The following is a 121,896-nucleotide window of genomic DNA, read 5'->3' on the forward strand; positions in this document are numbered from 1 at the left end:
AAGTGTTAAGAATACAGAAACAAAGAGGAAACCAAAAGGAAAGAAAATGAAAATGAAAATTGAGTGTGTATGTTAGGTCATGATCTTCGATCAGCAACTTTGCCTCCATCCATACTTTGGATTGGAAATGAGCCAATATTCCACGGAGGTGTAAATTTACTATTATGGCCAGCTGTGCCTTCTGTAACTCAGGATGGCCTTTGTGCAGTAGATCTAGGCACTGCAGAACTACTTATCGGCTTCTGCAACGGCTTCAGGATAGCCATGATCTCAGCAAATGAGGGTCTCAATTTTGGATCTCTGCAGTGTTAATTAAATTAAATATTAGCTTCATTAACCTGCCTAAATACACAATGAAATTGATTCACAACTGATGGACTGCAATTATGAACGATAAGAATGTAACCCAGCCTGAACAAATAAGCAGGTAATGCATACTCACGTCTGCCAGCATTTTTCAATAAGATCTGCAATTGCAGGATCAATATCATTTGGAATATCAAGACGGCGATGTTGAAATCCAACTGCACCAACGACTTGCATTGGGTTCATTCCTCCCCATGGCTGTTGCATTGTAGAGAGCTCCCACAATATGACCCCATAGCTATAAACATCGCACCTGCACATCAAACCACATTTCATGTTTATCCTAGAAACTCTGCATATGGCTTCAAAATATCAACTAAATAAAATATGGTACGAAGAAATAGGCATACTTTTCATCTGAAGGTTCGTTTCTTAGCACTTCTGGAGCCATCCATTCAGCCTGAAGGAGAGTTATACAATTTGAACTTAGTAAAAGGCACAGACAGATCCAAAACAGCACATAGTTGTTTAAAAAGATGGTGGAAGGATGAATGAATTTAAACAATACTTTTCAGATATCCTAAGGACTACACGAATGATCAAATTTTCATCTTCCAGATGCATCGTTTATGATTATATTGATCATTGACATAAACATGCTTTTCACTAGTCCAACATATGCAACACCACTCATGACAGAGACACAGAAAATGAAGAGTATAAACAGAACCAGTAGAGAAAATCCAAATTCATGGCTTGAGAACATGTTGAAAGATCAAGTTGTTGGGTGCAGCTTACCGTCCCTGCAGTGGACCTCGAGGAGAGAAATGTGCTGTTCTTCATTCTTGATAATCCAAAATCACAGACCTGATAACAGACAGAAGCTACCCTGTCATATTAGGCTCTGAAGAAACAGTAGCTGTGTTCAAATATCTTACTAGACATACAAGACACCCACCTTTACGACCCAATTCTTATCAACGAGAAGGTTTGGAGACTTCAAATCACGGTGTACTATTACTGGAGTGCAGTTATGCAAGTAATTCATTCCCCGAGCCTGAAGATTCAAATATTCAAAATACAAAATTTATACTAAATAAAGTTACCAACAACAGCTCAAATTGAAATAATAGGCAAGAAAAAGAGAATGTTACAGCATCAAGAGCCATCCTCAAGCGCCTTCGCTCGTCTAATTGATTGTTAGGCCGGTGTAACAACCTATATAAACTACCTCTGCAAAACATAACAATGCTTCAAGTTTCCATTCAAGATTATTCACAAATCATGCAACATAACTAACATAATACCAATCAAAATAATAAAGTATAATACAGCAGAAAAGAGGTAGTTTACCTCTGAAAAAAGTAAATGTGTTTTGACCAATACATTTTAATTTTGCCACTAAAAAATGAGCCTTATGATGCAACCTCACTGGTACAAGGAGTACAGCAGTAGTCATCTTCAGGTTAAATAGTTTACTTTAGAGAATGTTGTTAATTGTTATTGATCACTCTGCATGAAACTCAAAAGATTAAATATTTACTCTTTCTTTTTTCTTTTTTTTTTCTCTTCTGCTCGGTAAAAATATAAATGCTCCCAGCAAGTTTTATTTCTTAAGGCAAAGGAGTTCCTTGTAGTCATTTATAATTAAGAATCAAAAACCATTAGTTTCAGAAATATCTATGAAACTTGTTGAATTCCATAAAACAATGTTTAGGTTTTTGAATTAACAGAAAGAAAAAATACCAAAGTCCAGCATGCATACCTTGGAAGAAATTCTGTAACAATGGAAAGATTTGGAGCACGAGTTATTGCTCCCATGAAGAGAACAACATTGGGATGTCTGAGTCTTTTCATTATCCGAACCTTGAAAATTAAACAAATAACCTCTTCTTATAGACGGAAGTTAACAATAGCAAGGTAAATATAAAGGTTTTGCTTATTTAAGAGATAGATGTCATAAAAATTAAAGAGAACACGAAAGAGTGCAGGAAAGGGTGAAGACCGCAGCTTGTACCTCACTTCTGAATTCATCAAGTGATTCACCCAAAAAATCTTGGTCTAGAAACCTCTTAACAGCAACCTCCTGTAAAACCAAATAGTGAAAAGCTCAATATATGTACTTAGAAAATATGTTCAACATCACAGCATATATGGACCCAAAAGACAAAGAGGATACTGACACATAGCAGAGCAGTTGATTTTCCAGTAGAAAAGGTGTATATACATATATGATTGAGGACATATTTCCATCTTGATTTACATTAGCATCATCTAATGTGAAACTTCACAGAATAATTCACTGTGCCACTGTTGTGGTATCATTACTGAAAGTTTTACAGTTCCTATTGCCATTTCATACGATCTGATCCACCAGGGAAAAAAAGAAAGGAAAAAAAAAAAGGAAGTTGAAGCACTAAAAAGGGTCTTTATAGAAGGTATAGATACATATGAATACAGCTCAACGCCAGAAAAACAAAACCTTTAAAGGATCAGACACATAACCGACAATACCATAAGGGCTAGCATTTGAAAACTTACCGTCCCATGCCAGTCTCCATGATAGACCTCCCCATACGATCCTGGAGTGAAAAGAGGTGCGTGAAGACATGAAATGGGAACATCATTTATAAAACAGTACATAATTTAATAGCATGAGGCACAGGTCAGTACCAAGTCCAATTCGTTCACCCAAGGTGATATCCTCCCATGGAATCTCGCAATCTGCTACATCATCACCAATATCAGATCTTGTACTTTCGTTACCTGCCGATCGATCCGAGACTCTCTCGCCTTCCGAGATAACTGCCGAAGCATCATGCTCACGGTCCCCACTGCCATGTGGTTCACAACCAGAACCTTCTGCATCCCCATCACTTCTTGTTCCCTGCTCATACTGCTTGTTGACAGCTGCAGTTGTTGCAACCACTGCTGCAGCAGTAGCAGTTGCAGCAGCTGCTACAGGAATATTTGAGTCAGCGCTTGACTTTGTTACTGCAACTACCATAGAAGATGCGACAACAGCTGCTGCGGCCGCTGCTGCTGCAGCAACAGGCACACTTTTTGTATATTTAACTGGAGTTGCATCAGACTGTGATGAGATATTCTGGCCAGCTACTTCCCTGGTATCAAGTGGAAGGCTGACCCCTAAACCTTCCACAGGCTTAAGATGCTCTGGCTGACCTGAAGGACTAGCTTTAGAATGCACCCTGTGCTGAGGTAGTGGAGGCAAAGAGTGAGTCGAACTGATATCATCTTGACCTTTACTCTTTTTCATTTCAAACCTCTCCTTATTTCCCCCCTTATCTTCTGTTCGGGTTGACACATCTAACTGCTCTGGATATATTTCCGTAAACAAATTTCTGGGAGCAACAACACCACTTTCAAGTAACACATCATGAAGTTTTTGAGCTAAATTTGGATTCTCTTTGGCAGCAACAATCATGTATTTTGAAACATCCTTAACTTTCTTTTTACGAACTGCAGGAGAGCTAACACCTTCGGTCCACGAAGGGGATCTTGCATGTGTATAACTTGGCCTTCCTGGCAGTTCTTGCACCAGCGCCTTCTCCACATCAGAGGAGTATCTCAAATCAGCTGACGGTATCTTGGATTCCTCCTCACATTCAGTTGGTCTGGGTAAATTTTCACGAAAAAACGGGGCTTCTGTCTCTTCAGATTCCCTGTCTGCAGAACTATAATTTCTTAACCTGGATTTTTTGTCTAATGTCCCAAAGTCTGAATGTTCTTCAAATGAACTCCCAATTCCACTACTGGAAGAGGCTACATGAGAAGAGTCAATGTCTCTAGACAAAGGACTGGCAGAAAAGTAAGGTTCATCATATTCTATATGTGATCCAGCTTCATCAGATGGAATAAGTGTGCCGGGGTCAGCCATCAGATCAACAATATACTCCCTGAAATTCACATTGTACACACCTTCAAAAACAAATTAAGATTCTGCAATGTCAAATGAGAAAATCACAAAGATAAACAGATCAATGCCCTGAGAAAGTTTTCAGCAATATTTGGTAATAGAATGCAATCTATGGCTAAGCTCTACTGTGCGGTCCTAGAATACGATCAAACACAAACCATCCCCGAGTTCTTGTCTGTAAAGATTTTAAATTTACTCTAAAAGAATCTAGAATAAATATCAGCAAGGAATTCTTAGAATACCCAAATAGCACACCTTATACATGCAGAAGAATCATGTTTTAACCATAGACAATAAAGAACAAAACTCTATCCTTTCAAAAAAAGAAAAAGGAAAAAGCACAACCATACTCTACTTAATCAAGGACTAGGCATCAAATATAATAAACTTGTAAAAGAAGTTACCTTCCATCATCAATCTTTACAAAGTTCATTGCTACATCATTGGAACCCGTGTATTGTTGTCCTTTCACCAATCGGCATGGGATGCCAACACTATCAGCCAAAGCCTAGTTAACCACAACAAATAACAGGTTTAGTGATGAATAACCCAGTAATGCAAGAATACAACATAAAAAACTAGGAGGCAAACAGATAAAGCAAGATATATGAAGGAATGGAGCATACTTGCAGCTCTAATATATCATTTTCTCAAAAGGCAACAGATACTAATATCAGTCTTTTGAGAACTCTTTACAATATCAGAACTTATAATTATTATTCAATTCACTTCAAATGTTTTAATAAAATGTTATTTAGGTTTTTATTTATAATAAAGTAAAGAGACCAGTATAAATAAATAAATAGGCAAACTAGGGCCAAAATGGTTTCAACTATGAATAAAAGAGAGAACAAGTACCTTGAACAACAATGCACGATGCCGAGCTAATCCAATTGTCAGAGAACCAAGTGGCAAAACCATGCTACCAAGAGTTGCTTTCAGACTCTGGCTAAGATTTTGCCATGCCTTCAACATGTTGTAAGGATTTGCAACTGGTCCACCCATAGAGTTAGCAACTAAAAGAGCAAGTTTTCGCACCAAATTTCTGTTTACGGTAACCCGAAGATCTGAACGTGACTTTACAGCCATTTCTAGGGCCATCTGTTCAAGTTTCAATAAATTCGCATCGGCAGCTCTATTGACCAAAACTGCTTCCCAGTTGACATTATCTGAGACAGCTGTTCCTTGCAGATCAACAAGGGAAGGCATTCTTTCTGAGGTTGACTCCGTCAATATTCCATACAGGTCATAGAAACCATCCATGATCTTATCATCATAGCTAAGAGCATTGTAATTCTGTGAAGAATGGACAAATCTACGATATGAGACAGGTTAGAAAGGAATGAAGTATTACAAAGTTGAAGAAACAAATTAAATATATGAACCAGCACCATATATTATGACTGTCTGTTAAATATCTTTGAATATCAGGGAAATATTTAAACAGAGAGTGATTCCCTGTCGATTCTGCTACATGTTGCCTGGTATTGCAGGGATCAGCTGACTTTGGTTGTAAAGATATGTTCAGGAAGGACCAGGTCACAAATAATGCATAGTACATGATTTAGAGTTGCCTTGACTAAAGTTTGTACAATCAGACTCAAAGTTTAAGAAAGCTACATTGAAAAACCATGAATTCTAGCTAGTAGCATTCCACAAAAGAAATGGAAGCATCAAGTATCAGATAGAAGAGAGACCAAGGACATTTAAATATACACATGATCATTTTAAGGAAAAAAAAAACAACTTCTTAAAACATATATACAGGTTGGGGCTGAAATATCCAATGCGCAATTGTAAGACAGAAGCTGTCGCTGCATCATACTTCTTATGCTATGACATGCTACTAGAGAACCGTATATACAGATTGAAAATACAAGAAACCCAATGTAATAGGGCTTCTTTTTTTTTCTTTTTTTTTTTCACATTATATTCAGATATGAGCTATTAGTTTTAAGGGTCCAATATGTGTAACCATGTATATGGGTAGTCAGGAAATGAAAACTGTAGTTGATTATGTTCATCTTGATAACCTCTCCTGCTTCAGCACTTGTAGATTTTGATGATACAATGATATACGGCACTGTCGATAGGGACTATCAACAACATAGTGTAACCTGCCAGCAGGTTACTGATATCAACTGTCTGGAGTCTCTTCATTACACCAAAGGTACTAAAAAGGGTACCTAAAGGACAAGGATCACAGGAGCAATGATGGTGACACCAATACCTTTACAGACAATATCTCTTAACTCTTTTGGCAGATAGTGTTTACAAGTATGATCATCTATCGAAAACACTAATTTTTTCAGTAAACTTTCAGAACTAATAAAAGCGAAAACACTGCAGACAAACGATAATGCATACACATTCAAGTACAGAAGACACACCACCAAATAAATTCCACATTCAGATTATGAAGGGATCCTGATCAGTCGTACAATCAATGAACAATGAGTCAAACAAGTCCAATCAGATTGGTAGATAAAGAAAACTTACCCAATAACGATAGGCAATAACTTCAGCCGGAGTATTATCCGGAGCACAAGAGCCTAAGCTAATCTGCTTAACAGCCTCAATCTGAACTGCCTCTGGATCCTCCCTAGCACTCAACTCCAAAGCCAGTTGAATCTGATACTCCTCCATTATATCAGCATCCCTTGAAGTACTAGACCCCGAATCACGCCTAGCTGTATCCGAAACAACATCCCCACCACTCCTACTACCTGCTTCAGGTTGCTCAATTCTCTCCCCCTTCGTAACATTTGAAGATGATGGGGGACTGGGGCTCTTTCTATTAGCCACTGAATTGAGCCAACTTGATATCCCAGACAAGTGTTTATGCTCAGAACTCTGCTGGGACCTTGAGTGCAATAGCGTCTCAGTCTCGGAAGACGACTTATCAATAGCCTTAGTGCTGCTCTTTGATGAAGTAGACCCCTCTGCTGAATCTTCTGATTGGTTGGACATGATATGGAGCTTCTTAAGAAGGTTCTTCATAACTTACTATCATAAGTTAAAGTACTGAATGCGAAAGAGGTAAAAATCTGGCCATAAACATCTCCATTGTCTCGGACCAAGCATGAAATCTCAATATCTCAATATCCCAAATCACCAATATGTTCCAAAGTGATTCAAAAAAAGCCTCTTTCTTTCAACCCTCAACACCCCTTTAAAGGGTTTAAACCCCACAAGTGATCCCCAAAAACCGACCCATCATCTCCAAAAGCCATAAACCACCATTCCAAGCAAAACCCAGTAAAGCTTTATCAATATCAAGGGCACCCAGATGCTGAAACTGGAACAACCCCACTATTGGGTTCTAGTCCCACAACCCAAACATAGCCCAAAATAGCAAAACACCTCGCAACTTATATATCAAAGATCAAAACTTTGATCCTTGCTGCCTCCAATAACCACAGCAAACAGAAAATACAGCACCCAAATTTCTAATATTCATTCATAGATCTTACTTGGTATTCAGGAACAACATGGAAAAGAGAGAAGAATACCCTGAGCAATTGGTATATTTTGAAAAAAAAAAAAATAGAGAAAAAGAGGGGGCAGGTGATAGAAGAGGCAGCAGACAGCAAAGACCAGCAAGTGGGAGAGAGAGTAGGACCTCGAAGAATGACCCACTTGTTTGATTTGAGAGCAAATAGGGAGAGAAGCTTTTCAAGAATTTTCAGTCCCATAAAAAAGGTTAAAAATTGGTGGGAAACACAAACACACACACAGCCAACTGATCACTGGCTCACACCAACACTCCCTATCTAATCCATCTCCCCTATTATTTAAACTCTCTCTCTCTCTCTCTCTTCCAATCCCAGAAACCAAAAGGGTGGTGGCAGCAATTGGGTGGTAAAACTAAAACAATTGCATAGAGGTAAAGAATATAGAATGAACAAGTTATTCAAGTTATTGCTATTGCAAGTAAATTTTGTTGCTTTCCGTTATGATAAACCGTTGCTTTTGGTAACTAGAGGACAAAACCCACTTGGAACTGGGAGCGGTGAGAACTGAGAACGATGTAAAAGAAGTTAAAAACCTCCATGCATTATTGACAGAGTGTTGTTGTAGCCGGCTTTTTTATTCAACGGCTGCCATTAAATCTTTTTTTTCTTTTTTCTTTTTCTGCTTCTGCTATTTGCTACAGTGGCTTCTGCACTGTTCTAGAATCTAGAGTCCCTTTATTTGACAATAATTCTCTTTTTATAAATGAGATCAACCTGCAACCTCCTTTTCTTGGTTTATTCTTTTCACAATAATTGTTCAACGACCTCATCTTTGTTATTATATTTGTGGGTCATTAGATCATAGAGAAATCAAGTTTTGTTATATACTTATATTGAATTTGTTTTCGTCACCTCATTGGAGTGAGGAATGGGGCATTACCATGATATGAATATAATAATTTCGGGTGTTTAGACATAGTCAACCGTATTCAAAACTTTTCGCTTATAAAATGAAGACTTACAACACAAGTTCAGTTTGATCAATTTCTCTAGATGGATCATATAGCCGGTTTGATCAGTTTTTGAGTGATTTTATCGTGTATTTAGTATTTGCCAGAAACAAGATATGGGTCATGAACTCATGATGTGGTCCAGCAACGGTCTAACCCGCCCTAGATAATCATATTTCTTTCCCCAAGTATTCGTCCAAGACAGAGCTCCCTATTTCCTTCATTTCCAAGTTTTATATTCCCTCCACAAGTTTCGTGCATGTATGTTTATTTGCTAAGTCCCATCCTCGAATCTAGTTGAACAAATCTACTTTTTTATTCTATATATGCTATCTTCGACATATAGTTGACGATTAAACATAAAAGTGAGTGTTCGGAGTCATATCTCCACAATGAACAAACGTAAGTGATTAGTTCATACATCTATAACACTGATGACAGGGCCGGCCCTGAGGGCTGCTGACTGAGGCAGCCGCCTCAGGCCACCGACTCCAGGGGGCCTCCGGAGTTTCTGTAAATATGATATAGATAGTATATATAAACACTATTTGCTTCCCTAAACAAGAAACGCTGTGTTGCTCTAGCGGAAATGAGGAGAGTTCGCTCTTTTCCCACCCAGGTTCGAATTGTGTTTTAGTTCCTTGTCTTTTTTGGTTTTTTCAACCAGTTAAGTGATTTGTGGAGGGCCCAAAGCCCAAATCGAACTAGCTTCATCATTTCAGTTTTTTTTTTTTTTTTAATTACTTATTTTTCTTGGACCCTGTGGCCTAGCTCACTTTTTTTTTTTTCCTTTTCCTATTCCATATAAACTTTTCTTTTCCTTTTTTCCATATGAAGAACTATTCCCTTTCCTATGGAAAACTAACCCAAATTAAACTATTCCCTACAAAAAATATTGATATACTTTTGTTTTGTTATTAACTTCATCTTTACTTTTATTTAAAATACATGATTTTGTACTGTTATTTGGCGCGAAAAAAAAAAATTATATATATATATATAGGAGGCCACATTTTTACTATTCGCCTCAGGCCGTTAGAATCTCAGGACCGGCCCTGACCGATGAGATCCTGTAAATTCTGGACTAAAGCCGGGACCAATCCACGTACATTCTCGACTAGCTCACATGGCGAAAAATTTTTATCTCCGAAAGTAAAATGGTGATTACACACTCTTTTACTTTCAAAACTTACCAACTTTAACATTTCTTTTTATGAGCGTCGTTCAATTGCACACAATGTGCATTTGTGTCTATATCGAGTTCGATTGTCGACATTCCAAATCAATCGGAATCGCATGCATATGATCTGTTTCTAGTCTGGCGATATATACATCCACAGTAGTACATATATAAAAGACGAATTGACAAGCATGGATTCAAGTTTTTTCTTTCTTTTCGTTGTTGTTTAATCAAAATGACAACGACTTAACATTCAAATAGTACTTACCTTGCTGTTCAAACTTCAGAGGTTCTTGTAGGTCTATCACTAAATGATTACCAAGCTGGCTCATGAATCTTGACAACCAAATAAGGTTAAGCTTTATATATTCTTTCTATCCATCTTAGGATGAGGAAAGAAAAAGTTGGAGATGATCAGGATGATAAAGCTAGTTATCACAACTTGATTAAACCCTTCTCTTTTGTCCTGTTGCAGTTGCCCTAATTAGCAAGGCTCGATCTCGACCTCAAAATAAAGAAAGAACGAGGAAAAAAGCACAATACTAATCTTGTTAAACACAATTAACAGAATTAAAGAACTCAACTATTCACTGTTCTATCCTACGGAAATGTACGTCAAAATCAACCAAAGTCAGACCATGTAGTCCAGGCACGTTTTAGCTATTCCAGCAATTTAATTTCCTTCGAAGAGATTGCTTATAAGCCACCAACATAGAAATAGATTGAAATCGAAAATTTGGACCCAAAATTCTTATGTTTATTTTGTTTGTATATTCTTTAAAATATTCTGGAGGGGAGAAGTGAGAGAAGGTTGGTTTGACCCGTTTTTACGTTTTCCTATATTCAAAAATGGGTTCTCTCCCAATTCCCATGCATGTGTTGTATAAATGGTACGTTAATCCTCAAGGCATCAAGCTCTAAGCAAAAAGACTCTTAGTGGCTTTATTACACACTTATGCTATGATCTAAGGTTTACTTTTTGAAAAATATGCATCATGCTAGGTTTTAGATTTTTTTATCTCAGTATTAACGACAACGCCTCTGAGTTGTTAAAAAATATACGAATACGAAGGGGAAAAAAAGAGTAAATAGGACGCTACAGATTATGATCAGGATAAGTCATGCATGTTCGATTTTCTCTCTAATGAATCATATATGAGCAAAGATATATAGGTCAATGAAAGGTGTAGTTATGTTGTTTTTAATTGCAAGCCTCCTATATATGTGAAGGTAGTTATTCGTTCGTCATGTAATCATGTGCATTGCCTCCTTATTGGGCAAGATAATTCACATCATTTATCATACTATGATTACTCATTTACTCTTTGTGTTATTATTCCTCACTTCCTCATCTAATGTGATGTATGGACTACTCTTTATGAATTCATAAATTAAAGATACCCTTACAATTAGTATTTCAAGTTTTCAACTACTTTTTTGAATCCTTCTAAAAAAAAAAAAAAAATTACTTTTTTGAATAAAAGCATTTCAACTTCTTTATAAAAAACAAAAGCATAAAATCGTTGCGTATATGATATTTCCAAGATCGGGCTAAGTTAGGAATATAAAAAGGGAGGCAGACAAACTCAGCCATTTCAGAAAGAATTGACCATTAGATAAAAAAGAATTCAAGTGACCAAAAAATTAAGACAATGATGGCTAAATATAAATAAAAAAAATGCTTATGCGAATAAAGTTTAAAAAGCTAAGCAATGAAGACACTAAGATATCACATAAACTACATTACAAGTTTTTGTTTGTTACATTTGTCATATAATGTAGAACAGTATCGCCTAGTTATATGTGAAAACAAGAAATTTGTCATTGTAATAATTTGTTTGAAGAAACTAATTAATTAATTAATGAAGGGAAACGTGAAAATTTTAAATAATTAGTGAATTATTAATTCAGGAAAGTTCTGTAACATTATGAAGTTCCGAAATATTTTACTATTTAACCGGATTAGCTCAAGAATCATGGGCGGCTTTGCTTGTCTTTGTTCGAATACAAGGGTTTTGCTTTATAATGCAAACAGGGGCGGGAGTTTGCTTTCTATATTAAGAAAACGTTTAACATTAAAATTTTGGTGTTTGGACTTTGGAGGCGCGTGGAAAACAAATTGCGGCTGCCTTTGAGTGGGGGATGAATAGTCGTTATGGCATTATCCAATCGAAAACCGCAAAGGGAGTTCAAAGTGGAGTTTCCAACACCATGACTGAGACTGGAAAGGGGACAGCGCGTGGTATACAATCGCTTGTATCTAGTGAGGATGAGGTGGAGGAGTGGAGGACCAGCTGGGTTTCTCTGCCATTCCATCAACGTGCAAAATTCCCTAGAATATGGCAAAAGAGAAAAAGAAAAGGGGAAAGTAGCAAGAAGAGAAGCAAAATTTGAAGAGGGAAATGTCGTGCTCAAAACCGAAATTTGTAAGCTTTGTTTTCGGTAATTTGCCTTTTTGGTCATATCGTCAACCTTTTTAGTCAATTTTGTAAGTTTTGTTTTCGGTAATTTACCTTTTTGATCGTATCTTTAGTCACTTTAATCAATTTTGTCTATGCATTTTCACCGATCAAAATTCAAAATATGCGACCTTCTGAAATATGATAGAATTTCTTGATTTAATCATCATGATAAGTCATGATAAAGATAACTCGTGTTTAAACAATTTTCATCTATATTTGTTTAGAACATTTCCATTCCCTTTGGCTTATTTCTTACCATATCTTCGCCATTTCCTAACTATCGGTGTTTTATTTGATTTTTTATTTTTTTATATCAAATACACTATCAGTCCTTTAAACTAACCGAGCTCACTTGGAGGCCCAAAAGATGTCAGAATGTAACGTAACGGGTCAGCGGAAACATCTGGACATAAGAAATATAGGCCCATATGGGATGGGATGGTTGACATTGGAATGCTCCTCCTCCTTGTGAGCAGCTAGCTCTCTTCTTTGAAGAGTTACTAGGCCATTGCAGTTTTGCTGTGATTAATTTCTCACTACCAGAAGAAAAACGAAGAAGAATATGCTCAGAGCTGTTTCTGTTAACTCATACGAACATCCATCACATGAAATACAAATACTACCACAGCATACCAAGTATCGTCAAAGTGCATGTATCCATTTCAAAGCAAGAATAATATATACGTCTGAGCAATCCCAATGCCACAACATTCAGAATGGAATACGCTATACGCTTACCTATGTTACGGCCATGTATAGGCCTGCAACAAGAACCCAGAATGAGGGATCATCTACTCGCAGACCAGCACTCGGCATAAGCAAACACTAAAGATTATCGCAACTGCACTGTTAAGAAGCAACCATCTACTCACAAACTAACAGCACGATTCTAAGTTCTAATGGCCCAGGCCATGCTAAGCAAGATTCAGAAAGATACAGGGGAAGCATACTGAAACACCATTGTCCCTACCAACTGCCTGCTACAATTGTCCCTCTGACCCTCTCCCAATAACATGGAAAACCAATTTTCTCTACTTTTTCCCCTACCATCTCCCCCAAAAGTTCTGGACAAACTTCCTCCTTAATTTCACGAGCTGACCAAATAGTCTCCACTTTATCTCATTCACCAGCACTTAGGTATGCGTGTGAACACACCTGTTTTTTATTTTTTTTTGGGGGGGGGGGGGGGGGGGGTTTAAAACATATAGCTCACTACATCCCAAATTACTGTAAACTATGAAGGATTGCATTTGATATAATTCAAAGTAAAATTCACTCTGATAATATTTTAACTTTCTTCAAGAGCCTAATAACGATTCTAATAAGAGCAAAGGCCTATGAACCTTATTGCTTCACTCAGACAGTAAGATCTTGCCTGTAAATGAGTGAATTGAAGATGATCAAATATTCTCAAATTGAATAAAAATCACAAAGTACAAGGAACAAATGAGTCATGGGTCATTCTAAAATTGCACAAACAACAAACTAAATGGACAAGGTCATCATCTCTACCGATAAAGACAGTTAGTTTATGCTAACCTCCTATTCGCTTTACAGACCCTTTTTTACCTCATATGTGCTTTTCATCTCACAAACAGGTACAACACAAGCAAAGGCTTTCTCAACTTTGGAGCGCTGGCTGTTGAGTTGCAATATTTAATGGGGCAGTGATGTCCAAGGTTGCAAGCCCTTCTAATTCTTGGATTGCAGCAGCGGCACCAGCTGTGCTTTCATTGTTCAAGAAAGGTTTTAGCACGCCAACAGCTTCCCCCACTCTTAATTGCTGCAAACAACGTAGTAACAGCATGAACAACACTATTATTATAGTTAAAATCAGCATTATGCAATAGAAATTGAGATTATTCCACTTACAAAGTATTCCAGTTTCCTCTTCAATTCAGCATTGGCAGCTAAATTTGGATCAGGTGCTGCAGTTATTGCCAGTGATGCATCCTACAACAACATAGGACAATGGCAGTAAATTTCCAAACAATAAAATTATCATACAAGGAAAAAGAATTAAAAAACAAAAACAAAACTTGTATATTAAGTTTTCCCTACAACCACATACAAATGTCGATGTTTTTGGAAAATAATGAGGTTTCAACTGTCAAACTCAACATGTACATGGGCATTGTTAGTAATGAGGTCCTTATCGGAATGAACCTTCAAATGTCCCTTTCATTGTTTAGTTGACCAAACAAAGAAATATATATACAACAAACTACTAGATATTATCAAATTACTACATTTCTTCCTCTTTCGCCTCGCTTACTCTCTTTAACATTTCATTCCTATTTTTGTTTTCGATACCATCTTAATGTTCATTTCACCAACCAAATACTACATTTATATTTCTTGTAAATCATTAACAATCTTTCCGTTTACTAAATTACACAGTACAACTGCACTAGGTTCATGTAGCGTAATTTCTTGAAACTCAAAAAACTTTACTCATTATGGGAATATGGGACAAAACAATTACAAAATTAACAACTTGGAAGATTATTAGAAAAGAAGAGGACTACCTTCTTGGGCCTGCCCACAGGCCTCCCACTCCTACTTAATTTGGGCCGCTCCACCCCCGGAACCAGAGGCGGTCTACCCCGTGGCTTACCACTGCCGGTCGCCACACCAGAAGAGGCGGCAGCCGACTTATCCTTCTTGGGCCGACCTCTGGGCCTTGGTGCTGGTTGTGGCACTACTGCACCCGGCCCATTGGTCTGTTCAAATGCTCCAATTATAGGCACATTAGTAGCATATGGAATAAACACAGTCCTGGGCTCAGCTTTGGAGGGACGTCCTGGCCTCCTCTTCACCAGCCCATTAGAACCCGAAACACTGGAAACAGTCTTGGGTTTGGGAGGACGGCCTGGTCTCTTCTTCGACATCCTAGACCCCGGTGGACGACCCCTGCCCCTCTTGGCTGACACAACCGGACTATTCTGCCCTACGGCAAGGGCTGCCGGAGCTTTGCGTGGCCGGCCGGGTCGCTTCTTAGGCTCATCCACAGGCATGGGCTGCTGCTGAACATTGGGCTCGGGAAAGCTCTGCTGCGGCAGGGTGGGCTGTGGAAAAGATTGAAAATTGGGCTGGACAATGGGGTGTTGTTGGGGAATGGGAATTGGCTGTTGCGGAATTGGAATTGGAATTGGAATTGAAACCGAAATCGGCTGTTGAGAAATGGAAAATGGCTGTTGAGAAAAGGGAATCGGCTGTTGAGAAATGGGAAATGACTGTTGAGAAATGGGAAATGGCGGGTGAGAAATGGGAATTGGCTGCTGAGGAATGGGAATTGGCTGCTGCGGAATCGGAATGGGCTGTTGTAAAATGTGCTGCTGATGCTGATGCTGATGCTGATGCGGATGCGGATGCGGATGCTGATGCTGATGCTGATGCGGATGCTGCTGCGGTTGGGAAACAATCAACTGTGGCAACTGCGGCTGCTGCTGCATAAGCTGCTGCTGCTGTTCCGGCTTGGGCTTGGGAGGACGGCCGCGGCCACGGGGCTGCCCGGGAGAGGCAACAGAGGTAGGAGCAGGAGAGTCGGCTGCAGGAGGAGGCGGAGCGTCAGATCTGGGAGGACCTGGGATCTTGTAGGACTTCTTGACCATCTCAAGATGACCAGAGTTCTTGAGTCGTTTGAGATGGCGAGTCAACAAGGCCGAGTGAGTTGGTGGGAGACTCGGGTAGACCTGCTCGATGTACTTAGCTATAGCTCTCCTGCTCGACCCGTCTCTCTCCTTCAACGCTGCAATAGCTGTGTATATCATCTGCAACCATACAAAAAAAAAATCGAAATCAATTCACCAAAATAAACAAAAAGTTAGCTCAAGTGGGGGGGACTGGAGTGTCGGCTTAATCTCACCTCAGCATAAGGAGGGTGGTTGAAAGTAGGGGCAGGAGCATGAGTGGGGTTGGCAGCTACATGAGCAGCGGCGGCGGTGTTGTTGTTGTTGTTGTCAGGTTCCACGGCGGTTGGGACGGCGGAGATGGTGGCGGTGGAGGTGGGGATGGGCGGCGGTGGATAAGGATTGGGATTGGGAGGAGGTGGTGGGTCCATGAGTGACAATCCAAAGGTGAAAGTTTAGGACTTTGGACTTGGGTGTTCGAGGGGATAGGTGAAAGTTTAGGACTGGGGGAATGGATCGGAGAGAAGCAGAGTAGACTACAGAGGAGAGGAGATGATGGATTTGATGGGGATTGGGAGCGTAGGGGAAGGTCTAATACTCTAATCCCACCGTTGAAATTGGCTTATTTAGATGACGCGGACCCTTTTCTGTCTTTTTCCTTTTATTTTCTTCTTTATTCATAAATATCCAGACAATCTTATTGTCCTTGCACTTCAGTCCTTACACTTCCAAGTCTTCAACCATATTTCCTCTACAAGGACTCTAAATCTGACCCCTGTGTTTTGGGGATATCCTGGATTTGAGCGTGCTTTCCAATTCCAATGCACTTTGGGACAATTCTATATGCCTTTTCCATTATTAGTGAAGTGCAACCAATAAGCTACAAGGTTTCGTATATTTGAGTATTAGAGAGCAAGAGTAAACTTTGTTTGAGTAAATGCGCTTTGTCTTTGTTTGTTTAATTTGACAGAGTCACACTAAATGCGGTACTAAAATTATCAGATTATAAATTTATTTTATTTTTCTGACTAATTAAAACAAAAATTTGAAAAAATGAAAAAAGTAATTTTCTAATATTCGAGTTATATTAATGTTTCAGGACACATAACAACTTAAACTATTAACTTCGAGTTATATTAATAATGTTTCATTTTTTTGAGTAAAGCCACGAGGGCGAGATAATATATTCATCACAAGCCAGAATAGGCCGTTACATACCCTTCCGCTGTTATTCATAGACAGACAAGAAGCTAGTGGTAGTACCCACAAGTGGTACGTACATATAGTCCTACTCATTTGACACTTAAATACGTAGAGGCAGCGGAATCCTCTTTCGGTACTACTCCAGAGACGCTAAAAGTACATAGAGTGTTCCTAATACAAAGAACTTTATTGTAAATAGACAAACTAAAAACATAGGGATGGGCTGAGAGCAAAACCCTAGCCCACCATAGAAGTCCAAAGGCAGCCCAAAGAGGATTGATCCACAAGGCCCAACAAGAGGACGTGACCCAAGCCCAAAGTGCACCTCAGCCTCCCAGGCTGCACACAACACCGAAGCAGCTTCGCCGGATCCCACCACCTCAAACCTCGACGCCGGATTCCACCGCTGCATCCCACCGCCTCACCCTGCAACGCCGCATCCCACAGCTCCAAACCCAGCAACAAACCGCGACTCCACCTCCCTTGCCGCCACCCTGCTGCAAGTCGCGCCTCCACGGTCCAAAACGCAATGCCGAAGCCACGACGCCGATCTGGTCCAGATCCACCGTCCAGCCCCGCCATCGTCGATGACCTGCCATGTACAGACGCTCACCGCGTCCAAGCCGTCATCTGGTACTCGCCGTCGACATCATCAGTCAAAACCTTGAGCCAACTCCCCCTCAAAGCTCCGGATCATTTAAATCCCGTCCGGCAGCAAAGCCATGCGGCTTCGGCGAAGCCAAAGACCAGCCTAGGCCAGGCCAAGGCCGCCGCCGGACAAGAATATTCTCAAGGTCTTGAAGCCTCCTTAGGGTTTTCTCAGAGAGAGCTCTCTTTGCTAAGTTAAGGTTTTATTAATAATGTTTCATGACACATAACAATTGAAAACAATTTCAACAATTACAGAAATCACTGTGCTTGTGTAAATTTCAATCAACCTAGATCAACTAGGTTCTGTATTATGTATATAGAAACTAGACCTATAAATGGACAGGATTTTGATTCGTATCGGCTCCGAATCTATGATTATCAAACGGGTTTTGATTGAAAATTTGATTCGTTGATTTGTTAATGGTCCGATCTAATATTATTGAGCTATAATGATCTGTTAATGTACAATCTTAAAAGTACGTGGACATTTGTTTATTGTTCAATCTATGTTCAATACACATGTTATATTTCTCCCTGTCTTAATTAGAAGTCTCAAATCTAATGTTATTGAGCAAAAGCGATTCTTTTAGTAACATAATCAATGGTTTCTTAATACATTGTAAGACATGAAACTTGTGTTTGTTGAATTTGACTCAATTGTGGAACAAATTTAAATTTAAGCTATATTTAGGCTGACTTAATTTAGAAAAAAAAATATACACATAAAAAATAATAGTCTTATTGCCAAAAAAATATATATATTTCTAAAATGGGTCATTCTAAATGTACCCAGCAAATTTCTTAATACACCCAGCAATTAGTTTATTTTAAATATATTAATTAACTTCCCCAAAATACCCATGTCTTCACTACCCAGCAACAAAAATCCCAACTTCTGATCTTTGCAAATTCAATCCCACCAAGCCTCTAGGTCAACTTCACTTTAATCAGTATTCAACAAATTGAAATAGGACTCACGAATTCAACGGATTCAAATTTCATGTGATTATGGACCCTTTAGTCTTGCTCTTTTGTTTAAAGAACCGTCTAGAATTCATCTGTTGTGGAGGATGAATAGCAAAGGTTTTGATCAACCAAAAGAAAATCATTATTAGCATGCAAACTCATAAGCACAACTATTCTATAAATTAATTTCAACAAACGTTTGCTTCTAAGCGTCGATTTTTTTTTGTTAAAAAAAAAATTCTTAATCACCCAACTAAAAACGTTAGATCAAAGAAAGAATCACTATAATTAATCGTAAATTCACCCAACCAATTGCCTTGGTTATACCACAATTATGAGATTCATGCTAAATTGATGTTTGTCAGATAGGTTTTTCCCAGATTTGCTGGGGTACAAAAATGAGATTTGCTGGATATAAAGATCATGGGGAAGCTAGTAAGAAATAATTAACAAATAATAATTACTGGATTTATTTAGAAATTTGCTGAGTACATTTAAAAAGATCCTTCTAAAATTTACAAGCCCAAACAAACAAAACTGAAATCGTATAAAGCCGATTTATGGTTTAAAACTTTAAATTAATAGTTTTATCATTAATACAACTTCATAATACGCCGCCGTTTTCGTTCGTTGTTCCATCGTTATCGGACACGCGCGTTATGTCTCATTCCCTCTTTAATCCAATACGACCCACTCTGAAACCTGTGTGTGCATCCCTCTAAATCCAACGGCCACGAAACCCCTAAACTTACCCGCCAGTCACTTTAGCAATTTCACCCTTCACCTTCCTCTTCCTTCCCTTTCTCCACTCCTTCTTTCTTCTTCATCTCTGCAACACCAAAACGCTGCGTTTCAAAAACAATGCTCCTCCAATAGCTCTCCTCGCCGGAACAGAGTAGCTTAATTCACTGCGATCATGGCGAATTGGATCTCCTCCAAACTCAGAGCCGCCGAGACCATCCTCCAACAGGTACGACAACAACAACAACTCTCTCTTCCTTTTCCGATCAAATGAATCTCGTTGTGAATTTATGAGATGAAAAATTTTCGAAATCGGCGGTGTTGAAATTTACTTTTAGTTTGATCTGGAATATTGGATTTTTTTTTTTTTCGGAATAATAATGTGATATGCGCGTGATTGTGGAATGGACGGTTCAGATCGATCAGCAAGCGGCGGAGTCGTTACGGAAAAACGAGAAGCCTGTCGCCGACGACGACTTGAAGTTCGGCGCTCCGGCGAAAACCGGAGGCAGTGTGCCTCTGAAGGACCAGTTGAAGAAGAAAACCCTAGAAAATAGTGATTATAGCGGAAAATTAAGGAGCGATCCGAGCTTTAGCAATGTTAATAGCAGCAATTATAGTAGTAGTGGTAATGAAAATAGTAGTAGTAATAATAAGGATAAAGAGATTGTTGGAAAGGCGAAATCCGAGCCTCTTAGTGATAGTGACTGGACTCAACTTCTCAGTGCACCGAAGCTGGCAGCTGCTACTACTTCTACATCGAGCCGTGGCAATGGTTTGCCCGCGGTTCGGGGTTTGAGGAGGGATGGTAGGAGGCAGGGCAGTGCAGCTTCTGCTTCGAATTTGGAGGTTAAGAAGAATCAGAAGAGTGGGAGTGCTAATAATGTTATGAAGTCGGTGCAGAGAGCAGGTGTTGGGGAAGGTAGGAAGTTGAATGGGAGAGTGAGTGATGGGGAGGAGTCTGGTATTCCGGATTCAGCACGGAGGTTTTCCACTGGTGAATTGAAGAGTGATGGTAAGGTTATGGAAGGAGGTGAGTTGGATTATAGGGATGTGGGAGTGGACACTTCGGTTGAAATAAAAGGTAAGGCAAATGAAGAAAAGGGCGGAGCTTTTGATACAAAGGAGCTTTCATTGGAGGGTCGTCTAGAGTCAGTAAAGAAAAATGAAGGGTTGTCCTACAAGAAGATTGGAGGGCAGAGTATGAACGATCAGTTGAGAAGCACTACTGTCAGGGGTAAGCATGAGTCCAGTGAAGCTGCTAGGAGTTCTACCTCCGAAGACTTCAAGAGAGGTTTTACTTCAGTAACTGATGGCAGCTCTGAGTCTGACTCAGATTCTGGTTCAAGTTCTGATTCTGAAAGTGAGCGTGAGAAGGAGGAAAGGAGAAAGCAGAGACAGAAGATTCTAGCTGAGAAAGCAGCAGCTAAAGCTGTGGAGGCCATTAAAGAGAAGGAAAATACGGTTGCCAGATTGGAAGGGGAGAAGCAGAGCTTGGAGAAAATACTTGAAGTTCAAGTGAAGCAACAAGCACAAGAGGTAAGAAAAAATTATTGAGATGTTCTTGTTCTTATCCTTCGGTTTCTTATTTGCTCTTGGTCCATGTCAAAAGAAGTAGTCGGAACTGTTTGGTGTGTGCTTGAAACGATGCATAACATGTTGAGCAGTTTTCTTTCCTAAATAACAAATCAGCTTAAGTTTCATATAACCACGGTAACGTGTTCATAAGTTGTACATTTGTTTGAATATTAAAATGATGAACACTATATCACTTTCCTTCCCAGTTCCCACCAATAGTTTGTTTACGTATTGAATTCTTCTTAAAATATCTTATCCCATGAAATGTCAATCCTTATATAAACTTCTTACTGCTTCAGGCTTCAAAGCTACAAACGACGATGATGGAAACCATGGAAGCGGCTGATATAGAGAAGCAGAAACATAATAGTACTAGAATGGAAGCCTTTGTGCGTTTGGCTAAACTTGAGGTGTGACAACCTTTTTCCGTCTCCTGTATTTTATCTGTTTCATTCTAATATCATTGGTTTTCCTCTACATCTATAAGTAGAAGAATTCTTGCTCTGTTGAACTTTTTAGTCAGTGCCCTTAGTTGGATTTTCTTATTACTAACTGTCAAAATGGTTGCAGACTGCAAATGCTGACCTTGCGAAATCCCTAGCCACTGTGCAGTGGAATCTCGAACAGGAGGTATGGTGATATCTTCATTTAAATGATTGCTGTGGTGCAATAAATATTTGATCATCTGTTAATTGATGTTTTGAGCAGTAAATAAATGTCCAGCTGGTTTAATTGCTCTTAAGGTGCAAATACAGTAGGCGAAATAATTTTTGTACAAACATTATTGCTTGTTCTTGCCCTTAAATCCTTACTTATTAGATTCTCAGTTTATTATTGGGGATTTGAACCCTGCTCTTTGGCATTTTGAATGATTTGAATGCAGTTTCTTATACGTGTCTGTTTGCCAAAGTGTTGGTAATGTAACTTTACTGAAGTTTTGCATGAATACAATCTTTTTTATTATGTAATGTGAAGGATTTATTTTCCCATTCCATCAACTGTTTTATGTTAATATTCTTGCAACTTGTTTTTGGTAATTGCTCTCTATCTGTCTCAAGTCTCAACTGATGGTTTTACTTTATTGTATACATCGTTAATATTATTTTAACAAGTTTCAGCATTGAAATCAACTTACTGTCTCATAAATTTTCATGTTCTCTTTGTTACACCTCCTGCATTTCTTACAACAATCAGAAATTGTGCCGTTTAGTTTGTGCGGTTGAACATATTCATTTATATGTTCGATATGAGTCATGAGTACTTATCATAGTTGTTTACTCTTTCTTCTGTTTTATTTGTCTGTTTTAGGTCAATCATGTAGCAGAACTTCGACAGCAAGTTGAGTTAAAAGAAGTTAGCCATGAAGGTATTTTCTCTGAAATCACAAAGTAATGCTTTAAGCACAATGGCACTTTGCTTCATAAAAGTTTGGTGGTACTATGTTTTTTTCTTCAGAGTTGTTTGCAGGGTTCCAGCAATAAAACATAGAGCACATAAAACCATGTATAATTGCATAAAGCAATTATGATGAAATCAATGTTCTGTAACCGGTGTTTTAGTATAATTCCTTGGAACTCTTTTTTCTTATTGTAGAACTCAGGAGGAAGATCTCTGATACTCATCAGATCGAAATATCTTTAAAGAAAGTAGCGGCTCCAAAAGGACTTGAACTTGAGCGAGAGATTTTGGAGGCAGAGTATGCTATTATAACTGATAAAGTTACACGACTGCAAGATAAGGTTCGTGTATTTCCTTATAGTTGTGCAAAATTTGTGATTGTTTCTTAAATGCAGATCAGTTACAATTACTTGGCAATAGGAAACTGTTACTTAACCTTGATCCTTCAGTGTGAAATCATGTGTTTCTTAGTTGAATTGTCCCTTTAATCTGATTGGTCTAAGTTTAACCTATGTATTTATATTTCATATTTTGTATAAATTTGTGATTTTCCATATCACCATCTAAAAGGAAAAATTATATCTCTACAAATTTCAGGCAAAGAAGCTGGAAGCAGACATTGAAATGACAAGGAAAGATATAGAGGATCCAACTGATATAGAAATTGAGCTCCAGCGAAGACTTTCTCAGATGACTGACCATTTGATTCAGAAACAAGCCCAGGTTTGTCATGTTTCTGAATTTCATGGGTCGATTATTCAACATTAGGTTTGCCAGTTTACATTTATAAGTCAATTATTTGTTGATAGGAAAATGAAATGAATTGTAAAATGAAATATTACAGAACTCAGAGATGCAACCAAATCATTATATTGGAAAAGAAAGTGAATATAAAAATAATGATGAAACATGTTTCTATGAAAAACCACACCTCATGCTAGGATTTACCAAAGTATTACACAGCTCTATCACCTTTAAGTGGTCGGTTGTCATTCCGATATTTCTTCTTCTATTGTGAGTCTAGATTGTAATGTACATATCTGTGGTTTATTGAAAGAGTGTAATCTTTAGTTCCTTGTTCAACCAGGTTGAGGCTCTCTCCTCAGAAAAGGCAACTCTTCAATTCAGAATTGAGGTACGTTGGTTATAGTTTATTATACTGATAACTCTTCTGCGGAAACTTTTGACGTGCAAAATGTGCAGGATAGAAGTGTGCTGATATAATGGAAACTACAAATTAACATGTCATTGTATGTATCCTGCAGGCAGTCTCAAGGTTGCTAGATGAAGGCAAATCAATGACCGAATTTTCTGCTACGTCATCAAGGGACATTGAATCAGGCAGGCCACTATTTGAAGACAGAATCCGTTCGGGCCGGGAGCACCTAGGTTCATTGCTTCAGCAATTGGATTCCATTTTCATGGCCGGAGCAGTGTTTTTAAGGAGGAACACGACTGCAAGATTATGGTCCCTAGTGTACTTTATTTGCCTCCATTTCTGGGTTATTTATATTCTTATGTCCCATTCTCAACCATCAAATGAGATCAAATCTGGGGCGGTGATATCCTTGGAAAACATTAATAACAACACTTCAGGTGTATAGTATCATCTTTTTATACAATTCTTTTGCTTCCTTTCCATCAGTTTTTAAGAGGTCCTTCATAAAAAAGAGTACATACCTTTGCCCATGTAACCCTCCCATAAAAAAAATAAATTAAAGGAACACATTTTCACCAGTAAAACATTTGTGGGTAATCCCCTTTCATAATAAAATAAAAGAACACAATTTTGCATTTTTACTTGGCTCTGTGAAGTCTCTGAGCAGTTCGTATATTTTTGTATGCTCAAGTTTGATTACTCAGATTAAAATCTGGCTACTGATTGTATTCTAAATTTAAAAGCTATTACCATATTTAATTGTGAATAATAAATTATAAAGAATGTGATGAAGAATCTGTTAGAATTATGAAAGAAAAATTATAGAGATTTTTAAGTTTTTAGTTCCTATAAATCTATAATAGAGATGCTTACAATTTTATAGAAATCTATTAAAAAATCTCTATAAAATCTCACGATTTATAGCTATTACCATATTTAACTGTTTGAGATGCTCCCGATGTATTAAAAAATCATTAATGTTTATGTTATTGGAATTCACTTTTCCTCAGTAACATTAATATTAAAATATCTCTAAACTAAATTGAAGTATGCACATCTTAATGCCATTAAGTTAATGGTATCATCCATATCGACCACTCTCCAGTTTAAGAACCGTTTGATAATTTTGTATGCTTGAAAAAAGGGCCAATCATATAGTAAGAAGTAAAAATGGAAAATATGGATTAATAAATCGGATCCGAGCATAACCAACCCGAAAGAAATCAACATCAAAACTCTTCAATTCTATACAAGCTCCCTCTCCTTCTCACTCCATGGAGTGTACATATGAAGTTATGAACTAAGCAAAATTATCTTGAGCAACAATAACTAGATTGTTGTTTAGTAGCCGTGACTTCATTATCATCATCAATATGAATGATTTCTTTCGCAGCGTGAAGACTCGCACTAGTTTGATCATCCATTTTGGTGTCCAAACTCTTGTGGCTCGTTATTTCATGAATCTTAGAAATCATATCCAAAAAAAGTCTGTCAACATTCACATTCTCTAGAGCCGAAGTTTCCATGAAACATATCCCTTCCGCCTCCGCAAAATTTTTACCTTCTTCCTCGGTGACCTCTCTCGAGTGGCTCAAATCCAATTTGTTTCCTACAAGAACAATAACCATATCCGAATTACCATACTCCCGGAGCTCACGCAACCATTTCTCCACATTCTCAAAGGATTTTCGCCGAGTTATGTCATACACTAGTATCGAACCAAGCGCTCCACGGTAGTATGAACTGGTGATCGCTCTGAATCTGTATCACAAGTACATTGTTAAGGAAGCGAGAAATGTAAATAGGAAGTTTCCCCATGTTTGTCTTTCTGTTTAGAATGATGAGCTTGCCGTATTACATTGGATTAAGTTAATACTAAAGTCATAATTCTGTTTTCCATTAGTCCAAAGTGAAAAGAGCATGTTTCTACCTCAAGAATCCAAGGTTGACATCATAACATAAAGCAGGTGAAAAGCACAGAAAGCAGGGTTTACCATTGTTTCACTAAACTAGTAAAAAGCTCACGGGTGATAATTTGGTTCTCTATTTTTCTTCTTCTTCTTTTTGTGAACTCATTTTGTGGTTATCTGACTTATCTCTTGGCACTTGGCAGTCATCATAGCAACGACAAACTATAATGACAGGCATCCCAATCCAAAGAAGAACAAATAAAGGAATCAAATAATTAGCTTTTGAGTATTAAATATAACTATCTTCTTGTTGAACTTTTTATGTTCATATTTGCAATTAAAAAAAAAAAAAAAACTTATTTATATTGGGCAGATGGTCCCAAGCTGGGAGTGGATTATATATTCAATGACCAAAACCAAATCATAAAAAAGGAAGCACGGTTGAGCAGTAGGATTCATAACTATAATTCATCAGTTGCTTCAAAAGATGGCCAAACTTTTAAACATGATTTATAAAATGAACATGATGAAGTTGTGATAATTTTTTTTTTCTTTTTTAACAGATTTCGGCATGCCGATTATTTCAGTATAATTCAACTTGTTGATCCAAGCTACAGAATGTTAGATCATGAACAACGGTGATTAATTCTTAGGTTAAATTCACTTATGCATGGAGTTCATACTACATACTAATTCTAACTTGCAAGAAATTTTTGGCATACAATTCTGCAAATCGATCGATCAAACGAATGAGTATAGAAAACACGATCAAAGTCATCTTTAGCATACCTTTCCTGGCCGGCAGTGTCCCATATTTGAGCCTTGACGAGTCTGTCACCAACCTTGATATTCCGGTAAGCGAACTCGACACCGATGGTGGGCTTGGAATCCAGCCGGAATTCGCCTTTCGAAAACCTAGACAGCAAGTTTGATTTCCCAACTCCAGAGTCCCCGATCAAAACCGCCTTGAACAGATAATCACAGTCTTCATCAACGGAATCCACCATGAACACCGATGAGTTCTTCATAACTGATTCCTTAAGCAACAAGAACAAGAAACTAATAAAACAAGAAGGGAAACCAGTTAAGCAATAAACTGTGAAAGGGGCAGGAAAGCACTAGAGAAACGAGAAAGAGTCATGCTCACTGCTCAAATATATATATGTATTTATATGTATATATGGGATATGTCCATTGGAGATGAAATCCATTGGCAATGGCTTTTGGAGGGTACCGAGTCTTTTACATGTGAAACCATCGAAAACGACATTATGGCTGCTCCCTCGTGTTGTCGACCTCATTAAGCTATCTATACTAGCTTAATTAGCGCTCTCCTGTCATGAACAAACTAGCTGATTAAGCCAACCACAAAACTTCATCTTTACCTAAAGTCCATCCTTCACTATTCCTAATTATAACTACTTATCTGTATATCTTTCCTGTTTAATTTTTAATTATTAAGTGGCATCTATTTAGTGGGCTTTCTCCAACTTCATTTTGACAAACACCGAGCTCATCATGGATCATTAGCTTACAACTTGTATTATATGAGTAATGTTCACATGATCATTCGTGACTCAAGATTTTGTGATTACTCATTCTTTAATTTAATACAAAATGTTGAGATTAAAAGAATGAAGTTCATGTGTTTTAATCTCAAATTTTAAAATTAAGAGTAAGTGACCACAAATTCTTAGTCACATAGTAACCATGTGATCATCATTGTATATTATATATATATATATATATATATATATATACAGTCCGGCTACACTAAGGATGTCCTTAGTTTTTCTTAGGTACGAATTTCCGGTTTTCACCCACTTTCCGATCAAATTTTTACATCTTAACCGTTCAGTTTTTAGGTCCTAATGTATAGATCACCTCTGCAAAATTTCAGCCAAATTGGTGATCATTAAGGCATCCAAAACTGCAAATTACAACAATGTAAACGAACGGTTCCGGTTCGACAGATTCGGTTCGTTCGTGTAAATTGCAGTTTTGGACGCCTTAACGATCACCAAATTGGCTGAAATTTTGCAGAGGTGATCCATACATTAGGACCTAAAAACTGAACGGTTAAAATGTGAAAATGTGATCGGAAAGTGGGTGAAAACAGTAAATCCGTTCCATAAGAAAAACTAAGGACATCCTTACCTGAGAAAAATCCTATATATATATATATATATATATATATATTGTTTAATAAAGAGTCGGTGCTGCTGACCTTAAGCCTTGATTAATGAAATTGTATGTTATATTAGTTGCTGAAATAATTTAATAGTTTGTGATGCTTATTTATCATTCCAAATTCTCTGTATACACAATTGAGATGTGACATTGTGACAATATGTTGGTGAATGGTGATTAGATTCCTTGCCAACACACTGGATCTCACATGTGCCCCTGTAGTGTCAGCCAACATTGGGCCGCTCTGTGCTTACGTAGATATTAAGCTACAAGCATTGGGTTGGGCTTTATAAAAGTAGATATGGGTGATGGGGTAAAGGTGGGGAGTGGATGGGTGTCCAAACGGGCCTGGTTGCCCTCTCCTTCGCTGCCTCCAACTTTCTCATCCCGATCCTTGCCTCCGTCTTCGGTTCATCACCATTGTGCTTTAGTGTTCCATTCCGGTGATGCTAATAGTTGTATGGATCTTCTCTTTCGGGTAATAGTCTCTTGATGGGTTGCTATACTTGTAATGCTTCATGCAATATTAAATGAAATGATTGTCGTTTCTTTGCCCAAAAATATACTCCTCTCTTACACATAATGTGTGAGTCGAAAAGTAAAACGAGATGTGAATCGGACCACCGTTGCTGGTATAGGTTATATCTAGTTAAGCACCCAAGTTTCATCGCCAAAAGTGGTAGGTTTGATGCTCATCTTTCTTTTTTGGGTCGTATATCCTAGAACTAAAAGGAAATTTGTCATCCACAAATATCCAAAACGACTTACCCTATTGAATCTAGTTTCTTGCTGGGTGATCCAGAAAGTCTGATGGGCATGTGCTGATACTTCCAAATTGATGATCCATATTGCAAAGTTTTGTCTTGATAAAGCTCAAAAGATCAACTTTGGGGTCATGATCATCATAAGCAAGAAACGAATGGTAGATGTTATCCAAAAGGCCCAATAAGAAACGAACTATAACCTCCAGTCCTCTACTTCAAATTTGTTATCGAAAAACAGGACCACAATGGTCCCTGAGAATTTCCTTTCCTTGTACGTAACCATGTATGCTTTGCTTCGATTGTTTGAACTTTGAAAGAAGACTAGGTGTCTAGAGTGCCTCATGACACTCCAACTCTCCACTAGGTGTCTTTGATTATAAAAACCTTTCTAAGTTTCTAGTGAAAGTCTCTCTCCTTTTTGGATATAAAAACATTTCTTTACCATCAACAAAACCATAGGGTTTTAAAAAATGACCAGGGATGTTCCCCTGGTCAGTAGGATGATATGGTCAACTACCGTCCGATTTCAATCAGACGGTTGACAGCTCTCTAACTTTTTAAAAGATGAAATCTGTTAACCGTCGAAATCGGACGGTAGTTGACCATATCATCCCTGGTCAGTAGCTGACCAGGGGAACGGCACTCAAAAAATGACTGCCCACATAATTAGGCCGCAAGTTTGGGAAATGACACCTATCTTCACTTTTTCTATTCATTCTCCGCCACATGTTTGACGATTGATGCCACACTATCCTCCAATTTCCAAACACGTACTTTTCCCGTTCAAAAATCCAAACACATACTTTTCCCGTTCAAAAAATCTCAGCCTCACCAAATCCCCCTGCCAACCAATTTGCTCCTCGTCACGTAATGTAGATAAAAACCCTCTTCTCCCCGCACCCATTACTGTCCACCGAAATAGGCATGAAAGTTCAAAATTTAGATTTCAATAACTAGGCGGGATATAAGTGGACCTCTTTTTACTCGTTTAAGATTTTGATTTCAGGGTTTCACTCCTGCTTGGATAATGGATATACACAAACAAAGCGGGGATTTAGTTTTTCTCTTAAACGGAATATGAACTGTAATGAAAACACTTTCAGGCTTGAAATGGATCAGGGCTACTTCCAAATACCACGGCACGGTTGCAATGGAATGGCAGTTTTTGTAAATAAGCTAAAGGAGATGGGTTTTATATAACAGCGTTCAGTCAACCGATAACGCGTCCCCCAACTTCGCCATTACACGATCCCCGAGGCCACAGGTCGCCGCCTTCTGCTCTTTTCCAAAAAAGAAAATAAAAAGAGATCTACATCGCAACAAAATCAAACTCGAACAAATAAAGAAGAATAGAATAGAGAAATAGTGATTTCGCCATAAAACAGATCGATACCATAAAAGTACATGAAGAAAAGGTGCGATTAATCCCTAAGTATATAAAACCCGGTACCACTATTATTTTCATAAAAAGCATTTCCAAGGTTATAAACCCTAATTTCACTTTCACAGATCGAGGATCTAAATTCATCTAAGATTTGACGACTAGTAGCAGACTCACTACCTTGGAAATGAGCTCAGGCGCCGTTAGAGACGGCGCCGCCGTTGCTGGAGTTGTGGCTCATCATCTTCTTGAACTCCTCGAAATTCACATTCCCGTCGCCGTCGGCGTCAACGGACTGGATCATGCGGTTGCAATCCTCAACGGTGCACTTCATCTGAAGCCGGTTGAGGACGAGGTGGAGCTCATCGACGGAGATGAGGCCGTTGCGGTCCTGGTCGTACAGATCGAAGGCCTCCTCGAGCTCGGAGGAGCCGCCGTCGCCGGCCACCCAGAAGGCGTTGAACTCGTCGATGCAGATGAAGCCGTCGCGGTCGGTGTCGAGGTCGACCATCACGCGCTGGAGCTCGTCCTCGGGGACGTTGGAGCCGAGGGCCGCGAGGACGTTGCCGAGCTCGGAGGTTGAGATCTTGCCGTCGCCGTTGGCGTCGAAGCTCTTGAAGACGCGGCGGACCTCGTCGGTCACGATGGGTTTGGCGTCGGCGGTGGTAGGGGTTCCGTTGGAAGCCATGGATTTTCGCTCTGGGTTAATTGGGTTTGTTTGTGATTTGGGAGAGAGAAATGAGGGAGGTGGGTATTTATAGAGGAGGTAACGCGTTGAGAGGGAAACGAATTTACCTATAAAAATGCCGCCAAGAAAGGCGGGGAACATTATAAATGGAAAAAAGATGAGGACGTTAAAAATAATTAAATAATTAAAAAATTTGTATGGGTAGATATTTTTTTCAATGACAAAAGAAAAAAACACGAAACAGCCTTCTCACACAACTAAAATCTAAAAGATCGTGTGATAAGAAGCTTTAGAAGAGCCCATAAGAGGAGAGAAAGTGTCAATAATCAGTCACCACATCAGCGAGAATATTTACCTTTCTCCATACGTGTTTTTAGGAATTGTGATGGAATTGAGAAGACACGAGTAATATCCTGAAGGATCTTTCTGATTCGCCAAGGAGGATTGATTTTGTTAGAAATGTTGTCGATCAGTAATTTAGAATCTCCTAATGTTTCAGCAACAAAGACATATGAACAACTTTTTTTTCTTTTTTTTCTTTTTCAGAGGCAAACTTGGAAAATAAAATGAGTTGACGGAATTTTTTTTTGTTTTAAATTTAGTCAAAAGAATTTAGCAATTAGAAATCTCTGATTTGGTATCAATTGAAAAATAAAAAACAGTTAAAGTTTTTTTTTTTATCGGGAGTGACTGAGTGAAGTAGCAAGTCACCCCAGTTATGTTAGCGAGTTAATAACACACCCATCCAATCAATAGTCGGACCGAGGTCCATAAGAGTATTCCAGCAAAACCAGACTAATCTCCCGCCGCAGGCGTGAACCCAAAAGCCCCTCTAACTGGTGGAAGTTGGGACTCGAACTCTAGACATAGGGATTTCATACTAGGCAGCTCGACCAACCTTACCACACCAGGTGGTTAAAAACAGTTAAAGTTTTGATATTTATGTTAGAATCCGTAATTGGCGGTTAATAACATTAGTATAACTTTCATTAATTGTCTGTCATTTTAAGAGTTGTTCAAAAGGTCAAGAAATTTTCTTCCTTGGAGGATTCAATTCATCTCCATCTTAGATCGAACAACAGGTTTTTCAAATGATGATTTTGGTGTTTTGGTATGATACCACGAAAGTACTCACGCTACTCATTCCAGATGTTTAGGTAAAATATCATTAAATCTCTTGATCATCTCTATTTAGTTGGTCTCATCTAGATGAGCTCGTTTCCGATTAGTATGATGAGATGGTTTATCCTGTGCACTATGCCCGTACGAAATAATTGATGACAAAAATAGGATCCTATAAATGTTGGTATTGGTCTGTCGTTTCACTCTAAAAACATGAATAACGTGTGAATAGATATATAGCATATGCTTGTCAAAATCAGTACCTTCAATATGTTCATGTTGCTGAATACAAGACCTAAAAAAAAAAAGCCTGACAAAATAAATTGACTAAATAAAACTTATTTATACAGTTTGTAAATGTTAGTGATCGACAATGATATTGGTCATATTTTTTTTTTATTTTTTTTTTCAATGATATCGGGCATAGAATTAGTGCCTCTTTTTTTTTTTTTTTTTGAAATAAATTAGTGCCTTTTCTTTTCAACTCAAAAATCGAAAATGAAATTCGAAACGAGTTTCTATGGGGGGACTTGGGCGTGTGGGATAAATGTGGTACGCGGTATGGGGAACGCGGGCGGAAGTTGGGAAGAAAGCGATGGCCTGATGGGGATTGCTCGTACAATTATGGGCACTTCTTTACAATTATATTAGTTACTATTTACAATATATCTACACATTCAAGTAATCTAATGACTTATGTCCAAAATTTTAAAACTTTAAAACACCAAAAAATATCCTACAAGTAGGTGAGATAAAAAAAAATTATAATAAACAAGAGCCTTTCAAAATTGTTGTAGTACATGTCACATGGGGCACGTCGTCGTCGCGCTCAGCAAATTGGGAATACTAAAGGGCAATACGTTTCCCAAAAAAATGGTAGTGAGTAAAGAAATCATTGACTGCCACACTCGGTTTGGACGCGTTATGGTACTGCCAACGAAAGCAACACGTACTTGTATTATGCTGATGTTGACGGAGAATCATATCTCTTCCTGCTATTAAAAAGCAAGACTTCCTGTTTATCCGTTGACTAGGCAAAAATATTATTATGAGTCGAGAAACGGTAGAGGAAGTTCACTCGTTGGGTCATCGAGTCACCTATTATTCATTACTTTTAGTATTTATTTTCACCCTCTGGGTCACCGGCACAGTTTCCAAACTAACCTGGGTGCATGTCACGAAAGTGACCCAGAAAGTGATTTTGGTGACCCAGGTCAGTTTGAAAACTGTGACCGTGACTCAGAGGGTGAAAATAACACTAAAAAACAGTGAATAGTGGGTGACCCGGTGACCCAATGGGTGAACTTGCTCTTAGATTAGTTCATTGCGTGGGTTTATGAGTAGTTTTATAATATAATGACGGATATGAAAGCGTTTGTGTCTGTAACAAGACAGTACTGGAAATTAGAATAACCAAGAAGGAAAACGCAGATTAACTGTAAGACCTCGGAAATTTGTTATTAATTCCTAAATGTTTCCTGGGATTAATAAAATGTTCGTTTGTACGATTTCGTGGTTCGAGGGTGCAGTGCAATTATTTTCGGACGAATAATTATTCGAAGTGCACGTTTTAGGGGGTTACGAAGTTTGACTTTTTATAAGTTTAGATTCTGTGAGAACTTCCTTCACGAAAGTTGTAGAGCGCGTCGATACGAGTTCGTGGACATGTGGAACGCGAGAATCGAAGTTCGTATGAGAAAGTTATGAGCAATTGAAAATTGGGAAAATTCTATAAATATAAGAAAATTTGGGAAATTTGCAAAGAATGACAGAATTTCCAGAACTCCAGAAATCCCTCCCAATTTCGCTCCCACCCAGTTTCGCCCAGCAGACTTCGCCGGCTTCGTTCTCCGCCGTCCGGCCACCATAGGCCGAGATTCTTGTCCCTATCTCTTCGCCTCTGTCCCAACTTCATCTCCGTGAAGTTTCAGGGTGTGGGTAGACCTGTGCACGATGCTACAAGGCTGAGAAGTTGCACGGTGGAGCTACAACAAATCGCCCAAATTCGGGGCTCACCTTTGTCCGGCCATATCTTCTTCTACAGGCCTCTAATCGAGTTGATTCCAAAAGGGATTTTGCTCGATTACAACTTTGTAGAAGATATCGACGGGAAATAACCAACGTGGTAGCCGCTACAAGTAGAAGAACATGCTGCAATCGAGCTGGAAATCACCTCATTTCCCCACCGTCGTTCTCCCTCCTCCGGCCACCTTTTGCCGTGATTCTTGAGGGGATTCTGCACTTCTGGGGATGTAGATCATTTCCCCTAAGGTGGGTTGCAACGATTCGATCTGAGGTGATCAAATTGTGGAGCTTTTGAAACTAGGGTTCATTCGATATGAAAATTTTGTGAGGTAAAATTCGACTCTTTTGGCTTATATTCTGACTTTGTGCTAGTTATGAATGTTTATTAGAGTTGAGATGAAGAACTTTGGTGTTGGAAGTTTTGTCAAATTTTGACTTTGGGCCGGTGGCGGTGCCGCCACTGTGGTGGTGTTTTCCGGCGGTTTCCGGCCACCTTAGGGATGGTTTCTGTTCCTGATTTCGATCTACTCGTCGATACGAGCATTTCGATATATAGTTTGTAATTTTTGGAAATCGTATGAGCATGTTATGAATTTTCCAAGTTTTAGGGTTTTCGGTTCGATCAGTTTTCTATCCGTGAGGATTTGGCCGTCCGATCGACTTGTAGTTTTGATTTGTTGATTGTAGAAGTGTTCTGAAGACGTTGGATGGTCTCGGATGAGGATCCGACTGTTGGATCGTCGTATAATTGTGTTTTGTGAATTTTGTGTTTTGTGTTGTATTGAGTGTGGTCTTGATGTGATTAGGTGATTGACGAAATTGTGTGAGTGGAGTTTGGACGATTTGGTGCTTATCTTGGTTTTGTGTGAAGACGCAGCAGGATATGGAGGTGAGTAAAACTCACGGGGTTTCGGTTGATAAATTAGTTATGTTTTATTTTAGTATATTTTATTGTTAACATGAGAAATTATTTATCAAAATAAATTATTTGTTTTAAAATATATGAACTTGATCGACAACGGTTCATGGGTAAGTTAAAACAAGGTTTTGATATAAAATGATTTTCGAGTAGTTAATTTATAAAATTATAATTGGTATTAGTGGCATCCCTGAGTGGGTGACTACGTATATATATATATATTTACGTGGAATATATATATATATCACATGTCACACCTTCCAGATATAGATATATATATATATATATATATATATATATATATATATATATATATATATATATATAAGGTGTGACATGTGATATGTAGACTTTTGATGATTTATATTGTTGAAAGAGTTATTTGGAGTTGTGATGTGACAATTGTGAGTCAGAAGGTTTTAGTGGTAAACCTGGGTTTATTCTGAGGACCGAAGAGTCTGAAGTTTGAAGGTTACAGTGGTAACCTGGATTTCTATTCTGAGGGCCAAGTGGTCCTAAGTTTGAAGGTTATAGTGGTAACCTAGATTTCTATTATGAGGACCGAAATGTTTGAAGTTTGAAGGTTACAGTGGTAACCTGGATTTCTATCCTGATGACCGAAGGGTCTGAAGTTTGAAGGTTACAGTGGTAACCTGGATTTCTATTCTGAGGACCGAAGGGTCTGAAGTTTGGTCGTAAGGTTGAACCTCGGCAGAGGTGACAGGTTACGATTCAGTTGAGCTCGAGTCTGTGGTAGTTCAGGGAAGGTTTTTGGGGTCTTTCATTTGTGTTTACGTGAGATTTGGATTTCTATGAATTCTATTGTTGAATTTTAGGTAATCTCCTAAACTAAGTTTCTATGCAGGGATTACTATGAATTCTTTTGTTTGTTTTCATGTAATCTGCTGAACTAAGTTATATGCAGGGATTACCGCTTTTTTTATTGTTTGTTTTAAGGTAAATTCCTGAACTAAACTCTATGCATGGATTTATATGATTTCTATTGTTTTCTTTAATTGTAATCTCCTGAACTAAAATTCGACGCAAGGATTACTATAATTTGAATTGAGTGACTTTGGTGATCTCCTGAACTAAACTTTCGATGCAAAGATTACTAATTGTTATCTTTTTTTTTTTTTGACTTTGTCAAGGGGAACCCAAAGGCTTCCTAGGCCCAAGATAAACCCCTTCGGTGCATGTGAAATGCTCCAACTGTGCATTGCAGCACAGTGCCTGGCCACTTTGACAGCTTCGAACCTAGGTTGGCCACTAATTGTTATCTTGTGTGATTGTATGTTTGGTTGTGTTTGTGATCTTAAATATTGTTGCTTTAATTCATCTCACGAATTGAGAAATTATAAGCATGCGTGACGTGAGTCACTTTAATTGAGTTTACTCATACGGGCTGAAAAGCTTACCGGGTTTGTTGTTTACATTCCCGGTGCACTATTCTATGGTGTAGGGGTTATTGTGCAGGTTAAAATATCGATTAATCGTCATCAAAGCTGAGGTGTACATTCGATGGCGTGGACGTGGAAGGGTGCTCTTAGTTTTAAGTCTTCCGCTGGGTAGTGAGCTGTGGTGGGTGTGTTTACTTATTGAATTGTCATTCAGTTTGATTTGTAAACTATCTGTAGTGTAATATGTGACTCTAAAGAACGAGTCGGTATTGACATTGTGAGTTCAGTTTGTTTGTTGCTTAGTTTAAATGAAAATTTTTCTAAGAGTCTTCTTGTGATTGTTTGTTCTCGCGTTTCGGATTTGAATTCCTTTATTCAAATTCGGGGCGTGACATTAACTTTTTCAAGTATTATCGAAAACAATACGTTATTGGGATTTAGATCAGTGTCGCTGTGTCGGTAAGGCAGAGTTGGTTTCAAAAAAACTAATCAGGATGTCGAATCAGTATAGAAAGTTACAAACAGTCTGACGATGTTTCGAACCAGGGCTTAGGTTCTCCAATATATATTTACAATGGAGAAAATTCGAAACCTCATCTACAAATTGCAAGAATCCAACAAAAATGGCACTGCAGACTAAATTTGGAATTAGGAATGAATCCAGATGGGGCTGTTGAGAGACATGCATGCAACTCATACCAGTCAAATCTCTTAACGTTCGGTGTTGATCAGTATACATCAGCCAACAGTTCATGTCGGTAACTTCCCTTCGTCGAAATAAAATCTTCTGAGTTCATTGTACCGTGAGTTCTATTTCATTCTTTAGATGAATCAATGATCTGTTAAAAACTTAACGCAGCAAGTACCTTCTCCTTTGGGCAGTGGGAAACGGACCCTCCATTAAAGGCTTCAACTGTGTTGTTGAGGAAAGCTAGTTCCTTTGCAGTTTCTTATGACCTTTTCACTTCACATGATGCCACCAGGATACCATTATCTCCTCTTTGTGATGGTCCTTCTTTAAGGTGTGCTCCACTATCACATATTTTTCCTGTTCACCTATCCATGCGGCCACTTCCGAATTGCAAAGTTGAAGCCTCATCATCCCCATATTGTTTTCTTGAGTTGCCGTGTAACTTGTCAAGAATCCTCCAAGTTACAGAATCTGGAGCCAGCCCATTTCTTCTCATCTCTCTTACAACTTCATATGCCTCTTTCTTCAGACCTAGTTTGTAAGCAGTGTCGATCACAATGTTGTAACTGAATATATTCGGAGAGACCCCAGAGTCTACAAGTTCGTAAAGGAAATGACATGCCTCATCAAAATTTCCTGAATGGCAAATCCCTTTGATGATGGCTGCATATACAAAATTGTCATGGATCTGTGAGGGCCAAATAACCTCATCCCAGAACCTCTTAGCCTCTTCTAGCTGATCAGACTCACATAACCCATCAATTATAATTGTGTAAGTGGTACTATCAGCAGCCACACCCTCAGTTACCATGCCATTGAAAATCTCCATTGCTTCCCTTCCTTGATTAAGTTTAAACAAACCACGAAGAACAGCATTATATGTCACAACATTAGGGGGAAAACCTTTCTGAGGCATTACATCATGCAACATACCAAGAGCTTCTTGCGTTTTACCAACATTTAACAAACCATTAATGATAGTTGTGAAGGTCACTACATTCGGCGCACAAAATTTTCCAGTCATCATATCATCCAGTACCTTTAAAGCTTCTTCCACTCTCCCCATCTTGCAGAACCCGTTGACAACTATGTTTAGGGTGATCACATCAGGCTGACACTCGGTCTGGAGCATCGAAACAAGCACATTCAAAAGCTCAGTCGTGTTATTAACAAGACATAGAGCCCTCAAATATATATTATACATCCTGGTTTTGTCCACTCTTTCCTTCTTTAACATATATTGAAGAACCTGCCGCGCCTTGTCAACGTCGGATTCTTGGCAAAGACCTTCCACTAGAACCTTGTAAGTGTACTCAGACGGCAAGTAACCAAACTCAATCCCTTCCTCCAACAACTGATAGGCTCTCATACAACCTCCCTCCCCCTCCTTGCTCAGTCCATGAATAATACAATTATACGACGTTATGCGTGGAACAAACCCTCTATGCCTCATGATGTACACAATTCTCGACGCCCCATGATGCCTTCCGGCTTTACAAAGCGAATCTATCATCTGTCCATAAGCAAACTCCTCATTCACACTCTCCCCCTGTGGCCTGTATTCTGCAATACCGAAAACCTCTTGAAAATACCCTTCTCTACACATAGAATCAATCAAATTCGAGAAAGCCGCATTTTTCACAAGTGTGTCATCTTCACCCTTCATTGTGTCCCACAATCTTCCCATCAATTCCATAGCACCCCCAATATCCCGCTTCCGAAGAACGCCACGAATCAACACACTATAAGTCATCGAATTAGGCGCTACACCCCTCTCACACATTTCATCAAACACCTTGTGTGCATTACCCAACTCGCCAACGCCGCAGTACCCGTTAATCAATGTAGTGTAAGAAACCGCGTTGGGGCAATGCCCTCTAATAAGCATGTCAAACAACACTCTGTGAGCCTCACTGGGCCGCCGGAGCGAGCAGAGCTGATCCATCAGACGGTTGTAATTAACCAAAGAGGCAACAAAATCAGGCTTCAGTAGACCCAAGACGCGGAGAACACCCAAGGTGCTGTGCGGGGTTTCCAAATCGAGTAGCCGAGCGATGATGACGTTGCAGGTGCGCTGGTCAGGGACGCAGTCTGAGTCGATGGAGTGGGCGAAGCGGTGGTGGGCTTCTTCGAAGCGGTTGGAGTCGCAGAGGGCGTGGATGATGCTGCAGAGGTTGAGCGGGTTGGGGCGGTAGCCACGGAGGCGGAGGTGGTCGAGGAGGTGGAGGGCTTGGTCGACATTGCGGTGGCGGGTGCAGAGGTCGTGGATGGTTTTGGTCCAGTGTGGTGTGTTGTCTATGCTTATTATTTGGTCGAGCTGGTTTTGGGGTTGTTCGTGGTGAGAGGGTGAGGTGGAGTGTGTGAAGAAGAAGGTGAGAGGGATGGTTAGGGTTTTGGGGGTGATTGGGGTTTTGGTGGATGGGAGAGTTGTGAGGAACATGGCGCATGCATGCTTTTGGTTTTGGCGGAAATGTGTTTTTGAGACTAAACCAATGTTCATAGTGTGCAACAGTTAGAGTTGACGGAAATTGCTTTTTGTTCGAGCATTGCGTTTGTAGTCCAACGGTTAGGATAATTGCCTTCCAAGCAATAGACCCGGGTTCGACTCCCGGCAGACGCATTTTTATTTTTTCTTTTTGGTTCAATTTGATCTTTTTGTACGATCTTGACTTTTTAATGTCTTTAACAAGCCGAGTTTAGGTGTAAGTGTGTAACGGGGGCTTCACGAGCTTTTTGATCATACAAAAACTAAAATGTCTATTAACAAGCCGAGTTTAGGTGTAGTAACAGGGGCATCAAATCTAGTCATATAATTTAATTTGGGTTTTTTGTATGATTTGAAAGTAAAATTTGTATGAACAAACCTGAATTTAGGGGTAATCGCAACAGCAAATATAGCCGAATCAATTTTTCAATATCCGATTCAATTTGAGATTTTGTAAGATCCTTACGTAAAATGTCTATGAAGTCAAGTTTATGTGTAACTGCGGCATCGACCTAGACAAGTTTAGCACGAGTTATTCTTGACAGCTCGAGCTTTTTGTATGATCTAAGAGTAAAATGTCTATTAACATGCCAAATTTAGGTGCAACGGTGGCGTCAAATTTAGCCATGTGATTTAATTAATTTGAGTTTTTTCGTACGATCTAGAAGTAAAAATTTTATGAACAAAGCCGATTTTAGGGGTCACCGTGACAGCAAATCTGGCCAAGTCGGTTTTTCAAAATCCAATTCAATTTGAGATTTTTGTAAGATTCTTAAGTAAAATGTCTATGAAGTCAAATTTAGGTAAGTCTAGCACTGAGTTATTCTTGACACCTCAATGACGAATAAGCAAACAATTTAAATCTTGTAATATGTCTCTTGTTCAATTTGAGTATTGTGTATGATCTCTAAAAGTAAAAAATGCTTATATTTCAAGCAACATTAGTCTTGTTATATGATGAACAAGCCGCATTTGAAATCATGCTTGCATGATCTCTTGGCCGTCATTGCTTTTTCATTTAACCAGTTATTGATGAGCCACACAAATCATGGAAACAATGCACGAATCAAGGGGAAACATGGGCGCACGAATCAAAGAGAGTAGACTAGCACAGTACTGAAAAGCAATATCATAACCTAAAATGGCCGCAAAGTTCAAAAGCTCCTATGATGGCGATCCATGCACGAGGACCTGACCAGGCCCACCCCACCACCCAGCTGTTTCCCTCCATTCTCATTTTGATGATCGATGAACATGGATCATCATACATATAGTACATTCCTAATTAAGAAGTCATTAATTAATTAATTTCGCCCGTCCTTAATTAATTGCACTAATTGGTATCACAGAGATTTGAAATGCGCCCTTCATCTTCTTCATAGCATACTTAAAACAGTAATGGAAGCTACGCAACAGTTGCGAGGTGCAACTAAATCTGAACCGGAACTAAATTAACTGGGATTACTACTAATGAATCAACGACGGCGGTGAGGGCAGAAGGTGACCAAATAGTTTCCGCGGGTGCATGTAGCAATGCTGGTGGGATCATCATAAGCATAAGAATAAGCTCTCGGGCAAGCCGTCTTGAAGATCCGGGAATACGCCGTCGGCTTACACGACTGAGGGCTCCCGAAGCTTCCGGTGCAGCAATACCGAGGCGAGTTGAACGCCGAGCAAGCGCTTTTACAGGCCACCACTTGCCGGTTGTCGTGTGACCGGACTTGTAACCCCACCGGACACATCATGTTCAGGTCGCTGACGCAGCCGGCGTAGCTGCACTTGCCGGAGCCTTTGTAGGGAGTGATGGAGATGGCGAGGTTATATCCATCGACCAGGCTGACATCGTAGAAGTCTTGCTCGTTGCCGAGGGTGATTTCGGCGAGGGTGGCGGGAGGAGTGCCGCCGAGGCCGGAGCAGAAGAGGTTGCCGCCGCAGTCGCCCGTGGCGCAGCGGCCTCGGCCGGAGGCGTCGAAGGCGCAGCCGTGGCGGCCCCAGAAGCGGCCGGACCAGAGAGGAGGGAGGTGGAGGGTGGAGGCCTTGTTGGGCGGGAGAGCGAAGCCGCCTTTGGCGAGGATGGGCTGGCCGGCGCTGGGCTGAATGCCGGGCCAGACCGGGTGGGTGCATTTGTTGATGAAGGTCATTGTGGTGGCGGAGACATCAACTGCAAGTAAAACCAATTCATGCAGAGTGAGTTCATTTTACATTATTAATCTACCTACATTTTAGATTTGATATGAAAATTGTGTTTGTGTCAGAAGCTTACCAATAATGTGGGCAAATAGGAGAGTGGAGAGCAGGAATAGGAGAGTGAGGCTAGGCCTCAGCATTGGAGCCATGGGACAACTACTACTTCAGGACAGGTGAGAAGAAATTGAACTGGGTTCTTCCTTCTTGTTGCAAAGCACCGTCTTGGGTTTTATAAAGAAAAAAGGGAAGGGGCAGAGGGGCCAAGTAAAATAAAGTTAATGCAAAGATTCTTCTATGCACCAGCGGTTGAGATGTGGGGATTTGATTGCAATGGATAATTGGAGGAGACCCTTGATTGAAATTAAACTGGGATCTTTTGAATCACTGTGAATTCCAATGCGATTGAACCAAAGGAGAGTGAAGGAGTGGCAGAGGGCTATGAGCAAGAGGGGAGTGAGTTAGTGAGCAGTAAGTAGTGAGTGAGTGGATGGCTGACAAATGTGCTCAAATTTCAAGGGGATGTCAGAGGGGTCAGTAGTAGGGAGTTTGTCTGCATCCCAGAAAAAAGAAGCCTATACTATAACACATTCACATGTTGGGTCGTACCCTATGAGGCTCTTTAGGAATCAAAAGAGAGAGTGGTGGTGCCCAATCAGTCTTTTATATCTTTGCCCTATTCGATCTGCAATGTTATAATTTGCCCTAGTTCAAAATCAGCAATTTGCAATTTGAGCAACCAAGCTTTTTGCCCTTTTTAATGAAATTATTAAACATTAGGTCTCTGAGATTAGTCAATAGTTGTTAAAAAGGAAACAAGAAAAGGGGTTTGAATTGTTACATTAGAGGAATCCGAGATCGGCTTAATCTAAATTTCTATCGTCTCTTATTACCTGAGCTAACTCTGTCTGTTTGAAACGGAATTTGAATTGATATACATTAATCTTTAATTGATTTGAGTTTGTCTAACCCATGTGAATTGGCCGGTACAATGAAATGTGCTCATCTCTTGGACTCTTTCAGGTTTTTATTCACTCAGAGGGTGCTGTGCTGCCTGCAAAAGAAGAATCTCTGTACGTGTTCATAATTGAGGTCCTCAAATGGAAAAGTAAAAAAATTTAGTTTCTGATCGAAGGTGTCCAAGCATTGGCTCAGGCTCAGGCTCAGGTGGATGGTGCTCCTAAAATCGCATTGTGAAATCAACGGCACAGAATGGCTTTGTTACTGTTTTGAAGTTCAATCTGCGCCTTTGGTACTTCTGCACCAAGAAGCATCACAGTACCTGGACCAAGCTGATTAGGGGTCATCATGGGCCGGGCTAGGGCCGGCCCTACCCTAAATTTTAGGGCTTAGGGTCGGGCCGGGCCGGGCCTAGTCAAAGTCAACAAAATTTAGGGCCGGGTAGGGTCGGGCCGGGGCTTAAATATGCTAACCCTTACCCGCCCGAAAAGCCCGATCTGTTAGGGCCGAAAGGGCCGGATCGGGCCGGCTCTCAAATAGGGCCAAATCGGGCCGAAATGGGCCAAAAAGGGCCTTATTTTGTTTAACAAAAAAAAAAAAACATTATTTTTTTCTTCTCAAAATATGGCTTAATGGTATGTATTGGTGATAAAAGACTCATTGTTTTTTATTGAACATATTTTATATTCATATAATACTTGTAACTTATAACATTTATTAATATTACTTAAGGTGGTTATATTCAATTAACTATCTATATAAATCTCCCAATATTAATTGTTGTGTAACAAAGAAAATAGAAAATAAAGAAAAAAAAACTTATGAAATCAATTACAGAGAAAGAGATAAATTGCATATTATAGAAAAAAGAGAAACGTAATTAAAAAAATAGAAAAAAAAAAATTATGGCTTATTCGGGCGGGCCAAAAATTTCAAAATGGAAATTGATCAATCTGACAATGCTCATGGAGGGTAACAAGCCTAATAAACTAGTTATACTACATTACAAGGCATATAAGGATTATGTGCGATCCAAAAATTTTGAAATGAAAATCGACCAATCTGAAAATTCTCATATGTTTATACAACATTGATAGGTATTGTGTAAAGAAATTAGGCCGATCTGCTGTGAATAAGGCGTCCAACGTAGCGGTCAACGCTTTGCACAAGCAAACTTCCCTAAGGGGAGCGGCACCATGCGCGGACAAACGTTGCGGAATTTTGACATCCGTAAGTAGACCCCCTACCCATGAGAGTGTGGGAGCTGAAAGATCGAAAAAAGTGAATTGCCAAGGACCGGTTAAGAGCATATTTGTTTTATGTTCTATTTAGGGTATTGAGTTGACCGGGTAGATCGAGGTCCAACCGAAGGCGGAAATTGCTGAAATTTCTACCACTAACATATATTCATATGAAAACAACATCCAGCGGTTCATTTTAAAAAATTCCATTTCGTCCCCCATTTTCCTCATGGAGGGTAACAAGCCTAATAAATTAGTTATACTACATTACAAGGCATATAAGGATTATGTGCGATCCAAAAATTTTGAAATGAAAATCGACCAATCTGAAAATTCTCATATGTTTATACAACATTGATAGGTATTGTGTAAAGAAATTAGGCCGATCTGCCGTGAATAAGGCGTCCAACGTAGCGGTCAACGCTTTGCACAAGCAAACTTCCCTAAGGGGAGCGGCACCATGCGCGGACAAACGTTGCGGAATTTTGACATCCGTAAGTAGACCCCCTACCCATGAGAGTGTGGGAGCTGAAAGATCGAAAAAAATGAATTGCCAAGGACCGGTTAAGAGCATATTTGTTTTATGTTCTATTTAGGGTATTGAGTTGACCGGGTAGATCGAGGTCCAACCGAAGGCGGAAATTGCTGAAATTTCTACCACTAACATATATTCATATGAAAACAACATCCAGCGGTTCATTTTAAAAAATTCCATTTCGTCCCCCATTTTCCTCATGGAGGGTAACAAGCCTAATAAATTAGTTATACTACATTACAAGGCATATAAGGATTATGTGCGATCCAAAAATTTTGAAATGAAAATCGACCAATCTGAAAATTCTCATATGTTTATACAACATTGATAGGTATTGTGTAAAGAAATTAGGCCGATCTGCAGTGAATAAGGCGTCCAACGTAGCGGTCAACGCTTTGCACAAGCAAACTTCCCTAAGGGGAGCGGCACCACGCGCGGACAAATGTTGCGGAATTTTGACATCCGTAAGTAGACCCCCTACCCATGAGAGTGTGGGAGCTGAAAGATCGAAAAAAGTGAATTTCCAAGGACCGGTTAAGAGCATATTTGTTTTATGTTCTATTTAGGGTATTGAGTTGACCGGGTAGATCGAGGTCCAACCGAAGGCGGAAATTGTTGAAATTTCTACCACTAACATATATTCATATGAAAACAACATCCAGCGGTTCATTTTAAAAAATTCCATTTCGTCCCCCATTTTCCTCATGGAGGGTAACAAGCCTAATAAATTAGTTATACTACATTACAAGGCATATAAGGATTATGTGCGATCCAAAAATTTTGAAATGAAAATCGACCAATCTGAAAATTCTCATATGTTTATACAACATTGATAGGTATTGTGTAAAGAAATTAGGCCGATCTGCCGTGAATAAGGCGTCCAACGTAGCGGTCAACGCTTTGCACAAGCAAACTTCCCTAAGGGGAGCGGCACCATGCGCAGACAAACGTTGCGGAATTTTGACATCCGTAAGTATACCCCCTACCCATGAGAGTGTGGGAGCTGAAAGATCGAAAAAAGTGAATTTCCAATGACCGGTTAAGAGCATATTTGTTTTATGTTCTATTTAGGGTATTGAGTTGACCGGGTAGATCGAGGTCCAACCGTAGGCAGAAATTGCTGAAATTTCTACCACTAACATATATTCATATGAAAACAACATCCAGCGGTTCATTTTAAAAAATTCCGTTTCGTCCCCCATTTTGCTCATGGAGGGTAACCTCAATCATTTAAATGCAATGTATAAGTTATACAACTTTAGGAGGCAAATTGGTATAGACCAACATATTTGTAATTAAATTTGAAATTTTTATCTTATATCTACGCACATCCATTGATGAAATATTTAAAAATGTGATGTAAAAAAATTAGCACGTTTTGCGGTTGTCACGCCATCGGTCAACCAAAAAAACATACAAGTGAATATGGTTGACCAATCCGATCGGGTTCGAAACTATGGTGAAATTGACTAAATTTTTAACCACACGCATAATTTATTGTAATAATCACATCCAACGGTTGATTTTCTCATTTTCTTTGAATTGATAGAGGTTGCTCTTTGGAGTGTATGATATATAAATATAGATTTATAAAAAAATTAGTGTCCATTCTCTTTGGAGTGTATGATATAAAAATTAGATTTACATAAATTAATTGGGTTCAAATGTTCAATCTAATACCCATTCTCTAAAATAACATATTTCTTATTTCTTTTTATGTAAATATGTAATATAGAAAAATAATAAAAATAATATATAAATTTTAGGGTAGGGCCGGGTAGGGCTTTTAGGGCCGGGCCGGGCTTGGCCCTAACGGGCTCAAACGGGCCGGGCCGTAGGGTAGGGCCGGGCTTTATTTGCATGACCCTTACCCTACCCTATTTGAGAAAGGGTAGGGCCGGCCCGCCCTAATGTAAGGGCCGGGTAGGGCTTCGGCCCTACGGGCCGGGCGGGCTTAGGGCGGGTTTAGGGCCTAAGGGCTAAATGATGAGGCCTAAAGCTGATTAAAATATCTTCATGGGTTGGGTGATGTCTCGGAGCTTTCAATGGCTACAGAGAATCTATTAGAATTGTTGTCGTCTACATTAGTTTAGAACTTGGAACCAAGTAAAAAATGTAGATCTTTTACTACGAGACAGAAAACCAGACGGTGCATGGAAAGGAGAAGGGTCTAGATCTACTTTGTTAGTGGAGGTTGTTATTCCGGTCAGCGCGCCACTGCGTTTTGTTGCTCATAATCTACGGCGATGGTGGCCTCTTCTCGAGTTCATAATGTAGGGTTTGTTCTTATAAGATAAACTATAATGCGTGGGATTTTGTATATTCAGGTCAGACTGTGGAACCCAAGAAGGCCAGTCTCCTTGGATGAATATATGCTCGAGGGTTTTGAGGTAAGTGTTGTCTAACTATCTAGCAAAACCACTAATCCACGTATGATAGATGGAAATAGTTTTTGTTGTTATGAGAATGCATTTGGCAGCTTAATTTGCCCAAATAAATAAGGTAAAATAAAATTGTAACACTTAATTAAAATATATTTTTTCCTCTTAAGAGCACAGTTGTAACTAATCAACTAAACTATCAGGTGATTATTTCGTTTTAAAAGATATTAATCAAGTAAATGTGAAATTCTTAAGATCACCAGTTAGCTGATGCGGTGTTAATCTAGTAATAGTGTTGTCATTCAAAATGGTAGGCGTTAGCCTAGTATCTCCTAGTGGTGGGCAAAAAACCGATTTGGACTAAAAAACCGGCCGAACCGGACCGGAATTCCGGTTCGGTAACCGAACCGCTTGCAAAAAACACTGAAAACTGCATTTACCGAACCGAACCGGATCTTTTCGGTTCGGACCCGGTTTTGTCACTTAAACCGACCGGAGAAAACCGAACCGCCCGGATTAAATTTTTTTTTTTTTTTTTAATGTGCTGTCGAATTTTTAGTGGGTAAGGCTTATTTCAGATGCACCTTACCACACACGATCTTAACACCTATATAAAAGCTAACAACCCTAGAAGCTTTTCTCATTTCCTCACCTCATCCCTCTCTCTAGCGGTCTCCGCCGCTTCTCTCTCACGTCTCAAACTCTCAGCCCTCTCTCACCCTTTTCTCTCGCACCCTTTTCTATCTCACGCTGTCAACATGAGGTCCACCGCGTCCACTACGTCATCCACCGCATCCTCTCGTATCCAAAGATACTTCTCTGTTATACTGTTATTCTTTCATAAGTTTTATGTTCATAGATCTGATCTCGTTTAGTTTTTCTTTTCACTTCATGTTTTGGATTCATTGAAATTATTATAGATTCGATTAGATTCATGTTCATAGATCTACTATTTCTCTTTCAATTTTGATACTTTAGATTCGATCAGTATGTAATGGTGAGATATGAGTTTGTAAGCATCTGCCTCCCTTTAGATTGCATGGGTTCAGAACAAACTATTTAGATCTGAGAGGTTTTGGTTTCTGTTAGAGAAATTAGTTGCTTGCATATTTGGTTGGATTGGAATTATTATAACTGATTATTTACGTAGTGTTTCTGATTTTGCAGAGAATTAATAAAACCTTTGGCAAGAAATATATAGGCGATGGTGATGTTAACCTACAGATTCCAAATGGGAGCACTTGGCCAGATCAAATGATTTATTGATTATAATAGTCTGCAAATTTGGGCTAACAAGCTCAGAAAATAATAATCGGCAAATCTGAGCTATTAAGCTGAGAAAATACCAATTCATGAATCTCACGAGTTAGTTCATGAATTTTACTTTGGAACAAAAAAGAAAATACCAATGTTAGAAAACTGGTATAGTATTTGTTTGTTCTTTTAATACTTTTGCTAAATACAAAATTGGGCTTGAAAATGGCTTGAAATTGGGCCAAAAAAGCAGGTAAAACCGTAAAACGTAAAGACGTAAAACTTGGGCCTTCAAATTGGTTCAAAAATGAAGGCAACTTAAAAGGAAAAATGGGCCAAAATTGAAAGTTCGGCCCAACCGGAAACCGAACCGGCCGACCCGAAAATTCGGCCCAACTGAATACTCGGCCCACTAATTTGTTATTCGGTTGTCGGTTTGAAATTGGGCCCAACCGACTACTTCAGGTCGGAAACGGTTTGGGCTTCAAACCGAACCGGCCCGACATATGCCCAGCCCTAGTATCTCCTATAACTTCATTTCTTTGAATTTTTTTTTTTTTAAAATGTAAAATCAGATAACACTTTTAGTCTTTTAGATGCATGCATGCATCAAAATTTAATGTGTCATGCACATTATACTTTTAATTTAAATTTCTTGAGTTGACATGTTTGAACATGTCTTGGGGTCATCTTCTAACTTCCATGTGTTATTATCAATGTAAAAAAAAAAATATATATATATATAAGTTATGGGGATTGGTAACGATAGACATCGTTTCGGCCCATTCCATTTCATCTAGTTGTGGACCCATACGGTATGAGCTAGTTGGGCTATTCGATTCTCTCTACTCTGGGCTCATCTCAGCCATCTGACCAACTAGTTGGGCCACAAATATTATGAACTAGTTGGGCCATTGTAATGGTCTGAGCCTGATGGGATTGACCTAATAATCTAAGGCATCGTTTGGGCTTGGAGTAGCTTCATAATTTCTAGGGCTGAGCCTCTCATCATCCCTCAACTCAAACTTCGGGTCTGATGGAAGGGCATGCAGGAGTTGGAAATGGGGACTGGGAAGGTGTTCTTTCAGCTTGGAAGAACCGATTGCCAATGGGTAGAACACCCAAAGATGGTTCGTTGGAAGCTCCTCACTCTTACGTAAGATCTGACACTTCCATTTGATTTCTTTGTTGATTTTAATTTTATTGAAATCCAAGAACACCTATACTGATCATGGCATAAACCATGCCTAGATACCCGAAGAACGGTTTTCCTTTTAGTTGCTCGGTGATTGGGTTTTTTGTTGGTTGTTATGGTTTCCTCGCATTTCCTTGCTCGGCGGTTGCTCTGGCTTCTGTGGTTCTTTTGGTTTTTATTTGTTTAGAGTCCCTTCTTCTAGTATGATTTAGAGGTTACCAAAGGTCTTGAGCGACTGATCCGGCCGAACAACTCAAAAGATAAAGAAGTATCGTTAATTTCTTCATGCTCGTTCCAAGTTTGAAGTACCATTTGTACAAACAAGAACCCCTTTCGTTACATGATTTCTTCTTCATATAGATAGATATAGAATCTATGAAGCAATTACTTAGAAGTACATTTTGTGCAATGACCATTCCTATCTGATAGAAAAGGATCCCATGATCCTTTACCAGACCAGATAAGCCAGTTGCAACTAGAAACTAGGAATGTGGCAACAAATGATTGAAACCTTTGTAGTTGGCTAGTTAGAGAAGGATAAACGTAGTTTGATTCATTATTTTCCAACAAAAGTGTCAAAGTTGTTCAAACCCACATTTGTGCAGCTTAATTGCTTTGGCTTATCAGCCTTTAAAAACAAATAATAGTGAAGTCATTCTAAAGCTACAGATTTCTCAAGAAAACATCTCTTCCTAGACCCTCCATCATCCTTTATATATATTTATATGATTGACTTTGAAGTAAAAAGAAGAGTATCATCCATCATATCATTGACCTCTGGATTAAAATATTGGTGTGTATATGTTCATGCTAATCCAAAATGTAGGTTTCAGAAAACACAGATAGGGCTAGAATGCATGCAGGTCTGGCTCTGTACCCTAGCTAGCTACAAGAAGATAGACAGAAAATAATAATTAAACAATTATGGGGTTTTGCAAATAAATACCAGAGGGAGGGAGAAGGAGACAGAGAGGGTGCAGTGGCTCGAGAATTGAGTCATTCCATATCATAATGATCGACGATTGTATTATACATATTGTCCTGATGATACATAAAGAGAGCAACTGAGCAATCTGCAATTTCTTTATTAGCAGGAGATGGACTCGGATTCAGATATATGGACCCAAATAATTACTTACTAGTTTTTTTGAATTTGATAAATGAATAGTAGGGTGACAGTGGCAGGAAGGTAGATTCCAAATGAGAGAGACAGTAATTTTGGTAGCACGTAAAGGTGTGTATTCTTCTTCCAACATATCTCAGATCCAAGACGACAATTCACATATATGATCTCATTGGCATGCATATGATATATCATATAGAACAAAGAATTTGAGCAAAAAATATAGAACAAAGTAAAATCTATACGTGATATGTTTGGACAATGGAGGAGTAGATGGGATTGGATCTCAAATACAGAAAGAATGGAAGAAGCTAGAGGTAAAATCTAAATGTTTTTGTTTTGTTGGTAAGTATAAAATCTAAATGTTTTTGTTTTGTTGGCAAGTATTGTGATGTATATATATACATATACGTATGGACAAAATGGAAAAGGGTTATACCGTTATAGTATAGGAGTAGGGTAAGAATTTGAAAGGCAGTTTGGATTTAGAACAAGTGTGAAAGGCACGAGACGTGAAGAAAACAATAAATGAGAGGAGGAGGAGGAGACGAGTAAAGAAGAGAGGGGTGTGATGAGGCTTATGATAACCCTCATGATCGTCACGTCGTTTTTCATTTGCGACTCCCAAAAAGCCTCCCAGAATTCCACGCTTCCTTCCTCACCTCATCTTCCACACACTGCTACTACTGTCTCTAGCGCTACCACCCTCCTCTCTTTCTCTCTCTACTTTTGTTTGTTTTGTTTTTCTTTTTCGAATTAGCTTTGTCCCTTCTCCTCCATATGAGGTTGCCTAGTCAACCTCATGTGTTGCAGCTTACTTTGTTCCGTATTAAACCAGCACCACACTAGCTAACTCTTCTCTTCTTTCTCTCTATAGTCATATAGAGTGATCAATCCCCATCTCTGAATGTCTGAGACTCAAAAATACATAGCTTCAATTCACTGTTTCAGCTCAATTACTACCTTTCAATTTTCGGCACAATACCCTCTCTCTTATTCTCTCTTCTCCCTTCTCTAGCTAGCTAGACAGCATCAATATATACTAAATATAAACCAGGTCTACTCCCTATGCAAGGTAGCTAGGCTTCACCCTATTTTAAACACCACCTCTTCTTCTCCATGTCCCATTTCCCACACCATTCCTAACTTGCATGCTCTTCCTCCTCCTTTTCCCATTTTCTTCACCATTCTTCAGTCTTCAACCCATCCTTTGAAAGCATCACTTCACTTTAGTACTACTTACTTATATGTCCACCTAAAGACATCCCTTCATTCGAAGGCCATTATTAGCTTGGGAGTGAGTGAAAGAAAGAGAGAAGTATATATATATAACTAACCCTAGCCAGCCTAGATTGGTATCAAAAATGTGGATGATGGGTTACAACGATGGTGGTGACTTCAACATGATTCCGGATTCAGCCTTCAACGGTCGGAAGCTTCGGCCTCTCGTTCCTAGGCCTCTGTCATCTCCTCATAACAACAACAACAACAACAACAACACTTCAACAAGTCCACATGCTCCACCTTGTTTCAGTCGAATTCATGCTGCGTCTGATTTCTTAGCACAATATCATCAGCTGGGTATGCACTACTTATTCGTCTTAATTTCTAGCTAAAAGTATATCACTGTTAGAGTGATGCCTGTTGTGAATTTTGGGTTAACTTTATGAAAGATGTATATCCAGGTGAACAAAGAGGGATGAGAGAGTTCAATACGGTGCCGCAGGTTGTGGTGAGCTCGAGATGGAACCCCACGCCGGAACAGTTGAGGGCACTAGAGGAGTTATATCGACGAGGGACTCGAACCCCATCGGCTGAGCAGATTCAGCAAATCACTGCTCAGCTTAGAAGGTATGGAAAGATAGAGGGCAAGAACGTGTTCTATTGGTTCCAAAACCACAAGGCAAGAGAGAGACAGAAACGCCGTCGCCAGATGGAATCTCACGACGACCTTCAACTCATGTGTTCAGATCACCAAAAGAAGGAATCATTAGGTGAGTAAATTCAAACCCCTAGCATCTGAAAATACAACCTACAAATATCTTTCTATTTTCATTTCTTGAGAAACATAGAACTCAAGCATTAGTAAATCTTCCGTACCGATTTGGTTTCAAACTTTGATTGAAAGAAGTAGTTAGAGAAGGAGATAGATGATGTATGTTTTGAGTTGTATGAATTCCTTCTGTTATTAACATTATTCTGATAAGAATTAATATTCAAAATTCCAATTGTTTGTTGTTTGAGATCGAAATGATCGAGGAATGTATAAAGTGGTATTCTTTTTGTTTTTCTTTACGAGTACAAACACAGGCGGGGCAAGTAGGACAGTGTATGAAGTTGAAGAGACCAAGAATTGGGCACCCTCTGCAAACTGCATGACTACTAGTCTCCAAGATCAGCTTCATCATCAACAGGTCTATTCTATTTCCCTATACCTGCTTCTGTTCCTGTCTTTGTTTTGTTTTTATCTATCTTTCTTCATAGCAAAGATAAAGCTACTCTACACCCTTCCCTAGCTTAGCCAGCTGAGCCCTCCTTTTTTCTAACTTGGAATTCCTCAAACATTCTCAAAAGTCTAACAAGAAATTAGGCAGAGATAATTTGCTTATCATTATCTGATATTATTCATGTACGTACATGGTTAAAAGGTTAATTAAAAAGCAAGCATTGTGTATGAGAGAAGAAGAAGAAGAAGACATGTAGAGATGTAGGAAAAGCTTGCTTTGTTTATCGTTGGGAAATGAAAAGAGGGCTTTGTCTAAAAGCTGCAATCCTTCCTTTCTGTCGGGGATAGCTTCCGTTAGCTTTGCTCTAAAGGGTTTTGGGTCCTGTGCGTGCCCTACTACTATAGCTTTGCCCTCATTCTCATTTCTCATTCATGTCGTTTGCCCACTGATTCGGGCACCGTTCCCTGACCATCACATTCCATGCAAAAAGACAATTGTAACCCTATACCTGCCCAGGACCGACTTCATTTTTAACCCTAATGAATCCTTCCTTTTTTTGAAGTGCAGGAAACAGTAAAAGCAGGAGCAGAGAGCAGGACGGAAGGATGGGTCCAATTCGGTGAGGAAGAATTGCAGCAACTTCAACAAGAGCAAAGAAGGAATTCCATGACTGTAGAAAAGAATGCCAGGTGGCAGATGATGCAGTTGTCTTGTCCTCCTCCTCCTCCTCTTCATGACCTCACCCACCTCATAAACGCCCCCACTTGTACCAGAACGACAGTAAGAACAATGGAGATGGACCAAAAGCAGCTCATTAATAACCGTAATAATAAGACTAGTCCTCCTCATGATCTCAGCATCTTTATAGCTCCCTACAGGTCTGGCTCTGCCCTTAACGGTCGCCATCTCCAACAAAACCAACACCGTAACGAAGAAGAAGATATTTCACGTGGAGATCAGTCTCAAACCCTCCAGCTATTTCCGCTCCGGAGTAGTACTTGCGGCGAAAAAGATCATCTTACAACTGAGAAATCCTTGCTAAACCCTAGTTTCGGCACTGGCCCTAATTACCAGTTTTTTGAGTTCCTCCCATTGAAGAACTGATTAACCGGCCACGTTAATTAATTTGGTACGCACTACTTTAATTTCTAGCTATTAATATATGTAAGATGTTGATCATGGAAATTAATTGGTAAGATGGAAGTTATGTTTTGTTATTTCGTTGGAAAATGGGGACTGGTTCTTTTCTTTCCATTTATTGATGATGCATGTTGATGTTGCATTTCATGGGAGGTGTGTAATAGGTTGCCCTATAATGCATTTTGACCATGTTGTTTGAAAAAATATATGCGAAAGAACTCAGATTAGAGAAAAATGCAGAGGTTTAATTTCAACAGTCATAGGCCTTGTTTGAGTAACTCTGTCACTGGATATGTCATGTGAGTGGTGAGAGAGAGAGAGAGAGAGAGAGAGAGAGAGAGAGAGAGATCAGCTGGGTTCTCGATTGAAGGGAATATATATTAATTGAATGTATTTAATTAATAAGCTACCTATAGATCGATGAAAAGGAGATCGAGAAGAGTTTGATGTTGATCTGTGGAAGATGCACATCGAGATGTGAAAGAACTTGATGTTGAAGTGACTATGGATTTAGGTTTGAGAGTTCTTTTGTTCTTTAGTTACAAATTTAGCAAATGATACGGTAATGATATGATGCGCACATTCCATCCCATTAATATCTGGAAAACGAATCCAGCCACTTGTTTCTAGCTTCACGAACAAACGGAGGAAAAAAATTTGAATATAGCGGGAAATCTTTTCTTAACAAGGAAAAGCAAGTTGCACATTTTTTATCTTCTTTGTGTGAAAAAGTTAACAAAAATTAGAGTCTAAAATCGCGATTATAACTCAAATCAAGTTTCATAAAGTTGAGGAACTACTTTAGTTGAATAAGAATGCATCCACTTCGAATCATTTGTGGGGAATCATTTGCCACTTTGAAATCCTGTATTTAAACTTGTTAATTTTCTAAAGACTAATGCATGCATCAACGGTCATATATAATATATGTATGTAACGCATAACTAAGAATAAAACTTTGTAGAGCTGTAGTCACATAGTCGCAGAGAGCTCCTTATTTTTGCCTCTTATACTAGGCCATTTTGAGGAACATGTTGCCTCTTTAACCTTGTAAGAGTATAAAAGTTTTTCTTCGCTTTCCTACATTCATCCTGTTGTATTTACCTTGTAAAGTAAAAGTGTAAATTGCTGAGGGGACATGTCTCTGAAAGTCAAAGCAAGAAACAAGAATTGTAGCAACTGCCAAGAAATTAAGATCGCTGTTTCTGTTATTCACTGCATAATTGAATGCTTACGCCACGAACCCGTAATATGGTGCATGAAATAGTAATAATTAATTGATCTAATTGACGTACTATATATGTATAGCAAGATCAAGCTAGGTCTGGTACTCTTACACGTACGATCGAGCGGCTTTCACAACTCTTAAGAAAAAGAAAAGACGGAAGGGCTGTGTCAAGTCAATTGTCGACTTAACTAGGGCTTTCAATTTTCAAGCATTTGTCGCAATCCATGTACTGCCAGATCCATCGAGCTAGCTGGGGATACATGAATTTATAAATTCAAAGCATGCATGAAATTAGTCCAGACTACATTGAATTCGATCTCGTACCAATAAGAACAAAGTTTTCTGACTTCACGTGAGAGAAGAACAATTCTACAAATACAAGAGTAAGAGAAGGCTGAATAAGAAAGAGATCTGAGACAACTTTGTTCCATCTTCACTGCATATATAGGAACAGTAGTAGCCATCTAACATGCTACCTTCCTCATCTTTGTTATTAACTTTTTACCTATTGGAGCTATGAAGCTAGCTTCTTGTTGATTATATGCAGCAGTAGAAGATTAACTGTTATATGTTAACACCAATCTCATTTATCTGGATCAGCGCTGATCAATTGGTTTTTTCCTTAAGCAACAGAGGAATAAAATAACATGATTGATTGGTTAATCTAATCTCCGTAACGTACAAATCTGGAGGCCTTCAAGCCAACAAAGTCGTAGAGGTGATTAAAATAAATACATGTTACGTACAGATATATGTGTATGAGGGTATTTGGCCCTTATTCCAATGCATGATGGATGAGTAATAATTTAGTTGAGGGAGATTAATAAAGAGATGGACAAGTGACGAGTGAGAATTGTATTGTCTGTCTGATTGATCATCGATGTATGAGAGTATCTAAGGGGACTGACAAAGCACACAGGCTACACAGTGATACAGGTGCATGCAGATCAAAGAGAAAACAAACCGAAGAAACCAAAGAGAGGAGACAAAGCCGACTTAGCTTTAAGACTGGTGCAGAAATAAATTACGAGAAAACGTACGTACCGATCACAATGCTAGCTAATTAATATATGATTTTCATTCTATATACACAATAAGCAGCATCGTCCCTTTTCTTCTGCTACTGCTTCTTCTTCTTCCTTCTGCATATATAAACATGCCTTTTTCACTGTGTACGATGCTACTTCCCAAAGCATCGCTCATCGCTTAAACACTTTAGCTAGCTAGCTGCAGAATCCAGATACAGACAGACAAACATATAAGCTAGTAGTTTTCTAACTCACTCACTACTTGGAATTCACACACATACACAGACAAAGACACAGCTAGCTAGCTTAGCTAGATAGATATGTGTATGGTCTAATATACATGTTACTGTACGTTCCTCTGTTTTCTCTGTTTCATGCATGCATTGTCTGCTTCCTTTTTCTCCTCTCATGATTCCTTGAAATCAGGAGCTACGCACTGCACCTTTTTTACAGACTCACATTAACACATATGTTACTCTTTAAAAACGCTGCTGGACTCGGTTAACCCAGATACATGGTTTTGTTGGATTAACTCAAAGGACTTATTTACCAATAAAAATAAAAAGATGAATGAGTTTTTATATGGTTGGGTGATAGTAAATGTTAATTACCTGAACTACTACTGGACCCAACATGGCAGCATGTCTAATAATTTACTCATCGATCAATTTGAATTTTACCTAGCTAAGCGTTGGAAAGAGTAGTAGTAGGACAAACTAGCTAGCCAGAATGAGCAGAATGAAATGAAATCAGAGTTATATAAGACTAGCTACCGTGTCAGTAGTAAGTACGTACATTTTATGCCGACACCGGTCCAAATTCCAAATGAATTATGTCTTCTTTTTAACTCTCATTTCGGACTTTTGTGAAGGAATTCCTCTGTCTCTTAACTTTCATTGAGCTCCACTCACCACTATGGTCGTTTCAAATCAAATACCCGGAAAACCCAGATCTGTATTTACCTTATTACCTAGATGGCTAGATGATATTATTGTCCTTCATGGAATTTGCATTATGTAATGCCAACAATATGGTCCCCTGATCTGACAAGAACTATATTTATATATTTGTTCATCTCTAATCTGACAAGAATGTAATTATATTCACATGGATTATCTATTCCAATTTAGATCCCATTTTGGGACCAAAACTATGCTCTAACTAGCATTTATATTCTACTCACAGGACGAATTTCTAGCTAGTAATAATCGACCCCCTGGCCCCAGAAATTAGAGCCTAACCTGTGGATATAAAACCATGTAAATCTACATATACACTAGCTAGAGGTTGAAGGAACCCAGAACCCTAATTACATATATATTAGAGTAGTAATCAGGGAAGTGCCTAATTTTGAGGCGGTGCTGTTATGAACGAGTCTGGCTAGCTAGTAAGAAATGGAAATGGAAAAGGGCTAGCTAGCTAGCTGCAGAAGAGATGACATTGACAATACCTAAGACTCCTTAGACATAGCCATACAATACCAGCAAGTTTAACACAGAAGTGGAGGGACAGCAAGACCAGAAAATTACCTCTGTCGATTAAGTTTTTTCAGGTCATTTTGTAGCTAAGCTACCTACCTCCCTCACAATGCCATGTGATTTCTCGTCCAGTACGGGTTGGTCATTCTTTCGTTGTTGTTATGACTCTGAGGTCATCGTCATCGATCTCGATCGTCTCTGTGTCTATGGAGACTAGTCGTCTCTCCTGTCTCTGACACGATATTTGAATGGGATCTTCATCAAAGTTTCACCCCCTATCTTTTATTTTATTTGTTGGTTCTTTCTTTGGGTATATATGTACCTTGGAAATGAAAATCAAGGAAGAAAGTTAAAAGTATTCTTACACTCTTGCATGCCAAAAGCGAAACGGAAACTTATTTTCTTGGTTTCATACTTAAATATTGGTGATGGTTGGTGAAAATAACACATGTTGCTATTATAATAACTTAACACATGAAGGGACTCTAAAGGCTAGAATGAAAAAGATTTTTCAGAACACAATTACAAGCGTTTTGTGATAGAGCATTTGTGTACAATTCAAATTGTGTTTTCCGGCCAACTACTTTTCTATAATGTCATAATGTATTTTCGTTTTCATTTTCTTTGAGCAACATAATTTAGTTAATAACAGTGTGTCCATGGTTTTCTCCGCAATATAAACTTATGGCACGTTTATTTAATTAGAATGAAAAATAATCATGAATCGGAGACAAGTGGAATGGGAGAAGAAATGAATCACTGAATCAGTATTGATTATGGAGGATTGATTCCTAAACCCATCTCCCCCCTTCGTAATCAAATTCCTGAGTATTCAGGAATCGATTCCTGATAAAGAGATGTGACCTACATCCATTCCGATTCCTTCATGTGTTAGTAAACGTAGGAATATTTTTACCCTATAATCATTACCTCCCATTTTAAGTAAGTAAACGTGCCCTAAAGAAAATGTTTACTTCTTGGATATCCTCTACGTTTTATGCTTGTAATGGACTCATAGTTAAAAACACGGGTTAAAACAAATCAATTAATGGAAGAGCAAGAACAATTGAACATAAATGGCTTTGAAGCCTTGAACATAGTTGCTGTTGCTACCATGGCATGAATCATACATTTCCGGGCATTGTTCAGGGTTTGAAATGGCTTTAGAAGGTAAGCCCAATTAATGGATTTGGGCAAGCTACAAAAGCACATATGGATTTCATTGTGAAGTAGGTCTAATAATGTATTTGTTAGAAATAATTCTAAAAAGTACAAAACCCAAGAAATAATGGGCTTCACCTTTTACGTCAGGCCCAGAAAGTGATGTTTTTCTAACCTTGACAATATCCTTGCCAAACTACAAAAATTGTTACGGTCCGGTCCACTTCGATACTTGTCTATTCCACCGAGCCTCTAAGAGCAACTCCAACAGCTTCCCCATATTTTAGTTTTTCTCTATTTTAGGGAAAAACGAGCCTCTTTTGCTCCAACAGATTCCCTATAATTTTCTCCATTTAGGGAAAGTGAGGAGAGAGAAAACAAAATTCCCTAAATTTACAGCAATCTCTAAAATTTTAAGGAAGAATTTGGAGATTTTAGAGATTGTTGTAAACTAGGGAATCTGTTGGAGTTGAAGAAGAAAAATTGCTTAAAGCTTTGACTTTTGTTTCTTTATAATACAAAAATTATAGAGAAGCTGTTGGAGTTGCTCTAACATGACTTTGACACCTGTCTATTTTCACCAAACCTCTCCCATAAATAAAGTCTAGATCGTTACACCTTAAGTAAGGGTAACAACGAGTCTTGCCATTTGCCAAAACTTCACAGATCATTACGGTTTCATACGAAACCCTAACCAACGGAAACAAAGCCTGTAGGAAGTTGCAGTTGAAGTAATTTAGCCCTAGAAAAAAACATCCCAAACGCCACTTTTTGGGCATAATATGGATGGGTATTTCTGCAATTACAAACCAAATCAAGGCCTTTTTAGCAAGTAAATTGCCTAGCCCTGTTAAGCCGGCGATAGTGAATCAAACACTCACAAATGGCAAACTGTTCACGTCCAAACCTAACCAACCACCCACCCCACTCACATTTAGTCGGACACTCCTCAGCCGTCAGATGCTTCTATCCAATCTCCACCGTCGGATCATCTCCCCTTGGATCCGTATAAAGTAAACCCCCACCACCCCCTTTCCCTCCAAAAGCTCACCATCGGTTGCACTAAAACCCACATCTTTCCCATTTTGCCCCTAACGTAGCCCCGAAATGAGAGAGATCCTTCACATCCAGGGAGGGCAATGCGGGAATCAAATAGGGTCCAAGTTCTGGGAGGTGGTCTGCGACGAGCACGGCATAGACCCGACCGGCCGGTACAACGGCACCACTGATACTCAGTTGGAGAGAGTCAATGTGTATTACAACGAAGCCAGCGGAGGCCGGTACGTGCCCCGGGCGGTGCTGATGGACTTGGAACCGGGTACGATGGACAGCATCCGGGCCGGGCCGTACGGGCAGATTTTCCGACCAGATAACTTCGTCTTCGGGCAGTCCGGCGCCGGCAACAACTGGGCGAAAGGGCATTACACTGAAGGCGCGGAGCTTATTGATACGGTGCTCGATGTTGTTAGGAAAGAGGCAGAGAATTGTGATTGCTTGCAAGGTACGTACGTACAATTTTTGTGATCATATTGCAACTTGAATTTGATTAGTCTTCATGAGATATGTAAAAAATACTACAGTGTTTCGGAGTATTGAAATTCTAGAGTCATGAGTGATTAGATTAGTTACTGCTTCCGGTGTGTCTGTCCAATGAGCTAATCTAACAGTTTTCGGCTGATTTTGGAGTTTCAGTATTTTGGAGTATTGTATAGAACAATACCGATAGATAGGAAGTGATTTACCTATTACAATTTTGAGAACAAGTTTTGTGTTAATTAGTGTGTAAACGATCAGTTAGATCAATGTTTTCTTGTTGTAAATATCACTGCAAAAATTGGATTTTATATGATTAGGGCTTGACGTCACCAAAAAATTTATTTAATTCTTGATGAAACTTGTAAGCTAGCTAGGCGGCAATAAGATTGACCTGGTTTTGCTCTGTGTTCTAGTCAAAAATCCATTGGCTAGTTATAGGCAAAAGGGTTTAAGAATATAAAACAGACGCATCTCATTCTGCAGGATTAGATTTTTGGTTTTGACCAGACGTACGTGAGATAGTACAATGTCTAAGACAAACTCTGTCTTTTCCCTAAACCATCATAGAAAGAGCGTCTTAAATTGGACTTAGTCTTTCAGATGCTAATACTCATTAATAGATGTTGATGTTGATGTTGTAAGGCTAAGCCAGATTGAAAACAATGTGACGAAGACAGCTTGACATTATATTGATATTGAAGCCCTTTGCTTAATGCAGGATTTCAAGTATGTCATTCACTTGGTGGTGGAACTGGGTCTGGAATGGGAACTCTGCTCATTTCAAAGATCCGAGAAGAGTTTCCAGACCGAATGATGCTCACCTTCTCTGTCTTTCCATCTCCGAAGGTATCAGACACCGTTGTGGAGCCTTACAATGCAACACTTTCTGTTCACCAACTTGTTGAGAACGCGGATGAGTGTATGGTCCTTGACAATGAAGCACTCTATGATATCTGCTTGAGGACTCTCAAGCTCACCACGCCAAACTGTAAGTTGAATCCACATTTAAGATTCCACATTGTATGTGATCCATCCAAATTAAGTCTCTTTATTTATGAGTATTGCACCTAATTATTATTTCCTAATGATACGGAAAGTTAAGTAGCCTAATTGGGATCCTCATACAGCAAGCCAAAACCAAATGGTTATTTGGATTAGGATTGCTAGCTAATTCTTATATGCTTAACCTTCATTCCTTTTTTTTTGATACAGTTGGGGATTTGAATCATCTAATCTCGGGAACCATGAGTGGAGTCACTTGTTGTCTACGATTCCCTGGTCAGCTAAATTCAGACCTCCGAAAACTAGCTGTGAACTTAATCCCATTCCCTCGACTTCACTTCTTCATGGTGGGATTTGCACCTCTGACATCTAGAAATTCACAGCAGTACAGCTCCCTAAGTGTCCCGGAACTTACACAACAAATGTGGGATGCCAAGAACATGATGTGTGCAGCTGATCCACGCCACGGCCGTTACCTCACAGCATCAGCCATGTTTAGAGGCAAAATGAGCACAAAAGAAGTCGACGAGCAGATGATGAATGTGCAGAACAAGAACTCCTCCTACTTTGTTGAGTGGATCCCCAACAATGTCAAGTCCAGTGTTTGTGACATCCCGCCTAAAGGTCTCACCATGTCTTCAACTTTCATTGGGAATTCCACCTCCATACAAGAGATGTTCCGAAGAGTAAGCGAACAGTTCACAGCCATGTTTAGGAGGAAGGCCTTCTTGCACTGGTATACGGGAGAAGGAATGGACGAGATGGAATTCACTGAAGCCGAGAGTAACATGAATGATCTCGTTGCTGAATATCAACAGTACCAAGATGCTACGGTTGAAGAAGATGTTGAGTATGAAGAAGAAGAAGTGATTGGCGGTGTTGAAAACTGAAGGCCTCTGTTTAACTAGTTTGCTGTTTCTTTTGATACAAGCAATAATTAACAGATAGTTCATTTTGCATAGTAATATTATCTTTTTCAGCTCTAGTAAATTATGAATTAGCCAAGCTAAACCCATTTCTCCTCTTCTTGACTTAGAGGGTCAACCAAAAAAGGTTTTGTTTTTTGAGAAATCATGTGTAAAAGGTTCACAATATGATCAAAATTGAAGCTTTTGGACCACCGACCCCAATTAACGAGTAAATGAAAATCTCATGTGCCACACGTTTAGTATTCCCTCCTGGATAGAATAGCTGTTTGTCTTCTACCCATTTCCACTGTTCAAATTTTCAATACAGAAACCCCACTCTTTTTGGAAGTCTATAACTAGTCTCTGCAAATCCAACTTCTGCTTCCATGGCCTAAATTCAATTGAGCAAGAAAACTAGAGAGAAAAGGCTTAATAGAGAGAGATTTCTTGGTCCCCAATTTTCATTCTGAAGTGCAAATCTACTTTCAGCTTCTAATTTCGTAGTTTAAGTTTCTAAGAGAGGGGGCTGTGAGCTTTATTAGAGTCTGATCTAGCTTATGCATGGCTTGTTCATCATCAAATATATGGAGGGTGACAACACTTGACTCTGGCTCAAAAATTTCAAGCTACTTTAGCAACCCTGCCTCCATGTTCCTCTTCTTTTCCACTACCATTCCCAACAAACGGCGGCGTCTAATCGCTTGTTCATTAGATCCCATCTCCACTTCATCACTAACATCTCAGAATGCTACTCACAAGAACAGAACAGACAAGAAATCTGTTGAAATTCAAAGAACCAATGATGAGACTTTCTCTGTTTTACACAGTGATGAGCACAAACCATATGAGAAGAAGATCAAGAACAGCAAGAAGGATGAAGCTAAGAATAAGGGGTTGAAATCTGGTTCCAAAAAGCGACGACCTTTGTGGCAAAAGGCTTTTTTTGCATCCAAGAAGATGAGGAGTATTCTGTTGCTCAATGCAATCACAATTGTCTATGGTATGTAACTTTTTCCTTGAGCAATTTAGCTTGTGAATAGGTAGTAAAGGTTGCTTAGATTAGCTCCTTCTAGCATAAACAAAATTTAGTAATACTGATATTGTGGAACAAAAATCGCCTTTTTTTTTAATTGAAGGGTGACAAAAAATGAGGTTATTATATTATATATGCCTTAATGAATTGAGAATCTCTGTTGTCTCACTCTGTTGGTTAAGGATTCTACTTTCATATCGTATTGAAGTAGCAACTTATTAGGTTAACATATCTGAAGTCCCAAAATTCTAAGAGAGATATTGTGAATTTGTGATTGAAACTGCAGCAAGTGACATTCCAGTTATTAAAGAAGTTGAAACTATCATGGACCCAGCAGCCTTCTCAGCGGTGCGGTTTATCATGTCAGCAATTCCATTTCTGCCATTCGTGTTTCGATCACGGGGTGATGTTCAGATCCGAAATGCAGGGATTGAGTTGGGGTTCTGGATCAGTCTAGGCTACCTTCTTGAGGCACTTGGTTTACTTACATCTGATGCTGGCCGTGCATCGTTTATTTCCCTCTTCACAGTAAGCAAGCTCAAACTTAACTTTGAGCTATATTAGAGACGAAGAATACATATATACCATGTCTTGCATTAGGTCTTGATCAATAGCTTTCATGAATCATGGAATGCTGCATAAGAAAGTTATATGTAGCTGGTTAAAAGAAAGTGGTATTACTTCATATGAAATATAAAAACAGTTGTCTTTGAAATCTAGTACATTTTATTGAATCTTGCTAATTAACTCGGAACAGGTTATTGTGGTACCTTTGCTTGATGGCTTGTTTGGATCAATCATACCTGCTAGAACCTGGTTCGGCCTTCTCATGTCTGCTCTTGGGGTTGGTATGCTGGAATGCAGCGGATCACCTCCAAATGTAAGCACTACATGGTTCTGTCCTTGATGCCTTGGCCTTAATTATCTTAGGGGAAAAGCTGTAACAATGTTAGTACTTTCTTTTGAACAGGTTGGAGATCTCTTCAACTTCTTGAGTGCAATATTTTTTGGAATTCACATGCTTCGAACTGAGCATATTTCAAGAAGCACAAAGAAGGAGAACTTCTTAGCAATTCTTGGATATGAGGTAGTCAATGCAACTATGCAAGTCATCCATATTCTCTCTGGACATTTTAGTTATTCAAACCTTGTACTTGAACAATTCCATGGTTTATTTAGGTCAGTGTTGTTGCTGTCTTATCCACAATCTGGGTTTTTATTGGAGGGTGGTTTGATGGTGCCCAAACTTCCAACCAATTAACATGGACGTGGACAGAGATGTGGGATTGGCTTGTTGCATTTCCATGGATACCTGCACTTTATACTGGTGCATTTTCAACTGGGATATGCTTATGGATTGAGGTACAGACTGAATCTTTAGCACTAGTCTGATAGTTCTTAAAGCCACTGAACTGGTTTTGCATGAAATGTAGTTCAATGTATCATTAAGTATGAGAAGAGTCCTGATATAAGTTGTTTATGACTACAGATTGCAGCGATGCGCGATGTTTCAGCAACAGAAACAGCCATAATTTATGGGCTGGAGCCACTGTGGGGAGCTGGATTTGCATGGTTTCTTCTTGGTGAAAGATGGGGAGCACTTGGATGGATCGGTGCAGCTCTTGTGCTTGGTAAGCCTGTTTCACCATCTTGCTTTTTAGTTTTGTAAGAACCTTGACGCAATGACATAAATTTATTGAAAATAAAGAAGAACATCAGGAAGTGTACAGAATCTCCAGAACTTACTCGGCTGCATTTTATTTTAGGTGGAAGCCTAGTGGTGCAGATATTTGGGTCCTCCACTTCTAAAGAATTTATAGTTTCTGAAGAGAGCAAGGAGAAAGGTGATCTCCTAAGGGTTCCAGTTGACCAAAAATTACAAAATGGTCTCTCTACTTCTCCATTAGTTGTCAGGTCCAAAAAGGATCTAACAGATTTTCTATAGTGATGCTCATAATGCTTGTTTTCGAGTTAATTTTCTCCACTTGTACGTGTACATATATACCTTGACAGTAGATAAAAGCTGAGAATGATTTCGTCAGCAAAAGCTGTGTCTTGAAAATAGACAGAAAATTGCAAATTTTCCCGAGCAAGGAAGATGATTAACACCGAGCAAATAGTGACTTTGATGCAGTAACGCAGAGATTCAGACACAAATGAGCAAAGACAAACCCGAATTCCATTATTATAAGATGGCAAAAGTTCAAACACTAATAGGACAGGCAAACATAGAATAAGATAAGACAGTCTAAACCACAACACACCAACAACTGAATACAATGTTTATCTGAAATACATATCTAACTCGGGTACAATATTGGATTTGCATATGCAAAACTTGAGGTGTCATAATCATTTCTTCTTGGCAATGAAGAGGCCCCACTTCTGCTCTCCTGAGTTGGTCCTGACCAGCTTTGCCTTCCATCCACCAACTATGTCATTGTAGTCCTCCTGAATATATTTCAATCGCAAAGAATCAGAAATTCATGAATGCATAGAGCAACTGTAATAACATATCAAATGCACAGAGAAAATGAGGAAGAAACTCACTTCAGAAAAGTCCTCAATGAATGCATCCTTGTCCTTCTCAACGGCATTCAATTCCCGCTGCAGAACTTTTATGAACTACATGTGCCACAAAACAATTTGGTATTCAGTTCACCAAGCTCATAATCATATATATAAACAAAAACAAAGAAATATTGTTGCATCGTGCAGACCTGATCAGTACGATCCTCAGCAATGACATCATCAAAACCAGCATCCGTAAGCATCTGAGATTAGTATAACCATATAAGGATCATTCTCTGTCAAGAAAATATGAATAGTAGAAACTGTAAAAGGTGCGTTGAGCAAAAATAATCAGGGCCTTACCTGACCATATGCTTTTACATCATGGAGGTCATATCCTCTTTGCTTTATGTACTCGGCAAAATCTGCAGAAGGAGTTCCAGCACTCCTACAGTAGTCAGTGATGAGAACTTTACCTCCTGGCTTCAACCACTTGTAAAAGGATCGGAATAATGCAGGCTTGTCCTGCAATTGTTTGAATATATATAAGTCTACTACTTAAGTTTTGACAAAGTAGGATAATGATAAGTTTTTGTTCAGTCAGTTTGAAGACAGGTATAGTGACAATATATTCTCCTTCATTGCAAAGGTCTCAGGAAAGGATGGGGTCTTACTTGAATGTGTAAAATGGTATCGCGGCTGTATATCACATCAAAGGTGTTGTCTGGATATGTTTTTGTGGTGCAATCCACAACTTCAAACTCAACAGCACATTTCAGTCCAATGGATTGTTCAAGGGCAAAGGAAATCATGTTTACAGAGAGGTCAATGCCAACAACCTCAACATCAAAGGTACTGGCCATGTAAAAGTCACCTCCCCCAATTCCACAGCCAACATCTAAAACTTTCTGGCCAGGCTCAAGTTCCAACTTTGCCACAAATTCCTTAGTTGTCTCTGCTCAAAGAGATAGGTCCACTCAGAAATAGAAGGATAATATCCACATGTTATGCCACTAATCCAGAAAACAATAGTTCATATATACTGCTACAGTACCTTCTTAATAACTCAACTTATGGACGATCAAATGAAATCCCTCTCAAAAGAATCAGTTAAAAATAAAAAATTTATCTTTTCAATATATATGAAGTTGTGCAAAATTTATGCTTTTGGTTCTATGTTTTGTTTCTATATCAGATGTGTTGGAGCAGATAAGACAACTAGTCATTACCAATGCCTCCTGTGCTCACAAATCCCCGTCCAAAGACACGCTCATATCTTAATATGCCATTACTCTTATACTGGACATTATCTAAGAACTGCTGGAACTTTCTATCATTCTGTGAAGCAACCTTCTGCCATATCCAGCAAATCTGTAATAAATGAAGCATCTTGTTAGTCAGCCTCTATCATTAGCATGAAAGGAGCATTTACAAGTTTAACTTTTGCTAATTCCATATACCTGATTTTGATTCTTTTTGTTCCGAACATAAGCTCCAATACATTTGCAGCTAACAAGAGAGAGTTCAAAGTTATTCCCAGATTCATCACACATATGGCATTCTTTAAACACCTGCAGAAGGCCAGCACAGTGGGAAGTTTCAGTCAAGAGGAATAGTAGACAAGTTTGATATTGTATTTAAAACATAATTTAATACATGTAAAATTTTTTGATTAAAATGCAGGAGGATGAAGATCCAAACAATTAAACATGCATGACCAAATTAACTCATGTCTTATTCAGACAATAACAATCTCTCTGCATATTTTTCCCTCAACAAAATGGGAAAATTTTGAAGAAAGTAAAGAGGACAAACTCTGCTGTAAAATCGGGGCTCTCGGTAATGGGTTGGGTTGTATTTCCGCTTAGAGTCTCCGGATTGGTGGAAACAAGATTCTCGGAAGAAAATATATCCACCAACCTTCAACCATTTCATCATCCTTTCTGCCAAATTCTCCACCTGAAACATGTAAAGAAATTTCAATTAGATTAACAGAAAGGATGGTGATCAGATAAATTGTCTGATAATCTTATCATGAACAAGAGATGGAACAGACATATATAGAACATAACACTAAAGTCCCCAAGTCTAAGAGCAGCAAAAGGAAATGGCAGTACACTTCCATAGTGTGTCCTCAGTTTACCATGGCAGCAAACAAGAAAGAACAAAAACAAGGAGCAGAGCTCTAACTTGAAAATTAAGGAATGGGAGAAACAGGTGCCTAGAAAAATTACCTCCTTATCAGATAGATACATAAGAAGCCAGTTTGAGAATATCAAATCCACTGATTCTTCAGATATCTTCAGGCCGGGGGATGTCACATCAGCACACATGAACTTGACGTTCTTATGGTGTCCATTGATGCTTTCATTCTAAAAACAGTATATCAAAACTTAAACTAGTGTGATAAAGAAATAAGAGTCTCAACATCAGTGTGTGAAAAGAAAACAGGTACCTTCTTTATCACATTGTCAATGAAGTCCATTGCAATAAGCTGACCAGCCTTTTGTGCTAATTCGCCGGTGAAACGACCAATCCCAGCTCCCAGTTCCAAAACCGATTTACCCTCATACGGTGGGAGCATGGAAAGCACCTGATATGAACAAGTTAAATCAACTCCTGATTATGAAAAAATCATATCAAATAGTACAAAACCGAAACGCTAAGATAATGCTTATAATCAACTTTGCAAACAGAACAATTAAGAGGATCATCCCAAAAATAGTAATAAAATGTCATCATCACAAAGCCAATAGCTGTTCATTTCATTACGGAGTTCCACTCATTTCATGCATCCTTGTCGTTTAGTTACTTACACAGTCGAGATTTGCAAAGCTATTTGCAGCTTCTCGGTTACAAGTATGGGATTGGTTCATAGGAGGAAAATGATTCAATTCTCGTCTAATCAGTCACTTAAAACAATTAACATCTCTTCGTCAATGCATGCATTTGATTTGGTCCTCGAATCCAATTCGGTTCAATTTTAACTTCCATTCAGCTTCAGTTCCATTTTATCGTTTTATTACGTGTTGTTCAGATTCAAATACAAATGCAAAGATACACAAATATAAATCTACCTCAGGTCGCTCTTCTTTGTCAAGATCGGAGGCTTTGGAATCCAGCATCATTGACTCGACCGTCAAATCGGTCGAGTTCTCCTCCCAATAACTCTTCTGTATCTCACGCTCTTGTCCTCCTGAATCACAACCACAATTCCTCATGATCCTACTCACGCTCATACAAATACAAATTAATCTCAGAACTAAACATGAAATTTCCCCTCACCATTTCCATTTCCGTTAGCGGAAGCCATTGCAGACCGGAGAATTCCGATCGAGAGTGCCGGAGCTAAAGAATTGTCAGAGAATTGAAACGGAATGGAAGGCTTAAGAACCCTCAACGGCAATGCGAGATCTGGAAAAGCTCCTTGATCTGCGGTTTTCTGCTCTCCCTCTCTGCTGCATTAGCCTCACTTTCTTCTCTTCTCCGATTTCTCTGTGAGTTTCAGTGACTCCATCAGACCAGTCTTTTTATAGGTGAATTTGCCTCGGGGGCATTTTCGTATATTTTTGGAAATTCAAGGTTCGAGTGGGGAATTCGGCTTTGCTGTCCAATATAGACCGTTGATTGGGTGGGGATGAGGTTAGGGCCCACAACAATTACTGGAAGGTTTCTAAAAAAAACAAAACAACAATAACAATTAGTGAAGGCGCGAAAAAGGGAAGCTTCGAAGGGGACGAATCTAATCTGGCTCCTTCGCGTTATTAAAGAAATAAAGAATCAGGATTAATTTTGTTTTAGCATCACTTGGGCGAGTGGTCGGCTGCCACGTGGAATTAGATGCATATTTGGGTGTTGGGATTTTAAATTGTGATCTGAATCAGCTCGGGGTCCCCCCCGTGGAATCAACAACCAAATTCGATGTTGGCAATTATTTTGTGGAAATTATTCTATGCACCGACGGTGCAAGTGACCCAACTCTTATAAAATAATCTCAAATTCTCAACCATTGATATTTATTATCAACTTTATTTTCAATAAACAAAAAGTGTATTTAATGCAATCTAACCATTCATTTATGTTGGTGCAAGTGCACGGCGGTGCTCTGAATAATCTCTCATTATTTTGCCCTCTTGCGACGACAAGTGATACTTGACTACCTGTGAATGTGGCCTACGCAAAGTTAGTTGGATAAATTTTTTCTTTTTTTTTTTACCAAAAATGAAAAGTTGTCGATTAAATTAGATTCATTAACTTTGTTCCATTTTTAGTTTTAGGAAAAGTTGCTTTTATTAATTCATGAAGCCTCTTATGTTTCTAGTTGTAGTATCAAGTGAATGAGGTTTCTTACTCTTATCGATCCAATATCCTTGTTTTGATTCATTCTGAATCCGTTGTCGACTTGTGATATCGAGTCAATGAGCTACATGAAAAATATAAAAAAATATTTATTAATTACTACATGAAAAAAAGAGAAATAAGATAATAATGAATTATTTTATTCCTCTAAGTCACTTATGTTTTTTCAAATATAAACAAGTTAAATTGTGGTAAACGGAACAATGTCATTTATAAAATTTAAAGAATACTATATAAGGCTTTTTAAAAAAAAAAAAAAAAAAGATGAACACAAAAAAAAAAAATTATTGAATGGAGATATTTTTTTTTTTTTTTGAACCAATAATCATTCATCTCAAGCCAGAATGGCACGGATACATACATTCCCTTGCCAACTCTAGGGCAAGTTTAGGACGTGGTATGCTAGCACCACCCATTAGACAACCAATGCTCACTTATTCAGTGAGCCTATGAACTATGAACATACATAGCAAATAGGCACAAAATAAAACAAAAGTGCAAAGGTCCCTAAAAAAATAGGGTATAACTTAGAAAGAAAAAATCTATCTAATTTTGGAGGCCAAACAGACCCAATTAGGAGCCCTAGGATCAATACTTAGCCCAAAAGACAAAGTGAAGACCCAGGCCAATAACCAGCAGCCCTAAAGGACATCCTGCCAGGCCCAACAGCGAAGCCCAGCCTATCTTCTCTCCACAGCCCCAAGCCTTCAAGCTCCACGCACGTCTGCAGATTGCCGCCGTGACCCCGCCTCGCCGCCACCGCCTCCGAGCTCGCGCCCAACCCAGAAGAGAGGGACGAACCGCACCACATATTGAAACTCAACCCCAATATGGTATGGGTCGCACACTCACCGCCGGTTGGAGCAAAACCCAGCCGCCGCCGTCGTAAGGGATGAAACGAAAACCAGTCGTCGCCGTCGATCTGAACCGGTATGCACGAACCACCAGCCCCAAGCTGTTTCAATCCAAATAAGCCCAGCTACCTGTCAAAACCATAAGCAAAGATCCCAGAGGGCTACACCATGTGTCGCCCGTCCGGCAGCATCACCACAACATCAAGGCGACGTCGGAGAGCCACCGGACGAGGGCTAGAGCTGCCGATGCCGCCGCAAGCTTAGTGTTCTCGAGAGAGAGAGTTTTAGGGTTTGTTTTATTGAATGGAGATATGATGGCGATTCAATGTGAATTAAGTGCTCATATATAGCCAACTTCAGTGGGAACCTTATTTCATTTCACAGTCTCTTTATATAGGGATAAAATTACAACAGACGGATAGACTTTGAGAATGCGTTTTAGGGTTTGAGTTTTACGGAGGTTAGGCGGCTGCTTGTCCGGCAGCCCTACCGCGTTGGCATCGGCATCTTGCCGTGTTGGCGTAAGGTAGGCGTAACCGGATAGGCGTTGTTTCATCTATTTGGTCTGGTTAATCTTTGGTCGTGGGTGCTGCACGGTTTTTGGTTTTCTTCTCATATGGCGGCGACGGTGCACTGCGTGAATTCCTGGTGGTCTTTGAAGGACTGGTGGCTAGTGGCCAGATCATGGTTTCACGCCATAGATCGAATGGTGCTGGCAACTGTCCGACAACGATTTGTTGGGAGATGGTGCCGGTGGTGGAATCTGGTAACTGGTATGCTGGGGTTCGGTGACTCGATCGTCTTTTGGTTGACGTGGATTATGATTGTGTTTGGGTACTTTGGGAACTTGGGATACAACGAGGGGGTTGGTTGTCTGGTGTGTTCTTGGATTCATGGAGCTTTGGTAGGTGGGCTTAATTGTTGGAAGAAACCATGTTCTGGGGACATGCAATTGGGTGGGTTTATGTGGGTGGTAGTTGGCGTTGGTCAGGGGTTTCTCGATGGTGTGCTCCTTAGGTGGTTACATCAACAGCAAAGATGGTTGGGTTATCCTAGGTCACAATTCTTGTATACTGGGATCCATGTTTTTGGCATCATGGTTCCTTTTTTCATTGCAGTTTTCACCAGAATGCTAGAGTCGACATTGGTGGAGAGGATTGCAGATCATGACAAAGTAATGTTTTATTTTATTAGGTCTTTCGCTTTTGGTTTTTGGCTAGGTATAATAAGTCCCTACTCATTTGAGCTAGGGTATTGGTGTCTTGGTCTTGTCGTTGTACCATTATTATGGTGTTGTTCCCGGAAACTATGTGATCTAATTTCGGTGCCTTTTGGTTGTCAACATGATGGTGCATTGTCCTTGCACGTGGTCTAGCTGTTTTTGGACACGGTGTGGAAGAGGGTAAAGCGGTTCGTCTTAATGTTGGTGGCAAGATTGTATCATTACACTCGGGATTGGTTTACTTTCATTGTAACCCGAGGTTATGGGCGTAAAGGTTGGTTAGGGGTTGGACCTATTTGGTTCATGGATGTCATTCATAGTGACGGACTCGTAACTATTAATGTTTGTAGGAATGTCTGTCGTGGTGTTGAGATCACAACCGGTCATTACATTGCTTTGTAATCTGGTAGTTTATTAATGGAAATTTCTTTCTTTAAAAAAAAAAAGGATAGAATTACAACAAAAACATTAATTACAGTAATGATACTAAATGCTGATTGAGCTGTGATTTGTAATTCCTTAATTCCCTATTTGTCAGTCACTTTGACGAAGGCACATAATGTATTTTCCTTTAACAATTCCTTTATTATATAGATAGGTTCAGCAAGAAGTTTTAAAATTAGTTTGTATTTTTTTTTTTTCATTTTTTTTTTTGTTGCACATCAAAACAAGTGAAAAGGAAGATCGTGCAAATTGCACAAATTTTATTGCAAAAAAATCATATACAGATCCAAGATGCAGTTTATTTTAATATCCCATGATCCTGGCAGAACACTTATTTTAATTTCACACCACTTAACACCAAAAAAAAAGAAAAAAAAGTGCTATCCTAATTTGATTCATACAATGCATGTTCCATACTTCCACCTTGCTAGTTAGGTGAGTCGACTAGTTATCGAGGCGTACGTGTCGTCTGTTCTCTGATCCTACGTGCACATGCTTAGGTACCGTAAAGACATATATAACCTTAGTGGACTCGTTAATTTACGAAGGTCATAACTGACTTATCTAATCAGCTCATTTAGTAAGGTCACGTGTCCTGAGTTTTACAGTATCGGCCGCCGCGTGTTTGATTAATAATTGATAGGTAACGCAAAAGACATATATAACCTTCGAGGACTTGTTAATTTACGAAGGTCATAACTGACTTTATTCTATCAGAATCACGGGGATCATAGGCCTGCTTATCCTATCTTTTTGCGAAAACACGAAAAATGATGCCATTTGTCCGTATATGTACGGTGACGATTCCCTGCACGTGTAGGTAGGTCCTTTGGATCTGAGATATTTGTTTGCGTTGTCACCTGGCCTTTCCCAACCTTAATGGTCACCGGAAGTTTCACTCTATTCAGGTGCTTGGACCAGCCCAAGCCCAATGCCTTAAAGATTCATTGAAGACCAGCTCGCTCAATCTACAAGTCTCAACGAAAGTCTATCTATTCCCAATTTCCCATTATGAGCCCAAATGGAATCATTGAGTCCAGAATGTTAATGTTAGCTCATTTGTGACGGTCCATTTAGGAGGTCAAACGCCCACCCTGAGAAATGTCAGTCAGTCGTGATTAACGAATACTTGTTTTCTATCGGAATTAATCATATTCAAATTCACTCTATAGACGACACGTTTACTTATTACCTAGAATGTGAATGGAAATGAAGGGAATAATTTCAGTGTATGAGATTTCATGCGTTATTAACATATATAGGTATGAAAATAATTCCACTATATGAGATTTCTGCATTTACTAACATATATAGGTATTAGAATGGGTGTAGGTCCCACCTCATTATCAGGAAACGATTTCTGAATAATCCTTTGTTTGATAACCAAGGAGGGTTATGGGTTTAAGAATGATTCACATACCGATTATTTTATTCTCCCATTCCAGTTGTCTCCGATTTATAACTTCTTTAATTCTAGTTGTCTTCGACTTATAATTTTTTTCATTCCAAGTAAGTAAACATACCAAAAATTTATTTGTTCAAATCAAAAGTTGCTTACTCATCCAATTATAGCAAATGATAGACAGTCTTGATGGCAATTTAAATTCTAATGACGAACCCTCCATCAATTAATTTAAGGGTTAATGCTCATACACCCCAAATCTATGAGAATACTTCTCATACACCCCCAATGTCTTATTCTTCTTCCTCCTTACACAACCTTGTCTCCCTTTTCTTACTACCTACCCATCTTGTCAGATTTCCTACCAGTACCCTTCTTTGTTGTCCTTTTCAATTTGTTGTCTTTTTCAATTTGTTGTCTTTGCTGTCTCCTTCTTTGTTTACTTAACAAAAGTTTTGTTGAAACGTGGTGGGCCCATCAGAGTTTTATTTGTTTAAATATATATGCAGATGTTACAATCATCCTCTATTTCAAATGTAAACAGTACGCTTTACTATTCAGAATTTTGATAGTTGACAGACTTGAGTTAAATGTTTTTTTTTTTTTAGAAGAAAAAGAATCCATTAATAACCAAAAAAATTACAAAGCATTGGAATAACCGGTTGTGGTATCAACACCACGACACATATTCCTACCAAGATCCATAGTTATGGGTCCGTCACTAATAGTAACATCCATGAACCGAAAAGGTCCAACCCCTAACCAAATTTTCCGCCTAACACCCCAGGCTACAAAGATCGATAACCAATCCCGAGTGTCACGATACGACCTCGTCACCAACATTCAGACGAACCACTCCACCCTCTTCCACACCGTGTCCATAAACCGCCAGACCACGTGCAAGGGAAATCCACCTTTCCGTTGATAACCAAACAGCATCGAAATTGTAACATATTGTTCCCAGGAGTAACACCATATAGATGGCTCCACAACACGACCAAAACCTCCAAACCCTAGCTCAAATGAGTAGGGACATTTTATTTGACCTAACCAAAAACCTGAAACTAAAACCCTAATAAAAAACTGAAAGAAACTACCATGATTGACCAACCCTTCACGCACCAGACCAAAGCTATGACAAACAACATCCCTCTCTCCAATTTGCCCGCCGGCAGACCACCGCCACAAATCTTGCCCTTCGAGCTCACCACCCCAGAGATACCCAATCAATACCGCAAGCCACACGGATCCACCTGCCTGTCGTCGGCCGGAACCAGATCTGGAAACAAATCCACTCCAATCCAAACCACCGAGAAACACGAAGGGAATCGCCGTGCCCTTCCACCTCGGAACGAAATCGCTCTACCCATCTGTGTCCATCCGCCCGGGAGCTCGAACCCACCGCTGCAAACATCGCCGAGCGACCAACCTCCGAACAGAGATCAGCGCCATACGATCCATGGCATGCCGCCGCCACGATCTGGCCTCTGACCCCTTGTTCCAAGCCTGTGCCGCCGCCGAATTCCCCCTCCCCGCCTGCGCCTCTGCCTGAGAGTAGAGAAGAAGCATGCAAAGCCCCGACCAACGCAAAGAAGACAAAATCGAAGGTCCCGAGACCCCCATCTCCCGTCCGGCAACACCTGCCAGTCGTCGTTGAGGCGGTAAGCCACGATCGACGAGGAGGCGCCGCCGGACGAGCCTCAACCGCTCCTTCACTCTTTCCAAACCCTAGTTTTCTCTCCTGTTTTCTCGGTGCAATATAACACGATCCATGAGTTAAATGTTATTTGTCACAATACTACAAAAGAATTGAAGAAAGAAAGAGAAAAGTTGAGAAAATTGAAAGACTATAGAAACAGTCTTAAAAGAGAAACTCCTAATTAATCTCATCTTTAGTATCCAAACTAGGATCTATAAAGTTGAGCAGGATATTGAAAATCTCTTATATACTCTCAAAGAGGAACAAAAACCTCTTGATTATTTGAGCATTGGTTAGATCCGCAAATCACTGGTATCAGAGCTTGTAAAGGCTCAGTAGGGGAATCCCCAATGGGGACAATGTCTGATTTGATAATAGAGAGACTGAATTCTCTATTAAAATATTCTGATGAAAAATATCAGAACCTGCAGAAAGAAAAATATCTAGATATCAAGATCATCTAGAAAAAATACCTGTTATAATCCACCAATTAGAAAATTTGGAAAACAAACTGGATTATATCAAGGAACTTCCAAAAACGGAAGAAGAAAAGCTAACAAGTGTTAGTAGAAAAATCAATGAACAGCAAAAAACGCTGGATTCTATGAAAACTATACTGAAGGACAAGAAAGTGCCTACAGTAAAAACAAAGAAGGCTAATGGATTCAAACCATTAGAAAGACCGAAAAAGAATCCTGTTCCAAACATGATTTTTCTGGATCCCTCAACTAGTTCTACTAGTATTCGGTATGAAAACCCAAAAGAAACTCGAGATGTCAATATGATGAGCATCTTTGGGAAAAAGAAAGGAGTACAACTCCTAAATGCTGAAGAGTTCGAATACAACGAAATCGAGCATGAGGTAAAAAACGCCTCAATTCCAAAGCTAGATTTCAAACAAATCTACAAAAGGGGAACATTTGACCTGATGGATAGCCATCATTTCAAATTACTGGAATTTACAACCCCCTCCACAACACGAGAAACAGATCTACTACTGATCACTCCTGAAGAAGTTGCCAGAGCAAGAACAAAAAAGTATTAATTTATGCACATTGGAGCAGTCCAAGGCGGCATAAAATTACTTGCTCGAGAAGGAATAAACTGTTCAGTTCTATGTGTCTTGCAAGACAATAGACTAACAGATTTTCAAGCTAGTCTGTTGGGAACCCTTGAAGCATCTTTATGCAATCAAGTGGCATATTTCAACTGCTTCCCAAATTTCTCCACCAGCTTGAAAGATGCAGCTCACTGTCTAAGACTGAGAGTCAAGACAGATGACATATCTATGAAAAATGATATGCAAGAACTCGCAATAGTATACAGAATATACTACAAACTTATGAGTACCACAGTAGAGCCAAAAACAAGGATATCAAATATCCTTGGTCTTACTACTGGATTCCTCACCAGTCAGAAGAACCATTCACAACAGATTCATAAGGTTACTTGGAATGAAGTAACTTTTCCTATTGAATGGAAACTTTCAGGTCCGAAGCTACCAGCAGAAAGTGCAAAAGCTAAAATTTATGAAAGTAGAAAGACTGGAGAAATCAGTCTAAATTTTGACAATCACAGAAAAAGTTATGTCTGTCCTGAGAATATCAGGATGAACAAAAATCTTCTCAGAAGAAGCTACAGCACTAGAGAGGCTAGTGTTAGTGGTACAAAAAACTCTGAAGACCCATCAGAGTCTATCACTGAAGAATAATTGGAAGCTGATCTAAACAGACCAGTAAATATGCTTAGAGCACAAAACCTCTATGATCTCTATGAAGAAGCAGATTCCTGCGAAAATCCTGAGCGATTAGAAAAACTAATCGAAGAGATGAAAAATTTCAATCCAGGAAAGGAAAGAAAACTCCTTCCCTATCAAGATATTGAAATGGAAGGAGAGAGCTCCAAAACTTTCATCATTAGAGAAAATGGAAAACTAAAACTCCCTGTACAGAAAGCCCTTACGGGTAGAAATGGAGAAAGAAATTCTCAAAGATTTGTCCCAGAGGACAAGATACCCAGAGTACCAATTTCCAATTATGGTATCTGGCTAGGTCTAGACAAAGCTCTAGACAAGAGAAAAACTCTTGACCAATGGGTAGACAGCCTGATGATGGCCTCTGCTCTAACCCTTGGAAAATTTGAAGCTCCAGATCTTCAGATGTACTTTGAAACTACTCTCACCGGAGTAGCAAAAAAGTATTATTTCTCTTTCAAGAAGACGGCCAGAGGCAAAGAATGGCTGGAAGAAATCAAAATTTCGAAATCTCCGTATGATTTTGCAGTACCCCTGTACGATCAGTTTTGTGGAGATCTCTCAAATCTGAGTGAAAAGGCTAAAGAAACGGCCAAATCAAATATCTATGCTCTCAAAATCTGTGACATGAGATATTTTGAAGAATACTTGAATGAATTTCAAGAATATTACTGTACGATTGGTGAACTAGAGAATACTGATCTAGTCAACCTGTTGCACATGAAACTCCCTGAACCATGGAGAACAGCTGTGAGAGAAAGCATAGCTGAAAAACCAATTGAAAGATTTTCAGTTGGAGGAATTGCAGACAGAATCAGTCAATTACTAAAAGAACAGTATAAAGCCAATCTTAGAGTATAGATGGCTAAGAAACAACTCAAAGGAGTTTGAAATTTCTGTTACGGAATACTGGATATGCCGACCAACTGGGGATGTCATGAATCCAAATTCCACAGAAAAAAGAAAGAAAAATATTACTCTAAAAAATTCAAAAGGAGTAATCAGAAAAAAGATTGGAAATTCAAGAAAAGTTCTAATTACAAGAAAAAACAGGATAAAGATCCTAAGAAGAAATTCTTCAAGAAAAAGAAGAATACTCATCAGCATAAACAACCAAGCAAGAAAGCTTGCAGATGTTGGTTATGTAAAGTTGAAGGGCACTATGCCAATGAATGCCCGGAAAAGGGTAAAAGATCTACTAAGGCTCTTTTTGAAGAATATGAGCATATAGTAGAATCAGCAAATATGAAAGGCTACGAAATAGCCTATTCTGATGATGAAGAAGACGAAATGTCAGTTTACTCTGCCTGGTCTGAAGAAGAAGAATCATCTGAGTCTGAAACAGATTCTGAAGCAGAATACTTCGAATCTAGACAGATGAATGTTTTGAAAATCAAAAACTGGGAAGAAAGTAAGACATAATCTTTAATGTCTTCTTATCAGGTGAACCCTGGTACATTCGTTTGTGACTATTGCCTATGTCACGAAAAAGATGGTCTCCCTATGTTTTGTGAAGAGTCAAAAAAGACTTATCACAAAGAATGCTTCATAGCTGAAGCAAGAAGAAAAACCAAGAATGGCATTGTCAGCCAATTGGTGAACAAGAATATGAAGAATATTCCTCTAAGCAAAAAGAGAAAGAAGTAGAAACTTTGTTCCAAGAAATCATGGAACATCTTCCTCAAACTTAAAGGAAGAAACATTGATGAAGAAAAAATTGATGAAAATATTGAACTGGTTGAACCACCAGAAATTGTTCCAGAAGAATGTAAACCATTCATTCCAAAGGAACATGCTCAGGAAAATGAGCTTCAACAATCGATAGTCGTCTCTACTAGTAGATACAGCAACTACATAGAGATTGGACTAAAATTCCCTGATCACAAAAAATATCATCTACATGCCTTTGTAGATAATGGATCAGGATTTACTGTTGCAAAAAGATTTGCAATTCCAGAAGAACTCTGGAAAGAAGATAAAAAAAGAACAGCTACTGGTGTTACATTTGACGGAAGTCATCTCATCATGAATAAAGTAGCGAAAAATTTTCATATCACCATTGGTGGAGGAACATTTATCATCCACAATGTCTGGCAATCTGAAGGCCAAGGCTCAGATTTCTTGTTGGGAAATGATTTTATTCTCCAACAGTGATTTATTCAGGATGAAGAAGCAATAGGCTTCAGAAAAGGAGAAATGGTGTTCTGGGCAGACAGACTAACTCAAGCCAAAAGTGTAGTAGGACCAAACTTTACTATACAATATCAGAGATCGCAACAGAATAGTGGTGATCTTACCCCCTACAAAACCCAAATTTGAACCCATACTCCACCTCAAACAACAAGAAGAATTACTTGTTGAAGAATCTTCTGAAGAAGAAGAAGAAGAAACTAGTGAAGAAGAAGAAGCTAGTTTCATCCATGAGCATAACCTCAAGCACTTTCATAATAAGCTTGAGTCTCAGAAAATTCCCACTCTTGAAAAAATAAAGAAACTACTCGAACAGAATATCGATGTAGATCCTCAGAAGTTTTGGGAAAAAGACCCAGTGGTCTGTGAATTGAGATTGCATGACATGAATGCTATCTGTCATGTCAAAGCCATTCCTCAGTACAAAGAGGAAGATAAAAAAGAATTCAGAAAAGATATTGAAGATCTCCTGAACAAGATATTAATTCAACCTTCCACTAGCCCTTATCATGCTCTAGCATTCTACGTGAGAAATCATGCAGAAAATCTAAGAGGAAAAGCTAGAATGGTGATTGACTACAAAGATGTCAACAAGAAGACTGTCAAAGACGGTTATCAAATTGCTCAAGTAAGAGTATTGATCAACCAGCTCAGAGGAGCTAATGCAAAGTCGGGTTTTTGGCAAGTCAAGATACATCCTGAGAGTGTACCTCTCACTGCATTTGGAACACTACAAGGACATTACGAATGGTTAGTAATGCCTTTTGCTCTAAAACAAGCTCTCTCAATCTTCCAGAGAAAGATGGACAACATCTTCAAACATATCGCGGAGTTCTGCGTCGTCTACATTGATGACATCCTTGTCTTCTCCAAAAACAGAGAAGAACACATGAAACACCTCCACGAGGTTGTAAAGCTGATAGTTCAACATGGAATTATCCTAGGAGAAAAGAAAATCTTCTTTATCCTTGATGAAGTTGATTTCCTAGGAATAAATATAAAAAATGGAGCGATAAAACTTCAACCTCATATCCTTGAGAAGATCTGGAAATTCCCAGATAGAATTCCTGATGCTAAGAGTCTAGAGAGATTCCTTGGTGTCATAAATTATGGGAGAGATTTCATTCCCAAAATCTCAGGGTTAACAACAATGTTATCTCTTAAGACAAGTTCCAAAAGGAAATGGAACTTCACAGAAGATGATGAAAAAATTGTGAAGCAGATAAAAAATCTCTGCAAAAACCTCCCTCCTCTACAAAAACCAGAGGAAAATGATGAAATTATCCTCCAAACAGATGCGAGTGATAATTATTGGTCCGGTGTTGTTCTGGCAAAAACGCCTGGAACTAACATTGAAAAGATCTGTAAATTATGTAGCAGCAAGTTCAGCCCTGCAGAACTGAATTATCCCATAGGGGAAAAAGAAATTTTGGCTGTTAAGAAAACAATTTTAAATTCTCCAGCTTTTCTTGGAAAACCCTTTACTGTTCGCACCGATTGTGCTAGAGTAAAGAATTTCAAAAATTTCAAACTTGATAAAGCTGCTGATAGAGGAAGATTAGCAAACTGGCAATTATTTCTTAACCAATATGATTATGTTGTTGAATTAATTGCAGGAAACAAGAATTATCTTCCAGACGCCTTGACCAGAGAACTGGCAATGTTCAGCCGAAAAGACGACGACGAATGTCGCAATCCCAGAAGCAGAAGAACTGGGAAAGAACATGAAACTGCTGAGGATCCAAAAGAAAAAATCATCAAAACATTCCTGCTGGGCCCAAAAGGACTAGCCACAACTGATCAATCCCAGGGTAAAGGATTGGCTAGCCCGTCTCAAACGGCGGACGGTAAAGGCTCATCAAGACCGTTGACGGCTGTTGCTTTGCCAAAAAGCAAACCTACTCCAACTGGAGTAATAAATGTTTTTAATTATGAACTTCAAACATTTGATGCTCCTGTATTCAGAATTGGCAGGAGACTAGCTTACCACCAGAAAGCAATTTTGGATAATCTCCTATTTGCTTTTCAGGAAAGAAGCAGTGGTCTAATGTTCCCAGCTCTCTTTGCACTTGCTGAAGTACTCTATGAAAATGCCAGACCACAGTTTGAAGAACTTCATACACAGCAGAGTGCTGTTAGAAAAGAAAAAATTCACTTCCTAGAAGATCCAGAAAGTGCTAGGGTCCCTATCATAGCACTTAAAGAATCAGACTGGCATGAATTTCATAGTCTGATAGGAAGTCATAATTCTGAGGACCATATTCCTCCAACTCTCTTCATTATTGCAGGACCATATGTTGGAAGATACTTAGTTAATGTTCAGAGTGAACATCCTCAAGAACACAAGCTCTGGCTTGTTGAAAATGGTTTTGTCCATAATTTGTGGACTAAAAAAAATGATGATCTCAAAGGCTTGCCCCCTATCGTTATCAACAGTCAAAAATATTAGAAAAAATGACTGCATGCTTCGTCTGAAGTTCAGATCCACTCCTCCAGAATGGATCCAGCACTACTAGAATAATGCTAATAGACATCATGTCTTTTAAATCAGTTAAGATTTCAACTGATGTAAATTGTTTTTATAACATCGGTTCTAAAAAATCTGATTTCTATTCATATAATTAACATCGTTTCTTATACTTGACTGATGTCTATACTTTTCATCCAAAGTTTAAAAAAAACGCGGAAATGTACTAAGTCTAAAATTAAGTAAGCGGGAGCCAAATTTTCACTCCCTCCCAATACTTAGTCAGATTTCCACGACTCATTGACTAGGTTTCCCCACACCGCGACATGCACAGAGACACCGCGACACCGCCCCGTCTAGCAACCGACGTCCTCTTTTGCCTTCTCCGGCTCCGACCACATGATCTCCTCCTCCTTGTCCGCCTCCTTCTCTCTCATCTCTCTTCTGAAATCCAGTGAATCTCCCAATTGCTGAGATCGAGAAGCCGAAGCCCGAGCTGCAGTCGCCGTCTCTCCTTTCTCTTTCCATGGGCCTCCCCTTCTCAGCCCCTCTCTTCGACCGTCGAGGAGGCGACGACCATCGCTCTCATCGACTGTAACTCGGTAAGAAGTTGTCTGGGTTTTACTTTCTAGGTTTTCAATCGATCTATCTCTCATGAACATCTCCATGATTTTCTGGGTTTTCAGACAGCCTCGAACTCTGGGTTGCTCTCTTCCTCAAGCAGCAAAGCTGAAAAGTTTCTGGGTTCGATTTCTGATTCTTCAAAGTCTGTGTCTTGGGTATGTTCTCAATCTCTAGATTTTTATTATAAATTGGAATTACACAGTTAAAATGGTATACTGGCAGAGAGAACCAGAGGAAATGTCGACTAATTTGAATGAAAATGTGACTTGTTTTGGTACACTAGAATCCAATAAGTACAAAACCCAATGTACTTGATTGGTTTGAGAAACAGATCAAAAGCATTGGCCTCTCTAATTTGAAGGAAACCCTATACCTTCCTCAAATTGAAGGTAGCAATTATATGACATTTGTTTATATCTTTCAGAAAGTAATTGTAGTTAGAATTGTGGAATTTTGCAGATATTAATTAGCCTCACATGAAGATTAGAATTTTGTCCATGCATATATTAGAAAGACAATATATAGATATTCAAATTCAAAACCAAGAACAATTTCTAATTATTTGAAGATCTGATCTTGTTTGATCCTTTTGACTTGTATAGTTACTCTTAATCTGAATAGTATGGCAAATTCCATATGTCACTTCATAAGTCCAACTTTCTCTGTGCTTTTGGTTTGCACGAAGAACTTTAAAAGAAGTAGTCTGTCCAACTGAAACCTATTATAACATATTGCCTGCAAGGGTCTTTTTATTGTTTTTCCTTTTTTCTGGGAGGTGTGTGTGCGCTTCTATGATGCATGAATATACTTGGCGGGGTTCTATGTAGATTCTTAACTTAATGCATATTCTGATGATGAAGAAGAAATAAGAGAGGCTAACTATAATGCTGCTTGCTGGAGTGCTACAATCCAGATCAAGTACTTGTTAATTAATTCTAGAGCTATGGTTCTGACACCACTTTGTTTACTTTAGAAGTTTGATCATTGTTTCTGATTCTGGACTCTGGGAGATGCTACCCAAGGGGACTCATTCACTTCTCGTATAACCAGTGCTGCAAGTTTTGCACCCAAATGACAGTGGAAATGAACAAATTCAGGGATTTGTCTTGTTAGCTTCAAGCATGAGGTATGCATATAGTGATAAAGATAGAGCCTGGGCTGGAGCTCTTGCAAACAAATTCAGAGGCAAGTGAAAATAATTAGCCTGGATTGGAGCTCTCACCATAAAAAACTGAAGGTACAAAGATATATGTAGATTTGTAAAGGATTTTGAACTTCTTTACATTTGAACCTAGACAGCAACCTTTGTTAAAAGCTGTTTTTTGACCTCATTATGTTTCTTTGCTCTGATACATTTGGAATAGATATGAGATTGGGCCTTGAATTTTGAAATCCTCTGTATTATATCTATAGGCTACAACACTTTGAATGTCAACTACTGTCAACATAAAGCATAAGTGTGTCCTCTCATAAGTTTTTTCAAGATAGTTCATATAACCACAAGTTTATTTTACTGAAGCTGAAGTTGTTTTCCTACATAACACATGCCAAACAATTGGATGAACTAGGTTTGGGTTTAAGTGACTTCTCTATGATATTCACGTCTCTCTTGTTCCATGATTCAGTAGCAATGAGAGCTAAGCCAAAAGGTCTAATCTGTTCTGTTTGCCCTAGGGTTTGCCAGCAACTGTTTGATGCCAAACCATGTGAAGTTACTGCCTGGAATGGACATACTAAGATGTCATTCAACATCCCTAGTTCAACAGGCGGTTTAAGTGTTTAACAACCTCACCTTAAGATTTTTTTTCTTCTCATTTTATGTTTACTTCCGGTAAGTAATGATATATGTGGTTGATTATCAAATTCAATAATGCATTTCTAATTCAATAATCCTAATATATAGGGCGTACCTAAACAACCGGGTGGAGTTGAGTGTGGCTATTATGTGATGCGATATATGAAAGATATTATAAATGATGACACTCTTTCATTTTCAACCAAGGTAAATGCATATATTATAGTTTGACAAGCAGTTTGATTTAAATAGCTTCAATGATTATGACTTATGTTGTGCTATACATTTCTAGTGGGCGGCAAAGAGTCGGAACTCATATACCCAAGAGCAACTTGATGAGGTGCGCATTGAAGCAGCTGACTACTTGCAGACTTTGCTATAGCTAGATCTTGACAAGCAATATGATTTTGAGTAAGGCTAGATTTTACTGACCATTTTGTAGTACATGTAGTGATATCAGGATGAATTGTGAACAAATTATACTGCATGTAGTTATTGCAGTAGTGGTATCTTCTACACTAGCCTTAAAGTAGGTTAGGGTTTATTGTGCAAAACTTTTGAAACTACCTCAAGCTCTAATTTTGGATAGAAATTAATACAATTCCCTAATATTTAAAGTATATTTGAATTTTATGTTATTTGTGGATCAGCTTTCTAGTACTAAATACAGCAGCAAAAGGGATATATAACAGCAGTTTGAATTCACAGACTAATGTCAAGAAATGAAAAAAAACATCAGTTACTGATGAAGAACTGATGTCAGAAAACAGAAATTACATCAGTTTGAAAACAAAAAACTGATGTCAGAAAAGAGAAAATACATCAGTTTAGAAACAAAAACCGATGTCTAGTATGACTATGAACATCGATATATAAACAAAAACGATGTCTAATATAAATATGGACATTAAGATGTAAAAAAAAAACCGATGTCTAGCATTACTATGGACATCGATATATAAACAAAAACGATGTCTAGTATAAATATGGACATCGAGATATAAACAAAAACCGATGTCTAGCATTACTATGGACATCGATATATAAACAAAACCGATGTCTAGATTACTATGGACATCGATATATAAACAAAAACCGATGTCTAGAATAACTATGGACATCGATATATACACAAAACCCATGTCTAGCATAAATATGGACATCAGTTCAAACTATACTACAGAATGTAGATTGAATATCTAGTGAAATATTATGTACCAAACACACGAAAAGCTTATGAACCACAAGCAAAAATTTATGAGAACCGATGTGTAAAATATTATCAGACATCGTTTTTAAATCAGAAACGATGTTAAAATGGATAATTGTGTTGTTAGACCTATATTTCATTAAGCATCTAATGCCAAAATATGAAGGTTTGACAATAGCTAAACACACCAAAATGTGATCACATTAACATTTTTACATCGGTTCTGAACCTTAAACCGATGTCTCGTCACACAATAGACATCAGTTGTGAACCGATGTCTTAGTTTTGGCGATCTTTAACATCGCCCACTAAGACATCGGATTTTTTTTTTTTAACATCAGTTGTGGACTGATGTCTATGAACTTTATCCTAGTAGTGCAGAAGGCAAACGATGAGGTTGAGTATATTTCTCCATATCATTATGTGAGAATTATTCAAAGGAAATATCTTCAGCCTGCCTGTGTTGGATACAATGGCCAGCCAAACTCAAGCATTCCATGGATGAAAGCCATGGCTCTAGAATATATCAAAAAGATCATCTCTGAAGATATCAACAATATCTTCCTGGCAGCAGGAGAAAAAACTATTATCACTGCTTACGATCATCCTGACGTAGTCAGCAGTGACCTGTTCCTATCTCTTACCAGAAAAGAGATAGATTCGACACTGACATGCTTACAGTGAGTGGAAAGACTTGAAACAGACAACCACTACAAGATGTATGTTGATACAGATGTCGAAGATAATGCCACAACCACTCGTATGGTCCAGGCAGACAACTCCTTTGTCTTTGGCCACAATTCTGAAACAGACGAGAACATGTGAAGCTACAGGTGAAGAATAAGCACCAAACTTGCAACTGTAGACTTTTAAACTTTTCTAAAGCTACTTTTGCTTTTTTCAAAAGTCAAGAAAAAGACACTTCACCAAATACTTTTCTGCTTTTCCCATCCGACCTCCATCATCAGGAGCACTCAGAAAAGCTGAAGAGTCACGGAGTTGTTCTGTACATTTTTATGTTTTGAATTCTAGTTTGAGTTCCGCTCGCTATATATGGAGCTTTAGTTTCAGTTGTTACATATTCGAAAATTAGAGAAACAGATCGAATCAGAAAAGATTGAGCAGAAGAGTCTTCTCTCAAATAGTATAGTATAGTAGTGTGTGCTTCACTTCCTGTCTAAGTGTGAAGTAGCGTGCTTTCATTACAAGTAAGTATCTGTTCTCATTCTTATGGATAGCTAAACAGCTTTTTGCTGTTTACCTGAGAATGAGGCTCTGAATGTTTAACATGTATGTATATTTGAATAAATGAATTCAGGTGGTTGCTCACCCACTTCTTCAACAAATATAGTTATCATTACGTTTCCTTAATTATATTTGTCATTATGTTTCATTATGTTTCACTCTCTAGATGCATGCATCCTGTAGAAATGCATCCTGTAGAAATCCAAGGTTCTAATTGTACTATTCACCTGAAAAAATCAGTTTTAAACCAAAAATTAGGACAAGCAGCAGTGATTCCGCCTGTTAAAGTAACCGTTAGGTGAAAAACTTAGGCATGTTGAATGCTAGTCTTGTTTTTGTTTTTGTCATTTAGAGCAAAGTTCTTTTTGGTTGAATAATATTGCTAAAACCACAGGTCAACATAGGATACAAAATGCATTATCCTGAAAAGACCTATCCCTATTTGTCTTTTCCTAAAGTAATAGTGTAATACAAGAGTGTTGGGCAGTTGGGCAAAATACAGAAGCTTTTTGGGTATACGGGAAAAGACCCTTAATTTAATGAGTATACATGAGTAAGCAAATGATCTATAACAAATTTTCACTTCATGGAGATAACTTTTATATGATAATTTAAAAAATTGATGGAGAGACGAAGCGGGACAAATTATGATGCATGTTATCATAATCTCACTTTAGATCTACTTGAATAAATATTACAATTTATGTGAATCAAAATTACAACACTGGGAACAAAGCTATCACATTAGGTTTACAATATTTACATATAATTAATAGAAAATTACACAGTAGCACCAGACCAAAGATATAAACACAGAAAACTCACCTTCAAATAGTTTTATACAAATAAGAACCCAAGCCCAAGCCCAAGCCCAAAACCAAATGAAACAGGCCTCGCTTCGAATTTTGATGGAAAATGACTAAAATGTCCAATTTTCATCACAATTTACGCGCATGCCACTAACATAATCCACAACAATCAAAAACTGATATCTCAAAACGCAAAACGCAAACCTCAAATCAGAAACGCTAAAACCTCCAGCGACGGATCCAAAACGCATTGCAAAATCTCTGAAGCAGTAGCACTCAGCTTGAATCTGGCTTCAATGAAGGTCGATAAGGTAAGCCCTTACTCCAATTTCTGTGGGTGAACACAACTTTTGGTTTATACTTGAAGATTTGGAATTTGGGAGACCTCGACTGTATTGTTCGCTGTTCATAGTGACAGTTTGGTTTGGTTGGCCCTTTTCCGACCTCAATTTGTTCCTCTGGGCATGGATTAATACTGGATAATGCTTGGTTCATAGAGCTGAAGAACTTGATGGAAATCAGAGAATTTGCTTTGTCTCTGGTCGAGTTATCGAAGAAGAATAGCTAGCCCATTTGCTTTCAATGTGAACTAATCGGTTGCCCAGATGCGGGAAGACTAGAGATTGATAGAAGTTGTGTTGGAATCAGAACAAGGGCAGGGAAGTTTTGGTTTGTTCGGACTACGCAACATAAAGGTACAATTCTCTATACTGGGAATGATCTCGACATGTAGATATTGATATTTGTTGAAAAATTAACAAAATTTGGCAATTACTTTGATTATAGAATTGGACACCTGATTCTTCATGATTATTATAAAAAATGAATATGAAAGTTTGATGCAGGAAAGTATGGATGTACAACGAAGGTGCTGGGTTTGAAATTTATGTCGTCAAGGTCAGCTGGGTTTTATTTAAAGATTTTGGCTTTGGTGAGATATGGTTGTTTGTGCGCAATGATAATTGGTTTACATTCTTATTTGAGTTCATTTCACAGAGAATGGTAGTTTGGTATCCAATCTTAATTAAGAGTGATTATATAGAAAGATGAGAACCATTGTATATCAGTATATGCATTGACTAAATTGGTCTTTAAACGTGAAATAAGAAGGGGAAAGAAAGATATTTGGAATTTGGATGCTGTGCCTTTTGCAAAGTAGCGGTTACTTGATAATTGTTGGTAATTAAGAAATGCAGTGGCTCTTAGTAAGATTATGAACTTAAGAGATGGAAGTGTATAGATTGTTAGTTAATTTGGTATATGCCAGTTTTTGGCCAGTATACTTGGTTTACCATTAATTGTGATACTGGATATAAGTTGTAAGTATATGTATATATTGTGTGTAAGCACGGAAATTTTATTCCCACATGCTTTTGAAGTAACTAAAGTACTGGTTTCTTGCTGTACTCACTTTGATTAATTGAAATCCTTGAGTTCTCTGTGAATAGGCATAAACAAACAAAGAGGAATCCTTGTAAAATGAATAACACCAGCGAGTGCAGTAGCAGGATTGGACGATGACGAGTGTAGTAGCAGAACACGAGTACGAGGGCAGTAGCAGAACTGGACGAGTATGAGTGCAGCGAGTGCGTAGTAAGATTGGACGAGTGCAGTAGCAGGATTATGCGATGACGAGGGCAGTAGCAAAACTGGACGAGTATGAGTGCAGTAGCAGGATTAGGCGATGACGAGGGCAGTAGCAGAACTGGACGAGTATGAGTGCAGCGAGTGCAGTAGCATGATTGGATGAGTGCAGTAGCAGGGTTAGACGAGTTCAGTAGCATGATTGGACGATGACGAGTGCAGTAGCAGAACACGAGTAAGAGGGCAGTAGCAGAACTAGACGGAGTATGAGTGCAGCGAGTGCAGTAGCAGGATTGGACGAGTGCAGTAGCAGGATTGGACGAGTGCAGTAGCCGAACGTGAGTAGCAGAACTAGACACGAGTACAAGTGATGTAGCAGAACTTGATGAGTATGAGTGCAGCGAGTGCAGTAGCAGGATTGGACGAGTGCAGTAGCAGGATTGGACGAGTGCAGTAGCCGAACGTGAGTAGCAGAACTAGACACGAGTACAAGTGATGTAGCAGAACTTGATGAGTATGAGTGCAGCGAGTGCAGTAGCAGGATTGGACGAGTGTAATAGTAGGATTAGGCGATGAGATGAGAGCAGTAGGAGAGTACGTGAGATCTTATGAAATAACATAAAGGGATTATTCTCAAGGAAAAAAAAAGTAATATAAACGGATTATTCTAAGAAAAAAAAAATAACATAAAAGGATTAGAAGTCAAAAGAAATAGTTAAAGGTAAAAAAGTAAATTAACTCATGACATGTGGCAAGTGGAGAGCAGATTGTCCTTATTTGTAAGATTTAATCATTATAAAGGAATTTATAAGTCAAAAGAAGTAGTTAAGGGTAAAAAAGTAAATTAACTCATGACATGTGGCAAGTGGATAGCACATTGTCCTTATTTGTAAGATTTAGTCCTTATATGTTTAATTCAATCTTTAAAGGATGTATTTGTTAAGTCATCTTTTGTCAATAACTTATATGTAATTTGTTATATAATTAAACCAAAATTACAATATTGAAAATGAATTTGTTTAAAAACTTGTAACAAAATCGTAGGTGGTGTAATTACTGTCATTACACAAAATATGATTCAAGTTACGATAATGACAACAAATTTATTGTCACATTTATAAATATGTGTATGAGATACATGTATGTACTGCAAAACTTTCCAAGACAAAATTTTGTAAATTTCAAATATACAAATGAACACATTCACTATGGCGAAAAAATAAAAAAAATTGTTGTTTCTGTTTTAGTTTTCATTGCTTTACTTAAAAGAAAACTAATTACGCGCGGATAGAATATGCAAGGAACTCCTTGAGTGAAGCAATTAACTAAAGATGCAAATTAATCAGGTATATATATGACTATAAGAGATGATTGAGATCAGCAGGGTGATTCGCATTGTTCAAGGTACTACTTTGACGCGTTGCTTTCCTTGCATGGTTAGCTTGTACGACAGAATTAAGGATAGGGAAGAAGACACAAAAAAGGAAACCCTGGTTTTACATTACAGATTGTATGATCATCGATCCAAATGGACACTTGTTTTTATGTCACTTTTCATGTATACAGATATAATGAGATATTGAGTCCCTCGATTTGTGCGTATTACCCATTAGTACGTAGTAAACTCTTTTACCCGAAATAGCCATTAGTAGTAAACTCTTTTACTAAGAAACTACCCATTATCCAAATTCAAGAAGTCGTCTCCGAGCTTCTCGGTGCGACTTGGCTCTTGAAACCTAAGTTTCGACTGGCGGCGGCGCTTCTTCCTTCTAGAAAGGCGATGATTATGGACGGCGGCGACGTGGGGAGGGATCTCTACGGCGATCGTGGGTGCGGCGAGGGGTTTTCTCAGTCCGTGGTGGCGGTCTTCCGGTCCAGGCGGTGAGTGACGAGGGTGACATCAACGGAAGCGGCTGGGTTGTCTTCGTGGTTGTCGTCTGGGCTGCAGAGGAGGAGCGAGCACTAGTCGGGTCTGACGGCGGCGTCTGGCAGGGCTCGAGGTCGCAAGGTTTTGAGTCGAGATTGGCGGCGAAGGTCTGATCGTGTTTATTTGAGGGGTCGAGGCTCGGAGGCAGAGGCTTCGGCGGTTTCTGATCGCGATGGTGATGCTCGGTTGGAGAAGCCGGCCGCCAGAGCTATGGTGCGTCGCCGGAGAACAGACTGACGGTGGCGGTGCAGGAGCAGTGTGCAGGGATGCCTCTCTCTTGTCGCTCGGGTTTGGGCCTGGGTTTCTGGGCCTGGGCTCAACCTTGGGCTGATGGGGCAGGGGTCTATTCCTGCTAGGAAAGGTTTGACTTGGGCTAGGGCCTTCGGGCTTGGGCTCAGATCAAGGCAATCTGGGCCCTAATTTATTAGGGTATGAGCCTGTTTGAGGGTGGTTTCACTTCTATGAGTCTTCTATGACGTTTCTAGTCTCTTGCTTGTACCAATTGTGTGATTGACAAGTGAGGGCTAGTTGAATGATTTCTTTTCCGTAGAATGCGAGGTTTTTTCATTCTTGTATAGGCTCGCTTAAATGTGAGCGTCCCAGTGATCTTTAAAGGTTTACTTTTTTTTTTTTTTTTGAAATGAGGACTTTATGCGGCTACCCTCCAGCATTGATTAATGAAACTGCTGAATACAAGGGGGGGACATCGAGCCTAAACCCCTGATTACAATAAGCATCTATAGCGCGTCCTGAAATAATATCAGAAAACTCTACAAAATACATGTATTCTAACAAGCACCAATTAGCAAAGAGTGCACTATTGGCTATTCTATTTGCTTTGACAAAGCGGTGACATAACGGAAAGATAACTCGATTACAACGAAGCATAAATACTAAAATCACAGCTTTCCTACTATGTTGCCGTCGAAAAACAGATCCGACGACACTTAGTTTCATTCTGCCACTAAGAGGTTGCGACCATTTAATTGATCGTCGCCTCGCTAGGCCAGACAAGGTACTTAGAGTGCACGCACAGGCACAAAGCCCAACTAGCCCTACACCACAAGTATAGGGACTTATTACTCGCAAAAAGCGCAAATAAACTAAGCAACAGAAAGTAAAAACAGTTTTAAATAAAAAGAGAGCTAGGGCAAGGCCCAAACATGGAGCCCAAGCCCAAGCCCAAGCCCAACTAGAAACCATAGAGTCAAGAAGGTCAAAAGCCGCCAGCCAATATTGGCCTGATCCCACTACGGCCACCGCCGGACCACCCACAACGCCGCTCCACCACCGACTCGGGACCGCCGCCGTCATCCTTCCGCTCTCCCCGGCACGCCATGGAGAGACACCACCCCATTCCACCATCACCTTCCCCAGATCGTACACCGACAGTCCAACCCAGGTCGGGTTAATCCGATCCGAGGCAAGCCCCGCCGCCACGACCTCATCACCTCCAGTCCGCCTCCTAGCCCGTGCTACCCCACCAAGCCGCCGACCCTGCATCCCTGGCAGTCCAGCCGCCGTTCCAGCCCGCTCCGCTCCCAAACCCGGCCAGCGAGAACAAGACCCCGCGCTAGCAGCCTTGATCTTCCCCTCCATCTCCTCTGCACACCAGCGATCAGAGCGAAGGTGCAAACCACAGACCAACAGCCCAAAGGGCCAACAATTCCCGTCCGACGACAGCGTCACCGGACGCGCCGCCGGACGCGCCGCCGGACGGAGAGAGAGAAATGTTTTGAAAACCCTTACTTTTTTGCTTCTTTGAAGGACAAAGAACGAATCAAACTATCAAAATATTGATTGTATCCACGTTTTAAAGGTTTGCTTTAGCTTAGGTAGATTACTCCGGATTTTCTTGCCGGATTTCTTATGTAAGTTTTGGTAGACTTCAGCCATTTTGCTGTTGATCTAATGAATTCAACTTTTATTTCAAAAAAAAAAAAAAGTAAACTCTTTTACTCGAAATAGCCATAATCTCGCAACGCATTTATGGTTAGGGCATGCATGTATTAATATTTGTGAAAAGTTTCATAACTCAGTTAATCCTAGCCAATTATCAATTACGTTTCTTGTTTTTCCAGGCCGTCGGTTTTCATTGTGAGTTTGCTGACCTAGAGAGAAATGATAGCCAAGAAGTAAAACAGGCGTTAGGCGTGCCTAGTGCCTACTCAACAAAAAGAGCTAGATCAGTTCATGGTAAACATCCATCAGGCTTATTAATCAATATTGAAGTAATATTTGATCCAGTCAAACTTAAATGTCACAATCATGCATGATATCTGAATTCCTTTTGAGCTTTCTGATGAAAAGGTCAGGACAATGATAAGTCATAAGTTCTTTTTTTTTCCTCGGCTCTTTGAGTGAAAAACAATTGCATGCTTTTTGAGCTATTGTAATTAGTTAACTCAATATGAACTTGGTATACATATACTACAATATGTGATGTATTAATTTGCAGGAAGCATACTGCTTGGCACTTGGGAAGTTGAAAGAAGCAATATTGGAGGAACCTTACCAGATCTCCATGCCATGGCTTTCATAACAAACATGCATCTCCAACTCGAGGAGCAAGCATGCTTCTCCCATCCACATGAACCTGCAGACGCTCTTCTGGCCGGTATGCATGACTAAATGATCCTCGATGTGAGCATAATCAAACTAAATATTAATCAAAATTGAGCTACGATGAAGGTTTTCTCTGATCGAGTTAACTGTCTTATATAGTTTCTGATCATGTTTTTCAATTGGTTGGGAGAGACCCAAAATCATTTGTACTATTGTAACTGCAATCAGATTTTATATGTTGGAATTACCAGCTTGTGGTTCACTTTAACTTCTAAGCGTAGCCCAATGGATACTTCTAAGGGTAGCCCAATGGATTTGGTTCCAGCCCAGCCCAATGGACTCGGTTCCAGCTCATAAGATTAATAGCTCTAAGAGCCCTAACGGCCCAATATATCAAAAGATCCATGATGGACTTGATTCCAGCCCATAAGATTAACTCTAAGATCCCTAACGGTCCAATGGATCAAAACATCCATAATATAACCCTAAGATTAATAACTCTAATAACCTTTTCCAATGGACCAAAAGGGGCTGATCACCTTTTTTATCCGTAGTCAATTTGAAGTACCTGAAAGCCATAGTCAATTTGGGCGTCCACAAGTTCAATAATATAAGAAATGTCCCAATTTCCAACAAATAAAAGCTACTTGGAAAGTTGAAAGTGCACACATCCACCATCGATCATGTAGTAAGGTACCATACCAATGCAAAATTAGCAATTAACAATCTCCCTTCTTTTGCCTCAAACTAAAGTAGCTTTAAGTACCTGTTATTATACTTGTCCTAATCGCTTTTCATTAGCGAAAAATGGTTTTCTAAACCGCATGAGGAAGAGGAGCCCATTTTATATGTGCAGGCACATAGGGAGTGTTTAAGCACTTTTAAGGCTTTAAGCTTGTGCTTTTGTCTGCCATCTTTGCTGGTTATTTACATGCCCTCTCAATTTGATTACCACTAATAATTACAGACACATATCATATAAGCATGTAAAAAGGTAAATTCTTGTATACCTGGCTGTTTTAATTTGATGATTGTTACCCCTATTATTTCATTCACCATTGGGATAGCAAATTAATTCTGAACTAGTACTCTCCAATCTCCATGATTTATTCCTTGATTTCCTCTTGGGAAAACAGAGAGATTAAACATATGACTAGTCATCATCTTCCTCGGTGAAAAGGGACAAAAGACAGAGAAAAAAGTGAATGAAGGAGATCTTAGAAACATGTATGATCTTTACCAATCTCTCTGTCTCTGGACCGAGTCAGAATGTTCCCAAAGTTTACAAAGTTTGGTCAATTTTACATTGGTGATGTACCACCTACCCAAATACTCTTATCTATATAGCTTAATTGTCTAAAGCTTCGATCTTTATGCCTAATTAACCCTATCCTTTCACACTTTCCCTTCAAATTCAAAAGAATACTGGTGGCGATAGTGACTCACCAATTAACTCTTCTTAATTTATTTGGGAGAGAGCACACAATTGAGCTTAAAAACGAATACGACAAAAGCAATGCATGATTATAAGGCAGTTAGATCAACATATTAGTCTGACCATTAAATTATAGATAGATCGATACATAGATCGAATATATATAATTTCACAATTAGGACATTCTCTATTTTGTCATTAAAAACACTGAATATAGAACTTCAACATTTCCGATTAAACTCAATCATGCGACAATATGAGAATGATCGGTCGGACAAGCCTGTCGATTAAACGGTAAGAAGCTCTAATGAAAGAGAGACACAATTCGGGGAGACGAATAAGATGGAAGAAGAAATCGAATAAGAGGAAACCAGTGTATGAGAGAAGTAAAAGAAGAGAGAGATGAAATGAGGTGGTGAATGTGATAATAATAAAAATGGAGGGAGTGCATGCGTATATGCTCTTAGAAATCAAAAACCTCCATTGCAGTGCGTGAAATGAAGCGTGGTGTTTGGAGTTAAGGAATTCGAAGAGAGTTGTGCGAGCAACACGTCCATCTCTGTCCCCCATTTGCTTTCATTCTTTGCGAACCCCAAGCCAAAACACCAAACCCCCATGGCCTTCATCATGAACTTCGAAGCATGCTAGCTCTGCTGTTGCGTTTTCATCACTTCCAGGCGATAAACCCTAGTTTTATTTTACTCACCTATTCCCTAATTGGTTCCTTCCCCCTATTCATTTTAAGCCAATCATATGTTAGAATGTCAGTATTCCAATATAAACTAATCTGCTACCTTTGTTGGAGGGTTTTGACAGAATAGTACTATCGAGTAGTTAAAGAGTGCATGCCCTAATTCTAATTTAATTTGCTTGATATCAGCAAAGGTTTAGATAGACTATTTGTTCGGATATGAAAAAACAATTGCTGCTAAGCTTAGCTGTTTGAGTTTAGCTTCTAAATTTCAATTACAATATTGCTTCGAGAACTACGATATGTCAATATTAGTAGTTCTCTGTAAAAGTACCCACTATCCTCCCCATAAGCGTTTTTGTAGTATTGAACTGAAAAGAAAACACAAGGCAGCGTTTGGTAAGCATCAGTAAATGCACTTTTCTACTTTTAAACCTAAAATGGTATGAAACAAAAAATACAATGTGAGATGCAAAAAGCCGCAAAGTACTCCTTTTTAAATGTTATGATCTCGGCCTTCTTTCGATCTAGATCAGTTTGGTTTCTGGCAAAGGCTTCAAGTTGTAGTTGTTCTTTCTTCCTTTAATTAGGAAAGAGCTGGAACCAATTGAATTTATTTCCAAGTAAACCATAGTGGCTTTTGTGCAAAATCATAAACCCTAAACAGACCAGAGTTAAACCCGAAAGAGTGTTAAAGTCTTGCCAGAATTAATTGCTTCCCAGATTTACCGGTTGGCCGGTGCGGCTAATTACACGGGGGTTGTACCACCTAACACTATGACAAGCAGTAAATATGAAGTACATCCTAGTAAATAGTAATAATTATATGGTTTAAGGAATGGACAATCTAGTATCCACGTGATCAGCTCTCTCTTATCCTCGATCACTTCTTCCCATGAAGATGTATCTTCACAAATTACTATAAAATCTAGGGAGAATTCCACAAATGGTTACTCAATTATGACTCATTCGACACTTTGGTCACTGAAGTTTCAAATATATCACTTTGGTCACTCAACTATTACACTGTCAATCACTTAAGTCATCAAAAGAGTATTTTTTATAATTTTTTTTAATGAAAAAAATTAACAAAGTGACTTAAGTGATTGACAATGTAATAATTGAGTGGAGTGATTCTTGCGTGGGGCAGCCGCACCGCCACGTGGTGCGGCAGGCCAATCATTCCCCTAGCAGGGGGGTATTTTGGGTATTTCACATTTAAAAACCAGGGACAATTTCGGAACAAAGACAAAAATTTCTGAGATTTGATTGGGCAGCCGCACCGTACACGTGGTGCGGCTACCCGCACCTATGAATTGGCCAATTGAGTGACCAAAGTGATATATTTGAAACTTCACTGACCAAAGTGATATATTTGAAACTTCACTGACCAAAGTGTTGAATGAGTCATAGTTGAGTGACCATTTGTGAAATTTTCTCTAAAATTTATTATCACCAAACTAAGAGCAAGTTCACCCGTTGAGTCACCGAGTCAGTTATTATTCACTATTTTTTTAGTGTTTATTTCCACCTTTTGAGTCACGAGCACAATTTCTAAATTGACCTGGGTCACCGGGTCAGTTTGTAGGTCACGAAAGTGACCCAGAGGTCACCAGGTCAGTTTGAAAACTGTGCTAGTAACCCAGATGGTGGAAATAAACATAAAAAATAGTGAATAGTAAGTGATTTGATGACCCAACGAGTCGACTTGCTCTAAGCAGAAGGTCTCTTGAGCATTTAGTTCGTCCGGTGTTAAAACTTAAAAAAAACGGTCGATAACATAAGAGCAAGTTCACCCGTTGGGTCACCAGGTCACCTACTATTCACTGTTTTTTAGTGTTTATTTCCACTCTCTAGGTCACGGGCACAGTTTCCAATAAGATCTGGGTCACCAGGTCAGCTTGCAAGTCACTAGGGTGACCCAGAAAGTGACCCAATGTGACACATGGCGACCTAGGGCAAGAAATACACTGTGCGCGTGACCCAGAGAGTGAAAATACATATAAAAAACAGTGAATAGTAGGTGACCTGGTGACTCACGGGTGAACTTGCTCTAACGGCAATGTTTAGAGTGCATTCGAACAACATTTACAGAGTAGTTTAAAAAAGAGTTGTGATTGAAATCATTAATGCGATTAAGAAAAAGAAAAAGAAAATAGTTAATGTGATCTAACTCATCCATTATAGGAAAGAGTGTAACTCATCCATTATAGGAAAGAGTGTAGAGGAAAGAGAGACATGAACAGTGACAGGGCTAGCCCATGATATATACAACCCAAGGTTAAAGGGATTGAATCCAAATCCAATAAGAAAATAAAAGAGAATCCCACAGAATAAAAAGATAGCAGAGGGGATTTTCAAAGCTGAAAAAGGCTCCACAAACAACTAGTTACAGCCACCTCTACCCAATTTGCTTTTTCATTCTCTACTTTATGCAAACCAGTAGACCCATAACCACCAGATAGAGCCAGGCACCAACTTACAATTCATGCCTCAAGTGTACATGTGTGTGATGTGAGTATTCAATCAAATACCCAAAGGTCCCAGGACCCAGAAACTAAATCGAAATTACTAAAAAAAAAAAAAAAAAAAAAAAAAGGACCCAAATAAATAAAGCAGAGAGAGAGAGAGATAGGACTGAGCTGCTTAACCAGTGTTTGTGCTTTGGGGACTGCAAGTGCTGCAAAGGCTTTGCTCCTCTCAAAGCTCTCAAAAGGTTTATTTTTACTCTCTGCACTGCTCTCAGTACTCCACACCCCCATAAAACCAAAACACATGCTCTCTTCCCATTCCCCTCTCACCCTTTTCAATTCTCATCATCACTCCCACCACCACCACTTTCTTCTTCTTATTCTTCTTCATCTTCATTCTTCTTTAACTTAGATACCATACACCGCTGGTTCATTTTTAGCTGAGCTAAGCTAAAATTGGCCTCTTTCTTTCCTTCGAGCTAATCAGGTCATTGTTTAAGGAAGGATGATCACATTATCCGACTTCTACCACGTCATGACGGCGGTGGTTCCGCTATACGTGGCCATGGTCTTGGCCTACGGCTCCGTCAAGTGGTGGAAGATCTTCACCCCCGACCAGTGCTCCGGCATCAACCGTTTCGTCGCCCTCTTCGCCGTTCCCTTACTCTCCTTCCACTTCATCTCCTCCAACAACCCTTACGCCATGAACACCCGCTTCCTCGCCGCTGACACTCTCCAGAAGCTGATCGTCCTCGCCGTCCTCGCCGTCTGGTCCAAAGTCAGCAAACGCGGCTGCCTCGAGTGGACCATCACCCTCTTCTCCGTCTCCACTCTCCCCAACACCCTCGTCATGGGAATCCCGCTCCTCAAAGGAATGTACGGCGACTTCTCCGGCAGCCTCATGGTCCAAATCGTCGTCCTCCAGTGCATTATCTGGTACACATTGATGCTCTTCATGTTCGAATACCGCGGCGCCCGGCTCCTCATCTCCGAGCAGTTCCCCGACACCGCCGGCTCCATCGTCTCCATCCATGTCGACTCCGATATCATGTCCTTGGACGGCAGACAACCTCTCGAGACCGAAGCCGAAATCAAAGAAGACGGCAAGCTCCACGTAACTGTTAGAAAATCCAACGCCTCAAGGTCTGACATTTACTCCAGAAGGTCTCATTCTCAAGGGCTCTCCTCCAGTACTCCCCGCCCCTCCAATCTCACCAATGCAGAGATTTACTCGCTACAATCATCCAGAAACCCTACTCCCAGAGGTTCCAGCTTCAACCACACTGACTTTTACTCCATGATGGCCGCCGGCCGGAACTCGAATTTCGGGTCCTCCGACGTTTTCGGAGGGCCGTTGACGGCGTCGAGAGGCCCGACGCCAAGGCCGTCGAATTACGAGGACGACGGCGGCGCCGCCGTGGGTGCTGCTGCAGCTGGCAGCAACAAGCCGAGGTATCATTACCAAGGAGGAGGGAACAATACAACAGCGCATTACCCGGCGCCGAATCCGGGAATGTTCTCGCCTACCACGGCGGCCTCTAAGAACGTTGTCGCTCCCAAGAGGCCTAATGGAAATGGGCCTAATGGGCCGGCGGCTCAGGACGGCGGTAGGGATCTTCATATGTTTGTCTGGAGCTCCAGTGCTTCTCCTGTCTCTGATGTGTTTGGTAGCAATGAATATGGGGCCGCTGGTCATGATCAGAAAGAAGTCAAATTGGCCGTTTCTCCGGGAAAAGGTTCGATCTTTAATTCATGAATTTTCATGTTTTGAGTTATAGATGTTGCTTGTTTTTTTTTTTAGCTTAAAAGGTGATTAATTTGGGATTTATAATGTGGTTAATTAGTGGAGGGTAGAAGAGAGAACCAAGAAGAGTACATGGTGGAGAGAGATGAGTTCAGCTTTGGGAACAGAGTCGTGGATCAGATGAACATGAATGAGGGTGAGAAAGTGGATGTGAATAAGGCCAAAGTGATGCCTCCGACGAGTGTGATGACGAGGCTGATTCTCATCATGGTCTGGAGAAAATTGATCAGAAACCCAAACACTTACTCAAGCTTGATCGGCCTCACTTGGTCTCTGGTATCCTTCAGGTAGTTTAAAAAATTTGTAGAGTTATGACTTACTATTGGCGTTTCGGAGTATTGAAACTCGAGAATCCCGAACCGTTAGATTAGATAATTAAAAGTAATACGTCACAAACTATTAACGATCCAACGGTTTCTGTTTCTCGGCTACGAAGTTTCAAACAGTCCCATTTTTGGTCCTTAACTTGCTGTCACTTTCTGTACAGTGTCCTAGTGAATCCAACAATATCTGAGATTATTTTGATTTATTTTTTTGGGTGATATTTTGGGTGTTGCAGGTGGCATCTAGAAATGCCGGCAATCATAGCGAAGTCGATAGCCATTCTATCAGACGCAGGGCTTGGGATGGCCATGTTCAGTCTTGGTCAGTAAATCAGTACACATACTACTGCAGTACTCCATCTTTTTTTTTTTGGGGGGAGGTTAAGCTTTAAATGAATTAATTAATATTCTGGAACAGTCTATTTATTTCTCTGCATGCGTTGCATTATTATTTGTCTGAAAAAGCAAGGGAAGGAAGAAAAAAAAGCAAAACTGTCTGCTTAGGATATCATAGTGTCTGGAGTTGGTTGTCTTTATGAATCTTTTTGATTTGAAAGGGTGGGTTAGTAGTGGTGGTGATGATGAAAGGTCTAGGCTAGTGTGACAGTGGTGTGATGGTGATGATGGGAAGGGCATGCGTTTTGCTTCTAGCTTTGCTTCTGAAATCTGGTTTGCTTATCAAGTGCTCCTGGGTTTTTTGGGGATGTGATTTTGCTTTTGCAGGTCTGTTTATGGCTTTACAACCAAGGATCATAGCATGTGGAAATTCCATTGCAGCTTTTACTATGGCTGTGAGATTCCTTACAGGTCCAGCTGTCATGGCAGCTGCTTCCATTGCTGTTGGCCTTAGGGGCACTCTCTTACATGTTGCCATTGTCCAGGTCACCAACCCTAAAAACCCTTCTCTCTCTCTCTCTCTATTCTGCCTCCTTCTGACACAACCAACATAATGCTCCAAAAACCCTCTAATTTTTTCTAATTATTCTCACACCTCAAGATAAGCTTTTTTATCATTTATTTTCATTTTCTCAGATACCCTTTAGGTTTTTGTATCTCGCTGGTTTTGAGCTTAGTTAAATCTAGTAGAGTATTTGATTTAACAGGGACATGTTTGGAGCTTGTGTTATGTACAAAGAAACATTTATGAAATTATTAACATTCTTGTGTTTGAATGGCCAAACAAATCACAGGCAGCTCTACCCCAAGGAATTGTCCCCTTTGTCTTTGCTAAGGAATACAACGTACACCCTGATATTCTCAGCACGGGGTCAGTCGAATTTCTTGTTCAAACAAAACTTAAGCATCTTATCATATCTTATCCCCTTTAGATTTCAATGATACTAAAAATTAATGGTTCGAAATGCAGAGTTATATTCGGCATGTTGGTCGCGTTGCCCATTACGCTTGTCTACTACATATTGCTGGGGCTATGAAGAACCAGAGCGGTTGAGACCTGGAATGGCTTTTGCATTCAAATATTTCAAAGAAGCAAGCATTCAATTGGGGAGCTAGTGCATCAAAGATTAGAAGGAAAAATGAGAAATAGATGGGTGGAAATGGAAGAAAGAATGAGTCTTTATTTTGAATGCACCTCTTTTGCTAGTATAATTGTAAAATCAGTTTGTAGTGAATTTATTTAAAAAGAATGTTTTCTCTGTCTCTCTGTAGTTTGTTAATTATAATCTTAGTCTCCTCAATTCTACTTGGAAAATTTTGATCAGCTACATGAATTAGGGGAAGGAAAAGTAAAGGGAAAGTGGTGGATGTGATGATACGAGTTTGTATTACACCCAGTCCCACATGTTCTAAATCCAGTCTTCATCCGGTCTTCCCTCCTGTTCTTTTCTCAGTCTCTTTTACTTGCTTAGCTAGATTGCCATGATTTCCTCTGTAGTCTGTCCACACATCAAAAGCATTGGAATCTTACTATCATTTGCAGTTTGAAAGAGTGGAACGAAGTTCAAGATTTCATTTAGAAAGATAGAAACCCCTCAAGCTTTTAGAAGTGGCATGCTGATTTGGAAAATTTTATTTTGATGGGGAAGACCACATAAACTTAAGCCATAACACGTGCTATATACTCCTTAAAATTTAATCATCTCTCCAGACATTCATTGCAACTCTTTATTTAAACGGAAAGAACGAAATCAATGAGAAAACATCTCTTACCACTCAATACATCACACGTTTTAAGCTTCCTTCCTACTTTTTAAAATAGTGATAGGCGGATTTAGAAAATTTTCTTTGAAAAGCAAGGTGAAAAAAGCTCTATTCCAATTTAGAAAATTTTCTTTGAAAAGCAAGGTGAAAAAAGCTCTAATCCAATCTTTAGTGCTTTACGTCTCTCAAGTAGTTCCTTCACTCTTAGGCCTCGTTTGGTTCACGGAAAGGAAAGTAATTCATTTGTCTTTTCCATGGGAACGGAAATGAAATTTTCCAACAACTTTCTATTCCAATGTTTGGTAACGTAAGGAAAGTTATTAGGAAAGTTGTTAAAAAGTTTGTAAATAATGTAATAAAATAATATATTGTGAGTAATAAATGCAAGGAAATAAGGGGAGAAATTAATTCCTTTGGGGTTTGGAATGAACCACTTTCCCCTTTATTTTCCATTCCTTCAGGAAATGATTTCCTTTCCTTTTGCATACCAAACGCAGGAAATGAACAAACGATGCTTACTTTCCGCGAATCAAACGTGGCCTTAGATATTTATTAGGATTTTTTTTTTTTTTTTTGCTAAAAGATTACAGATAAGGGGAGGAATAAAGTCTTCCTATCGCACCATTTTATTAATCAAAGAAGAAGAATGAAGGAGGGGGACCAAAACCAATATCTCCTAAAAAAACAAGGGGAAATGATCATTTACCCATTTTTTGGGTTAATTAACCCCATTTATCCAAACACTCTAAGAGATTGCCCACTTACACAACAATTTTTTATTTTTAAACCCCACTTACCCAAAACTCTAAGAGTTGGACATGTTTTCTTCATATTTTTGGACTGTTTTGCCCTGATCAATCTCTCTCTCTCTCTCTCCAGACGACGTCAGATCTCTCTCTCCCTCCCTCCATCCCTCCAACAGGTCGCCACGACGCCGGCTCTCACCATCGCCGCGTCGAAACTCGTCGTCGTGCTCTCCGCGGCCAGGCTCGAGCCAAGCTGACGGTCCTCGTCGCTGAGAAGCTTGGCGAGGCCGGGTTGGACCTTCTGAAGGAATTGACGACCGCCAGTAGAATCGGGTACGTCTTCGATTTGCTTCTGTCTCTCTCGCCGGCGATTGATCATCACGGAAATCGCAACTTGATTGTATCTCCGGTCCCGGGCTGCAACCGGAGTCGTTGCAATCGGAGTCAAATCAGTGTGAAGGCAAATGGTCAACCAGAATTGTTGCAAAATGACTGGAATTGTGGGCAAAATCGTCAACCGGAGTCGAGATTATTGGGGGGCAATAATCGTCCTATTGGGGGGCAATAATGTGTCTTAATTGTTGTAAAGTCTCTATAATTGTGTTCAGTGATATTTTCCTTTGTGTTTAAAGACTGCTTCTAATGTGTTTTGGTATTTCTGATATATTATTGGAGGGCAATAATCTGTTTATTGCGGGGCAATAATATATTTGTTTTGTTATTTTTTGGAGAAATATGGGTGATCCTTTTGTTGTTAGGTGCATTTATTCTTGTTAAGAGGCCACCCGGGAGGCCTAGGGTGAAGCGGTTCAAGTGAAGTGGAGAGTGTGAAAAAAAAGCCAATTCGTTGTGGACTTAAATTCACCAAGTATTGAATTTGAATACCTGTACTTTTGTAAACTAATTTAAAACCAAACTGAGTTACTTCTGACCATCTATAAAAAAATTATTGGGGGGCAATAAAGTTTTTATGACCTGGGTAAACCTAATTATTTTGGTTAATGAATCTAGCAGCATTTTGTTGAAATGACCTGTAATAAATGAACCACAGTTAAGACATTATTGCGGGGCAATAATCTGTCTATTGTCTCCCAATAGACCACCCCAAAAATCACCAGTTTCTATCATTGACAGATTATTGTACTTTAATAAACTCAAAACAACATAAGACTTATCAAAACTCTAATTTCAGTGATTAATTAACCACAGTTAATAAATTATTGGGGGGCAATAATCTGTCTATTGCCTCCCAATAGACCACAGTTTTGACGTCGTCCGAGACCTGCAAGCGAAGCCCAGACCCGATTCCGGCGTGGAGCTTCGGAGCTTCCCGGACATCTGACGAATAAAACCGGCGAAGCCCAGAGGGGTTGGATAGCGTCATCCTCTGGTGGTCCGACGGTGGGACAGAGCGGCAGCGGTGGAGGCCTACATTGACGGTGGAATGGTGGGCGTGGTGGCTTAGAGAGAGAGAGAGAGAGAGAAAGAGAGCCTGAGACAAGGTTAGAGAAAGAGAGAGAAAGAAATCGATGAGGGGGAGGAGAGAGAGATATGAGTGTAATTTATTAATTAAAATGATGGCAATACTGTCAAACACTGTTAGATTGGGTAAATGGGGTTAAAAAACTCTTGGTAGAGTAAGTGGGCAATTTTTGGGCTAAAATTGGGTAAGTGGTCATGACCCCAAAAAACAAATAATAGACTAACTGAAACGAAATTAAGGCAGACCTCTAATGTCGCTACTACAATTCGATACTATAATAGGTGGAGGATCATCCCACCACACCAAATTAGAGCAAGACGTACCATGATTTGTCATCCGCTATTTTATTAGGATTCTTAAAACATCAAACCGAGAATCAAATGAGCAAAGACCTAGAATTTATGGGGTTAATTAATAAACATCACTTAATTTGATCTCCGCAAGTTTAAAGTTTCCCCTCTATTCCCTCACACTTTAATCCAATGTTAACTACTGATGGTCAACCACTGCAAGTGGCCTAGTGGTTGTTGCCTAGTTGGGTGTGCTCCCCAACCTAGCTTCGATCCTCGAAGCTGTCAAAGTGGCCAGGCACTGTGCTGCAATGCACAGTTGAAGCATTTCACATGCGCTGAAGGGGTTTATCTTGGGCCTAGGAAGCCTTTGGATTCCCCTTGACAAAATCAAAAAAACTACTGATGGCCGTTCAAGTATGGAGTCGTGGCTTAGGTTTTTTGCTTATATTCCCTAACTATTGGGTTTGATCTTTGTTGTAATGGGGATCTTGCTTATATAAGGGAGCTAATATATGTGCATATCCATAGTGCTATGAACTATGGCCCTCCATTACAATACGGGGCTTCGATTTTGATGGAGACCTGTTTGGAATATTGTCTCTCCAATAGTCACGATCCAAAGCTTCCTCTCCTTTTTCCTTGCTCCTTTCCTTTATTCTATTACACACATTACCTTTTCCAGACACCTTTCCCTTTCACTGTAATTTTTTCTTCTTCATCAGACTTTTTCACATTGAAGAATTTGATCACGTCCCTTTGTGAGTTTGTAAATCGAGCTTTTTGAGTAAAACACCTCTTGCTTCTACAAACAAGCCGTGCATTATACACTGATCAAAAAGCGATGACAAGTTAGAATACTTAAATTAGTCTCTGTGGCTGTCAATCCATACAGATATACAGAGAGAGAGAGAGAGAGAGAGAGAGAGAGATTTACATATATGCTCCGAAGATTATATATACATAGTCGTAGGAGGAGTTCATGGCCTTTAGAAATTTATGAGTAAAGGACAGACAATTTGTATGGCGGAAGTCAATAGTATCATGCACTTACAAGTTAGAACCTAACATCATTCAATCTTTTCAACCAAACTCTGTTCCTGTATTTCATTATTAGTTCTGTAGAATAATCAAGGATGAAACATATATATAACAAAGCATGGGTTTTATGGATACAGAGCATGGCAGACCACACCAGATATGAATTAAAAATTTCTCTTCTTTATTAAATATTGCCAGTAAATTATTGTGCTGATAATATTGGCTGCTCTCATATATAGCAGAGGACTTTACTTTGCCATCCTCAATCATGTATGGCCTGCACCAAAAACTGGCCGGGGATAAGGGTCAAGATGCCCCTCCATTGCTGTTTAGAAACAAATTCCAAAAGTGTTTGCAACTTTTATTTTTCTTTTTTTACGGCTAAAAATTAAAGTGATCAAGGCTGTGATGAGAACTTTTAGAATATACGTTTAGTTTATTCTTGTTCATTTTCAATTGCATGCTAAAAATATTAGTCTGGTTATTGACAAAGCAGCATATATTGAGCCGTATAGGAACAAGGAGTGGATTCAAAGAAAATTTTATGCCAAATTTAAAGGTGTATATCGCATAATTATGCAGTTTAAGCATACCTCCCCCTTTATTCTTGCCCTTTGCATAAACTGTTTGAGATAATTTCACGAATATTTTCTTCTCAAAAGCTTGTAAAATACATCTATGTGAACCCTTCAATAAGCTTACGAAAAATTTCCTTTGTGATGATATATATTCAACACCTAGAATCACCCTAGTATGAACTATGAAAGCCGAAACTTGTTTTGAGACGCATGCTTGACTTTTAAAGTAGATATCTCCTGTTTTTTCTTTTTTCTTTTCTAGTTGTTAATTAAAAGTGTTCCATGGAAAACTGGAAAGGATCATCATGAGCCCTGTATAAAGATGCGGAGTTTCCCCTTTTTTTGCTTGCAAAGAACTCAATTATAATAAGCACCCACCCGTGAAGAGTAGTACTAATTAAAAACTTCATGTTGGATAAGACATCCACTTAGAAGTGACACTATATATGTTTCTGAAGCACTGAGTCGATCAGATCCTGTTACACAAATTGAAGTACCATTTTCATTCTCTCTTCTTAATTTTTGTTTGTTTGAATAGATAATACTTGAAGAAAAAAAAATATTATGAAGAACAGCTTGATCGAAACAACCATTATATGGAGTACGATTTTTATGTTTGATTCTTTGATATTGATCTTGTGCATGTGTCTAAATTAAACTTGTGTGTTCAATTAAGTTGAACATACTAAACCCTAATCGCTATACGTCTAACTACGTACTATAATCATAGTATATGGATGGGATGAGCAAATGTAATCAGGGACGTCTTGTTGCGAATGTCATATCATGCATTAATAATTCACTTTTTCTTTTGGAGGATAATATATATCAGTAGAGATCGAACAGAGATGATGAAAGAATCCATTGATACATACCAAGAATTAAAGAAAACCTCATTACAATGATTAATTAAGAAGATGGAGTTGAAGAAGAAGAAAACAAAGCAGAAAACATAAAGAAAAGAGGACGAGGACGAGAAGCTAGAGGATATATAATATTATGGTCCATGCACATTGCACTAGCTACCTAAACTTTGAACATGCTTGCTCTAGTTTTTATGCTCCGCCAAGAATATAATCAAATCTTTATATATATGGTAGCACGCACGCACGCACTTGTATGAAAGAGATCGAGAACCAAATTACAAACTTTGCTTTAGATTTTAGTCATTTAGTGGGATCAAGGCAGCTAGCCAGATGCCTTCTTTCCAATGCTAAGTACTTGGAGAAAGAAAAAAGAGGGAGGGACTTGCTACTGGACAATATGCAAAACAAAGCACTAAAATTTGCAGAAGAAAAGTCCAGCAACGTCAGTCTCGCCTTTATCAGAAACCAAACATATATGAAGCATATATTTAAAAAATAAAAATAAAAATAAAAATCTGGGTTGAAGCTTTTTCATTTTAGCGTTTTGCTTTGTGGGTTGTGGGTAACGTTTAGATTGTCTCCCACTACCTTATGTTGGGTCGGCCCTTCCCAAGACAATGCTTTGTGATTTTGTCACGTCAGGATTCATATTCATCTTAACCCTAGCTAGAAGCGAATGGCTGATTGGTATTCGATCCCTTTCCTTTCAGACCTTTCCCTTTCCCAGCTACCTCTTCATCTCTCTGTAATTTTTTTTTTTTTTTTACATGTTTTCATTTATCGTAAGAGACAGAGAGAGACACACAGATACACAGAGGTGTGTGCGCGCGTTTGTGCTTGTTTCGTTCATCCGTTTGAAGAGATTCCCATCCCATCCCAAATATCTCAGACACTGAATTTGAAAGGGATATGATATGCATCTAACATACTAAATGCAGTCTTTTCATTCTATATATATGTTTGATTATAAAAGCCCTAGGTTTGTACTGTTTTTGATCACTTGTTCAATTATGTTTTTTTTTTTTTTGAGAAAATAGATAACTTCATTCATTTATACATGGCCAGAAGACACGTACATCAGATGCTGTCTCATACCAAAATCATAAATGGCACAAGCTACCGAGCAAAGGACAGGTGACCATTACTGTTAATACATACACTCACTTATTGAGCCTAACGCCAAAAAGGATCCAAACCCTCACAACCTAACTCCCCCAAATAGTAAAACTAGTCGCCTAGAGACCTCAATTGGTGTACAACTAGAGAAACTCATAATTAAGCCGATAAAGATCTAAAATCCATTTAGCCTAAAAACTAGAGAAAACTAGAAAAGGCCGAAGCCACTAAGACCACTAGAAAAGCTAGACAAGAAACTAAACACCAGATGTCCAACCCACATGACCAACAGACCTGCCCACGACCCAAAACTCCATCGCCGCCGCGACTGACAGCCATCTAAATTGCTGCCGCCACTGACATCCACCGAAGTCGCCATCGCCGTAGCACACTGGTTGACCACCTCACCAACACACCAAAGCTAATGACCCAATCGAACCAGACTACGAGATCTCCACCAGAACGAATCCTAATCCGTTCACCCACCGCCATAACCTGCCTCGCATCCATCCCATCTGCCTTTGAGCCACATCCTCTTCCAAATCTATAGGTCTGGTCACCAACCCAATTCAGTTCTCCTTCACGCTGGCAGCCTCGCCGCTCATCCAGAAGCATCCATAAAATTAGTCCCGTCTGACCACGCACAAAGCACGCCGACAAGGCCCGAGGCCCGCCCAGCATGGCGGCGCAGTCGGACTAGCGAAAGCCCTGAAGAAGGGAGTAGGTCAGAGGCGCGTACTAGGGTTTTTTCTTTTAGCAATCCAGGTGGATCATCAAAAAAAGTAATGTGTTGTCTTCAATTCTACTTGTTCAATTATGTTTGATTAGAATTTATTTGAGAAAATACGTCGAACATCTAGTTTATTATTTTTGAAGAATAAAAATTCCAAAAAAAAAAATAGAACATGTATAAGTACATATTAAGTACATATGTGAATCGTGCCCTGTTGGTTAGCTAACCTAACTAAAACTGTGAAGGTCACGAGTTCAAATCTCACTGACATCAGGGATGAGGTGGGGTGAGGAGTTACATATTCCAGAAAAAAAAAAAAAAAAAAAAAACAAACAAACAAACAAACGAAGGAAGAAGAGTACATATTAAGTGATTGCATTCACTTTCATCATTGTTAAATCCCTCAATATTTCTGTTTGCACGTGAAACATGAATAGATTAGATTCAGTATCCCTTCTCCTATTGAATTTCATATAAATGGAGCAAGCATCATGTACATTCCACCACAAGATCATATATTTATATCTGTACTCGGGTATTTCAAAGTAGAGTTTTCAGCAGCTGTCTTTAAAAACAATAAGAGATATTCGGATCCCTAGTGATTTAGTTTAACTGATCACATGATCGATCTAAATGAAATGCTGAATATATAACACCATAATATATACATAACTGGTATCCATTACCTTAAAGCAAAAAGGATATGCAACAGTACTAATTTAAAACACTAGTAATGATAATTAATCATCTGATTAAGTATTTGGGACCCCGCTCCACCCCATGCCACTGAAATTTCAATGGTTTTTGAAGCAAGTTCATTTTGTTGGAAAGATGCATGATAATGCATAGCTAGCCAAACAGTACTGATCGATCATACAAAATGAGCCCAACTTGACCAGTTTCCTTTCCAGGTTTATGAAAAGTGAAAATGGATATCTTATGAACCCTAAACCCTTTCTTTGATCTTTCAAAACGCCACAACGAGACTTTGAATAACCTGACCCACAGAAACTTCTATATCATCCTATAATGTCTTGAACTCTATTGTTCTCTTCCCTAACTGCAAGTACGAGCCACTTTCACTGCTGCATGTGCTTTCTTATGCTTGCTGCTTTACTTAACCAATCAGCATTGTAACAGAGTTCTATTAATCTATACAGAGTGTTCCTGCTCCGGAGTTTCAATATTCCGGAGTTAGTAACCTTCTGATTAGCTCATTGTGTTGAGCATATTTAGATTAATCATTATTTACTGCATGTCCTACAGTTACGAGCTGCTAGCAGCCAATCAAGGCTCATGAATTTCAATAATCCGGATTCCGGAATACTATATAGAACATCCACGATATTTTACATGCATGAGATTCAGAGACATATATGGCAGACATCGATTAGTTTGTCCTATGCAACATGCCATTCACAAAGGACAAGCTAACTGTTTGATTTGATCCAAGAAAAGTATCACTGCATTATTATCCATGCAATTAAGATACAGTGTACTGTTTGATCCATCAGCAATATATATATGACACTGGCCTGTCTATCATTATTAGGCATGCCTTAATGGGTTGATTAATAAGAGACAAACAAGATGAGGCTGCATGCAAATTTGAAGAGACTGGTAGTACTGTTTCTCCTTCTCAAACTCCATGATGAGAAAAAAACAATCGAGAGCCGTACAGAATACTAAGGCAGGTTTTCCACCAAATACCTCACAATTTTTAGGGCAGGTTGGTTCAATCATCATCATAATAACTTCTCTTGTTTATTTTATCTTAATCAACTTGAACCCCTTACATAAGTTCAAGCTTTAGAAAAGAAATTAAAGGAATTAGTAAATTGCAGGCAATACATCAGAGTATCAGACCCGAAAAAGAAAATTGCATGCAATACATGGGCCTTCAAACTCTAGGTTATTTGACCTAGTTATAATAGGGTTTTGAATTAAAGATATTCACAGATATCCGATTAATTGTACGATTATCTTTCCTTGTACAACTCTGATTCTATGCCTTATAATCCTCTATATAAAGAGGTCCCTATTATCAATGAAAGTACGACTCAATTCTCTCCCAATTTCAGTTTTCCTTAAACACGTTATCAGCACGAAGCCCTAACCCTGAAACAAATAGCCAAACCCTGATTCAAGAAGCTAAAACCCTAAATTCGAATACAAAACCTTGAAGTCTTTTGTGCCTCCACCTCACACCTTAAAGAGCTTGATCCCAGGAGTCCAGAACTGGCTGTAGAACAACCAGAACCAGCTGGAAACCTACTGAACCGGCCACCGGAAGCTCCAAATCACCTGGAGCAAATACTCCACCGGTTCACCACCTTCCGGACCTCTTATTGCTACCAAATTTTGCCAGTAGAAGCTTCTCGATCCAACAATTCACGAACCGGAAGAAGAAACCCAAAAACCGGTCTAGAAGTTACTGAATCGGCAGCCAAAACCTCATGAAGAAAAACCGGCAGAAGAAGAAGTAGAAGAAAAAAAAAAAAAAAAAAGGAAGAGGAGGCAGCCTAAGTCGCAGCCCAGGATTCAGCCCAAGCCGCAGCCCAGAAGCCTAGAAGATCAGAAGCCCAGTTGGCAGAAAGAGAAAAAAAAAAAAAAAAAAGTAGCACGGCCCACAGACGACTCGGCCCACTGCCCGCTAGGCCCACCCCGGCGACACGTCAGCTCCAGCTACAGGTCACCTTCGGCGACTTTTCCGGCAGATTTCCGGCGAGATTTTTCCTGCAATTTTCCTTTGCGATTTTCTGGCAACTTTCCGATAACTATTTCGATGTATTTTTTTACTAAAAGTTCCCGTTTTTGAGTTTTTTTTTTCTTCAATTTCTCTTCTTTTTATCGGGGACTTGCAACCTCCCTTCTTCTACCCCCCTTTCTTCTTCATAGGGGAGACCAAAAGCCGAACTGTGGGGGTTCGTGCTCACTCCAAGCTTGCAGCTTGTAGAGTCCTCCAAACTTAGAGTTTGTTGAGATGTTATGATCGACCACAAACACGTCATTTTTTCGATCTAATCCAATATCTCTTGGAATTGATTTCTTGGAAGCGTTTACGCTCAGAAATCCCTAATTTCTTGGAAGGGATTACGCTCGGAAATTCATAATTTCTTGGGAGCGACTACACTCAGAAATTTTATATGTTTTTCGTGGTAGCCTTTTAAGCTCCAAAACTAATCCTAATTTCTTGTTCTCTTTCAGGATGAGTAACTTGAACATACTGGATTTCGCTCAATTGGGAACAACTAGCTCTGGATATCACAAGTGGGTTCGTGATGTCCGCCAGCATCTCAAGGCTGATGGAATCTTGGATACGATTCTCCAGCCTAACCAGGACGTGCTAACTGTTGAGCAAGCTCAACCTTTGGAAGCAAATAGAGTAGCCTTAAAGGCAAATAAGGCGAAAACCATCATCTTAATGACTTGTCATATGGATGATTCGCTTCAGTACGAGTATATGAATGAAGAAGACCCCAGAAGGTTGTGGGTCTCACTAGAAGAAAGATTTGACAACGTCCGTGATTCCCTGCTTCCTGAACTAGAAGTGAGATGACATAGCCTTCGCTTCTGTGATTTCAAGTCAGTTATTGACTACAACTCGGAAGCACTTCGCATTAAATCCTTAATGGAATTCTGTTGAACAGATATCATAGATGCGATGTTGATTGAGAGGATTATCTCTACCTTCCCCATCTCTGTTTTGATGTTTACAAAGAACTATCGAATCTATGTTACTGCAGGACGGATCACAAGGTTTCATGAGCTCATTGAAGCTATGAATGTCGCTGAAAAGCATGACAACATTCTTGTGAAAAACTATAATTCGAGACCCGTGGGAACAGAGCATATTCCGGAGTCCAATTATAGTCACGCTCCTGAGGGAGGGCGCCAAGAGAGAACCCTAAATCTAGGGGCAATTCTGGACGTTCATATCCTCGCTCTAATGAGGAAGGTAACCGCCAAAATAGGCAGACACGGAACTGAAGAGGTCAATGTGGAAAGAGAGAGAGAGGCAACGCCTCTGGCCATGTTGGTGGCGCCACCAACACGAAGAGTCATCCTAATGACGCTTTCAAAGTGCCTCAATCAATGGAGTCTGAGCACAGAGATGAATATTCCCGATGTGAATTATCCGGTCATTGGACACACATTTGTAGTGCTCGTGAAGAAATTGTCACCGCCTACAAAGCATATTGTGAAGTAAGATAAGCTCACTATATGGAACAAGAAGATCAACAAGATGATCTAGAATGAAGGGTTGAAGACTTCAAATCTGGCTGGATCAATAGATCGCCACTTCTGTTTAAGTCTTTATTTTTCCAAGAGATGTAAATGGGCAATTGCCATATACTTTGTAGTAAATGTCATTGGTTTAGTTTTTCTTCACATAGGCTCATCCAAAATGAGTATGATGTCTAGGAAGGTTTTGAGATAAGTGGTACTTAAGCGAGTTTTGCTCCACCGACATCTCTTTACTCACCTGGTCATATTTATTTTGGAGTTACCGAAAGATGTCAAACGACTACCTTTACTTTGCATCAGCAAGCTTCTTGGATTAGATTCTCTCTAGTTAAAGAGACAATGACGTAATCCCGTTTAGCCTATGAATAAAATTTCGAGTTCTTTTCATTATGACTCCATTTTGATTCTGAGCATATTCCTTTGTGACTACGATGGCTGGGCCATCAATATTAGTTCAAGGTCATGGAATAGCCCAAGTTCCTCTTGCCAAATGGCACCTTGATTACTGTCACAGAAACTCTCTACGCTCATAGGGCAAATCGCACCCTATAAATAGCCAACGGATTCCATGCGAAAACGCATGTAGAGAACGTAAATGAGTTCATTTGCAATACCTCTAATGAGTGCGAACAAAGGCGCATCTTAGAGAAGTTTATGTGTCTCTCTAGTGGACTCTATCTCACTATTCGAGATATTAAATCCAATAAAGTCATGAGATAAGATCTCTTAGATTTAGACACATATTGGCTTTATCACGACAGGATAGGTCATCCTGGTCATAATATGATGATCCGTCAACTAAAAACTTCACATGGACATCCATTCATTCGAGTGAAACGAAGCATGAATCAAAAGTTGATTCCTGGACTAAGTATGACAGCCGCTGCTGCCTATGGCAGCGCCGCCGTCCTCCACTAGCCTAGGGCTGACACAATCCCTATCCATAACGCCATAGATGACGTCCATCATGGAGATGACACCCCAGGTGATGCTGCAATCACCAACTTTGCTAAAAATAGCGTTTCAGACGCTTAGGCCCAAGCAAAATCCTGATTGGTTGCTTCTAAGGCCTCTCATTCGTTTTACAAAGCCCGTTCCTTAGGAAAATTCGGACTGAGACCGTCCTATGCAAAACAATGATAAGAAAATACTCATTATGTTCTTACATAGAATCCATGGGGATTCTGTGGACTAATTCAACCAACTTGCGGACCTTTAAAAATTTCATGATGTTGGTTCACACTTAAACACGCTGGTCACGTGGTGTGCCATTGTCCACCTGTAAATGCTGCTTATACTACACTCCTACTCCTAGCACATATCATATGACAACAGGCTCACTCCTCGGATCATCCTATTCAGTCAATTGGACTTGACGATGTTAGAGAGTTTACATCGAAGACTTTCGATGGTTATTGCAATGGGACAGATGTTGGACATTATATTCTCATGTACACACCCAAATGGTCTCGCAGAAACGACTACTATGGTAATCCGGACATTGGTAATGCGCACCAATCTCTTTATATCAGCTTGGGGTGATGCAATATCGCATGTAGCTATGCTAATTTGTCTACGACCTACCGCCACTCAATCTACTTCTACGTTACAGCTAGTGACTGGGTACCAGTATCGTACTTACAAACGAATGGGGCAACTAAGTTGGATTTGAGACTCCAACAATCGTCTGTCACTTAATGCCCATGCATGGCGATCTCCTTACTGCTAGATTTGCGGATTGTCACTTTGGTGAGACAGTCTTCCCGTCGTTAGGGGAGATAAGAACACGGATGTTCAACAGGAACGACATGAATTGTCATGGTCTGTCCCCACTATGTCTCATCTCGATCCCCACTAAAGTAACGATATCACACATATCTGCTGCAAATATGTCTGCAATGATGGACGTCCCTACGAGAGAACCTAACGCCACCCTACATAGAGGTAGGCATGGCACCAACGCCAAAGAGAGTGGCACTCTGGCATTATAGGCCATGGCCCCAGCTAGGATGCGTGGGAGGCCTGTAGGTTCGAATGATACTTTGGCACAAACCAATCTTGGATCATCGACACTCAAAATATAAAGCTCTATGAAAATTACACTAGTGTACATGAGACCTGGGATAGAAACTCCATCATGATTAATGATGTATTCACGCATTTCGTTGCGCATGAGTTTGTTGAGTCCGATGATATCGAACCACGCTCCGTTGATGAATGAATGCCAATGTAGAGAAATTTGGCCTAAATGGCAAGATGCGATCCAAGTTAAGTTGGATTCTCTAACGAAGATGAAGGTTTTTGAGCCAGTGATGCTAACACATCCTGACATAAAACTTGTTGACTAATGGGTCTTCGTTAGAAAGCGTGATGAGAAAAAGAGATAGTAATCTCACCTTATGGCGCAAGGCTTCTCTCAAAACGCCTTGGAATCGACTACGATGAGACATATTCTCTCGTAATGGATGTCATTGCACTCCACTACCCTGTCAGTTTGGTAGTTTCCGAATAACTGAACATGCAGCTTACTAATGTGGTCACTACGTATCTCTATAGGGATCTAGATACGGAATATACATGAAAGTTCATGGTGAACTTCATTTCCCAAGCCAAGTGGCTCTAGACCACGGAGCGCGTTTTACAAAGAGGTTGAAACGCTCATTAAAGTGACTACTTGATTGGGAAGGGATATGCCCACGAGTTTTCATAACAAGTTTCGGATTCTATCGCGGTTCATGTTGGAGATGATCTTCATTAGAAGCCCTTAAAGAGTTAAGGGAACCGCTGAACACTTGAAATCCGAGTTTGAGATGAAGGATTTTGGGAGAACAAGATTATGTTTTGGTTTGAAACTTAAGCATTGTGTTGATAAATGCTTAGGCATTTTGACAAGGTCAAGCCTTCAAGCACCACCATGATCGTCCGTAGTCTTAATCCTTAATCCTGAAAAGGATGCTCTTCATCCAAAGGATGATGACGAAGATGTGCTAGAGGCCGAAGTGCCTTACTTAAGTACAATAGGAGCATTATTGTACTTAGCTCAATGCACAAGACCGGACATCTCATTTGTAGTGAACTTGTTAGCTAGATATAGCTTTGCGCCAACGCGACGCCATTGGATTGGTGTAAAAGATATATCTCGGTACTTGAGATGTACGATTGATATGAGCTTGTTCTATCTCTACAGAGAGACGATAGATTCAGACCCATCACATACCAGGAACGCCGCCAACACTGACCTGCGTCCTTCATCCCAATCCCAAAACGATAAGTGTTTTAGAAGGTTTTGCTCATGTTGGGTATCTCTCTGACCCACACAAAGGTCATTCCAAAACTGGTTAAGTGTTCACCATGGGTAAGACCGCGATATATTGGAGGTCTACAGAATAGATTCTAGTCTCTATATATTCGAACCATGCAGAGATTATTGCTCTTCACGAAGCGATTTGTGAATGTATATGGATTGGATCCATAATTACTCATGTTCGAAGCAATTGTGGTTTGAGGATAATGCTGCTTGCTTTGGTTGCTTTGGACAAATGAAGCAAGGCTACATCCAAAGCGACAACACCAAGCATAATCAGCAACAACAGGCTCTCCTCAAGATCAAAGTGAACTAGGTTCGATCTGATGACAGTGTGGCAGATTTGCTCACTAAGTCATTGCCTAAATTCCACTTTCGAGAAACATGTCGTTGGTAGCATCATTTGCGGAGTTATCTGAACTCCCATTACCGTAGTCATCAGGGGGAGATGCAAACATCAGACATCAGGGGGAGATGTCTACATGTATGGTCACGAAACGTGGAGGGTGTGTTGTGCTCTTTTTCCCTTTCGACTGAGGTTATTTTTATCCCACAGGGTTTTTGTTACTCGGCAAGGTTTTTAATGAGGCAACGAGAGAAGCACCACGTTTGGGCGACACAAGGGGGAGTGTTCAAGTAAATCCAGAATATGTTTCTGGCTCAAACTTTAAGTTACTTGATCTAGTTGTAATAAGGTTTTGAATTAAAGATATTCTCGGAGATATTTATAGATATCCGATTAATTGTACGATTATCTTTCCTTGTACAACTCTGATTCTATGCCTTGTAATTCTCTATATAAAGAGGCCCTTATTATCAATGAAAGTACGACTCAATTTTCTCCCAATTACAGTTTTCCTTAAACAGGTGGAATATTAGATATATGGGCCTTCTCGCCCTTATTGCTAATATGCTAGTACCAGACCAGGCCCCAACCGATGAGCATATAATTTAGTCCCTTTCGAATGAATAATGGGTTGGAAGTTGGAACATTTTTCTATGGAAACGGGCCCAATGTCAAGCAGCGTTTGTGTCGCAGAAGAAGTATCGTTTTTGGTTTGGTGTGTGTGATGCATGTCAATTTGTTTAACATAGCATACTATTCTTGTGTGGAAATATGTTAAAAACTTAAAATTATGTCTAAATTTTTATATGGGTAAAGGGAGAAAAATTATAGTCCTACAAAGACGAACCTCAGTTGTTTGATACTTGGAAGCCATGATTTGCTTGCTTGGAGGGAAGGAAAAACATGAACTTTGTCGACGATCTATTCATGCATGGACAGGTGATTCCCATAATTCAATTTTTTGAATTTCAGAATATGAAGAATAAGTTTACTTTCAAAATCTTGGCTATGATACTAGTCACATTTGATGTGAATGGGTGTTTCGGCTTGTTATCAGTTCTACTTTGAGGAACATTACCTAGCTAGGTGAGGTTGTTGTCTTGTTGAGTTCATCTTTTGTAATCTGAATGTTTCCATATGTAAGTTCGATACTCACATGTTTAGCATAAGAAACAAGAAGATTGAGACTGGTATAAATATGGCTGAGACTAGTAATGTTGGCTGGGGTTTGAGAAACAGAGCTGGGGTTTGGTGCTGGCTTTAAATATGGCTGAGACTAGTATCACTTTATTGATTAGGTATTTAAAGAAAAGAGATGATTTACTAGGATGATTTTTCATGAACTCCAACACTCTCTCGGCTTCAGATTAACTTCTTGCAACTTCTCTTTCATGGAACTTCGATAATAATCATAATATTCCCTTACCTAGTCATTGTCTTTTTTCTCATGTGATTTGTGCAGCATAGAAGGTACACACACTGATTTTATTGCAAATATAATAGATGAATTCGATTTTTATACCTTCTTGTTTATCGATTTTTGGAAACAATTAATGAACAGAACTGTTAAAAACATATCATAAACATATGCAACAGAGGAAAGCTCTTAAATTCCATCACCCATCGTATATGGTAGCATTTGCAATTGTATAAAGAAGGCTTATTATAATGCACTTTTATATAGTCTGCCCTGAAAATGAGCTAGAAGCTTGAGATGTACCCAACAACATATGAAAAGGGGTACATGCAACTTGCTCAGTTTTTATGATAACAAGAGCCCCAAATTGTTCAACCTATTTAATGAGCTACAAGCTTAAAACCAACCAGTAGTCGAATAAAAGTACATACATTGTTGGTTCTGTTATACATATATATGAACAAACCAACCCATCCATGAACGAAAACCAGTCCATGTTGATTTCAGTTTCAGGTGGTAGAAGGTTGCAAGCAGCCAATATAATATATAAGACAGAAAACATACATACAGAGAGGCCATTCATGATAAGCCCTTGGAACCAGGAAGATCGATCCATTGCAACTGGATTTCAACTTCACCGCATTCCACATTTCTCAGTCTGAGGCAGAGATCTTGGACGACCTTACCTTCGCTCCAGCGGATGCTGCTCTCTTCAGATAGGCAGTTTTGCCTGCAGGGTTGTACTCTTGTGATAATCGTTCCGCTTGGGATTCCTTCATAGTCCATCTTCAATGCCTCAATATAAGGTACTATGCCGAACTCTGCATCTCCCATTTTGTCGTCCTTGCTGAATGTATCATGATCATACACAGTCTACACACCACGAAGAAACAAATTCACCATCAACAAATTATTAACATTCTCTTTTAAGAACAAATACTTGGACTATATGTTGGGCAATAGAAGAAGCATTTACCAGCTTGACTGGAATAGAAGGGTCCGTAACAGAAAGAGTAAGATCTTCATTCCACTCCGGATTAACATCCTTTTTAATCACACGAGTCTTCAGTTTCTGCATATTATACCCATAGTGGTCAAACTAAATCATACGGCAACAAAAGTATAAAGGAAAAAGAAACCATTTCTCAAGCTGCAAAGGCACAAGCGATGATTATACAATAAGTAAGGCTTTATCAAGCTGTTTAAGAACTAATCTAACACTAAAACTACAACCTTTTTCCTTATTTCCAAAACAAGAGTCAAACTTGGTTAGGATCTCAATCAGGAACAAAGGGTTGCAACAATTTGTGATGGTATGACCGCCTGAATCAAATTGAAGCTATTCTAAGCACCGATCTCCCTAACACAAATAGCTAAAACCAAGAAATCTCCTAGATCGAGTCGAAAAAGTCGTAATCTACCTAAAAACATTCTTACATCTTCCAAAGAAACAGACTTTTGTGCTGTATAACAACAAAAGAGCGCAAATTATTGACATTCTCAACTATATATACACCATGCAAGAACAACAGAGAGAGAGAGAGCACAACAACAAGAACCAAGAACAGAGGTGGAAACTTGATGGTGGGAAAAGATGGAAGAAGTGGTGGGTACCTGTTTACCCATCTTGATGACGATGTAGGGATCGCTGCTACGGACGTCGCGGACGGCGAGGTTAACGCCGCGCTTGACGCGGATGCGGAGAAGACCGAGCAAATTCTCCATGAGAGACGCTGCCGACTTTGACCCTCCTTGGTGCTTACCACCACCAGGTGAGTCTGCCATTTTCCTTTGATCTCCCTCTCCCCTCCTTTATACACACCTCTACCACAATTAATTTCACCAAATCAGTACAATCAAAAATTACCTAACCCCACAATGACCTGGTAAATTAATCCAATCAATAAAGAAGAAGATTCATACAATAAACTTTATGAGATAGGAATCTGACTGGGCCCACCGAAGATAGTACTAGGAATTAGGAAACACCTTGATTTGATTTTCCTCCCTCTTGTTTTTTTGTGTTTGGTATTTTCCAGGGGGAGGGAATTAAGGGACTGAATTTTTTTTATTTTTATTTTTTTACTGTGTTTGTTTGTGGTGGGGGAGTGGGGGAGGGAGGTGAAAAGGGTGAGTTTTTTACTGTTTTGGTGGGAGGGAGGAAGGTCACCGGAACTTCCGGTAGGCAGTTGAGGGAGGCAATGGACAAGATTTAATTATGGGAGGGAGGTTGAGGGTTGACTTGACAAAGATGTTGTGGACCGTTGTTCCCGGGGTCTTAATGCCGGACATTACTATTGTCGTTATCGTGGCGGCGACACGAAGAATGGATCAAGGTAATTTTCGAGTCGAGAGATTATTTTAGTTTCGGAGGGTACTATGTGATCTACACTCTTGTCTTGAAATGTTTGTAATTCTATTCGTCTAATTTATTACATGAAATTGTTAGATAATGTAATAGATCAAAATTACTCGTAAATTTTTATTAATGTAATAGGTTTGAAAGTGTCAGTTCATAAAATGGGATAAAAACCAGAACAACGTCACTCGCTAATTAGCAATACACTAGTATTTAATTAATCAATTATATATAGAGTATCCTTCTATTGAATCTATTAAAATGGTGTAGTTCTATTGGTGTTTTCCACCAGAAGCAATCTTCCCCACATCGTACTTTTTTCTCTGCTGTTTTGTTGGGTGTTGATTATGCCAAAGCTAATCCTAAGGCCGCGCCGGTTTCTAGTTCAAAAGCTTTCTATGTTAAATGGCATCCTCCAAACACGGGTGCTGTAAAACCGAATTTTGATGGTCCGGTTCGTAATGAACAAGCTACGATTGAGTTTGTGCTCCGAAATGAATTTGGCTAACCGCTGGTTGCTGCAAATAAATCTATTGGTCCTGCGAGTGTTTTGGTAGCAGAGGCAAAAGCCCTACGTGAAGGTCTTCACACTGCTCTTCTCCATCAACATTCTCGTATCATAGTGGAGGGGGATTCTAAGATACTAATCGACTGTTTACAAGGTCGTGATCTACTCCTTGGCGTATTCGGGTATTGATTCAGGACATTCTTAGTTGGTCACAACAGTTTCACAGTGTT

General features: G+C 39.3%; 13 protein-coding genes, 2 long non-coding RNA genes and 1 other non-coding gene across 22 annotated transcripts in view; 8 read left to right on the forward strand and 8 right to left on the reverse strand.

Annotated features, from left to right (window-relative positions):
* Positions 1–8,097, reverse strand: part of LOC133746383 (probable serine/threonine-protein kinase SIS8) — an 8,179-nt gene extending 82 nt beyond the window's left edge. The window contains exons 1-13 of the mRNA XM_062174557.1: positions 6,743–8,097; positions 5,102–5,539; positions 4,648–4,751; positions 2,980–4,223; positions 2,848–2,888; positions 2,324–2,392; positions 2,072–2,172; positions 1,461–1,539; positions 1,265–1,363; positions 1,105–1,173; positions 717–766; positions 443–619; positions 1–300 (exon numbers count right to left, since the gene is read on the reverse strand). The exon at positions 1–300 is cut by the window's left edge and continues 82 nt beyond it. Coding sequence (XP_062030541.1) covers positions 189–300; positions 443–619; positions 717–766; positions 1,105–1,173; positions 1,265–1,363; positions 1,461–1,539; positions 2,072–2,172; positions 2,324–2,392; positions 2,848–2,888; positions 2,980–4,223; positions 4,648–4,751; positions 5,102–5,539; positions 6,743–7,243 — 3,084 coding nt within the window. The 5' untranslated portion in view covers positions 7,244–8,097 and the 3' untranslated portion in view covers positions 1–188. The remainder of the gene's footprint in view (positions 301–442; positions 620–716; positions 767–1,104; positions 1,174–1,264; positions 1,364–1,460; positions 1,540–2,071; positions 2,173–2,323; positions 2,393–2,847; positions 2,889–2,979; positions 4,224–4,647; positions 4,752–5,101; positions 5,540–6,742) is intronic.
* A 5,650-nt stretch (positions 8,098–13,747) lies between these two features.
* LOC133744123 (uncharacterized) lies at positions 13,748–16,571 on the reverse strand. Its single transcript, XM_062172261.1, has 4 exons — positions 16,219–16,571; positions 14,879–16,123; positions 14,223–14,303; positions 13,748–14,133 (listed from the first exon to the last, which is right to left on the reverse strand). The coding sequence occupies exons 1-4, from the start codon at positions 16,411–16,413 to the stop codon at positions 13,972–13,974; spliced, it is 1,683 nt and encodes a 560-aa protein (XP_062028245.1). The 5' UTR covers positions 16,414–16,571; the 3' UTR covers positions 13,748–13,971.
* A 2,957-nt stretch (positions 16,572–19,528) lies between these two features.
* On the forward strand, positions 19,529–24,158 carry LOC133743192 (golgin candidate 2). The gene is made up of 9 exons (XM_062171040.1): positions 19,529–19,772; positions 19,961–21,082; positions 21,421–21,531; positions 21,692–21,751; positions 22,430–22,487; positions 22,715–22,860; positions 23,117–23,242; positions 23,607–23,654; positions 23,785–24,158. The coding sequence occupies exons 1-9, from the start codon at positions 19,719–19,721 to the stop codon at positions 24,121–24,123; spliced, it is 2,064 nt and encodes a 687-aa protein (XP_062027024.1). The 5' UTR covers positions 19,529–19,718; the 3' UTR covers positions 24,124–24,158.
* A 675-nt stretch (positions 24,159–24,833) lies between these two features.
* On the reverse strand, positions 24,834–27,350 carry LOC133743193 (ras-related protein RABA6b). 5 transcript variants are annotated; one of them, XM_062171042.1, is made up of 3 exons: positions 26,835–27,350; positions 26,378–26,625; positions 24,834–25,439 (listed from the first exon to the last, which is right to left on the reverse strand). In XM_062171042.1, the coding sequence occupies exons 1-3, from the start codon at positions 26,856–26,858 to the stop codon at positions 24,989–24,991; spliced, it is 723 nt and encodes a 240-aa protein (XP_062027026.1). In that variant the 5' UTR covers positions 26,859–27,350; the 3' UTR covers positions 24,834–24,988. The 5 variants fall into 5 exon arrangements, with proteins under 5 accessions (XP_062027026.1, XP_062027025.1, XP_062027029.1 ...); XM_062171041.1 differs by having other exon boundaries at positions 26,823–27,350; XM_062171045.1 differs by having other exon boundaries at positions 26,378–26,647; positions 26,835–27,349.
* Positions 27,351–29,897: 2,547 nt separating this feature from the next.
* Positions 29,898–30,671, reverse strand: LOC133743195 (probable calcium-binding protein CML27). Its single transcript, XM_062171046.1, has one exon. It carries the CDS (start codon positions 30,609–30,611, stop codon positions 30,117–30,119), a length of 495 nt encoding a protein of 164 aa, XP_062027030.1. The 5' UTR covers positions 30,612–30,671; the 3' UTR covers positions 29,898–30,116.
* A 5,876-nt stretch (positions 30,672–36,547) lies between these two features.
* Positions 36,548–39,252, reverse strand: LOC133745127 (pentatricopeptide repeat-containing protein At3g18020). The gene has a single exon (XM_062173119.1). The coding sequence runs from the start codon at positions 39,206–39,208 to the stop codon at positions 37,130–37,132; it is 2,079 nt and encodes a 692-aa protein (XP_062029103.1). The 5' UTR covers positions 39,209–39,252; the 3' UTR covers positions 36,548–37,129.
* A 64-nt stretch (positions 39,253–39,316) lies between these two features.
* TRNAG-UCC (transfer RNA glycine (anticodon UCC)) lies at positions 39,317–39,388 on the forward strand. The gene has a single exon. It is a non-coding gene; the product is annotated as a tRNA-Gly (tRNA).
* A 950-nt stretch (positions 39,389–40,338) lies between these two features.
* LOC133743857 (thaumatin-like protein) lies at positions 40,339–41,787 on the reverse strand. Its single transcript, XM_062171917.1, has 2 exons — positions 41,517–41,787; positions 40,339–41,414 (listed from the first exon to the last, which is right to left on the reverse strand). The coding sequence occupies exons 1-2, from the start codon at positions 41,587–41,589 to the stop codon at positions 40,729–40,731; spliced, it is 759 nt and encodes a 252-aa protein (XP_062027901.1). The 5' UTR covers positions 41,590–41,787; the 3' UTR covers positions 40,339–40,728.
* A 7,053-nt stretch (positions 41,788–48,840) lies between these two features.
* Positions 48,841–53,871, forward strand: LOC133742231 (WUSCHEL-related homeobox 1). Its single transcript, XM_062169908.1, has 4 exons — positions 48,841–51,707; positions 51,812–52,120; positions 52,437–52,540; positions 53,141–53,871. The coding sequence occupies exons 1-4, from the start codon at positions 51,491–51,493 to the stop codon at positions 53,675–53,677; spliced, it is 1,167 nt and encodes a 388-aa protein (XP_062025892.1). The 5' UTR covers positions 48,841–51,490; the 3' UTR covers positions 53,678–53,871.
* Positions 53,872–59,655: 5,784 nt separating this feature from the next.
* On the forward strand, positions 59,656–62,266 carry LOC133707422 (tubulin beta chain-like). The gene is made up of 3 exons (XM_062132988.1): positions 59,656–60,109; positions 60,863–61,132; positions 61,357–62,266. Exons 1-3 carry the CDS (start codon positions 59,716–59,718, stop codon positions 62,034–62,036), a joined length of 1,344 nt encoding a protein of 447 aa, XP_061988972.1. The 5' UTR covers positions 59,656–59,715; the 3' UTR covers positions 62,037–62,266.
* A 151-nt stretch (positions 62,267–62,417) lies between these two features.
* LOC133707421 (uncharacterized) lies at positions 62,418–65,134 on the forward strand. The gene is made up of 7 exons (XM_062132987.1): positions 62,418–63,054; positions 63,374–63,615; positions 63,845–63,967; positions 64,058–64,174; positions 64,267–64,449; positions 64,577–64,718; positions 64,854–65,134. Exons 1-7 carry the CDS (start codon positions 62,616–62,618, stop codon positions 65,030–65,032), a joined length of 1,425 nt encoding a protein of 474 aa, XP_061988971.1. The 5' UTR covers positions 62,418–62,615; the 3' UTR covers positions 65,033–65,134.
* Positions 65,135–65,244: 110 nt separating this feature from the next.
* Positions 65,245–69,106, reverse strand: LOC133707420 (phosphoethanolamine N-methyltransferase 2-like). 2 transcript variants are annotated; one of them, XM_062132986.1, is made up of 12 exons: positions 68,884–69,106; positions 68,676–68,791; positions 68,054–68,191; positions 67,833–67,970; positions 67,414–67,557; positions 67,059–67,169; positions 66,828–66,969; positions 66,273–66,553; positions 65,962–66,123; positions 65,808–65,861; positions 65,638–65,712; positions 65,245–65,538 (listed from the first exon to the last, which is right to left on the reverse strand). In XM_062132986.1, exons 1-12 carry the CDS (start codon positions 68,909–68,911, stop codon positions 65,440–65,442), a joined length of 1,488 nt encoding a protein of 495 aa, XP_061988970.1. In that variant the 5' UTR covers positions 68,912–69,106; the 3' UTR covers positions 65,245–65,439. The 2 variants fall into 2 exon arrangements, with proteins under 2 accessions (XP_061988970.1, XP_061988969.1); XM_062132985.1 differs by having other exon boundaries at positions 68,676–68,794.
* Positions 69,107–84,391: 15,285 nt separating this feature from the next.
* Positions 84,392–85,038, forward strand: LOC133746380 (uncharacterized). Its single transcript, XR_009864101.1, has 2 exons — positions 84,392–84,614; positions 84,700–85,038. It is a non-coding gene; the product is annotated as an uncharacterized LOC133746380 (long non-coding RNA).
* Positions 85,039–87,854: 2,816 nt separating this feature from the next.
* On the forward strand, positions 87,855–89,687 carry LOC133741965 (uncharacterized). 2 transcript variants are annotated; one of them, XR_009862278.1, is made up of 4 exons: positions 87,855–87,982; positions 88,169–88,366; positions 88,507–88,568; positions 89,120–89,687. It is a non-coding gene; the product is annotated as an uncharacterized LOC133741965 (long non-coding RNA). The 2 variants fall into 2 exon arrangements; XR_009862279.1 differs by having other exon boundaries at positions 88,517–88,568.
* Positions 89,688–98,485: 8,798 nt separating this feature from the next.
* LOC133743369 (probable auxin efflux carrier component 1c) lies at positions 98,486–102,153 on the forward strand. The gene is made up of 6 exons (XM_062171276.1): positions 98,486–100,080; positions 100,189–100,435; positions 100,708–100,793; positions 101,195–101,352; positions 101,662–101,738; positions 101,838–102,153. Exons 1-6 carry the CDS (start codon positions 98,850–98,852, stop codon positions 101,902–101,904), a joined length of 1,866 nt encoding a protein of 621 aa, XP_062027260.1. The 5' UTR covers positions 98,486–98,849; the 3' UTR covers positions 101,905–102,153.
* Positions 102,154–119,027: 16,874 nt separating this feature from the next.
* On the reverse strand, positions 119,028–120,872 carry LOC133746479 (protein C2-DOMAIN ABA-RELATED 4-like). Its single transcript, XM_062174659.1, has 4 exons — positions 120,723–120,872; positions 120,414–120,623; positions 119,776–119,871; positions 119,028–119,672 (listed from the first exon to the last, which is right to left on the reverse strand). Exons 2-4 carry the CDS (start codon positions 120,582–120,584, stop codon positions 119,379–119,381), a joined length of 561 nt encoding a protein of 186 aa, XP_062030643.1. The 5' UTR covers positions 120,585–120,623; positions 120,723–120,872; the 3' UTR covers positions 119,028–119,378.
* Positions 120,873–121,896: the final 1,024 nt, after the last annotated feature.

This window comes from Rosa rugosa, chromosome 4, assembly GCF_958449725.1.
Source record: "Rosa rugosa chromosome 4, drRosRugo1.1, whole genome shotgun sequence".
Classification (NCBI taxonomy): Eukaryota; Viridiplantae; Streptophyta; class Magnoliopsida; order Rosales; family Rosaceae; genus Rosa; species Rosa rugosa.

Coding starts and splice junctions, on each gene's coding strand:
- LOC133707422 (XM_062132988.1), top strand. CDS start 59,716: ATGAGAGAGATCCTTCACATCCAGGGAGGGCAATGCGGGAATCAAATA. Junction 60,110..60,862: donor GAATTGTGATTGCTTGCAAG/GTACGTACGTAC, acceptor TGCTTAATGCAG/GATTTCAAGTATGTCATTCA. Junction 61,133..61,356: donor CAAGCTCACCACGCCAAACT/GTAAGTTGAATC, acceptor TTTTTGATACAG/TTGGGGATTTGAATCATCTA.
- LOC133707421 (XM_062132987.1), top strand. CDS start 62,616: ATGGCTTGTTCATCATCAAATATATGGAGGGTGACAACACTTGACTCT. Junction 63,968..64,057: donor GCAGCGGATCACCTCCAAAT/GTAAGCACTACA, acceptor TCTTTTGAACAG/GTTGGAGATCTCTTCAACTT. Junction 64,719..64,853: donor CGGTGCAGCTCTTGTGCTTG/GTAAGCCTGTTT, acceptor ATTTTATTTTAG/GTGGAAGCCTAGTGGTGCAG.
- LOC133743192 (XM_062171040.1), top strand. CDS start 19,719: ATGGCGAATTGGATCTCCTCCAAACTCAGAGCCGCCGAGACCATCCTC. Junction 21,752..22,429: donor AGTGGAATCTCGAACAGGAG/GTATGGTGATAT, acceptor TGTCTGTTTTAG/GTCAATCATGTAGCAGAACT. Junction 23,243..23,606: donor TGATTCAGAAACAAGCCCAG/GTTTGTCATGTT, acceptor TTGTTCAACCAG/GTTGAGGCTCTCTCCTCAGA.
- LOC133743195 (XM_062171046.1), bottom strand. CDS start 30,611: ATGGCTTCCAACGGAACCCCTACCACCGCCGACGCCAAACCCATCGTG.
- LOC133743369 (XM_062171276.1), top strand. CDS start 98,850: ATGATCACATTATCCGACTTCTACCACGTCATGACGGCGGTGGTTCCG. Junction 101,353..101,661: donor TACATGTTGCCATTGTCCAG/GTCACCAACCCT, acceptor AACAAATCACAG/GCAGCTCTACCCCAAGGAAT. Junction 101,739..101,837: donor CCTGATATTCTCAGCACGGG/GTCAGTCGAATT, acceptor TTCGAAATGCAG/AGTTATATTCGGCATGTTGG.
- LOC133745127 (XM_062173119.1), bottom strand. CDS start 39,208: ATGTTCCTCACAACTCTCCCATCCACCAAAACCCCAATCACCCCCAAA.
- LOC133746479 (XM_062174659.1), bottom strand. CDS start 120,584: ATGGCAGACTCACCTGGTGGTGGTAAGCACCAAGGAGGGTCAAAGTCG. Junction 119,872..120,413: donor TCATCAAGATGGGTAAACAG/GTACCCACCACT, acceptor TATAATATGCAG/AAACTGAAGACTCGTGTGAT. Junction 119,673..119,775: donor CTTCTATTCCAGTCAAGCTG/GTAAATGCTTCT, acceptor CGTGGTGTGTAG/ACTGTGTATGATCATGATAC.
- LOC133707420 (XM_062132985.1), bottom strand. CDS start 68,911: ATGGCTTCCGCTAACGGAAATGGAAATG. Junction 67,558..67,832: donor TGTATCTATCTGATAAGGAG/GTAATTTTTCTA, acceptor TACATGTTTCAG/GTGGAGAATTTGGCAGAAAG. Junction 66,970..67,058: donor ACAAAAAGAATCAAAATCAG/GTATATGGAATT, acceptor CATTTATTACAG/ATTTGCTGGATATGGCAGAA.
- LOC133744123 (XM_062172261.1), bottom strand. CDS start 16,413: ATGGACCCACCACCTCCTCCCAATCCCAATCCTTATCCACCGCCGCCC. Junction 16,124..16,218: donor ACCACCCTCCTTATGCTGAG/GTGAGATTAAGC, acceptor GTATGGTTGCAG/ATGATATACACAGCTATTGC. Junction 14,134..14,222: donor AGAGGAAACTGGAATACTTT/GTAAGTGGAATA, acceptor CGTTGTTTGCAG/CAATTAAGAGTGGGGGAAGC.
- LOC133743857 (XM_062171917.1), bottom strand. CDS start 41,589: ATGGCTCCAATGCTGAGGCCTAGCCTCACTCTCCTATTCCTGCTCTCC. Junction 41,415..41,516: donor CCTATTTGCCCACATTATTG/GTAAGCTTCTGA, acceptor TTTTACTTGCAG/TTGATGTCTCCGCCACCACA.
- LOC133743193 (XM_062171041.1), bottom strand. CDS start 26,858: ATGTCGTTTTCGATGGTTTCACATGTAAAAGACTCG. Junction 26,626..26,822: donor TTTCACATGTAAAAGACTCG/GTACCCTCCAAA, acceptor TTGTTGCTTAAG/GAATCAGTTATGAAGAACTC. Junction 25,440..26,377: donor GACACTGCCGGCCAGGAAAG/GTATGCTAAAGA, acceptor CTTGTGATACAG/ATTCAGAGCGATCACCAGTT.
- LOC133742231 (XM_062169908.1), top strand. CDS start 51,491: ATGTGGATGATGGGTTACAACGATGGTGGTGACTTCAACATGATTCCG. Junction 52,121..52,436: donor CCAAAAGAAGGAATCATTAG/GTGAGTAAATTC, acceptor GTACAAACACAG/GCGGGGCAAGTAGGACAGTG. Junction 52,541..53,140: donor ATCAGCTTCATCATCAACAG/GTCTATTCTATT, acceptor TTTGAAGTGCAG/GAAACAGTAAAAGCAGGAGC.